Raw genomic sequence first — 133332 nt, 5'->3', positions numbered from 1 at the left:
ACTCCTTAATATCGATTATTGCTCTGAAACTACACCATTTTTTGTCCTTTTCTCTTTTTCCTCTGACATTTTCTTAAAGTCAAAATTTATCGATATCAAAATTATCATCGCCATCGACATTATTATTATCATCATTACCAGGTCATCGTATTTCACAACGCACTGAAACCCGACCAAACTTGGCTTTATGTATAGCTGTGTTGAAACACATAGCGGTGACCTGTGGCTATTCAATCTGTGATGAGTGTCGCCATGAAAACGTTTTGTTCACATCTAAAGTAAGATGAAGCGCAGAGAGATGTCAATGACACGATGGGCGTGTGTGTATTATAATGATCCTAATCGTCGGATCAATTCAAGATTGTGAGATAAACGGTGCATTCCCATGGTTTTATCAGGCCATCTTGAAGAGAACAAAAGACAAAAATCGACCGATGATATTTTCTGATGTATTATACAGTGATTCCTTAACGATCCCCATTGTGATTTATGTCATTTTGTTTTGTTTCTGTCCTTTCCTAGTTAGAAACTTTTTTATTCAGCGTAAGTTAATTTTCTGGTTTCATGACAAAGACCACTCAGTGTCGAAATGAGCGCTAGTTTAATGTTTCCTTGGAGACCGTATACAAGGTATACATGCTATATGATTTTGTGCCTCCACATTTTGAAAGATATCAAAAGGCAAAATAACTTTAATGCAGCATGCAACAAATATAGTCGTGATTGTTTTGACTTTGTTTGAATAGCAATGTTTGTTCAGCACTCTAACCGTGATTTTTTTTTTTTTACGTTTTAATTCGACTTGGGCACACAACTCGGTAGCAAAAAATCTCAGTTCAAGGTGCAAAAAATTCTTAACGATATGTCCTACTATCACGGAAACAATTTAAGAGATTTGTAGAACGCGAACTTGTGTTTGGAATATGATTACAAGTCATACATTAGACCCCGTTATCTCGAACGCGTAACCATGACACTGAGAATTATTAAGGGGCAACACCACGTGCAGTGTATGGCGTCATTGAGCCTAGTTAGCTGAACGGTATTAGGCATAAACGAGTATTGATATCACGTCATGGATATGTTAAAAGATTCAATGATCTGAAAACTGAAACGTGTCAGAAAAAAAAAACGTCAACAGCCATGCAAATACTCGCAAGTTGGTGCATGTATGATACTGAAGATTATACAGATGTATGTCCTCTATTCATTCCCAACTCACAACTTTGATGTTTCATAATCATACGCTTGAAATTCACATTTGTGTGGGGCTTTCTCTGTGCGTGTGTGGGGGTGTGTTTTTGTGTGTGTGCGATTATCCATCACCAATATAACCCGATTCAAAGAATAAGCCCAATTCCTACTTTTGAAAATTAACATTAATTCGTCAGTGCCTTAAACAGTGATCTTGACAAACTAGCAATAATCACTGAAATATTAAACATAGGAAGAGCACACAAGTGACTTTAGGCCTAATGGAAAATGTAACACACATTCACACAGACGAAATAATGATTAAAGTATGCTGCAAACAACAGTAGACGGCCAAACAATTCCAAAAGTATGAAGTCAGTGTACTTACCATTTTTACTTGATGAGATGTGAAAAAAGATGGACAAAATTGATATTCCTTTAGAATAGTTCTCTCTTCAATGGCTTCCGTCAACCGTTCGAGAAATGTGCAATCTTTCCTTCAAGCCACTTTTCTGATTCCTTTCAATGTATTACTTGAAAACGTGCAGTTGAAGCCAAATCAAACTTGTGAAAATAGTAGATGTGTTACAATGTATTCAGTCTGAGTTACAGACGATGGTAGCTTTAACTTAACGAGCTCTCGCGACCAACAACTAAGAGTTGCGGAGAGATCCGATCTGACTGAGCGGCGAGCGGCGCCAGAAGGCGTTTTAAGGGCAGGTATCGTCTGCTGAGCAACACACGTTACTATGATACAGTGGAACTGAACACAGAGACCACCGTAACACGCTCCCCAACCGTGAGGGCTCCCTTTAATGCCTGCCGTTCATTGACTAGTTCAATCAAAGTGTTTGAGTGATTGTTTTTCCCAGCCTTTCCTATTATTCTGCCTCCATTGTTTCTGTCACACATCGCCTTAATTCTTTCTCATTAAGTCGAACTAGGACGATGAGGAGACCAAACTATACTACCAGCAAAACTTCAAACCTGTTGTCTTACACTGCTTGCCCTCGGGTTTAACTCCAAGAGGAAATTTACCTTCTGGTCATCAGGCTGAATAAGAATAGTGTATAAGTAAAACGTTTCCTGGAAGATTTGGGGGCATCGTGGACACTTATCTCAGTTTTTCGATGATATGAACAATACACTTCCGGGCAAAGGATTGAAAAAGGACTTAAAAGTGATTTTCCCCTCGTGTTATCGTGTTTATCGTCAAACATTAAAGATATCCAGTTTACTTCCTACTCACATCGGCTAAACAGGCGTGGTCATTGTACATCATTCTTCCAGTTTTTCCCCCTCCCCTCCTCCTTTCTTCTTTCCTCTGTTATAACGTACCAATCAACATGATCAAGGATGACCCTGTTCTTTCTCTCATAAGGGATCTTGCATCATTACTCGGTGTTTTTTGTTCAAATCTTTCCTTTGACGACTGAATGCGAGTTGCTTCCATATAATCTGTAAACTGATGACGATTGGTTTGCCTGTGCAAAGCTGAGGCTATAAGCAAACATGACATTAGTGAAACGAAAAGCAAGACGGAATTACATAGAAACTAAAACATTTTGCGTGTCAAATAAGTTCAGTTCAGTTCAGTTCAGTTTTTATTTCTGCATTTCAAAATCAATACAAATCAACAAATCAACAAAATACTTACATAGTCATTTACACAGCTAATATTCGTAACGTTTGGATCTTACATACATTTTCTTTTTTTTTTCAAGAACGAATATCATATATGAAAGGAAGCAATAGGAAATGATAAAAATGAAATGCAGGGGACCATCATCATAAGCTAAGCCTGACGAGGAAGATGGCCCCAGTTAAAGAGATACATAAAAGTTTAGTGATGTAAAGACTAAGACTGTAAGATAAGGATCGAGTGGCACGAGAAGAGATTTGACACTGAATATGATAGACATACTATTATCATCCATTATAGCATCAAAGATTACAAGAAATCTGCCAGGAGTGACGGGCAATGAATAAGTGGCAATCTCCAGGATGCTAGAAAGTGACACTTGGATTTTTCTAACCAATCATAGGTCCTCGAATTTCGTTGTCTCCCAGTCCATTCTTTGAAGGTCCGTTACATACAATATATATTCTTAATTCTCTCTGTATCATACATACATGTATGTATATATATATATATATATATAATATATATATATATATATATATATATATATATATATATATAGATAGATATATATGTGATAAAAACCTAAAATGGCATTAGACTAGGTTTTTATTAGACATATATATATATATATATATATATATATATATCGGTTTTTGCTTATCGGTTTTTGCGAACAAATTCTTCATATATCGAATATATATATATATATATATATATATATATATATATACATTTATATATACATTTATATATATATATGTTATATATCTTTCTCTCTTCATCTATATTGCAATCTTTCTTTCTTTCTATATGTATGTCGATCTGTTCATCGAAAGGTTCACCCTCGTGGTGTGCTCAGCGATATATAACATTATGCACCAATGTTCTTATAATCAATATGTTCACTTTAGCAAAAGAGATAAAAATATCTGACACGTCCAGATAGCTATTGTCATAATTATCAAGTATTTGTGCATTAAAATGTGGTATTCTACCTTGCATACAATATTTTGACATGACACTACTTGAAAATTAGGAAAAATAAGCTATTATGGTAACACAATATCAATATTTTTTTTTATCATAAACAATTTTATATAAACTTTGGCTTAAGAGTACCTAGTAAGTATAATAGTATCGAATACAATTTCATTCATAGGCTGATCGTTCAACGTTAAAGGCATCGTGTGGTTGAATGAAATGTCGTTTGCTGGAAGAAAAATCCCCGTTGTTCAATGACGCTATTGCGAGAGATTACATCGTTAGTTTTTGGATGATAAAAGGCTGTATGTCCTGCAATAAACCAAAGTGCAGCCTTCATTACATCAATAATAGATTGCTTTGCTGCGTTTGTATGTTGCGCGTATATATATTCTGTCAGTAGATGGAAAAGGTAATATTAGGTCAAGGTGATTATGGTTCAACCTTCCAAATTATTAAGTCACAATTTCGCACATTAAGAAATGTAATGAGGGGAAGAGAAAAGGAGAAAGAGGGAAAAAATTATGTGGGCGTTCCTAGCGTTCGTCGTGTATCACTTCTCCAATACCTCCTCTGTCAAGCTATCTATCCTCTTTTTCTCTCCCTCTGCCTAACATGTTACGCTGGTGGGTTACTTCAGTTCATAGGAAATTAACGACGATCACTAATTCCTGTTCCGTATCCAGAAGACGGAAGGAAGCTAATTTTTTATGACGACTATACACTATTTTTTTTGTCTTTACAGAAAAACACTAAAAGAATTAGAATATGACGTTTCAAAACAATAATGTCAGCCCAAGTCTGACTTCGTTTCTCCAAAATGTGAATGGATCCATTCCAGCTGATTGATATGCGACCATCATAAAACACCGGAAAGAAGAGAACCTCTTTGCCACGTCAATGTGGACAGACAGAACTATTGTCCAGAACAAGCCACTCACGTGAGATGGTAGCTTCGCTGCCTTATATCCTGAAATATTCTCTCATAGACTGAAAGAGGGATAAAACAACTCTGGAGAACACAATACTGTCAAATAATGATTGCACATTAGTCTTTGTCTCATCATTTCCAATTTCCAGAACCAGCAGAAGTTGACTTGTATGATAAACGCAAAAGTGGTTTGTGCATGACTTGCATTGGTGTGTGTTGGATTACTTGGTGAAGCATTATCAATTCCTGAGACTAAGAGGTAATGTTGCACCATTATCAATAATCATGGCTATTGTCATAACACTCGCGTTTCCGTACCATAATATGATATTTATGACATTATATGGTATCATAAATACATACAATGTTATAAGGAATGAGTTCAGCGGCGCCATGATTCCATTTTTTTTCCTATTACACTGAAGATCGTACGCTCAGTTTAGGTCTACGCATAGTAGACTTACAGCTAGTTAACTGATAAAGATCAACAAATGACCCCATCAGCTGAGACAGGTTTATGCTTCCCAGTCATCGCTGCTATTATATTTTCCTGACAGGCTGGTGTATAGGCATGCTATTCATTACAACGAATCAAGTAGCACCCTTCCTATTATTTCTGTGCCAGGGACTTTAGACACTGTGCACATTGCTATGAGGCTTTCTGCGCCAATTATCATTCAAACTCACGAAGGGTTAAGGGGTGTGTACAGTTCTGGTCGAGATGAGGATTTAGCTTTTAACATTTTGCGAGATATTCAGAAACCACTCTATGAAATGTCAAAGAGCATGCAATTCTAAGGGGTGTCAAAAGTTTATTGATGAAAATCGGTTTTGAAATGGCTGAGATATCCAAACACAAGGTGAAACAAAGAGATCCTAATAAAGTTGTGGCATATCGCCTTTTATTATTATCACTTTTTGGATATCTCACCCATTTGAAAACCAATTTTCATCAAACAAACGTTGAATCCTTCTTTGATTAAATTACATGCTCTTTCATATTTCATAAGAGACTTCTCATTATCTCAATTAAGAATGTTCAAAACATGAATCCCAACCTCAACCAGTACTGTACAGTCCCTTTAACAGGGATTTACAACATCACAAGAAATACGGGAAACTACTATTTCTTTTAGTATGAAAACAGAATTACTTTAATGCAAGATGTATTCCACTTTGAGGCGACATTATAACGCTGGTTTCATCGCGTACAACTCCCATAAAGCGTATACTACCCGCGTGGCTTCTATAACCTATATCTACTTTGCATTTACAAGGTGTTCTCTGAGTATTAAACACGAACTCTGCACGTTTGCCCGGAAAAACTTCACACGTGAAAACAGAGCCATTCATCGGCGCGGCTTTCTTGCTGGTTCGTGTGCATCCCGTTGCCTGGAAACCGCATGACTAGGCGCAGGGGAGGGTTGGTTGGTGATCGCATAATATTCGACGTTTGTCGTTAACGAAATCGAACGCATTTTCTCGAAGAATACGACACAGCTAATTATTTATACATTTGTTGATCTTTTAAAACCACATTCGCCCTCTATTAAAGGACAAAACATTTTCCCAACAATTGTAATATCTGCTTCATGCGTAGATACATACGTATGTCACGTATGTAAAGAATGATCAAAGGAATTTGTGGCACGGCATTTGACGATAATCAATTCTTATCTCTTTGCATCATTATCTACCCAGTCACATACAAACTGAAAAAAATTGATGTAAAGTAACTTTTCGTCGTTTTTAGGTCTTCGTAAAATGGCAGTAACAAATTGTCCCCCTATAAAATTGTATCTTGTATCATCAAGGAATTATTAACAACTATGAATATGGTAAAACAATAATTTTGTCTCCATTCAGTACACATTCTGTTGTAAGCTGGCCATCCATGCTACGGAAAGGAATGCGGTACGGTGAGAATTGAGAATCAAGAAAATAATAGCTTGCACGAGGCAAGTAGGGGTAAATGCAACCGGAGGAATGCAATTCGTCTTTGTGAAAAGAGAAGGAAAGCAGGTTAGAGTTAAAACAATTGAGTGGTGTCACTGATTTCTTGTCAAGTAATTATTCTATTTCAAAATGGGATTTCAGGCTGTATGCCAAAACTTTGCCGTGTGCATGATTTCCATATTGAAACATTTCTTCAATATTGTTTTATTTAACATAGCACCACACACTTGATATTTCTACTCTATACATTCTAATACTATCCACGCGGTTATAAACCGCTATGCTAACGCAGTACCTTCTGCAGCGTGAAGAGTGCCCTGTCGGTTGTGATGACAGTGCTCGTTGATGGCGCTATAATCGGTTACGCCCAGTGACCACTGGACCGACCCATCTTCAATTCAATTCAATTCAATTCAATTCAATAGAAGAGGTTTTGTCTATTAAATTCTTAGGTGTTTATGTTGATAATAAGTTATCATGGAAGTGTCACATAAACAATATTTGTAAAGTAATTGCACGTAACATAGGCATAATGAATAGATTGAAATATCATCTTCCTTCTTCGGCTTTGATTACGCTTTATTCAAGTTTGGTATTGCCGTACTTGAATTACGGAATTCTTGCTTGGGGGAATACATATTCGACATTGTTAGATAAACTTTTTCTTCTGCAAAAGATGGCGCTCAGAATCGTTTTTAACCTTCATATCCGAGCACATACTGACAAGCTTTTCCTTGAGCACAAAATTCTGAAAATAAAAGAGCTGTATTTGTTTCAACTTGGTCAATTTATGTTTAATTACAACTGCAATCATTTGCCCAAAATATTCTATTCTTTATTTCACCGTAACAGCCACGTACATAATTATCCCACTAGACAATCTAAAGAATTTCATCTTCCCTTAGTTAGAACTGTACACACTCAAAATACATTTATTTATACCGGACCCAGATTTTGGAATAGCTTAGATAATGATCTAAAAGAATCTGTGAAGTTAATTACATTTAAGTATAAATTCAAAAAATATTTGTTTTCTAAATATACCAGTTAATTTTGTTCAATGAAAAAACCCGTCATGTTTCACTTTTCCTTGAGATTTTGTAGTGTGTCCACAGACCTTTTCCATCCCTCTCCTTTTCCTTCTCTATTCTTCCCTGCTCCTTTTTCCTCGTTCTTCGTTGTCCAGTATCTGTCTGAGTGCATTTCCTCAAATTCTGTTATTTCTGTGTATTGTGTTATTGTTGTTGTTGTCGTCGTTATGTTCCTTTCCGTTCAATTTTCCTGGTACACCTGGCCCCATAGTGTCTGTGCCACAAATGTGATATGTTATATAGTTTATACGTTTGCATCCTAAAATCCTAGTAAGTATTGTTCATAGTATCAACATCATTATATCAATGAGTAAAATGTACAATAGTATATAGAAGAATTTAAAATGAATATGTTTTATTGGTATAACAAATTGGTGCTGTTGTTGTTTTGTTCCAGTGTTCCACGTTTACAAGCGTGGCTTTTTTAGTGGAACACTGTTTTCCTTCATTGTGATTATTTACTATTTTTGTTGCCATGACAAAGTGCATTGTTTCTTTTTTACGACATCATTCGTGTATAATATACTTTATATTGTATTGAAAAAAATCCTTTATCAGACGAGTGTAAGAGAAATGAAAAAAAAATTGTATCACTTTGGATTATGTCAACTTTTTCTTTTCTTTTCTTTGTGATGATGGAAATAAATAAACTATTGAATTGACCCATCTTCCTGGTAGAGATCTTTTTATTTCGGCTATAAAGCTATCTTGATTTTAAAAAAGAAAAAAGAAAAATGTATTATCATGGATACGCCAAGTGAATATGATAATCATGATTATGTAGAATGTATAGTAGCAAGGGAAAAACAAAATATCATTGTAAACAAAAACACAGAAGAGTAATTCCTCCCCAAGAGTGTAGTAGCATAATTTCAAACCCTCCTTTATCATGTTGACTTGAAAGCAGTACACTGAGAGATTGTTCTTCGACAATGGAGTAAAACAATCAAAACATGTTCTTAAAGGGAAGATAAACCCCAAGAGCAATGTGGATTGAGTGAAAGCAGCAACATTAGTAGAACACATCAATGAAAGTTTGAGGAAAATCGGACAATCGATGCAAAAGTTATAAATTTTTAAAGTTTTGGTGTTGGAACCGCTGGATGAGGAGACTACTAGAGGATATGACGTATGAGTGGACAACGATACAAAGAAAATATAAAGGAAATTCAACAAAATTTCACTTTTCTAGAATTATGAAAGAGCAATGGACCAACCGCTTTCAGAAAGCAGGGGGAATAATTGCTACCCTTAACATATGTCAATATCAAGTTGGTGGAATTTGTAATTTTCATGAAAAATTGATTTTTGTAGTATTTTCTTTATATTTTCTTTGTATTGTTGTCCACTCATACGTCATAACCTCTAGTAGTCTCCTCATCCAGCGGTTCCAACACCAAAACTTTAAAAATTCATAACTTTTGCATCGATTGTCCGATTTTCTTCAAACTTTCAATGATGTGTTCTACTAATGTTGCTGCTTTCACTCAATCCACATTGCTCTTGGGGTTTATCTTCCCTTTAAATTTGTTTTGTATAGATGACCTAGTCCTATTATGTAATGTATTTATTAAAGATATTAGACTCTGTATCATCTCATATTTCCTGTATTGTTCGTGTATAGTTAGAGGAAGGGGAAATAGTATTAACAAAAGACAAAAATATACGGGAGAACCTCGAAGGGCAATACAGTTTTACAAAATAAACTATTGAACAAACTAGAGAGATTTGAAAATTAGATCATATTATTAAGACTACAATAAACTGCAATGAAACTATAACGAAGCTTCTCTCTTATGATTGGTACGAAGGTTCAATGTCCCTGAAGATTTTCACTCTACACTGCAAAAAGTCCGGTGTTAAATAGTGAACACCGAGCTGGTGTTAAATTTTCGGTGCTCATTTATGGTGTTAAATTAACACCTACGGGTGTCATTTCCAAATTTTAAACTGTTTTTTGAAGAGTTTCTTAGTAACTGCACTTCTTGTTGATTTTTAATTTAAACAAGACGATCAAGAATTTTACATTAAAATACTAGATTTTTGAAAAAATGTGAAAATAAATTTACACCAAAGTAACACCAGCTGGTGTGGTCCCTTATTGAAGCTGGACGGGTGTTAAACCATTGATATTAACACCAGCAAATATCAAATCAACACCATGTGGTGTCATTTTTTAATTAACACCAGTACAGTGTCAAAATAACACCAGGTACAGTGTCAAATTAACACCACGAAGTGTCAGGTAAACACTTTTCAACACCATCACAGTGCATTTTTAACACCTGTGGGTGTGGTCCTTTATTGAAGTTTGATCGGTGTTAGATTTAACACCCGTGGTGTTAAATCTTACACCGATGTTTTTACAGTGTGACATCTAGCTCCCCTAGCCTACAGGCTACCTGTGCGTGGATATGATCTGAAACTTCCGAAAACAAAGAATAATAGGAAGATTATCATTATCATTATTATTCATGGTTTATTGAAATCGTGACTCGCAGCAAAGAGATTGCTGAATTGCTCACAATTGTACATAAAAGACAAGATGCATACATATGAATATAACAAAACTGTCTAATACCTGTACTGGAAATATAATCATGATATATAATGTTTTATACATACAGGGTAAAATACATGAATATATATATAAAATTCCGATACCTTACCACGAGTAAAAATGCCTAGGCCTAACTTTGAATATCTGCGTATGATAGGATATTAACCACATCCAGTTTCCCCCCACAGGGCACCGGCCGTTGTGTTACCCTATATATGCAGTTCCGGAACTGTTAATTCGTGTCATGTACCATACTAGCTGTTCATAGATGTTTTGAATTTTTAGTTTTGAATGCTTGAGTGTTTCTATGGCAACTCGATCATTCAGCAAAGTCGTTTGCATAATGATAGAGTTTTATCGCAAAACGAGCTAAATCCATTCTTGTTAAGTTGAGATATTAGTGATTAAAGCTGATAAAACAAAGAAAATAATAAGAAAATGCATGTTATTCTAATCATAACTACTAGAATATTCCTTGTTATGTTGCAAGTGAGGTATTACTCGAAAGGCTTATAATCTTCCTCTATCTATAATGGTGGACTTACTCTGAAATGTTTGAATATGACGCTTAGACCATTTTTTTTTTTTTGGCAATAAAACTCATCACATAATGTGTATACATGGTCTATGATAATGTTCTACCCCAAGAAAGGAACACATTAATAGGCACTCCACTCATGTAAATTTAACCCCATCCTTCAGAATCCACAATTATGTTACACTCCATCTAAATTTGCCCATTCCCTCCCCCACCTATCATATATCCATCTCCTCTTCTATCACCTTCCATCCCACCCATTCTATTTCCATAATATATCTCCCTCGATTTTCTTCACCCATTCCTACCCCCCCCCCCCCCTTACCGCCACCAAGGTTCATGCCGCCACCCACCCCCTCAGGCTCAGATGACCTTAACGCTTTCATTCACTCGAAAGTTCAAGTTTATTCCCCCAACAGAGCACGACGACTCGAGTACAGGCAGTTACGTACACGTTACAAAAGTGTTTATTCAGTGATACATGTGTATTGAGTGCAAAGATGGGTGAATACCCGAATCCGAGACGTCACACTCCCGAGCCAATCAACTACATGTATTGTGAAATTCGGAGGTTTGCGTCGAGGCACCATGGCTTGTGTTGAATTCGACTTTGCTGTGATACTGTACATGTATCTTCGCGATACGGTGCTGTCATAATAATATCATGTACAGTGTGGTTGTATCGATAGGGAACAGCATTATGAATCAATTTTTCTCATTTCCGCTCGTGTCAGCTGGGCCATGACTTCTTTCTCTCTCGCTCCGCATCGGTATCATCGACATGAAGTCCCCTGTGCGGTTTAGCAAATGTTGGAAGGCCATAGCGGTGATCACAGCAGCGGCAACTCTCGGATGGCTTTGCATTTCATTTTACGGAAACCTTACTGGTGAGTGTACTCGATAGTGGGCAAAACTGTGACATGTCGTGTAATGATATTGTACAGTATATTTCTCTGGATGCAAGAATGCTGATGTTACCAAATCTACGCAAGCAAATTGTAGTATTGTTTTTGTCACTCAACAGATATAGTATCAAAGCCCATGTAAAGGGCCTACAGTGGTCTTCAATCCACTTGCACAGACTTTTGTAGAAAGCTATAAATTTGAAGTCTCTCATTTGCCATTCACTTTGTATATAGCATTTGTCTTTTCTTCAGCTAAGGAATTTGTTTGCTCGGTTCGCTAGAATCAGGGATCGAGTTGAGCCACCTAGCCCTGCTAGAAATAAAGCTGCTCATTTGTAAAAGCAATATGATAGCAGTTATATTCAGAGAATTAGAGAAGAAAGTTTTTCAAAGGAAAGTGGAGAAAAGAACCACCCATCCGTGTCTTGCACGTCCTTGTGAGTAACGGCAGGCGGGGGGGGGGGGGGGGGGGGGGCAAAAGACTTAGTTTGCTTTCTCATAGAACAAAATCTATTCAGTCAGCCGCCACGTAGCAAGATAGTTATATAATTATTTCCCCTTCAAATAATTAGTGCTTTCAGTTAGGACGTATACCTTTAACTCGCAAAGAGTCTATAGGAATTGTGTTTATAATTTCCCCTCATCCATACTCTCAACGCTCAAGGTATTGTGAACGGCAGCAAACGACTCGCTTCACAACATTCGTCCTGCCAATGCACTGCCCACGAGGCGAACTCGACACCGAGATACATCAGTCGGATTTCTGCCTGGAACGTCTCTTCCGAAATTGAGGCTATTTTGCAGAGGCCATGCGACTCCCGTTACGGTGTACCAGTTCTACAGGACGTAGGTTAATTCCTTTGCTTGGATTGATGCCATTTTAGGTTAGTCATAGTCTGGAATTGATCACAATTTTGAGCCTAGAAGATATGATCATGGCTTCTGCTTGAAATGGCATATAGAGTTTTGGGAGGAATGAATCTCAATTTTCATTTTAAAAACCTACACCTGTTATTTATGACTGGCAGTAATAAATTAATAGATTAAGAGCAAAACGATACTGGAGCTCAGGGACCCCCTATGCTGACCATAATCATTTCTCACAGGTGTGTTTTAATGACATTTTCTTATTGCGTTATAATGTAAGCTTAATAAATCAAAGCGATATTCATGGATATTATCTTAATATTTATGAATATGTAAAAGTGATGTTAAAGAATTCGTTGATTTCCAATTGAATTGTTAATATGCAAAAGCTCTTTTGTGAGGAAAGGAGACTATACCCCCTCCTTACCCTACCCCTGCTTAGCCGGCCTATACCACGCCGGTCCTGCTCGGTCGTAACGTCCCATGGCTTGTGGCTTGCTGGTTTTAGTTCCCCCTATAGATTGATCCTTATATTCTTGCCACCCCTATGATTCTTTTTTGCCAAAGTTTGTCGACCCATTATACTTTCCGGGTTTTCCGGGTGGGCGCCAGAGTGCTGATTAAACATGTTATACAAACACACAATGTTTCTGCTGAAAGAGGTACAAATAGAAGATTTAGGGGTATTCCCACGTTATTATGGACAATTAGAGCGAAATAGATCCCCAGGATATAAATTTTCAGCCCATCAGTTAAGGGGTAATAAGCTTAGGATAACCGCTTGGATTAGTAGAACACGACTATGATAAGCCAGTTCACGGTTATAGCACTAGTCTGCAATGACCTCTCCAACCACAGACTTTGCAATACATGGAATAGTCTGCGAGAAGAGTAGTTCAAAACAGCCATGCAGTAAGTGGTAATTTACATCTCAGTGCTGTATGAATGGCTTTTGTTTATGTTGCTGAAAAGAATGCACATTCACCTGCAAATATCAATCTGTACCTTGTTCATTTATAACACTGACAGTTGTCATGAAGCCCTATCTAGGTTTTCAATACCTCAGTTGCAAATCCATTTCAAGAGAAGGTCTGCAATGGCCTTTATCTGAACATGCTCAGACTGGAACTGTGAAATGGCCTAGAGTATTGTGTTACATTTTGATCCTTTAAAGTGCACACCATTAATTTTATTTCTGACTCCATGATTCTACTGGATACATGCTTGCTGCTGTTCGACGAAATTAACTCTGTGCGAAGATGAGTAATTAAGTTCATGATAATAAGAGATGCCTCGTGTTCGAACACTGGGAATGATATAAGCAGCTTGCATTAGGAATGAGGAAGTATAATAGTGCATAATGACTTTGAGTCGATATAATGGCATGAAGTCAGATGAAATGTGAAGCCCATAGAAATGACAATGTCTTTTGTTGGGTTCTCGCGCTTATAAAGAAGCGAAACGTGATGAGTCAGAGTTGCTTATATACTGAATGCCAGCAGAATGCTACCGTTTCGTGAACAAGCCCTTTCTGTGTCAATGAATCAAGTGAAGTGCACAAATGTCACACACAAACCTATGGACACGTAATTACTGTGGCAAGCATGAGAGGAGTAAAGAGGAAATCCACCCAAAAAAAATATTCCCTACACAGAACGATACTAAAATGACATAAATCGGATAAGAAATAAGGAAGATATGACATTTTGAAATTTCACAATTTTTTCAGGAAACATTTCTTGACCATTCCTCATGAATATTTAAATCAGCAAGTTAGCGATGTCATGCTCTCACAATTTCTTATTCATATCGTTAAGAGAAATGACACAAATCTCATTACATATGTATTTCAAATGTATAGATATACAACTTGTCGTAAAACCACCCAAAATAAAAAAAAAAAAGATCAAATGTTAAATCTGATATATCTTGGTATTGGAACATGCTTTTACTTGTATTAACTAAAATTATTTTCTTCCGAATTTCATATAACATACATGAAAATGTGTGAGGGTATCTTGCTGACTTTTCGTCTAGCTACCAGTTAGATGATAACCCAGAAAAGGAAGGAGAGAAAGAAAAAAAAAAGGAGGAGGCAAAAATAATGAGGAAGGGGGAATAGGTAGAAAGAATGGAATGGTAAATATGCAGATGTCCTCCAAATAACATAAATTAAAGACGAAATAAATAAAATGACATTCAGTTTCAACAGTCTTTAAACCATGATTTGGCAATCCGAATTTAACGCTCCATGTGTACTTTCATAATTGGTCATGATTTCTTCAGTCATTTTCAAGGCATCTCTTACGTAGATATCTGAACGTTTACGCAAATAATGTTTCATGATTAACGCTTTATGGACTGGTGCGAGAGACTAAGATACAAAGTCGAAACATCTTTACTGATCGAACCTACAATCCTGAATAGAAGACAAGAGCCAGACAGAGGCTCGCCTCTTAAAAAGCCCTGTCTGTGACGTCACCCGCTGTCCTCTGACTCAAGACGAGAATCTCTAGAAGCTTGACCTCACTGACTCACTGAGCCAAATAAAAGATCAGATTTCGTTTGCCGGGATTTCATATTCATTGTCTAAAGGCATAATTTACCATTAGCAGATGAAACAAAAATCCAGAATTATTGCTTTAAAACAGTTCTAAAATGTGAGTTAGGGATAGAAACAACCACTGTAAAAATCTGAATTAGTATAATCAATGTTGAATATTGTTAAATATAAAAAATGTGAACAATTGTTATAATAAAAATGTTTCCAGACTAAAATCTGTACAGTTATGGTTTATGGAGAAAAATACAGATATCTCCGTATATTTTAGGCTTCATTGCGAAAATCTTATAATGTGATATTATGATATAGGATATTTGTGGTACAACAGACATATACATATGCATTAAATGCCATATCTTGATTTTTTTTTAATCACTGTTCCAAAAGGTAAACAAGACCTTTAACGTATATTACTTATGACAAGATTGAATTTCGCAGAGTAATCAAAACAAGTGGTAATAGGCCCCACTTCACAATTCGACACTCCAATTCCACCTATGAATACACAGTATGTACTTCTTTTCCACTCGTTGGTATATTCTGGACGGGATCGTATTGTCTTCCACCCGACGTCCTCCTTGCTACCATTGCTATATCTCGAAATACATCAGCTTACACCCACGTGAAAGAAAGATTGAAGCTGCTGTGATTTATGAAGTTAGGTTATCCAATGGCCCAATAGATGCGAATTGTATTTTTTGCAAATGCTTACCATTTCACTTCAGACAAAAGTATTACTTTCTCAAGAATTTACTGGGCCTTGAGTAATACAGTCACAAAGAAACAATATAACTCATATACGTAAAAAAAAAGAAACTGTGATTTGCTTAGCGTGAGTAATCTAGTATTCATTTGCTATGGATATTGTGTGCTCAGTGCAAATGCAGAGTGCAAATTTAGAGGCAAATTTAGACATCATGTGCAGTCCCATAAAAATCAAACTAATGGCAAATGTTTCATCAAAACCTGACGTGACACAAGCGAAGCCACGAAATTCTTTATTTTCCGTGATGTCATGACGCAGTGATACGAGAAATTAAACAACATTTATATAATGATTGAAATTGGGTTTTTTCATAAATTTTGATCGTGTTTGGTTATCTAATGTTTGTTTATTAATTTGTTTAGGTTTTTATTGTTGTTATTTTTGTTATATTTATATTTCATGTTAGATAAAATTTAGTAAGAAGGGGATATAGATTGTGTTCCAGTGGCAACGTTCAGGTATAAATGATCACGTTTTCTTGTTTCCTTGACAACCAAACAGGATATAACGGTAGTGTACAACAGAGTGCCGAAGTGTGGCAGTCGGGCCTTGCTCCAAGTCGTGAAATGGCTTGCCAAGAAAAATGGAATCCATGGTCCGGTTTCCATGGTACCACCAACAGACAAGGTATCTCATCTATATATAGCAGGTTTCTTTCATTTCTCTTGAAATTTAAAGTGTGTAGCTTTTTGCGATTATTAAAGGTCAAGTTCACCTAGATGTGTTACAGCAATGGCTGCATAACTTTGAAACGGATTGTCTTATTTTCCTCAAATTTTCACTGATGTATTTTACTAAAATTCACTCAATCCACGCATACACTTTGAAAGTAAATGTCTCCTTTAAGAACATCAGGGAAACACCGTGAGCTATTGTGCAGCCATCAGTTTACTGATGTAAGCAGTGGTTTGTTTTGAAGGTAGAATATGTCACCTTATCAGGAAATTACTGTGAGTATGTCAATGAAAGAGTGGAAGTACATTTCTTGTAACCGCAATATACCGCTATTTTGCAATTAATAGGTAATAATAGCCACAAACATACATGCATTGTACAAATATGACTTTAGATATGAATGATAATGAATTAATATAACTTAGACAATATTCTAGACAATGGAGAGAAAGGGGGAGAAAAAGAGAAACAAATATATCAATTTTATTGGCGTAAAAGTTTCTAGTGGTTCATGACAAATTATAAAAATGTTACTCCAATATGGCAAGTCATCGAAAGACGACAACAAATCATTATTAGCTTAAAAATCATAGACTGCTTCGTATACTACAATATAGGCATAATATATCTCTATAACACTATACTTTATACCACAACGCCCACGATATGAATACTCGTTTCGAAGGCAACTTCTGTTTACAGGATATGAAATGCCATGGTAACATCCTGGTGACCAACGGCATTTACCCTGTGACCTTGGCGAAAAAAACAAGAATAGTGAAGAGCAAAAAATAAAATGATATAGATAATGATGTGTCATATCATACTCTTCATTACAAAGAGTTTCTATTACCTCTCCCCTCCAATATGTGTGTAATAAGAGAGTCAGTACCACACAATGCTAACTTGATAAAGTCGCAAATACTGAACGCTAGAAAGTTTCTACAGAGAGGTCGATAGGAAAATAATGACAGGAGAAAGAGAAAGAGAGAGAGAGAGAGAGGGGGGGGGGGGAGGGGGAGTGATGTATCAAAAGTGATGCCTAAATAGCTTCACGGATATAGATAATGGATACATTCTTGGAATCAGATTTGTGAAAAGCGATATAAACAACGAACAAGGCGGAACAGAACAAAGAACTTAAACAGCTCCTATCGTCTGGAGCTTCCCTATGAGTAAACTCAAAATATTATACTGTCATCATAGTATAATGGCTTTTACCTTGACCACAGTCTGAGCTCCCGCTGTTGACCAGAACTGTGGAAGGGGTCAAGTCGAAGACCAAAGCCTTTGTCGAGGGTCATGTCCATTACCACGGGTTTGGCAAGTAAGTCAAACTGCATTTATTTATACTTCAGCAAGATTTCACTCTAAACGACGAAGCAGTCAATATGCCTGTCAAACAAACCTACGCGCAACCTCGTAATAAAATTGGCGAAATCTTTAACCTACAGGAGCACTTAATGGTCTCATGTTACGAAAACATTTCTCTAAAGTTTTCATAGTATGACAAGTTTGTTTCCAATTTGACATAGACTCTTTCAGTCAGATTTGTTTTTGGAAAGTCCGCAAAATCCATTCAGATCCATCATCGTGATAATGCTATAGAAGAATATACCTCCGTGTATCTCCTGACTGTCTCCCAAAATGGAAATCTATTTCTGAGCCTTTGTTTCCAATTCTCTCATCTCTGTTCTCGTAACTATGATACCTTGCCTGAAACCAGGCAGAATTCACTGTCTCCTAAACGTTCATCTTTTATGATTCATCATATAATTCAAGAGGCTCATTTTTAACTCTTGGGAAGGCGTCATTTCGAGTTGTGCACATCATTTCTTGGTGTTCCTTTGCATCTGTTTCTAGGAAACGAGTCTACTTCATCAACATTATCCGTGACCCGTTGGATCGTCTGGTCTCCAGCTTCTATTTCAGTCGCTATGGAGACGGGCTGATGACGGACAAAGCGATGGCTGAGATGAGAAAACGGGTAAAACCGGAAGTCATTGACGAGGTGAGAGGCCAATCCGAGGTCATATCGGGTTGTCGAATCCTGTCGTGTTTGATCTTGCACTCAGCGGGTATAGTAGCCTTTTGTCAAGGCCCTCTGGCTGCATGCAGTCCAACTTAACTGAGCTCACGTCGTTCGCCCCATCATGCCCATTCGCTCACCACCATACAGCAAGAGGGCTTTGGCGAAAGGCTATTTACGGGTAAAGAGGTAGGTAAAGGTCAGGCTGTTGACAGTCTCGTGACCTACATTCTCTGAGAATCCCAGATCGAGAGTTGAGACGAAAATGCAGTGCTCACGTTCTTGGGAAAATTGTTTCTTCTGTTTTCAATTGTAGGTGCCGTCGTGTAAAAAGAAAAGGAGTAGATTCGAAAGAAGAGACTCACGAACTCATTGCACTTGAAAGGAGATTCAGTTATATGGATTATTAATAACATGAACAGGAAGGGTGAATACAGATAAAGACATTCTTTTAATTATTTTCATAAGTTTTCTGGCACGTGATAGGTTGCCCAAGATTTTTGTTTTCCTCATGCCTAATTCATTCCGTCAGTCTTCATGATTAGTCTACCGGAAATTTCATTTTAATGGAAAAATTGGCACGTAGAGCTGAACAAGGGGAAACTGCTGTAATAAGGTTGGTGCACTGTAGTCAATTGCATTTCATGAAGTGCAGTCTGCGAACAGTGACGAATAATCCCTATGTTTGTCAATGGCCAGAAGTGAGTGAAGGACATTACATGATTCCTGGAGACACTGAATATTACTCCATAGCAGGTAGAGAACCACTAATATGTAGGCTGCATCTGCAGAATTGATATTGAATACTAGTTAGTTGTTATATTACTTTGGCCTTATTCATTAAAAACACAAACACACGTACAGTGTAAATGTTAACTATTATACAATGGCGGATTCAGAGGGGAGTGGGGCAACGGGGGCGCGTCCCCTCTTTAATTTTTGGTAAAACAAAAGAAATAAAAAGAAAAAATGGAGGGCCGCGTGCGCCCCCTTTAATTTTGTTAAGGCGCCTCGCCTTTACGGAATTAATGGATCCCCCCCCCCCCCTGTGAAATTACTTAACCCTGTGACTCTCTGAGGGCGATTTAAACAAGTACCATTCTCATCCGTCACTTTGCATCTACACCTCAGTCTATCCTTTCATTGAAATTTGATTAATAAATGGAAGTTTGTAGTAATTCTTAGGTGAGATATAAGTCGCGGAGCGTGCCTCGTGTATATAGGAATCGATTCACGTTTTCATGTAACAGCTCTTTTGTGATTGATGAACTAAAAATGTTGTTATCCTCACGTACGTTGCAGGAGGCGAGCTAGACGGGTATTTTTCTTATACTTTTACAGGTGTTTTATAAGCTATTACCGCTTTACCCTGCAGACAGACGGAAACAATTAAGCAATTATGATGATATTCATAAACTTTCTACTTTATTGTTGATGCACGTTTAATAATCTTTCAGCCTTAGATACATGCGCCACGCTAGAGTCTGGCCATTACCAGGGTGGGCCTAATGGACTTGTCCTCTGCACCGGAAGCCCAATTTGTCAATCTATGATTGCTGATCCTTTGATCAATCCGCTAGCCAATATAAACGATTACGTCATACAGATAGATGGCCGGGGAACATCTTATGATATCACTATATCATGTGTTTGCGTCGCAGCTCTTCTCTACTAGCTGCGAACGCTATGTGACTTCCTATTTAGTCCCTGCCCTTAACTCTCTGCTTTTCGCATTAATGCCTTGTCCATAAGACAGGTATTTGTATGAGATCTGTCTGTGTACATGTGACTCATCGTCACAGCAAGGGTTGATTACAACCGTTGTGGATTGCTGCACCGGTTTGTCTTAATGATGTCTTATAATAATTGTACGTACTCTACCGGATCACTTCACACGTCGCACCTAAGTTTTGTCACAAACTCAGGCAGAACAGGAAACATAATTTTATATTAAATGGGTTAGTCAAATACCGGTTGGTGATTGGCTAAACACATTCACGTGATGGAGGTACATTCGTTATGTTCGCCCATGGGCGAACATTCTTGTAATGTTCTCCCATGAGAAAATATTTTCATGTAACAAATGACAGAGGCCTACGTAGGACCGCGCCGCGCGCGCACAGTGCATTTGGCTCTGCGCGAGCGAGCGATCGAGTGCATTGTGCTGCTGGTGCAGTGGTTGACGTTGACGTATTTGACAAACCCATAATAATATAACAGATGATGACTTTTGTTGTCGGGAACATGTACCAAACGTTCCACCCTCAGGGTTTGAAATACTATTTCGGGAGGCTATAACCTCCCTCAATATCATTTCAAACCCTTTGAGTGGAACATTCGGTATATTCCCTCCCCCGCCTGTCATCATCTATATAAAATGCGTGAAAAGTGGCGGAGCGCGGCTCCCGATATTGCTCGACATACACACTGTAGAAGCAGGTTAAGATTCACGATTATACAGCTGCACAGTATATTCAATAGTACTCAGTATTGTTATTATGTGTAGTTTTGTTTGCCCTTATGCAGATTTTTATAGAATATTGTATGCACAAATTGTGTGTTTTTTAATTGCATTTAATCATAATTCTTGCCCATTAAAATTATTTTGTCCGCCTCCTTTGTTCGTTTTTGGCATGTCTTGCTTCCTTCCTTTTTGGATGTTCTCTTTTCGTCATTGCCAATTCGGTTTCTTTTTTATGTGACTCGCGATTTATGAAACAGTGTATAATGACATACAGTTTTGATATTGTACATATATTTTTGCTCATGGGATCAGCCTCGAGAGGCCAATTGCCTACTGTTGATTTCCTCCACCATGATTGTATATTCATTTTGTCTTTATGTCTTTTTTAACTGAACGTGTGGAAATAAACTATTCAATTCAATATATTCATGCATAACAGAATAATCATATCATAATGTATTCATGGAAAAAAGTGCAAACATATTGAGAGTGGTAATCATAATAGAACCCTGTAAAACAATATTGATAAGAATCAGATTATCGAATATTGATAGTGAGATAAATAGGTACTAGTTCGTCAGTATAAATCAACATGTTAGAATTCGTCATTAGTAGTTTGTCACGCCGGCACTCTCCCTCCTCTCTCCCTCTCTCTCTCTCCCTCTCTCTTTATTTCTTGCGTACAAACACACACACGTAGGTACCTACCACACACATACACACATTCTCTCTCTCTTCTACATATTCTTGTTTTGTTTTTGTTTTGTCTTGTTTTTATTTCGTTTTTCTTGTCATTTTTTTCCCATTTGTAGACATTTGATGAGTGTGTCCGCCAGAATCGCCGCTCGTGCACAGGACCCAAGGCATTGAGTCGCATCATGGGGTTCTTTTGCGGCCATCATCCAAACTGTAGGTGAGAATCAAAGACATGCTTACCCCACTATTCCTTTCCAAACTGACCGTTATAAGGTCAATCACTGTCTCTACCGTACACACAGTGAACTAGTTCGACCTATATAACACGTCTATATGGACGTCAAATTAACCTAAAGAAACTTCTGTGGTCAATTATCTTAATTATATGGATGACAAAAAAAAAAAATGACAGAAAACAGATAATAGTATGTACGAAGGTGAAAGCTTTTTTTTTCATTTATTAAGGTTTTTGGTACTTTGGTGTGTCCAAAGACCAGTGAAAGGATGCTTTTATCACTCACACTATCCATTCACTTAATAAAGGTAAGACTAATTATTCTTCTGTTACTATAGTAGCTAAAATACGTCAAGATTAGTTTGTAATATTCTGTGTGTAGAATATTGTTTTTGTCACGTAAAGCGATTTAACACGTGTATCGTTTGTGCTTTATAATATTGCATTATCATGCTTTATGTTCTAGGAAACCAACGAAGTGGACGTTAGACGAAGCTAAAAGAAATCTCGACCAATACACTCTCGTCGGTCTGGTGGAGGAGTATAATATGACGATGAGGGCGCTAGAGTTCCTCTTTCCGTTCATGTTCTCTGGCATGGTGAAGACATACACGAAGCTGAACACCCAGACTGGTAGGCCAAACAGATGATCACCGCGGATTTAGTCGGCCATAAATTTACAGAGACTCAAACTCTCCAGCGTCGAGACCATTTTGCGTAAACTTCTTCATTTTTTTTTATTTATTCCTTTCAAGGGTGTATCTCCCGCTTTAGTAAAGAGGAAATCCATCCCAAAAATGAAATAAACTTCAAAAGAAAGAGAAAAAACATATCTACAGAATGTTCCAAAAATGACCAAAAAAATCGGATATGAAATTTAAAGGAAGATATGGCATTTTGACATTCGCATTTTTTGGGAAAACATTTAATATTCAAATGAGCGACTTGAATGTGTCATGCCCTCAATACAATTCTTCAAAATGTATTATATGAAATTAGGGGAAAATGTTATTTCTAGCTGATACAGGTAAAAGCATATTCCCATACCAAAATTAAATCAGAGATAACGTTAATTTTCTTCTTTTTATTTTTAGTGGCTTTACGGCCAGGTTTTTTTTTGTTGTTGTTGTTGTTAATTCATACAGCGGAAATATGAAATTTTGTCATTTCTGTACCTAAAATAATTGCATAATATCCCTATAATGGTATTTTGAGACTGTATAGTAGTCAGGAGAGGGAAAGGAATAACGATTTCACTTGATTCATCACCAAGGAATGGACGACTGAAGAGACACTTGTTGTATCTCTTTGTACTAAAGCGTTACGGAAAATGAACACCGTATCTCCTATTAGGAATGAAGTCAGGCTTTTTTTTTAACCTTTGTCAAATCCTTTTGGGAATGAAAGATTAAATCTGGGAGGTGTTACAGAGATGGAGTGGCAACTCTTCGTAATTCATGCAAACACATGTTTGAGTTCAAGGCGTTACAATGTGATGTCTAGCATTCCACTACGCTTTGAAGTCATGCTCGGCACCGCTCTAGTTGCAAGACAAAGTTCGGAGACGAAGAACGCATTTCACCTTTCGTTGAATTACAAGCTTTATTTTACCGCAAAATTTAAAATGAAATACTCGAATTGATTTAGAATACACTGTAGTTTAGGAAAGAATTCAATATTGTAAACATGTATTTTTTTAGTTTCTTCTTAATGCGCATATCGAAATGAAATGAAAATTAGGCCCTCTTAAAAACCTAATATTTTTCTATAATGCGCACATTTCTGCATGTTAGTTTTCTATCTTTAAATCTTGGATATTTTAATCTTTCAAATAAAGCACTCCGCTAAAGCGTGTTCCAGCGTGCTTTTAAACTATTTGCTGTTAAAATTGTCAGTTTTACATTGCATTTTGTTTCGCTTCTCCAATTCAAGGTACGCAAATTCATTCTTGCCATCACATTGAAAGAGAGAGCGAATTGCAGTAGGGGCAAGTATTTCTAAATGTGAGACCGCTAGTCCCGATTACTGATGCTCTCTTTTGTCAAAGCACATGGGTAATGCCTGTAATTGAACGCATAACTACTCGGCGGTGCCGCGCATGACTTCAAAGGAGAGCAGTAGTTGTCTCTCCTTCTCTAGCACCTCCCTGATTAAATTGCCAAATTTCGTTGCAAGCACAAATCCGCACCGACGCAAACCCACTCTCTTTGATAGATTCCTCTGCTATGCGAAGTACTTCGAATAAGCAATAGTAAAGTGCAATGTGAAATCAAGTGGTATCATCAAGATTGATAATGGCACAAGTTGTTTGGTGACAAGGAGTGATATTACTCAAAAGTGGCTTACGAAAGAGATTTGTTTGCATGTTATACTGCCATTCGCGTGGTGGACTGGTTGATTATTCATACTTGACTGTATTCCATTGATTTTACTCTCTCAATTTAAATTCCAGATTTCCGCTCTAAGGCACACTCCTACCACCACATTCCCCCGTCATCCTGGACGGTCACCACCATGCGGGAACGCCTGCAGCTCGAGTACGAATTCTATCATTACGCGCGATCAAGATTTTACGCGCTCCTCAAAGAGCTTCATTTTGTCGAACACAATTATTCGTGACACCGACTGAAGAGGAGGCTAGTCTACCGAATCAAGCATGTTCGGAATATTGCAATAAAACACATCCGTGACGTGTGGACTTAAAGGAAACCAAACCCGGAGAGAACTGTGGATTGAGTGAAAGCAGCAACATTAGTAGAGCACGTACATCAGTGACGGTTTAAGGAAAATCGGACAATCGATGCAAAAGTTATGAGTTTTTGGTGTTGGAACCAGTCGACAAGGAGATTACTTGAGTTAATGACATCGTGTGGACAACAACATAAAGAAATTATAAAGACAATCCAACATGCTTTCACTTTTCTAGCGCAATGATATAGCACTTCACTAACCACTTTCAGAAAGCAGGGGGAATGATTACTATACCTTTGTCATTATGTCAGTATCAAGTTGATGGAATGTGTAATTTTCATGAAAATGAATTTTTGTGGAATTGCGTCTATAACTGCCTAGATGATTTCCTAGGTAACCAATTGGGCTTTCGTCTTTGCTAAATGAGATTCTCTCATGGTAAGACCGTGATAGAACAAAGGTAGACGATTAGTAGGTTGGAAAAAAAAATATGCTAAAGTTTAGAGAAGTTTGACTGTCTTTTGCAATGAAAAGAAAAATGGGAATTTTGATGGTGTCCTGTGGATGTAAATAAGTTGTATTGATATTACATGACCTTGATGTCCTAAGTAGACTAACAACATGAATACAATGAGAAAGCCACGTGCTGAGATATTAAACGTATACTCAATTTGAATGTCCACATTATACAATAGACGTCATCCTAGAAGGCTCTCGACTCAATTAACCTTGATATATTTCTCTCCAAATGATGTCATTACGGCATACGTAGAAAAGCCTCTCAGTGGTTCACGAGTTACTTTTTTTTTCACTCTACGTATTTGACCTTATACATGAACGTTGTGTTTCAAAGTCATTGCGTTCTTTCCTTCCAATATTGCGTCATTTGTTCATGGTGTGTATTCTTTTGTTGTTGTTGTTGCTGTTACGTGAGCGTGCTTTTATATGCTTGTTTGCTTTTTTTCACCATATTATTTCCCTGGCACACACGGCTCTATAAATAGTGCCATTTTGAGTTCGTATGTCCTCTATACTTTAAACAAGTACTATACAATTTCTTGGTATTAACTACTATATATTTCAGTTGTAATACTGGAAGTAGATACATTTTTAGATATGTTTCTCTCTCTCTCTCTCTCTCTATTTATATACATATATATATATATATATATATATATATACGAAATATTGGATATTGGCATTTTTTTCGAATGATCCTCGTTATACAAGGTCGTCTTTACAGTAGATCATTCTTCAATCGCTTACATTTACTTTTGTTACCACTTCAATGTATGCATTGTTTTTTGCAGGGAGGTGGGAAGAGGTTTTTGACATTATATTCATTCGATTACATACTTTGTATTCAACTTTATGAAGGAGAAAGAGGAAAAAATATGTGAGCGTTCCTAGCGTTCGTAGTGTATACTTAATCTTACTCTTCTGTCAAGCTACCCTCTCTCTCTCTCTCTCTCTCTCTCTCTCTCTCCCTACCTCTCTCTCTGTTTAACATATTACTGGTGGGTTACTTCAGAGGAAATTAACGAAGATCATTAATTCCTGTTTCATATCCAAAGGACAGAAGGAAGCTAAATTCTTATAGATATGACGACTATAGATTAATTTTGTCATTTTGTTGAAATCTCGGTTCGAGTTGTACCTACATGAAAGCAAGCTTGTTTGGCTGTAAGCCCCGAGTAAGCAGTGTTTGTGAAAGAGAAACGGAGAACGGATAAAGATTAAGACCAGATGATTTAATTACAAGTATACGAAATAAGGGAAGCGGGGAATCCTTATATGACTAAAAAGAAACTACAGTGGAAACTCGATATAACGAGATGGTCGGGACCGAGTCATTTTCCTCGTTATAGCCGATATCTCGTTATATCAGTAGGCATAAAAGAAGGCATAACATAAAGACATTAATTTGCACATGTGGGACTACCCATCATATTTCAATCAATACTGATAACTTGATATTGTGTGTGGGGGAATACTCACCTTTATGGGTAAAAAGATGTTTTTCGCCAAGGAAATCCAATATCAAGAATGTGTTACTTATTAATTGTAGATGTTTGAATTTGTAAATTTATATAGCTTGCGATTGTATCAAGATTGTTTGTGGATTGGTATGTGGTTATCGTATGGGTGTGTGTTGTGTGGAAAGCTTGAATATGGTCTGCACAATGCTGTGTGTGTATGTGACATATTCTGTATGTACATTATGACTGCGTGTGTGTGAAGATGGGGAATTCCCTACGTAGAAGGCCAATCACAGCATCAGATTGCCTCACACCTGCTAAACGTCATGATGATGTCATGTATACATATGGCCGTCCCACCGCATTTTCTGCATGTATCAGTGTGCGTGCACACACACACTTAGGCCTACACGTACCACATGCAGTGCTAGCTGGAGTGCAGTGAAGAAAATGATTATGTGTGTACAAGACAGTTTTTGGCGCATCAAGCTTTACAATCTCGGAAGATGATAGCACAGGCGAAGTAAAGCTTTACCGAAGGCATTTTGCTTTACCTCGCTATAGCAGGTTTGATTGACTATGTTTTTCTTTGTTTGGAAGTCACAAAATCTGTCTCGTTATAGCAGTTATTTCGTTATAGCCGATCTCGCTATAAGAGTAGCATTTTACATAGACTTGTGTGGAAGGAAATTTGGGACCGGGAAAATTTCCTCCTTATAACCGATATCTCGTTATAGCAGTGTTCGTTATACCAATGTTAACCATAATTGTGACCGAGCAATCGTTTATTTTCAGAGAAAAACATGATTTATATATTAGAGTACAGTGTATTATATATCATTATATCATAAATAATAACATGCACTTTCCTAACCCATTCTGTGTCAGGGACTTTGAACTCTGTGCACATTGCTATGGGTATTTATGTGGCAATTGTCACATAAACCTCATGAAGAGTTACAAGAAATTTACGACATTAATATATGAGACTGATGTGAAAAGTGCATCTATTTCTGTCAGTATGTAAACAGATTTTATGTGATGCAATACAAGTTTCTGCGAAGTATACATGTGGAAGTAATCCGTTTTGCAGCGACATTATAAAACTGGTTTGATCATACTCTCGCAAAGCTTGATACCCGTTTCTCATTCATATCAACTTCGTATTTACAAGGTGTTCATTGGGGTATTAAACACGAACTCTGCACGTTTGCCCGGAAAAACTTCACACGTGAAAACAGAGCTATTCATCGGCGTGGCCTTCTCGCTGGTTCGTGGGCATCCCGTTGCCTGGATACCGCATGACCATCGCAGGGGCGGGTTACTAGTAGTTGGTGATCGCATATTCCACGTTTGTCGTTGACGAAATCGAACGCATTTTCTCAAAGAATACGACATAGCTAATGCATTTGTTGATCTTAAAAAACCTCTTTCGCCCTCTATTAAAGGGGATGGCTAGTAACCGATCAGTGGGAATCAGTGGAAATGCTGAGGGATGATTGTTCCAATTCTTGTGGGATTCATTAAGAGTACATTATATATCTACTGTTGTGTGAAAATTATTTGCTGCAGAACGGTCTCATATTCAAGTAATGTGCAGATTAATGCCCCGTCACTGACCAGGCACGCTAACCTGGAAACATTAAACTGCACATTACTTGAATATGAGACCATTCTGAAGCAAATAATTTTCACACAACAATAGATATATAATGTACTCTTAAAGGACAAGCCCACCTTCGTATACATGTGGATTGAATGAATGCAGCAATATTAGTAGAACACATCAGTGAGAGTTTGAGGAAAATCGGACAATCCGTTAAAAATTGATGAATTTTTGAAGTTTCTGCTCAGTCACGGCTGAAAGAGAAGACTACTATAGCTTGTGATGTCACTAGCGTACAGCGATATAAGGAAAATAAAAAGAGAGTTTCACAAAACTTTATTTTTTAATTAAAGTGCACGTTTCTTCGACTTGTTACTGACGTATGTTAAGGGTAATATTATTCCCCTTGCCTTCTGAAAGAAAGAAGTCGAGTGTTCCTTTGTTATGCGAGAAAAGAGAAAATATGTTGAATTTTCTTTATACTTTCTTTATAACGTTGTACTCATGTGACATCACAAGCTACAGTAGTCTTCTCATCCAGCCATGACTGAGAAGAAACTTCAAAAATTCATAACTTTTGAACGGATTGTCCGATTTTCCTCAAACTTTGACTGATGTGTTCTACATTAATATTGCTGCACTCGACCAACCCACATGTAATTTGAAGGTGAACTTGTCCTTTAAATGAATCCCACAAGGATTGGAACAATCACCCTCCAGCATTCCCACTGATTCCCACTGATTAGTTACTAGCCATGCCCTTTAAAGGATAAGACAGTTTCCCCAACACTTGCCATATCTGCTTCATGCGTATATCCCGTATGTAAAGAGTGATCAAAGAAATTAGTGGCACGACAATAAGCCAGTTAGTAATTAGCTCATAGGCGTTTTCACATCAGCCCGATGTTTCGAAATAGCGCGCTATTTTCTGACTGGGGAAATTAACCCGATCACGAAATAGCGCGCTATTTGATAATGTGAACACAAATTAGCGCGCTATTTGTATCGCTCTGATCGAGAAAATTTTTTGAGTCCAACTCGGAAAATTTCTTAAATAGCGGGACAGTAGCATGCTATTTAGGCGTTTTCACATCAGCCCGATAAAAATCCAAGCTCGAGATATTTTTTGATTTCCCAAGTCAGAAAATAGCGCGCTATTTCGAAACATCGGGCTGATATGAAAACGCCTACTGATAATGTGAAAACGACTCGAGAAATTAGCGAGATGCATCCCATCATGCCTAGCGTGTGTGACCCCATCGATCGAGGCAAACTGCACACGAATCAGGAGAAATTTTTGAAAGTGCACACATTACTGATGCTGTTTGCCCATGCTCAGCTGTCGAATTAGCTCGAAAAAATTTCGGGCTAATTCTCTTCGGGCTGATGTGAATAAGAAATTAAATAGCGCGCTAATTCGCAATCGTGAAAAAATATCTCGAGCTCGGATTTTCATCGGGCTGATGTGAAACCGCCTCTTGGTACAAATGCCCTTTCTTTTCTCTCAGATGGTTAGGCACTTCACTCGTTTTCAAAGCAAGTGCAGCAGCATAATGCATAAGCTTGCCCGAATTCATGTTCAAGCAAAGAATGAACTTGCGTTGAGATCAGGTGATCAGAATACTCTACCAGATGACAATTTAGCAGGCATCATTTCATTGTTTTGTATTGAATGCAATAACAGCCTATTTCCTTTTATATTGCGAAATACCATTCTTGCTGTCAGGTGGATGTGATGGCAAGCACCATTTTGTAGATAAGGAACACATGAATAATAATCGCATCACAAATGCTTATCTCAGTGAATTTACAAACCAAAGTTCCTGTTAGTAAAAATGACCTTTTTTCTGCTCATGCGCAAAGTGGAATTACGAACTGGTCTATTAATGATAATCAATTCTTTTATCTTTCTATCGTTATTATATTCCAATCAGTTACGCGAAAAATGACGATGAAGTGACATCTCATCGTTTAGGTCCACGTGAAATGGACTTTGGTGATGATAAGTTTTCACCTGTAAGTTTGTATCTCTCATCTAGGAATTATCAACAACTATTATTATGGCAAACAATAATTTTGTCTCCAGTTAGCGCACATTTGTATTCTCAGCTGGACAACCATGCTACTGAAAGAAATGCGGTAAGGTGGAAATTGAGAATCAAGAAAATAATAGTCTGCTCGAGGCAAGTAAGGGTAACTGCAACGTGAGGAACGCAATTCGTGCTTGTGAAAAAGAGAAGGAAAGCGGAATAAACAGTTGAATGGTATTACTGATTCCGTGTCAAGTAATTAATTTCATTCTTTTTTAAACTAGGATTTCAGGCGGTAGGAGTTTCCTATACCGAAGCTTTACTGCACGCATGATTTCCACGTTGAAATATCTCATGCTATGAGATATTACATGCTATAATAATCAAACACTTGATATTTTTATTCTTATACATTTTAATACTAATACTAACTATCCACACGGTTTTAAAACGCTACTGCAAAAGCCGCACCCTCTACGTCTGTGAAGAGTGCCCTGTTGGTTGAAATGACAGGGCGCGTTGATGGCGCTATAATCGGTTAGGTCCACTAATCTCTATCCATTACGTTCTTTCGGGTAGATCTGTCGGTGAATATCATCCACCTCAGCATTATATATGCGGGGTTCCACATGATTGTCGGTAGTGCTCGTAGGAAGTAAGAAAGGTTCCAATAGTGGTGTACCTCCTTCCGTGGATGTTGGGATGTGGAAATATCATAGTTTAATACTTTTCTTTCGGTTATAAAGTTATCTTGATTTTCAAAAAAAAAAAAAGTGTTCGATCATGGATAAGCTTATACATTTTCAGTTTTCATCTAGAGATACACAAGAGACGTTCCAATAGTGGTGTACCTCCTTCCGTGGATGTTGGGATGTGGAAATATCATAGTTTAATACTTTTCTTTCGGTTATAAAGTTATCTTGATTTTCAAAAAAAAAAATGTTCGATCATGGATAAGCTTATACATTTTCAGTTTTCATCTAGAGATACAGAAGAGACGTTCCAATAGTGGTGTACCTCCTTCCGTGGATGTTGGGATGTGGAAATATCATAGTTTAATACTTTTCTTTCGGTTATAAAGTTATCTTGATTTTCAAAAAAAAAAATGTTCGATCATGGATAAGCTTATACATTTTCAGTTTTCATCTAGAGATACACAAGAGACGTTCCAATAGTGGTGTACCTCCTTCCGTGGATGTTGGGATGTGGAAATATTATAGTTTAATACTTTTCTTTCGGTTATAAAGTTATCTTGATTTTCAACCAAAAAAAGTGTTCGATCATGGATAAGCTTATACATTTTCAGTTTTCATCTAGAGATACACAAGAGACGTTCCAATAGTGGTGTACCTCCTTCCGTGGATGTTGGGATGTGGAAATATTATAGTTTAATACTTTTCTTTCGGTTATAAAGTTATCTTGATTTTCAAAAAAAAAAAATGTTCGATCATGGATAAGCTTATACATTTTCAGTTTTCATCTAGAGATACACAAGACACGTTCCAATAGTGGTGTACCTCCTTCCGTGGATGTTGGGATGTGGAAATATCATAGTTTAATACTTTTCTTTCGGTTATAAAGTTATTTTGATTTTCAAAAAAAAAATGTTCGATCATGGATAAGCTTATACATTTTCAGTTTTCATCTAGAGATACACAAGAGACGTTCCAATAGTGGTGTACCTCCTTCCGTGGATGTTGGGATGTGGAAATATCATAGTTTAATACTTTTCTTTCGGTTATAAAGTTATCTTGATTTTCAAAAAAAAAATGTTCGATCATGGATAAGCTTATACATTTTCAGTTTTCATCTAGAGATACACAAGAGACGTTCCAATAGTGGTGTACCTCCTTCCGTGGATGTTGGGATGTGGAAATATTATAGTTTAATACTTTTCTTTCGGTTATAAAGTTATCTTGATTTTCAAAAAAAAAAATGTTCGATCATGGATAAGCTTATACATTTTCAGTTTTCATCTAGAGATACACAAGAGACGTTCCAATAGTGGTGTACCTCCTTCCGTGGATGTTGGGATGTGGAAATATTATAGTTTAATACTTTTCTTTCGGTTATAAAGTTATCTTGATTTTCAAAAAAAAAATGTTCGATCATGGATAAGCTTATACATTTTCAGTTTTCATCTAGAGATACACAAGAGACGTTCCAATAGTGGTGTACCTCCTTCCGTGGATGTTGGGATGTGGAAATATTATAGTTTAATACTTTTCTTTCGGTTATAAAGTTATCTTGATTTACAAAAAAAAAAATGTTCGATCATAGATAAGCTTATACATTTTCAGTTTTCATCTAGAGATACACAATTCTCACAAGTATTTTGTCCAAAATGAGTGATTATGATAACCCTATGCTTTGAAAATGTATGTAGTTATATAAGTCTGTATGGACATGGAGAATTAATTTACACCTACTAATTAGCATTAAGTAGGAGTTCCGGTGATAAGTAAAAGTGACTTCCGTTATGAATTAGTCATTTTCCTGTTTATGACCATGTGACTCGAACCCGTTTCGGGAGGTGGAAAGCGTGTTGTTTATGAAATGAAATCATGAATATGCATCTGTACTTTGTTGGTGAATACTGCTGCATTAATTGTGTAGTGCAGTTTTGCTTGATGAGGAATGCAGTATAATGGTCAATGTTAAGTTACACGATGTGTCCAGCCACGATAAATGGTAATGCACAGTGATCAAAAGTGTATCCAGGCACAAGCTTGCAATTCCGATGTATATTCCACACATGAGCAGAATGGAAGTGTACCTCATTCATGATGGTATAAAGAGAGATCACGTTCATATAGCGATAGCCTACAAGTGAATGTTGAGGCGATCAGAGTTTCACTTTACCTCGCTATGCACATTGTATAGGAAGAACAAGCCTGCTTCAAGACAGGAAATCAAGAAAAATAATCAAGTTGCCACGATGAAGAAGTTCTTTGTGAGAGTTTAAAACAAGAGTCCAAGACAGGAAGGTCTTATCAGAGAGAGAGAGAGAGAGAGAGAGAGAGAGAGAGAGAGAGAGATGATGATGATGAAGGTGTGGGTGAAGGGGATCAAATGCTGTGCCTAATTTCAATGACCAGTTGTGGTGGAATTGACGATGATGTCTGGTTGGTCGGAAGTTTCACAAAGAGCTGACCAATTGGAACGAAGAAAAGGTCTACTCCAACTTACCCGTTACAAGATGCCACGATGTTATTGGTCAAAGGAGGTGACAGTGGTCAGCCCTCTGGGGATCTCGGTGAGTTGTGATTCAGTTCTATTCAGTTCAAATGAGTTTATTGGGAATGTTCTGTCCAGATGTACAGATTAAAGAAAAGAATAAGAGAACACGTCAATTGGGAACCGCTCGGGATAAAGTGGATCAAATGATCTGACTGAATTATGGCGCATGCATTGGGAGTGTGAAAGCAGGAGACTGTCGTCAAAAAGCATGTAGCTTGAAGATACGACAGCCTTGAAAGGGAGGGGGGAAAAATATAATGGGCAAAAGAAAACGGGAAAATGTGAGTGAATATATGGCGGGCAATACAAACTTGTGGAGAAGATTGCTATGGTTAGCAAAGGAACCTGATATACAGAGCGTATATACATGTGACAAGAGGAAGATAAAAACATCTTCAGCATTATTTTATACGATCGGTGAAGTGTTGGCTCTGAGAGACGAATTCTACGAAGAGTTGGAACCAGAACTCCTCTGATTGATCTTCACGAGGACAATGTCAAAAAGATTCCCCGAAGAATTACTACAATCACCAGGGTGCAGATACGTTTACATTGTTTATTCTATCTTTTTGTAGGGTCGTTATTTTAGTTTATATTTCACGCGTAAGACTGTCAAAACGAGAGTACAAGATTCCAACACGCAAATGGCGTGTATGCTAGATGTGACTTATCTCTTAGAAGTGAATAAGTCATAGTGCTGATGCTAACACTGGCTGTAACATATTCCATTTCGTAGAAAACCTCAGTTGGGGGAATATCGAGCCTGGTCCGAGTACACGAGTCATGTTGGAGGAGCGCGAGCAACTGGGAGCAGCAGCGACGCTTAGAAGCCTCAAACATCGGGAGATGGAGGGAGTTACGTCATCCACCGCAGTCAGGAAGCGGCAAGCCGAAGAACTACAAAGTTAATTGCCAATTTGCATAAAAGTGAGAAAGGTTAGTCAAAGACATTGTAAGAAGTGTAATGCCACCATGACTGATTATATCTTTTGTTTTTTTTTTTTGTTTGTTGTTGTTTAAATCCAGTCGGGAGAAATGGTCCCATGAGTGCTATGTTGCCTCGTGTGAATGGGCTGTTCGACAATATTGTACATGACGTGGTTGAGGGTGCTGGACAGAGATTTCGTAAGGGTGGTCTTTAATACTTCTGAACTGGATAAGCAAATCAGCATGTCTTTTATTAGGAAGAACCATTTGAGGCGAAATGCAATCAGTACCAAATTTCAGTCAGCACTCAATCTCCACAAGATTAGCTGTCACTCAATACATTGCTCTGCCTGAGGGAAATAACACAAACCAATGGGTTCTGAACCTCAATTAAAAATTGCCGAAAATGCGTAGCATCATCCAAATAAAAAATCGGGGAGTGGATGAGATGTGTTGCGCGAGAGCGATTGTGATGGGATTCGCTCGCATACAAAAAGAAATGACCCAGACTGGTATTCATTATTAAAAAGGCAAAGTTATGGACACCAGGCGGACATCGCGAGAGATTTGCATAGAGAAGTAAATGTCCCCCATGGGAAATGCTGTCCAAAAGAGATCCAGTCTTTTGAAAACACTCCCAAAGCGAGAAACTACAGAGTAATTATCACCCTGAAAGCCAATTTGAGCATGATTGTATTTGATAAAGACCGAGATCATGCCATATACCTTTATTGACATAACAAACACTTCGACTTGGTTACCTCCCTCAGTGCATTTTTTTTTTCCGCAGAACTTACTTCTATTAGAAGTGTCTGCAGGGGTACGATGTAAAGTTTGAGCACAAATATGAAAATGTTTGCAACCTTTGCCACGGTAAACACTGTTCCGCATTATCGCAAGACGCAACATTGCGACATTGCACTAGGAGCAGATGAAAATTAGAGAATAATCTTTGTTTCGCACCCCAAAAGAAATGAGAGTCTGTTAGAAATATTACGAATTTCCACTTTGTTACAGTATTATTCCGTAATTTCAATCTGCTTAGGAAATACAAAACTGTTCACTAGTGTGGTCTGATTTTGTGTCTGGTTTGTAAAAAGTTTGTATATCGGGGGAATAGGTGTTATATGCAATCCTTTGACACTATATACGTGGAAGTAAGATAATATCGAGTCCAAGGAAATACAGTGTATTTGGGGAAAGGAGAAAACCACGCGTACACAGAATGAGGTCGATGATGTTGGAGTTGTGAGCTATGAAACGGACCACTCATATACAGCACAGGAAGGAAAAGAAAAAAAAAGGAAAGCTGCATCGAAAAAGAGAGGTGCTTCCAAGTTTGTATTATTTGACTTTGAATGCACGGAAGAGTGTGGAATGCACATCCTAAATTATTGTGTTGCAGAGAAGGCGTGCTCCAGAGTCCTTACCCATTGGAACGCTGTGCAAAACTTGTTAAACCAAAGAAGAAGAAGACGATGAAGAAGAAGAAATATGGAGATATTCAAATGAGAGAACACACTGGCAACAAATTTTGCCAGTCGGTAGTGGCTGTTCGGCAACGAAGAAAATAGAGGCAGTACAGTCCTTGCAGAGGCAGTGCAACTTCAAGGGTGTGATGAAGTTTGCATACAACGATAATTGTACGACAACTGTATTGATAGGAAGTTTGTCGAACCATGTCCCGTACCTCCAAACCCCTGTGAATTTTACTATTAGGATGTACAAACACAAAATCTATTAGTTCATATTACGAGTGTAAACTAAGGAAGGTGAGAAAATCCGGTACATTGACTTTATATCAATGTATCGTAGCATGGTTGGCAACAGTTGTGTATGACGGATAATGATAAAAACCTGCTGCGTCAGGGATTATCACAGTAATAAGCGAATTGATCTTGAACGTGAGAAAATTGTTAAAACAAAGGGATTGAATGTCCCTTCGAATACTTTCATATTGAAAATGAATTCATTTCTAGAGCACTTTGGAATAGGGATTAATCTCCTCCAGTGTTGAGTTCATAAAGATATAGCCCAAAAGATTTGCATACAATGTTAATAGTGAAAGCTTTGAATTTTCATTAATGATGAGATAGCTGAAGACTGTAATCAATGTCCATCACGTAGGAGGAGTTTGACACCATGGACAAATTTGGTGAACACACACAGCTCGTGTTTCGATGCATTGGATGTTAGATAGCAAAGTTACTTATTCAACGAATCTTTGGTATCTTCATGTCAGCAAACACTGCACTTTGTGCCATTCAACGGTTGAAGTCCATTTTAGCTTACCTAAACATGTATGTAATTGTATTGAATCAGTTTGACGACGAAATTAAATGTTGAAATAAATCATTACCGGATGCAAGATGAAAAAAACAACAACAACAGACACACACACAAACTTTACATCGTACCCCTGCAGACACTTCTAACAGAAGTAATGCACCGAGGGAGGTAACCAATTCCAAGTGTTTGTTATGTCAATAAAGGTATATGGCATGATCTTGGTCTTTAGAATATGATTATTATCATGCTCAAATTTGCTTTCGAAATGACAATTACTCTTTTAATAGTTTCTCGTTTTTGGAGTGTTTTCAAAAGACTGGATCTCTTTTGGACCGCATTTCCCATTCGGGACATTTACTTCTCTATACAAATCTCTCGCGATGTCCGCTTGGTGTCCATATCTTTGCCTTAATGAATGGGTCATTTCTTTTTGTATGCGAGCGAATTCCATCACTATCGCTCCCGCGTAACACATGTCATCCACTCCCCGATTTTTTATTTTGATGATGCTTTGCATTTTCGGCAATTCTTAATTGAGGTTCAGAACCCATTGGCTTGTTTTCTTTCCCTTAGGCAGGGCAAAATGATATTTGTTTGACATTGAACGTCCAAATTTCATTGAGTGACAGCTCATCTTGTGATCTGAGCGTTGACTAAAATTTGGTACTGACTGCATCCCGCCTCAAATGGTTCTTCCTACAGTACGGTCTGATGTGTCGAAATATTGGATCCCGTGAGATTTTCGTGCCAAAATTGATTTTTTAGCTAACTTGGTCAATTTGGGGGGTGCTGAATGCAAAAAAATGTTGGTTCCATTTTTTTCGGCCTCGTCTTCAGCCGCCATTTTGAATGTCAAAATGGCCGCCAGAGCAGACTGTAATTTAAACAAATTCTCATAATGTGAGCATCACAGAAGGTTCAAATTTGATGCAAAAAGCATGATTATGATTTCAAATATTCCGATACACCATTTCCTGATATTGTAGGCTGTTTTGATACAATTTGAGAGTTGCCATCTTGAAATTCAATATGGCCGACATAGCTAAATGTATATTTACCTGTATCTCAGGTTTTAAGCGTTATGGAAAGTAAAGATTTTTGGGGGAAAGCATGCTTATGATGTCAGACATGCTAATACATACAGTTTTGTTTTAAATGATGGATCATTTTGGTTGACGGCCATCTTGAAATTCAAAATGGCCACCATAGCAAATGTAATTGAGCCTATATCTCATATCGTATGCATTGTGTAAGGTACTAACTTGGGGAAAAAAGCGTGTGTATGCTATCAATTTTTCTGAAACATCTTTTTACTGAAATGATGGTCCATTTTGATATTATAGGTGGCCATCTTGAAATTCAAAATAGCCGCCATACCAGAATGTATATTCTGACCCATATTTCATGTTGTAAACAATACAGAAAGTTCACATTTCGGGCATACACCGGGCTCATGCTGTTGAACATTCAGATGCACTTTCATCCCCTCCCTAAAATTGCAAATCATTTTTGAGGCTGCCAGTTTATCATTCAATATTCAATTATTATAGGTATTATTATAGGTATTATTTATAGACCACCAAATAACGAAATAGATTTATTTCTAGACAGCATTGAAATTTTTTCAAATACAATTATTCATGAAAATAAAAGTTTGTTTTTAATGGGGGATTACAATATTGATTTACTAAGTACGACAAACCATAATTCTTCTAGATTTCATAACACATTATCATTAAGTAGTCTTTATCCTCACATTAATAAGCCTACGAGAATCTGTAACACCACGTCAACTGAGACTTTAATCGACAACATTTTCTCTAATATTATTGATAAAAATTATACTAATGGCATACTTTATTCAGATATATCTGATCATCTTCCCATATTTACCATTCACGAGCAGATTGGAAACGTTCAACCAAAACAAAAATGCTATAGAACGCGAAGAAAAGAATCTCACGAAAATATTAATTCATTAATATCTGATTTATCACGCGAACAATGGCAAGATGTGACTTCGGTCAATGACGCGAATCTATCTTACGAAATGTTTTTGCATAAATTTCTTTATTATTATAATAATCGTATTCCCTTAGTTAATAAGAACAATCGCGCAAAAATAAAACAACCATGGATTACCAAAGGGCTAATGCGTTCTATACTCACCCGTAATCGCTTATATAAAATGTCCTTACGTAAACCAACACCACAGAACAAAGCAAAATACAGAACATATCGAAATACATTAACCACATTAATCCGGGCATCTCGAAAGCGATATTATTCAGACATATTAGAATCAAATAAGGACAGTAAAACCAAACTGTGGCGAACTATCAATGACCTTATTAAGAATAAAAAGAAAGAACTCCCGACCGTTATTTCCGAAAATGACCAAGATGTTAACGACCCTGAAATCATTGCAAATTGTTTTAATAAGTTCTTTACCAACATAGGCCCCAATCTCGCCTCAACAATACTTCCAAACGCTGGAAATTTTACAGATTACCTTCCTGAAAGTAATAATAATTCTTTATTTTTTACTCCCACGAATGAAAATGAAATACTGAATATTGTTCGATCTTTTAAGTCGAGTAGATCATGTGGCCACGATGGATTAAGTATGCACTTACTAAAACAAATAATATATTTTTTAGTAACCCCCATAGTACATATCTGTAACTTATCATTATCTACTGGGATCTTCCCAAATTCTTTAAAGATTGCGAAAGTAATCCCTATTCACAAAAAAGATGATGCGTCCCAAATAAAGAATTATCGTCCAATTTCATTATTGCCCGTCATTTCCAAAATCCTTGAAAAGATTGCACATGAACGTTTGTATAAGTTTCTAGTTGATAACCACATTTTAAATCCTAACCAATTTGGTTTTCGAAAAGGTTTTTCTACAGATTTTGCAATCATTCAAACTTGTGACAAAATTATCGATTCTATTGCGAACAAACAGCACGTGATAGGAGTTTTTATGGACCTGAGCAAGGCCTTTGATACAATAGACCATGGAATTTTATTAAAAAAGCTACATAATTATGGCATAAGAGGAATAGTTCTTTCCTGGTTCCGAGATTATTTATCCCAACGTCAGCAATACGTAGCATTTCATTCAAGTACCTCGTTTAAGTCATATATTACTTGCGGTGTACCACAGGGATCCATTTTAGGACCTCTACTTTTTCTTATATATATTAACGATATTATAAATTCCTCAACCCTTCTCACCTATGTATTATTCGCGGACGATACCAGTGTCTTCTACTCTCACAACTGTTTAAACACACTAGTGGATATACTTAATTCTGAGCTTGCAAAAATTTCTACATGGTTTAAATGCAATAAATTATCACTAAATATAGATAAAACGTGTTTCATAAACTTCAATATTTCACATTTGCAACCGATAATGCCTAATAACATTATTATTGATGGTATGCCCATTATTGGAAAAAAATCAACCAAGTTCTTAGGGGTAACCCTTGACTCCAATTTAAATTGGAATAACCACATTGATAATATAACCACATTAATATCTAAAGTCATTGGAATACTTCGGAGATTAAAATATTTTGTAACGGAAAAAGTACTCACTATGTTATACAATGCATTAATCTTACCGTATATTAATTATTGTAATGTTGTCTGGGGAAACTGTAATAAAACCAAAGTAAATGTTATTTTTCTTTTACAGAAAAAGGCAATAAGAATATGTACTAACTCACATTATTTAGAACATACTGATCCATTATTCCTTAGACTAAAAGTTCTTAAAGTTGACGATATACACAAATTTCAAACAGCAATATTTATGTTCAAATACACGCAAAATCTACTCCCACTCTTCCACAACGCATTTTCCCTTAACAGGGATGTCCATGCTTACCCCACGCGCCATCGTAATGATTTCCATTTGAATAACCCTAAACTCCTATTAGCTCAAAAATCAATTCGGCATAACGGGCCTGATATTTGGAATTCACTCCCTCTCCACATAAAACAGTGCACATCTCTCTATTCCTTTAAGGCAAATACAAATAAATATTTCTTGGCACAATATCATACGGTACAGTAATCATTAAACATGTACCTCTTATACTCAACAACAAGGCAATATTTTGGTCCACCCCCTTTTCCCTTTCTTTTACTTTGCTGCTTGACCCTTCGCCCATATTATAACATATTCAATCATTTTCTTAGAAGTGCTGACCATCAACACTTTCGCGCTTCATCACCTGCACACGCACTCACAGGCACCACTCCTGTTTACCAAGTAATTGTATAAAACTGGATTTACACGTATTTTAACATGGCCCATCCGTATTAGTGTTCAAGTACTACAATAAAAAATGGTAATTTAACTCTGGCTGTCCGTCTGTTCAAGCACGGCTTATAACGGCGGCCCTCTGCATTATATGTATATATTATATATTGTACTGTGAATCAAGTCATTATTGGCCATATAAACATTTTGTATGTTATTTAACGTTTCATTTGTCTTTATATACAAAATATGACTTACTATGTAATATGTCAATAATTTTCAGAATTGTATTTGTGTAATTGAACCTGCCTTTGTTATTTTTGTATTCTGAAAGAAAATATGAAATGCAGAAAATAAAATCTTTTCAAACAATATGGCTGCTTTTCAGCTAATATCTGTAGTTAGAAGCAGCATTTAGGCATATCAATATTTACCGTATGATGGTGTACAGTTTACATTCATTGACAAACGCACACACATACATCATTAGATACATTCTGTAATAATGGGTTATTCGAATTGGCTGCCATTCTTGACATCCAAGATGGATTTCGACCCATATTTGGTGCTGTAAGATCTTTACCCTGCAAACTCAAGCATGCTGGAGCACTCTCATATAGGGCCTATTTTCTTAGTCAATCACTTCAATAAATAGTATGATTATTGTGTAGGCGGGGCTGTTTCCTGTAGGTACATTGCCATGTTGAAATGCAAAATGGCTGCCATGGGAAACATTCCTTTTAGAGCATTGCATTTGGGTAAAATTTGTGAATGGGAAATCATGTAATTCTGGTGTCAAAACAAATGACTTTCAAAAGTGCCTCAATAACTGAATCTGAGTGACTAAATGCCCCCATTTAGACGATTTGGTTAAAAAATTTAGATAAACAATATTGACCGTGTACTAAAACTTCATTGGACATTTACTTAGTTGATGTCTTGTAAGCTCATTCCCTGCATGTGCTTTCGAAGTTACAGCACTTGTATAGGGCTGTACACATGGGAATATTGGTTCTAAATTCTTCCAGAAACAATCTATTATTTATTTATTTATTCATGTTTTCTTTTAAAAATAATACAGGGTAGGCACATTCAGTTTGCTGACTGCTTTACAATGGCGCCATGTATATACATAAAATGAAACAATAAATACATTTGTAGTAACATGATTCACATAATTACCGATCAGTGACATAAACAAACAAAAGAAATCAACTTTACTACACATCTGTTACATGTATCCATAAAAAATAAGGCCTTAACAATTTAGAAAAGGGAAGAGTATATAAACACAAACAAAACAAAGAACAAAGTCTAGTGGGTGTGACAATGTAAAAATAAAAAGAAAAAAAGAGGTCTTATTGGATTCATTGGAAGAGAAAAGTAAAAGCATGCGGATAAATCTTAAACAATTTGTTTTGAATATAGTCAGTGACGAAGACAGTTGTACTTCAATGGGGAGTTTGTTGAAAAGAGAGCTACCGGTGTACAAAAAGGAACGTTTCTTATATTCGGTTTTCGGGTAAGGTATTGATAGAGTGCAATTCTTAGAGTATCGTGTTTTGTAATAATTAGCTGAATAAGAAGTGATTAGAGGATTTAAATAAGTAGGTACCAGATTATGACGGATTTTGAAGGTGAGTATGCAATATTGTAACTTGATTCTTTCTTCAACAGAGAGCCAGTTTAAAGTGGTGAGTAGAGAGCACTGAGGAGTATAGCAATCAACATCAAGTACTAAGCGCGCATGTTTATTCTGCATTCTTTGTAATTTCTGCACATTAGTCTTAGAACAACTACCCCATGCCGTACAACAATAATCAATATGTGGCAATATAAAAGCAAAATATGAATTAATCAACATTTTTTGGGGGATAAAAGATTTTTTATATGACGGATGCATCCTATTGCTCGAGATATCTTTCCACGTACATGCAGTATATGATCATTCCACAATAATTGGGAATCTAATATAACTCTCAAATATCGAACAGTATCAATGGTTTCTAATACAATACCATTGTACATTATTACAGGTACTTTATTTCTCAATTTTCTTTTCGGACCAAAAAAAAACCATTACTTTAGTTTTCTCAGAATGCAGTATCAAATCATTACATTCCAACCATCGTGTAATTAAGTCAAAATCATTTTGAAGAGTTTTTTGAATTTGTAAAAAATTGAGTCCATTAGTAAACACTGCAGTATCGTCCGTATATAAGGACAATTTAGTAGAAGCATTAAATTTCAAAATGGCAAATATCATTGACATACAAACAAAAAATCAGAGGACCAAGGATGGACCCCTGGGGTACCCCCGATTTCATAACTACATAATCACTTGTATATTCATTCACAGATACACACTGCAATCTTTCATGAAAATAACATTCGAACCAATTATACTTGAAATACCATAATAGGTCATTTTTTCAAGAATCTTACCATGGGGAATCACATCAAACGCTTTTTTCACATCCAAAAATATTGCCCCTGTAAGATGTCCGCTGTTCATATTTTCTAACAAAAAAATCAACTATATCAGTTACGCACGTTGCGGTCGAATGTGATAGCCTAAATCCAGACTGTTGTGAAGATAATAATTTATTTTCATTTAGATAAGTATACGACTGTTCATGTACTGCTTTTTCTAAGATTTTTGATAAAATGGGAAGTATCAATATTGGTCGAAAATTATTAATATCTTATGTTCCATCTTTATGTACCGGTGTAATTCGAGCTTTTTTAATTCTGCCGGAATTTGAGATGTTTGTAATGAGCGATTGAATATAAAAGTTATCTGTTCACCTATAACCAGCTGACAATTTTAACAGTTTTGGGTGTAGGCCATCAATACCCATAGCTTTTTTTTGCAATTAATGTTACGCAGTTCATTTTTTACAAATTCAACAGATATTTCTTTGAATTTGGAACTCTGTGCTTACTTGAGCCAAAGTTTCCATAGTGTTGACGCTTATATCTGAGGACTTGGTGTTATTTTTAAACCTTTCACACACATTATTCAAAGCTTCATTAAGAATATTCACTACCGTACTGCCATCATTAATACTTCATCATTTACGAGGAGCTTGAGCTCTGTTTCACTTCTTTTATTGGCAAGAGATTCCGTAAAATCTTCCAATTTCTATGAACATCATTGCCACACGATGAAAATGCTTCTTTATAATAACCTTGTTTTAAACGTTTATTCAAATTATTAGCTCTATTTCGATAAAACTTCAATTTTTGCCAGTCAGATTCGGAATCAGTTTTTCTGAACTTTTTTTCTGTAGAAATCACATTCACGGGCCAGCTTCATATATTCTTCTGTTATCCAAGGGACTCCTCTTTGTTTTCTTCTAACTGAAATAATCGGAGCGTGTTTATTGCTCAATGAGCTAAACATAGATTTGAACATATCCCATAATTCTTGAACGGATTTTTCTCCTGAGTAAAATGAACTCCAGTCCAGGCCATTTAAGTCTTTTTTGAACATATCTTCATCAAAGAAACGAAACGATCTAATTTTGCTGATCTTTGGTGAAAAAGGGCGGCTTTTACCTTGAATAACTGAAAAAATCAAAGAGTGATCACTGAAGCCAATACACTGTACGCCTGACTTAACGATTTTCATTGAGTGCGAAGTAAGTATTAAGTCTATCAGAGACTTACTACGAGGTGTTACTCTGGTTGGTTCTTCGATGATTTGTCTCATTTGTGTAGTGGCACAAAACTCTAAAATATTCTTTGATAAATTATTTTTCGTACTCATATCACAATTGAAATCTCCCAATATCATGACGTTATTTGACAAGGATAATACCTTGTCAACTGACTCTTCGAGAGCGGCAAAAAATGACTTGTGTGCATCGGGCTTTCTATAAAGAATGCTGATATATAATGAATTGCTATTTTCACGCTTTATTTCCAACCATAATATCTCACTCTCGCTTCGTTCTAAGTCATTTCTTCGTACATATGAAAATTTGCTGTTGACAAAACACCCAACTCCTCCACCATGACCATTTCTATCCAGTCTCTCAAAATTGAATCCATCTATTGAGACCATGTCGTTAGTGATATCATCATGTAACCAAGTCTCGGAGATACCAAATATATCATAAGGGTTTTCTATCAAAAATTGCTTCAGATCCAACATCTTATTTTTCAAACTCCTTATATTAAAATGAGCAATTTTAATACCCTTTATATTCGGGAAATCAGAAATACAATATAATTCTCTGTCCGAGTTTTTTTGAGTATCCGTTGAAAGGTAAGTAGACGAATCAAACTGATCGAGACTGTCAAATTCTTCACCCCCAAAGGGTAAGTACTGTAAAGTACATTTTGGGCATTGCCAGTTTTCAAATAATACTTTAACATCATCATATTTTTTACGAGTAACATGTCCGCAAGAGATATGAATCCATTGGTTACAATTAGTACAACATAATGCTTTCTGGTTTTTGCTCACATTTTTGGAGCAGCAAGAACAAGTGTAAGAAGCCATTTTAGAAGGAAGTGTTAATGTACAATCATAGTAATCATTGCATAACGTGGGGGAAAGTGCACAGGCACTAACGTAGTGTCCGCAAGTCATTGTGATCACGGATCCCTCGTGTGATCGTCTTCCCTCCGGAGGCACCAACGAGCGCAACAACGCGGCCATCAGAGGTCCATGCTGTGAGAACTTTATCGTGGGCCTTAGTATCGGTGAGTAGTTGCTTATATCTCTTTGTTAGGTCTTCGTAGATAGCGATTCCAGGTTTTTTTTCAGTTTCCGTCTCTCGGTGAGTACTGTTTTCTTTGTCTGGTAGGATACGAACTTCACTATTATGGGTCTATGTTTTTTGTTGCTGTGACTTTCCGTTCTTGCATTTTTACTCTGTTTTGTCTCCGTTCCCTCTGCTTTGTTTCGTTCATCCTTCGTTCCGACTCGATGACTTCGATCTATCTCAGATTTCTGTAGGTCTATCCCAAGTTTCTCTTCCGCGATGTGACAAATGATCTCTGTAGTGTTCTCTCCCCTTGACTCCGGTATGCCGAAGAAGCGCACGCAGTTTCTTCGTGAATATTGTTCGAGGTCATTACATGTCTGTTGTAGATGGATGATCTCCTCATTCTTTCTCTCAAGCTTCGACGACAGGGCAGCAACCTCTTTGAACTTTCCGCTGACTTTTCAAGATCCATGATGCAGCTTTCCTGTCGTTCGATTGTCTCGTGTAATGAGGCAAGTTCACTCCTAATAGCTTCTTTCACTACGTCCTGAATGGACGTAAGGAATGCTTTGTTCGTGCTCAGCTTTGTAGCCACCAAGTCGACCGAAGCCTCGTTAATGGTTAATGGCGCCTTCTCCCTTGTAGTCGGCGCCATTTTGGTAGAAATGAAGTACTCACGAACAAATTTAAATGTCATGAAAGTTAAGATGGAACTAATAGCGTTCAAAGATCATATCAGGCGTTGCGCAGGGCCACTCGAGACACATACTTCCGGTCATCTCAGAGCATACTCTGATGTTGTTGCAATGGTGACCCTAGACTTGGAAAAAGATAGAAAAGATAAAATACCTGGGATTTGATGATTTGGCAACCGAGTGGTTTACAGAATATTTCGGAATGCGGAAGCAAGTGACAACAGTAAATGGTAATAGTTCGCCAATGACTGCAGTGGAAAGTGGTGTTCCGCAAGGGAGTATTCTGGGGCCATTACTGTTTATCTTAACACTCAATGATCTCCCACAGGCTATCAAACAATGTAAAGTTTCTTTGTATGCAGACGACACCTGTTTATATTTTTCTGCCAAATAAAAAAAAAAAAAATTAGAGTGAGCGTTCAGCCCATGAACAGCTCCTCACATCTGCTCCCATATTTTGTTCTAATTTCTTGCTGTATCATCTTGGCCATAGCTTCAAAACTACACCAATGTTCTTGGTAAGGCATCTGGATCACGCTAGACTCTTGATGCAATTTCTAAGGATGTACCTGTCATGTCTGTGGACTTCATATTTTTTGCCATACCATGAGTCTACTTGGGTCAAGCACAGCCATGTTACAGCTTCTTCATGGGCATACCCATTGCTGATTACTCAAGCCTGAATGAACTAGCTTGGAATCCTATTGTGACCATCCACTGAAGCAGTTACAAAGTACTGAGACAATGGAGTCAATCAAGTATTCAACCCTTGTTCTGCTCCTTGGCATGCACCTGCTGAATGGGTGTACTTCAGAATGCTGGTCTCAACTGAGACAATCCCAGTACACTCTTACACCAGTGAAGTGGACACATTCTCAGGCAGTGAAACTTACAAGTAGACTCTGTGGCGGTCAGATTCACTACTACCCCAAGTCTGATGCTTGTTTTCGAATCTCCATTCTTCGTGATGGCGACATCAATCCTAACCCTGGGCCTGTTGAGGATTTGTGCAGAGGTCAAGGCACGCAAACTAAAGACATCAGAGAGCATGTTACGCATACTTATCCCAGGCAGAAGCTGTATGATATCGGCCTCAAAGAGACATGTCATCAATGGCTTCCCCCTACATTATGGAGAACTCTCACTTCTCTTGGAATCTCGTACAAAAAGAAAACGAGACGGGGGAAAAAGCGGAAAGCAGCAACACCCATTACTCAATCTTCTGTCATACATGTAGCGTCTGAAGAGAGCAGCATTTCAACTGTACAATCTATGCCTCTACCATATTTGCCATGCTGCCACAAGGTAAGACCACCCCAAGCATCCATGATGCCCTCAACTTGCACGTCAGCCCAAAAGCCCTGTCACTTTGGCTTGTGGAATGCACGGTCGCTGAACAACAAAGTGGACATGTTATGTGATGTGGTGATGGAGAGAAAACTTGATATTATTGTCATCACAGAAACATGGATGTCAGGGGATCATCGAGATGACCACACCATTGCAGGAATACTAAATGCACTACCCGATTATAGGCTGCACCATGTGCCAAGACAAACCAGGAAAGGAGGTGGCCTTGGTATTTGCCTCCGTAAGTCCTTCAAAGTTGTTTTCAACAAATCCAAAGTATTCGAGTCTTTTGAAATTATGGATTTGACATTTACCTGTTCGTTAAAGTGTTCATCTGTGCGTCTGGTAGTGATTTATAGGCCGCAAATGACAGCAAACAGATGCTCCACAATTACTAACTTTTTTCATGAGTTTTCAACACTCCTTGAAGAGCTGGCTACTTACCCTGGTCACGTTATGGTGTGTGGGGATTTTAACATTCATGTTGATGACGTCACAAGTCGCAGCACTATACTTCTTGATGATCTTGCTACGTCATTCAACCTCAACCAACTTGTTGGATCTCCAACCCATGATGCAGGCCATACATTGGATCTGATCCTGATACGTGCTTTGGATGATTTTGTTGTGGATGACAGTGTCACCGTCTCTAATCCCTTGCCTTCAGATCATGCTTTGGTTGAATGTAAGCTGAACATATCCAGGCCTCCGGCAGGGGAGATTGTCATAAAGACGCGTAAGCTTCGTGACATAGATCTGGAGGCATTTCGCTGCGACATTACAAAATCTGCACTGTTTCTTGCTCCATCCTCTGATCTAGCCGAATTAGTAAAACAGTATGATGATGTCCTTAGTGATATGCTGAACAAGCATTCACCTGAGACAATACAAACAATCACTGCTCGTCCACATGCTCCTTGGTATGATGATTCTCTCCGTGCAGCAAAGAAGGAACTTCGGAGCTGGGAACGGCTAAGAAATTCTCAGAATCTCGAAGTGTACAAACAAGTTTTTCGAGATCAGCGAGCTAGATACAAGGCTTTGTTGAACAAGAGAAGACGTGAATATCACAAGAAATCCTTCGAGGATTGCAACACTCGGCAAATGTTTCAAAAGTTCAGCAAACTTTCCTCGTCATCGTCCGACAAGGTTCTTCCATCCAAGTATGGTGGTGATTTACTTCACTTGGCTAACTAGTTTGTGCAATTCTTCTCTGAGAAAATTCAAAACATAAAGAATGAATTGGCAAAAGTGTCAAACAACCAGTCATCACTTTCATTTCCTTGTACATCACCACGTCCAAATAGCATCCATGCGACAGCATACGGACCAACCTTTGCAGAATTTCAACCCGTCACCGAGACAGCGGTACTAAAGGAAACTGGTGTTGGCTTCACCATCTTCATCTTGCAACCAGGATCCAATACCCACATGGCTGTTGAAGAAATGTGTTAATGAGCTGACTCCAGTACTCACACGCATTATCAACCTTTCTCTGATGAGCGGCTGTTTTCCAGATTCCTTCAAGCATGCACAAGTTGATCCTCTTATTAAGAAACCAGGTTTAGATTCAGAAGTATTGGGAAATTACAGACCAATAGCAAAGCTTAAATTTGTTGCAAAGTTGGTAGAGCGAGCATGTGCCAATCAGATACATGCATATCTGGAATCAAATGAAATGTATGGAAGAGCACAATCAGCATACAGGAGAAATCACAGTGTTGAGACAGCTATGATACGTGTTTTTAATGACCTACTTCTTGCAGCAGACAGGGGCCAGGAGACACTGTTGGTGATGCTAGACTACTCGTCTGCATTTGACACTATTGACCATAACATCATGCTCCGCCGTCTGTCATCGACTTATGGAATTGTTGGTACTGCATTTGATTGGTTTCAGTCTTATTTTAGCAACCGAACGCAGAGTGTCTCAATCAATGGTACTGCATCTGCCCCTTATGTTCTCAAACAAGGGGTTCCTCAGGGTTCTGTCTTAGGACCACTGTGTTTCATAATGTGCACAGCTCCCTTAGAGGATGTAATTGACAAGTGTGGCATAAGTAAAATTACATATGCTGATGATACTCAGATTTATCTTTCATTGCCAAAAAGCACCAATTCTGATGTACAGTATTGTAGCAGTTGGTCAGATTGAATCATGCTTAGGTAAAATTCAAGATTGGTCTTTGCAAAATGGTTTGAAATTGAATCTTGAGAAAACTGAAGTTGTGACTCTGCACCTCAAAACAAACAAAAAGTCGCCAAACATGAATTTTTAGTTAAGACCACATTCTGAAAGAGCAGACTTTCAGCTTTAAAATGATGTATAACTCAAATCAAATAGACTCTCCTAACCTATCTAAATATTGGAAAGAAAGCACAAACTCAGGAAAAGTGTGAACTGAGAAAAGAGGCTCTGAAGTACAGTGTCTATTAAAGCGCTTAATCTTTACCAAACCGTGCTGGCTGTGTGATGAATGGGACAAAAAACAGGAAGTAGACCACCAGAGTAACAACAATAAAGGGATTATCAGATTAAACTGAAATTGAGCATGCCTCATTAACTCATTCTGTTCATGATTAATGCCAACTTTCAAAGCAGTAGCCCTATCCTTTCAAAAGTTATTAGAGTTGAAAGTGAAGAGTGTGGACAAGGTTTTTCAGAAATGAAAAAAAAATGATTCTAAAGACACACCTAGTCACACTATTCTAACAAAAATGTTCGAGATAAACTGCTAAAAAACACACTTTCCTGCCCATTTTATGATACCAAATTTTAGCATGATGTAAAAGAAGACCCGCTCTTTCAGAAAATATGAAAAAATCAAGTTCGGCTAGGTTGACCCATTTCACTTATTTTCAGTCCTCACGCAAAATCAGTGTGTGCGACTTTTTGTTCGTTTTGAGGTGCACGGTCACAGTTGTGCATGTAAGATCTCGTAACAAGTCCTCAACAACTTTGTCCGTTAATGTTTGCGATACTCCTGTGCTGCCAATTTCTAAGGCACGTGACCTTGGTGTCATTATCCAAGATGATCTTAGTATGAAAACTCACATCAATAACATATGCAAATCTGCAGCCATAGGTCTACACAGGATTGGAAAATTGAGACACGTTCTCGATAAAGCAACTACAGAAAAACTGGTTCATGCGTTTATTTTTAGTCATTTGGATAATAATAATGGTTTGCTCATTGGAGTTCCAGACTCTCACCTGAAAGGACTCCAACGGATACAAAATTCAGCCGCAAGGCTTGTAACACGCAAAAGGAAATTTGATCATATAACTCCCATTCTTCGTAGTCTTCATTGGTTGCCCATAAGAGCTCGTATCAGGTTTAAGATTTTGACCCTTGTATTCAAATGTTTTCATGGAAATGCCCCTGCATATCTCAGTGAACTCATCAAGCCATATCATCCTGGTCGTAATCTGCGCTCAAAATCAAAAAATCTCCTCTCTGAAATAAGTGTCAAATCTAAGACATATGGTGATAGGTCCTTTGGAAAAATGGCACCCTCATTATGGAATAATCTCCCTCTCAGTGTTAGATGCATTACAGATTTTGATAAATTCAAATCTGTGTTAAAAACTCACCTTTTTGATAATTGTTGATTACATGTTTGAATAGAGAAATATGTGATACATTTTGTTTCATTATTTTGTACACGCATAGAGACTATCTTATGGTATTATGCGTTTCTAAGAACTGACTATTATTATTATTATTAAGGATCCAACAGTCTTAGAAGAAACAATAAATACCGAACTTTCTTTGCTTAGTGAATGGTTTTTTCATAACCATCTACTTCTCAATGTGAATAAGTGCAATTTTATGTTAATTGGAACAAAGGCTAAGTTACGTCATTTTGAATGTGTTGACATAAACGTGAATGGCACCAAACTACGAAGAGTAACAGAATGCAAATACCTTGGGGTGACACTTGATGAAAACCTTTCTTGGAAGGCTCACATTAATCACGTCAAACATAAGAGTATAAGGGGTCTTCAACTGTTGAAACGATCTAGACGTTTTGTAGACGAAAAGTCAGCTCTTTTATTGTACAAAACGGTCATTCAACCACACTTTGATTACTGTTCCCTCACGTGGATGAATGGAAATGTGTGCGACCTGCAAAGGCTCCAGATTTTACAGAATAGAGCTTTGCGCATTGTGCTAGGAGTAGATGCTCGGTTTAGCAGGGAGACACTATATAACACCCTGAAAATTGATTGTTTAAATGAGCGCTGGAAAAAGCACGCAGTAACTCAAATATATAAAGCCGTTCATAATTTATTACCGCAGAGTTTATGTTCACGTATTACATTAAGAGAATATTTTTACGCAATAATAATAGAATTGTATTTTTACCCATACCAAGAACGAATTGTTTAAAGCGAAGTCCATTTATTATGCATCTAAATTATTTAACAGTTTACCTCAAAATATTCGAAATATTGATAGTTTAAGCTTTTTTACACAAGCAATTCAGAAAGTAAATTTCCAGATATTATGTTTTTTTTTTTTTGCCATTCAATTGTTACAAATCTTTGTGATATTTTTATTTTTATTTTTTTTTAATGACGCATATCATTTTCGTCACAGTTTGATTTTGTTGTCATCGAAATGCCTTCTCCATGTGTAAGCCATTTTATATTTGTATCTATATTTGTTCCAATTCTAGTTTTATTCACTGTATGCTATCTATGTTGTGTGTTTTGTCATTTTTTCTTTCAAATTATTATTGTGCCTGTTCCTTTGTTTTTGATTCAGTTTTGTAAATCCTTATGCACGGCCTTGCTGAAAAGCAGCTTCGAAGCTGATAGCAGGCTTTTTACCGTGTTGAAATAAATAAATCAAATCAAATCAAATACTATGATTCTTTAATGTTCACATACACGGAACCAAATACGCCTTCTAGCAATAAGTGTAGTTAGTATATTGTTTTACTGGGATAGTGGAAGATTGCTAGATTTCGATATTTGTGTTGAGGGCAACGAGTTTTCCAAACAAGAGCAAGACCACACAACAGTTTGTTTTCCTGTTTTCCTCAAAAGTTGGAGTTGCAATGGTGTCACCGGACCAGCTACCCTCCCTCACCGCCTGGAATTTTCTTCTTGTCCTTTACGTGTGCATGCGTGTTTGTACAAAAATTAATACAGTACAATTCCCCACTTCAATTCCAAAACTGTAAGGGATTTTCGTTTGTGTGTTAAGGGGAATCCCTTTATTTTCATCGTTGTACAGTAGGTGGATTTTCATTGTATCCCAACACTGGCGAAAAACACTGCAATAAACATGACCTGGTAAAAATGGATTGCATGTATTATAAAGGCAAGGTCGTACTGATGAACAGAAAAAAAAAAGAAATGCGAAGGAAAAATGCTGTCATGAGCATTCTCGAGATAAATATAATAACAATCGTATATGCTCGATGCCTGTTAAGATTAATTGGCAAAACATGTATTCATGCCGTATGTGAGACCTGTATTTTGTTACATGCAATTATTTTTCACACCTGAGAAGGGAGAAATGAAGAAAATTGATACAATAAACGGAACGCCATTAACGATGCCGCGACTTCCGTGGATGAGAGCTGTGACTAAAACTGCCTGAAATTACCCTTCATTCTATGACAAATTGTTGATGCTGATCACGTGATTATGATGACAGTTTTCATCACATTGAATCCTTGCATTGTTTAATTCCTTCCAGGAAACTATGCTCAAACATCCTATTTTTCTCTATTACTCGAATGGCTCTTATTGCCAGATGTAGAGCGCCATGTGCTTCCTGCTCGTTGCGATGCATCATGTTTAATGTGTGCTTTACGTGAATATTGTTGTTTACCCATCGAGATTGACAGGTGGCCTTTACAAAAAGTTAAGTTACTTAAAGAGTGGGCGACTTTCAGATCATAGGTTTCAAAATATATATGTGACTTTACTATCCTCACGGCCGGCGCCACGTTTGCAAAAGTGGGGGGTGCCTTTTCCGGGTTTCATGAGGTGACAAGAAAAAAAGCGCAAAAATAAGACCTTACAGCGCTCTAAGGACTCATTCTGTTTTTTTCTTTTGGTGTCACTTCCAGGGTAATAAAACAAAAAACAAAACGGAAACAAAACGCCAAAGTGGTGACACTCTATGTATTTCTGTGTACGGGTAAAAAAAAGTGGGGAGGCTCCCCCCCCCCCCCCCTCAGTTTTGCCGGCCCTGACCCTATAATCCATCGGTACTATAATTTACCTTTTATATTATGTACTACCATACGATCTCATTGAATTCTATTTTGGCATGTAAATCAATTGCTCTCATAATCAAAATATAGCTGACATTAAGGGGTTCTCTAACTGATCGGCTGATGCTTGCAAAGTTGCATATTCTACCAGAGTGTAGGTTTTCGTCAGGGTTCGGAAACAATTGCAATCAGAGCATTTATTTCTTATCGCGAAGAAATTTTGAACATGTTCAAAACTTCTGACAAAACGTACAATTTGCTACGTTCGCAAACATTCGCCGCTCACAGTTAGACATCGATACAGATTAGATAGGACTACAGATTTGTGTTCAAGCATGTTTAATTCGAGAAGTATATTATGTCTGTCGGAGGTGAATTGAGTGGGGGAAGATAGTGGGAAGGGTGATATTTCCCTACGTTTACCACACAAGGGAGGTTTTGCATTTTCAGATGTAAAAATTAACAAAGGTGGTGCACACTTTTTTTGTGGAATATTTGTCCAAGTCGACATCTTCAAAATATTGACGCTTGTATACTGTTATCAGCTGGTGCTTAGAGGAATCATCTGGTTCCATTTTTTTTTTTTTTTTAATGTTTGGGTTGAATTGATGATCTAATGCCTTCTGTGAAGTTTGGTCGTAACCTTATTCTTCATCATATATGTAGATCTAATATTCCTTCCGGATTTCAATGATATGACTGAGGTTTTTAGCCTCCTTAACAACAGAAGGGGAAAGAAATATTATTGAAGATGTCATCTGTTCTGAGACATTGTGCCATTAATTGTATTGTCTATAGGAGGTAGCCTCTGGCAATGCACAGAAGAGCAGTTTTAAGAAATAATATGTACTTATAATCTGAGAATTGCAAGACCATCATGTTGTTTTTACTTTCCCATCACAGTTACTCTGTCTGTAACAGTGCACACACACACGCACACACACATGACCAACTGTGAAACATGGAGTAGGAAAACACGTTACTATAAATGATGTAAATTATTACTGAGTATACCCTGAAGAATTCTTGCAACTCTAATCTTACTCTTTTTGACCGTAGAGGGTGTGTGTTTTGCACATTACCGCATTGTACTGATACGAGGCGAAGCCTTTCAGCATATTGATATTGTACCAACCCTGTTCTCTATGGAAAAATATCAATACGGAGTGTATTTCCATCGATATCAGTGATAACAAAGAGTAAAGAGGCGCACGCAGAACACATAAGACGGGCGTGGTACACCATGGAGCTCAACGGGAGTCATTTTAGGGAGCAAACAACGCGATTATCGAGGGTAACTAGCTTCGAGAATCAGTACTGTGAAACGCTGGTTTTGATTGGACAGTTGCACTGCCAAACAGTGAGATATACGTATCGAGGACAGAGAGATACGTATCACAAAGGAAAGTGTATACGTATCTCGTATAATTCAATACGTATGGTGAATATAAGATACGTATCATCAAGAAGAGAGTATACGTATCCCAAATAGTGTGATACGTATCGAGAATAATTTTATGCCCCAGTCACACAGTGCTTTACGATGGATTACGTCCGCCGTGGATAGATACGGATGAGTGGACGCAGGGGGACGCAGCATGGACGCAGGCATCCGCAGGGACGTATGTAGACGTAACTGTCCGTAGCTCAATGAAACGCAAAATGACGGCGCCAAGCCTGCGAAATTTTGAAATTTTCCAAATTTCGCAGAGGGTCTCCACTGATGCAAACTTACGCAAGTAACCGTAACCAAACGTAACTATCCGTAACTGAACGTAACTACCCCTAGCTTGGACGCAGACCATCCGCAAACATTTTTACCTCCCGTCCGTTTGCGTTCGTTTACGTCCACCGTAAGTATCCGAAATTAACCGCAAGTTAACGTATCACAACACTTTCTCCGCTTACGGGTATTTGCAGACAGTTACGGATGCTGCGGACGATTGCGGCCTTCGACGTTTTCCGTTTTCCACTCGCATGGGAACACAGAGACTCGTTGGAAGTCACACAACTCGTGTTGCCAAGCTGCAGCGCATTTACCTGAAGGAATGCTACAACACAGTTGGAGCGGTGGAGATGCAGAACTGTGCATGGTCAAATTATGAAATTTCTCCCACAAATAGTCATTTTAGGTGGCACCCATATACTGATGACATCGGTTGACCCTTGGTGCTGAACTTTTTTTCTTGCACTCTTTGAATGTATATTTTTTCGAAAAAAAAAGAAGCAATATATTGGGTAGGGGATGGGGTGACAGCATTTTATTCACTTTTCTGGCAGGGGAAGGTGTGGGACAGCGATAAACTATAGAATTAGAACGAATTTAGTATTTCTCTATAGTCTTACCCACTTTACGCTCTACGGGATGTGTATTACATTTTTTTTATATTGTACGTGGGTGTGGGAGGGCTGCTTGAAAGTCCTAATGTCTTTTTTTCTGTAAATTTTTATTTTAATAAGCATTGCTTTATTACAAAAATATCCTTAACATAACCCAAAGTCATGACTATCGCTGCACAACGACAGCGTTACCACAGTTTGTCTATTCCATGACTGTAAGTAATATTTTCTTACTCTATTGTTTAACTCATCGATCTGTAATGTATTCCATTTGTGGTATAATTATATTATGTATTCTTTACATTTATGACGGTTATTCATATTTGAGTTGCAGAAATAAAATTCAAACTTCAAGTTCAAAATTTCATATATCTTCTATTACTGTAAGGCTAGGTTTTCACAACTTGTACGTAATTCAATTTCAGTTTTCCCCAGTGTACAATGTAAGACAGTCCAATATGTGATAACCTTGCTGTCATAATACACTGACTTAGCAGGGATCGTCACAGAAAACCATAATGTCCATAATTATTTATAACAATCTGTAAGTATCCGCAACTATCCGAAAATATCCGCAACTCTCCGCAAGTGTTCAGAACTATTATGTGCCAATTCGTAAGAATATCCGAAAGTGGACGCAGGCATTCGCATCTGGTCGTATTTGTCCGTACCGCCCGCATTTTTTTCCCCCGTATGTTTTGTACAAAATTTCTGGTGACGGCAAAGGATCCGCGGGAGTCCGCAGAAAAAATGACTTTTTTGGACGTAACGCCGGACGCAGAGCATTATGTGACTGGGGCCTAGATAGGTGTGGAGAATATGAGATACGTATTACGAGCATAGAACAATACTTATCTCATTATTCTCGATACGTATCAGATGATAAAGGGATACATAAATTATGTTCTGTGAGGCATCTGATTGGTCAGATTGGGATGCGTATCTCTTGCATTTGGGATACGCATCTGTCATTCCGCGAAGTTCATTCAACTCTCCACCACACTCAGAGGGAATTAACCAATCAGGTACGCGTATTCGCGGCAAACTGAAATCTCGTCAAAAATTTACTGTACAACGCAATGATTTATCCGACAACCTGACCCGTTCATTGAATCAGTCCACGTGAAATTATTATATTTTCATGGAATGATATTTCCTCTTTCATTTCATACCTCTTCCATTTTGGTCCACGTTTATTTCATTGGTCTAGTGTACCCCTCCAAAAAAAAGTGAAAAATATGCAAATTCTATGTTTTATAATTCCCTTGTTCAGTATATTTTATATGTCATAACCTTTCAAGTGGTCAAATTTCATCAAAGTACAGCTCTTCAGCTTTTTATCGATGTATAAATCATGTAGATTGCTAATGTCGTTTAGATTTACAGACACTCTAAAAATGTGGTCTCCCAGCTCATTACGTATTCATGTACGCGAGGTCCATGCCGCAGCCCCTAAATGCGAAGGCATTTCAGGGAGTTGCGGTCTAACTGTATCGTTTGGGGATAAGTATCGATTGTGCTACTTTTGAACACGATGGTCCGCCATTCAACTACTGTGAAATGTGAAGGTTTGCACCTAGTCACAATGGCTTGTGTTGATTTCGACTTTGCTATGTGATACTGTACATGTATCTTCGCGATTTGACTTCTTTCTCTTTCACTTCGCATCGGTATATCAGCGACATGAAGTCCTCTCTGCGGTCTAACAATTGTTGGAGGGGCATGGCAACGGCAGTGATCGCAACAGCGGCAACTCTTGGATGGTTTTGCATTTCGTTTTACGGAAACTCTGGTGAGTGTAGTCGATAGTGGGCAAAACTGTGCCATGTTGTGTATTAACAGTTGTGCCGTATGCAAGAGAAGAATGATGATGGTACCCAGCCTACGAAAGCATAGTACAGTAAACCTCGCATGAGTCGAAGCTCTCGGGACTGACAAAAATGCGTCGACTTAAGTGAAATTCGACTCTCGCGAGAGTCGATTTTTTTTCGACTCACAGTTATGTACATGTATTATATTACATTTGCATGCATGTGTGTGTGTGTGCGTGCGTGCGGGTGTGTGTTTGCATTCAAATTTGTCTGTTCTTGAAGATAATGTTCTTATTTTGTTCTAAATTGAACATGGAATTTGTATCAATACTAGTAGTTAAACGTAGTTCTGAGAATGTCTGCGCTAATGTGGCAATGTGCATGTGCTATGTCTATGGTGTAACATAGGTAGCCATCTCTGTCAACCTACCCTGAGACAAACACTCTCCCAGGCCCATCCCACTTCCATTGAACAAAACTATACAGCCAGCCGGGCACGCACAAACAAGCTCCGCCCACTTGGCCTGTCACTAAAATATTAAAGCAACGATTGGTTGACCAAGGAGTTCTGGCTTGACATGGATAAAGTATGGATGTGCTGTGTGTATGGATAAAGTATATGGATCGATGTGCTGTGTGTATACATGTATACATGTATTCGACATGCGTGCAGAGCGGTACGTTGAGTGTGCATGCTTACCTGCAGCAGGCCAGGGACGGGGTTCTGCGACATGCCGATTTTTTGTTCTCCTCTAAATGTAATGAGAATGTCAGACAAATCTTCTTCGGCTCAAGTGATGTAAACTACGTGTATTTTGTACAAAAGGGACTGAATGTTTTACTTCGACACAGCCGAAATTCGACTCTCGTACTTCGGCTTATCCAAATATTTCTTGGAGAAAATACATAGGGAAAAATCGGGACTTTTTATTTTGCTTCGAGTTAAGTGATTTTCGACTCACTCGACGTCGACTTATCCGAGGTTTACTGTATTGCTTTTATCACTCCGCAGATATTATCAAAGCCCATGTAAAAGGGCCTACCGTGCTCTTCAATTCACTTCGGACTTTTGTAGAAGTGAAATGTGTACTAGTTGAACTAGACCTATTGGTAGCAATAATAATCGTGATTATTGTTGAACTAGTGATAACAATGCCGAAAATGTGGAAAAATAATAAAAATTACTATAAATTACATCATACTTGATATTCTTTTGTTTATTCACTATTATCGTTGTTATTATCATTATCATCGTCATCATTATCATCATTATGTATGATTGTGAGTATAGTAAAGTAGCAAAGTAATAGTAGTAGTAATAGTACTCAGGAGTATAGTAGTATGGTTGTAGTAGTAGTAGTAGTAGCAGAAGTAGTAGAAGTAGTAGAAGTAGTAGTAGTAATAGTAGTAGTAATCGCAGACGATTGTGTAGTTTACCGTCCCATTAAGACACATAAAGATTGTGTCATACTTCAACAAGATCTACGTACCTTAGAGGCTTGGGGAAAAAGATGGCAAATGAAATACAAGCTGGACAAATGCAACGTTATGCGCTTCACAAGGAAGTCTCGACCCATTCATCACACGTACACCTTAGCCGGTCACCAGATAGAAACAGTGTCCAGTCACAAATACCTAGGAGTTGTCTTATCAGACAATTTAAAATGGAATAGACATATTGATATAACTACAGCCAGAGCAAGCAGCATGATTGGCTTTCTCCGTCGTAATCTACATAATGCACCGAGAAATGTTAAATTACAAGCATACAAGAGCCTAGTGCGTCCCCACTTGGAGTATTGCTGTACAGTATGGGACCCCTTCACTCAACGTAACATCTCCAAGATTCAAGCAGTACAAAATAGAGCAGCCAGATTCATCTGTAATGATTACAAGTGGCAATCTTCCGTCTCCGGAATGATAAAGGATCTCAAACTTCATCCACTCCCAGAACGACGCAAGCTTTTAAGGCTATCAACATTTCATAAAATAAAGCACGGTAATATTGATCTAAATCTCGAGGATTATATCAGTCCTCAGGCCCGTAGCCAGGATTTTTCAAGGGGGGGTGCGGTCACTAAAAAAACGGACCTTCGGTACCAATACCAATGATGACACACACACACACACACACACACACACACAATTATATATATATATATATATATATATATATATATATATATATATATACATATATATATTCTTTGGACGACCGAACTACAAAAGTTGTATAAGAATTTGCGCGCGAAGCGCGCCGCAAATTGTGAATTTTGACTGTTTTAATGACGTTTTAAAGTCTCGAGGAAATTTGTATTTTTGTCTGTTGCATGCAATCGCGTTGCGGTATTTCATCTAGGAAATAGTAAAAACTCATTTTGCCAGGAAGTTGCAAAGTTTAATTGTGTTCGAGACTCTGCGCGCGTAGCGCGCCGCAAAATTGAGAATAGTGATTTTCCTGGTGTTGTTTTAACTTTTATTTTTCTATTGTATACCCGCGTTAGCAGGCCTGAAGCCAGGATTTTTAAAGGAAGGGGGGATTGCGTTAATTAACAAAACGGTCCTTTGATACTGTCCCGGGAGGGGTAGCGACAATTAAAAGGTGGACACCATGCTCATACATGGACTTTCAAAATGGCCCCTGTAAACGAGTAATGATCATATGATTTTTTTGGGCCTTAAAAACAAGTATTCCTTAAATGTTTCCTGCACCCTAAAGAAGTACTTCATCATGATTGAACAATATACCATTTTCCCAAATTTCGGCCTTTTTGATACCCTTTGATTATATACGCTCGTACATCACACTTTTCATCTAATCCGTGAGAAAAAACGACCCCTATTACGCGTTTTCTTTAGCGAGTATGGTCACGGTGTCCACCTTTCAGTTGGAGTTTTCCATCCCATTGGATGCTGTTTGGAAGATGAAACATTCACTTTACTATACAGTATATCAGCCGTTGGTATGCGAGTTTGTCAAAAACGAAAATAAATAAGAAAATTTTTAAAACAAAATGAATTGTAAATGTGAACCATTTATATTTTGCCTCCTTGTGGTAGGATATTTCCAGCATTTCCGAACTTTCAAATTATCATTTTAGATTTAATAATATTAAAGGTAGTAGATCCGATTCGCAAACATCTCCAATATCAGTCAAATGTCATATTAACCATCATGCTAAGAAGGTTTTCTTTGTGAAATTTGGAGGTCAGTGAAATTCAAAAATTAAACATCCGTTAGCCATTGGAAGAAGTTGAGTGCAAAGTCAGACCTCAGGCTTAGTGCTCAGATGTTTTCCTATTTGATTTGATCTGTCTTACTGTGCACACTAAGATACATACTGGAATGGTTATTTCTTATTTATTAAATTATAGTAGCATATTTGGTTACTAGCTGTCTCTAGGCATTTTCGAATTTGGGTTGCAAAGAGATCCACTATACCTTTAAGTTAGAAGAGAGATAAGTAAATAATGATAAAATAAACAAACAAAAAAGAATGAGTTTCTTCTGTAATACTATCTGACAAACTTTTTACTTTACCATTTTACTTCATAGCTCAGCACTTTCCATTCTCTCTCATACCCTCTTACCCATTACATTTAAATGAAATACAACTAAAATGAGTTTGCGTGCCTGCATAATACTCTTTGGAAATTATAAGTGAAAATGTTCTTAGGTTTTGGCTCACTTTAAAATGAGAACCAATAGAACTGTCACAACATGAGAAAATGTATAAGTAATAATCAACACTACATTTCCGAATTTGGCCTGCAAAGAAATCCGCTACCTGTAAGTTAGAAAATAGATTAGTAAATAATGATAAAATAAACAACAAAAAAGAATGAGTTTCTACCGCCGTATCCAGAACAGAGCCTGAAACGGTGCAGGCTCAAGAAATCGTTTGTACTATAATACGTCTTGAAGTACTGTGTGATACTGTTGACTCAGACTTCTACAAAGCTGTAGGTGAGAATTGTAATCCAATCCGACTCATTACCTGAGATATTTATGAAAATATATCAATAAAGAATGTAAATCAAATAACGATGCGTCACAATGCAGTCTAACGCTCTCACAATGCTATCATACATAGGGTTTTTCACTGACTGTTTTTACTCCGGAGCTCTTGCAATATTCAGGCTTTTCCTACTATATCTTTGTGAGACGTAGATATAAAATGTCTCAGGTTTTCGATTATAGTAATTTCGAGGAAATTTCTTTAATTTTTATCATATATGTAAACTTGAGGCTATTAGATTTTCATCAACTTACCTCTGTTCCTGTGAAAAAATGCAAGTGTCAACCTCAATGTCATCCACGAATCGCACGTGCTCGGGCGGCCAGTGGAAAAAAAACACCGGTCACACGCGCCAAGGGCCATGGCATGCAGTGCCAATATAATAATAGCTCGCACAAATTGATACATTTGTGTTTGTGTGCATGGGGACGATCCGATGGTTCATACAACAAAAGGGTTTCGTACAATTATTTTTAACATTGTTAAACGTACTCTTCCACATTTACGTAGCGTATAATGTGTCTTTATATTTATTTGGATTGTTATCTTGAGAATTGCTAAAAACCGTTATTATGAAAAAGTGGACCTTTCAGAATTTGGGGGGGGGGGGGGGTTGCGTACGCACCCGACGCACCCCCCCCCCCCCCCCCCCCCCCCCCTGGCTACGGGCCTGGTCCTGCTCAAGCACCGAGAGGTATGACAACCCGAAGTTATCATCCGGATAATTACTCTACTTTATACGGTTCCTCAACTGCTCTCGCCAACTCCTTCTTCCATAGAACAGCGAAGGATTGGAATAATCTGCCGAGTAACATAAAGCAGATTCATAAATTTGACACATTCAAAAAAAGCGCTCCAGCGTCACCTCCGTTGTGATTAGCTGCACATCACACCACAGTGCTGAGTGATACTCTATCCAGAGTTTTTCAGCGTATTCATCCAGATCCAGATCCAGTAGTAGAAGTAGAAGTAGTAGTAGTAATAGTAGAAGCAGTAGTAGAAGTAGTAGTAGTAATAGTAGTAGTAGTAGTAGTAGCAGCAGTAGTAGTAGTAGTTGTTGTTGTGACCTGGTGGTGGTATAGTAGTAGTAGTGAAAGGGTCGTGTAGTCATTATGGAATGTTGAGACTAGTGGGACTGTTTGCAAAGCTTTAGCGTATGAGGTCAGTGAAGTCCAGTTTTGGAGGCAAGAAGAGTGAAAAGGTAGCTATGCTATACACTTATAACATGCGTCTTTTATTCAGTTAAGGAATCTGTTTGCTTGGTTCGCTAGAATCAGGGATCGGGTTGAGCCATCTATCAGCCCTGTTAAAAATAAAGCTGCTTAGAGAATGTAAAAGCAATATGATAGTGCTGTACTCAGGGAGCTAGAGAAGAAAGTTGTTTAAAAGAAAGTGGAGAAAAGAACCACCCATCCGTATCTTCTGTATCCTTGTCTGTGACGGGATCGATGCGGGGTGGCAAAGGACTTCATTTGGTTTCTCATAGGACAATATCTTTTCAGCTAGCTATAGCCGCCACATATAATAAGATACTTACGTAATACTCGGAGTACTTACCCTCATATTAGGCTGCGTTAACATAGACTTGGTATACGGTATTCGCTATTCGATATTCGCTATGCACAGTCAAGTCGACCCAGTACAACATCACCCGCACCATCAACTCCCTACCCCATGCAGTGAAGATTTCTTCCTCCTACACAATCATCCCAGCAATCTTATTAACAATTTCTAAACTGCATCAGAATGTCAGTCTACATGCTTATTTTTGCTAAAGGGCAAATCCAGACCAAAATTTGCACCATTTCATAAACGAAAGATGGTATACGCTGCTCGAAAATCGAACAAGCGCGATTCTCACTATGCTATATTATTCTATGCTATTCGGCATTTTCGAATAGTGCCCTCTTATGTGATCCGGTGTTAGGAAATCCTATCGTTCGATTCAAGCTATTTGCGTGCCCTCAAAGACGCGCACCGTATACCCGAATAGTATACTTCTGTGTGAACGCAGCCTAATAGTGTATCCAATCAGGACTTACATACCTTAAACGCACAAAGAATCTACAGGGATAATTAGTATACTTTTTCCCCATTCAAAGACTCTCAAGGTATTGTGAACAGCAGCAAACGACTCGCCCCACAACATTCGTCCTGCCAATGCACGGCCCACGAGGTAAACTCGACACCGAGGTACATCAGTCAGAATTCTGCATGGAACGATTCTTCCGGCACTGAGGCTATTTTGCAGAGGCCATGCGACTCCCGTTACGGTGTACCAGTTCTACAGGACGTAGGTTAATTCCTTTGCTTGGATTGATGTCATTTTAGATTAGTCATAAACTGGAATTGATCACAATTTTGAGCCTATAAAGAAGATTATGATCATTGCTTCTGCTTGAAATGGCCTATAGAGTTTGGGGAGGAATGAATCTCAAATATTTTGAAAATCTACACCTGTTAATGTTATGACTGGCAGTAATAAATTAACAAATTGAAAGCAAAACAATAAATTATGAAACTGAGAGACTCACTATGCTGACCATAATTATTTCCCCACAGGTGTGTCGTAATGACATTTTATATTGCGGTATGATTATTCAAAGCTTAATAAACCAAAGCGATATTCATATTAGATACTATTTATGAATGCAAAAACTCTTTCGTGGAAAAGTTGGAATACCCTTTCCCTATCCTACCCCTCCTCGGCCGGCCTCCCCATCGTTCCTGCTTGGTCGCTATATTATACGGTACGCTCTATCGCTTGCGCATTTCCTCCTAAAGACTGACCTGCAAAATTTGCCATTTGCAGATGAAACAAAAACCCAACAGTAATGTTTTAGAATAGTTCTAAAATGTGAGTTAGAGATAGAAACAACCACTGTAAGAATTTGAATAAGTAAAATCGTTGTTAAGTAAATGAACTGTTAAATATACAAAATGTGAAAAGTAGTTATAATAGAAATGTTCCAAGACTAAACCATCTACAGTTACGGTTTATTGAGAAAAATACAGATATCTCCTTATAATTATAGGCTTTATCGGGAAAATTTTATGTTATAGGATATTTTGTGGTACAACAGACCTACACATAATTATATTATGAAAATTTTTGAAGTCACTGTTCCCGAAGGTAAATCGGATCTTTGATATTCTTGCCACCCCTATGTTCTTTCTTGACAAAGTTTGTCAACCCATATACTTTCCGGGTTTTCCCAGTGGCGCAAGAGCGCTAATTAAACATGCTATACAAACACACAATGTTTCTGCTGTGAGAGGTCTAAATAGAGGATGTAGGGGTATTCCCACGTTAACACGGACAGAGTGAAATAGATCCCCTGGATATAAAATTCCCGGTTACAGCTCGTTATTCCGAAGGTTCGTTATTCCGAAGGCTCTTTATTCCTAAGATTCGTTATTCCGAAGGTTCATTTTTCCGAATTTCATTTTTGGATTAACCAATCTTCGGAATAACGAACCTTCGGAATAACGCCACAGTTTTTCGGATTAACGAACCCCTTTTTCATGTTCGGATTAACGAACCTGTAGGTATAGGGAATTTGCGTGTTTCGGATTAACGACCCTTCGGAATAACGAACCTTCGGAATAGCGAACCTTCGGAATAATGATCAGCACCCAAATTCCCAGCCCAGCGAGGGGTAAGCTTAGGATAACTACTTATATTAGTAACAAGCGCAAACAAACGAAACTGACCAAAAATGAATATAATTCATTACTGGAAGAATGAGCAAAGAAAAAGGGATTCCATTGGGCTCGTTTTCTTTGCTCAATTTCCACTAATACTAATATTAGTCGTACATGACTCCTAATTGTGTTTAACTGAGATTCTATAAAGCACACATCGTCTATTCTGTTTTGACTCCGTGTTTCTATTAAATAAAATTATGCTTGTTCCCTGCTCGGCGAGCTCACTCTCTGTGAAGATACTTAGTAAGGGATTAGGTTCGGAATATGTGAGGTAACTAGGTTTTGAACATTGGCAATGAAAATATTAGCGATCCTCATTAGGATTGAGGAAATATAGTGCATGACTTCGAGTCGATGATGGTATGAAGTCAGATGAAATGTGAAGCCCATAAAAGTTTGAATTTAATGTTTTTTGTCTGGTCCTCGCGCTTATTAAGAAGCGAAACATGATCTGAATCAAAGCTGCTTTACTGATTGTCAACAGAATGCCACTATACCGTTCTGAGAATTAACCCTTCCTGCGCCAATGAGTAAATTTCACACACAAACCTATGGACGATAAATCAAAGTGGCAAGCATGAGAGGGTGAATGGATTAGCCTATCTGTGTCTGGTTCGGGAGTGAGACCTTTGTCCATTGTCTCGCACTATGAACATGAAAAGAGGTCAGAAATGTACGGCTATAGACAGGGTATACGGACGTCATTGAGCATGCCGTTGCATATGGATATCGTAATACATAATCTTGTTTGTTGTTTGTTTTTATTTCCGTCTTCATATAAAAATACACACGTTACAAGTTGCATATACATTGCATATACGTACAGAAGAAACGGGGGATTGCCTGTTCAGTCATATTTTCAAAATATGTCTGTTCTTCCACAGGGTCCCGAATTTACAATGCAATACAAGAATAATACACTGTATATATATACAAAACACAAAAAAATAATGAAACTCATATATCGAATTGGTATCGTGAAAGCCAACAATAATCAGAGAAAGGTAGAGAAAAGCAGAGCAAGGAAAAGAAAAGAAGAGGAGGAGAACAAACTTACAAAAGAAAAGGCAAGTGTGTACATCCCTCCCCCCCCCCCCCCCCAGAAATGGCTGTTACATTTACAGTGTCAAACGCTTTCCTCTTCAGCGTGCGCAGGAGTTTTTTTACGTCATTGACGATAGCGAGAATTTCTGTTGTTTCCACCTATTACTCTTTGAGGTTTGCGTTTTGTATTACTATTTGAATCATTATGCATTTCTCATCATAGAAAGGTAATTATTGCTTCATCAAGCATTTTGGGCACTTCCAGTCGAAAAACTGTTCTGATAAATCGCTGTAGACATTTAAAGAGATGCTTGCACATGAATGCACCCATCATTCACAATGTGTACATAGAAAAGACCATTTTGATTATTTTGCCACATTTAGAGCACAAAGTACATGGATATTTCTTGCCCATTAGCTACAGATAAAAAGAAAAGGTAGAAAAGAAAAACACACTCAGCAAGTATGTTGTACAATACTGAACAGGGGTTACCAAAAAGTCATAAACAGTGAAATACGACTGAAAATACAGCAATGTTTAGCTGCATCGAATTTAAGACCGTGGTATTATGATGCACTCATTTAGCTAAGAAACTGGTGCATTTCATACTATTTAATTGATAAAATCCATCCTTAAATATTATTTATCTGATTATATTTGCTTATATAATTGGAAAAAAAGGTTTCCTATAAATATCAAAATTTGTATCACGCATGATAATTGAATGACAGTTAAAATTTCCCATGAATGTTAGCAAATCTTCGTAGGGGCTACGTACCTAAGACTGCACGTCCAGAATTAGGCGGCCTGTACCAATTCAAAAAAAGAGAATGGGTTGAGAATGTCTAAATTCGATAGATATTAAGATAGCTTCCAACTCAAGTAAAGACCGGTGTTCCAGGACTTTGTAACAAATACTATTCCGAATATAAATGGCTACACCTCCACCATTTTGGTTTCGATCTTTTCTTATAATCAAGTAACCAGGGATTTGTATTTCACTGTTTTGAATCCCTTCATCCAACCTGGTTTCATTGAGAGCGCAAACATAAACATCATTTTGCAGGATGATAGATTTCAACTCATCAAAATTTTTCATTATACTAACAACATTCAGTTGTATACATTTCAAACCTTTCCCACACAATGACTTGAATTGTTCGCTTCCTGTTGTCTCACGCGAGTCGCAGTTCCCATACGATTCAATGGAGTTCTTTGTCTGCTTTTCCGTTGTTAGCTCTTTTTTCTTGGCTATAATTCAGCTTAAAAGAGTTGAAAGTGTCTAAGCTTTACTGATTTGCAGTCACTAGAGTCATGGTTCACTACTGCAAGGCTTCAATGTGCTGGTCACATGATGGAAAGCGAAGAAATCTTCAACAAAAAAATACCTCTTTATAAAGACTGAGTGTGATGTAAGTGCATGTGCAGCCAAAACTGGGGCAAGTTTGTCCGATGAGCTATCCCATAATACATCTTAAACGCTGCTCTGCGCACGGCACCTACGCGATTGGCGATACCCTCAATTGTTGGAATGGAGAATGGGGGGAAAAAAGAAACATTTTCACAATTTTAAACAAAATGTTGACCCGAGATCTCTCATGAGCTTGCGGGTGTAGTCTGAGAGGCATTGCGGGTAAAAATCCCGGATTATGATTTTCAGAAATTTGAATAACATAATATTTGCTGCTCCATTTTGCGCAAAATTTTTTTTTTACCCGAGCCACCAGATAACAAGTCAGCAAAGGAAGGAGAGATAAAAGGGGAAGGGAGGCAAAAATAATGAGATAAGGGAATAGATAGAAAGGTTTAGGGGAATGGAACTGTAAAAATTTAGATGTATCTCACCTGTAAAGTCCTATAAATAGCAAAGATATAGACGAAATAAATCAAATAACATTCAGTTTAAATCATGATTTGGCAATCCGAGCCTAGTCGTGAACGCTTCGTGTGTAGGCCCTACTTGCAGTATTGGTCATGATTAAACTTCAATCCTTTTCTAGACAGTTATATACTTACCTAGATATCTGAACGTATAATACGCAAAATATTTCATGATTAACACTTATTGGACTAAGCAAAGATACAAAGTCTGTACACCTTGACTGATGGAACCTACAATCCCCAATAGAAGACAAGAGCCAAATAGAGGCTCGCCTCAGGCCTTGTTCGTGACGTCATCTCCTATCCTTTCTGACTCAAGACGAGAAGCTCTAGAAGCTTGACCGCGCAGGCAAGACGTGACCTAGTCCGCCGGCATTTAATATTCATTGTCTATGAGTATTATAGTCCTATAGTCCTAACGTATAATTATTACTTATGGCATGATTGAGTTCTGCACTGTAATAGGCCCTTATCATTTGCAATTCAACGCTCAAATTCCACCATACCTAATTATGCCGACTTCTTCTTCCTACCACTCGTTGGTGCATTGTGGACGCGATCGTATTGTGTTCCACCCGATCTCTTCTCTCATCAGCTCCATCCTGCTATGCGACTCATATCTCGAAAAAACAGCTTACACACGCCTCGTAGAAGGTGAACGAAAGATTGAACCTGCTTACCATTTCATTTCAGACAGCTCAGTTTATCAAGAATTTGCTCCTACGAAAAACACACACACACTTTAACCCATGTGAGTAAAAAACAAAGGTAAAAGTAAAGAGTTATGTGCCTATCATAAGCAATTTTAGTATTCATTGCCACGAATGTTATGTGACCAAATAATTGCAGGGTGCAAATTTATAGGCAAATTTAGGTTCATCATCTGCAATCCGATAAAAATCAAACAAATGCTGAATGTTTCAGCAAAACTTGACGTGACACAAGCGAAGCAACATTTTTTTTTTATTTCCCGTTGTTATAACTCAGTGACACGAGAAAATTGTAGAACAGTATATAATTATGATTAAGATCGGGGTATTTCCTGAATTTTTATCGTGTTTGGTGATAATGATACATGATTCACTTGTTTAGATTTTTGTTTTGTTTTGTTTTACTTTGCTTTTTGCTGTTTTTATTTTTGCTGATATAGCATTATTATGTTCCAGAAAACTTAGAATCAATCCTTTTTTTTTTTCTAGTGGAAACATTCGGATATTAACGATCACGTTGATACGTCTATCACGTCTATTCCTTCTTACACCAAACAGAGTATTACGGTTGTGTACAACAGAGTGCCGAAGTGTGGCAGTCGGACCTTACTCGAAGTCGTGAAATTGCTTGCAGAGAAAAATGGAATTCATGGCCCGGTTTCCATGGAACCACCAGGAAACAAGGTATCTCCTCTTTATATAGCAGGTTACCTTCGTTTCATTTTTTTTTTTTAGAATGTGAAGCTTTTACGATTATTGAAGGACAAGTTCATACGAAATCATAGATATATGTGTTGCAGCGATGGTTGGAAATTTTAATAATTCTTAACTTTTAAACGGATTGTCTGATTTTCCTCATAACTTTCTCTGATGTGTTGTATTAAAATCGCTGCTTACTCAATTCACACATGCATTTAAGTGAACTACTCCTTTAAGAATTGAAATGAATGTAGTGTGAATATTAATGAAGTAATATTAAGACAATTATCATTTAGACAATGGAGAGCAAGCGAGAGAGGGGTAGAAAAAAAGAGAAATGAATAATGAATGATATCAATTTTTTGCTAAAAGTTTCTGGCGGTTCAGTGACGAGTTATAAAAATGTTACTCCAATATGATATATCATCTTAAGACGACGACCAATCATTTTTATCTTAGAAATCAAAGACTGCTTCATAGTATTTTAAACACAGTGTGTTTCTCTATCAGTCTGTAAAACTTCTTTATACCACTGAGGCACAATGCCCACGATATGAATACTCATTTCGAAGACCACGTCTGTTTAAAGGATGTGAAATGTTGTGGTAACATCCTAGTGACCGACGAGGTTACCCTGGCAAAAAAAAAAAAAAAATAGTTACAGAATAAAAACTAAAAAAATGACACTTCTCAAGTGTTGAAGAACACTTGAGAAAGGGCGGCGAGACGCTCCAAAATTTGTGTGAAGAAATAAACCGTTGGTGAATACAGCATGAACTTTGTTCCCGTTTTGTTTCTTATCTTATCAACCTAATCAATATAGATATATATATATATATAATATATATGTTTGTAACATGATTAATATCATTATTGTAGAATTATCAAATTTAATACAACACGTGATATCACAAAAAGGAATGAAAGTACACATTTACTCAGAAAGCTGCAGATTGGAAGATGGGGAAATAATGGCAGAAGAAAGAGAGTGAGAGAGATGGGGGTATTAAAGGTAATGATTAAATAGCTTCAGAGATATAGATTATGAATAGATTATTGGAATCAAATTTTGTGAAAAGCGATATAAACAACAAACGAGGAGGAGCACAACAATGAATAATATTAAAACAGCGCCTAGCCTCTATCGAGCTTCCCTCTGAGTAAACGCAAAATATTATAGTAACTGGGTTAGTCAAATACCGGTTAGTGATTGGCTAAACACAAGTCACGTGATGGAGGTACATTCGTTATGTTCGCCCATGGGCGAACATTCTTCGTAATGTTCTCCCATGGGAAAACGTTTTCACACAACAAAGAAGGCCTAGGACCGCGCGCACAGTGCATTTGGCTCTGCGCGATCGAGTGCGTTGTGTTGCTGGTGGTGGTTGATTGTGGTTGATGTTGCTGACATATGATTTGACGTATTTGACTAACCCATGTAATATAACAGATGATGACTTTTGTTGTCGGGAACATGATACCTAACATTCCACCCTCAGGGTTTGAAATGCTATTGAGGGAGGTTATAAGTTCCTCAACTTCGTCTCGGGACTTATAACCTCCCTCAATATCATTTCAAACCCTTCGGTATGTTCCCTCCCCCGCCAGTCATCATCTATAATCCTAATACTGTTATCATAGTATAATGGCTTTTACCTTGACCACAGCCTCGGCTCCTGCTGTTGACCCAAACTGTGGAAAGGGTCAAGTCGAAGACCAAAGCTTTTATAGAGGGCCATGTCCATTACCACGGGTTTGACAAGTAAGTCACATTACATTGATTTATACTGCATCAAGATCTCACTTCCATCGACGAAACAGTACATATCAAGCAGTCGATCATCCAGACGAACCCATGCGAAACCCCGTAATAAATTTGCGAAATTTTTACCCAAAGGAGCACTTAAAGGACAAGTTCACCTTCATAAACATAAAGATTGAGAGAATGCAACAATATTAGTAGAACACATCAGTGAAAGTTTGAGGAAAATTGGACAATCGATGCAAAAGTTATAAATTTTAAAATTTTTGTGTTGGAACCGCTGGATGAGGAGACTACTACAGCTTGTGAGTCATATGCGTACAACAGTATAAAGAAAATGTAAAGAAAATTCAACATATTTTCACTTTTTTCGCATAATAAAAGAGCACTTGACTTGACTCTTTCTAAAGGCAGGGGGAATAATATTACCCATAACATTTGTCGGTAACGAGTCGGGGGAATGTGTTTTTTTTTTTTCAAAAGATGAAATTTTGTGAAATTCTCTTTATATTTTCCTTATATTGTTGTACGCATGTGACATCTAAGTTATTCACACACTGCAGTAGTCTTCTCATCCAGCGGTTACTGCACAAAAACTTCAAAAATTCATAACTTTTGAACGGATTGTCCAATTTTCCTCAAACTTTCAATGATGTGTTCTACTAATATTGCTACATTCTCTCAATCCTTATGTTTATAAAGGTGAACTTGTCCTTTAATTGTCTAATGTTATAAAGATATTTCTCTAAAGTTTTCACAATAACATCAGTATTTTGACAAGTTTACTTCAAATTGGACATAGACTCTGTAAATCAGATTTGTTTTTGGAATATCAGTAGAATCCATTGAGATCCGTCATCGTGTTTAACGCTAGAAGAATACCTCCGTGCAAAATCTTCTGACTTCCTCCCAAAATAGAAATCTTTTCCTGAGCCTTTATTTCCAATTGTCCCATCTTTGGTCTCATAATACCTGTGCCTTAAACAAAGCCCAAATCACTATCTCGAAAACATTAATCTTTTTCCGCGGTTTGGTTATTCCTGTTGATAATAAGACACCAGAGATAAAAGAGAGGCATGTTATTAGTATCATATCCTACTTTGAACTTAATAATATGAATTTGGAATTATGGATTAAGTATTGATTATAATTTAAGAGGCTCATTTTTTAACTCTTGGGAAGGCGTCATTTCGAGTTGTGCACATCATTTCTTGGTGTTCCTCTGCATCTGTTTCTAGGAAACGAGTCTACTTCATCAACATTATCCGTGACCCGTTGGATCTTCTGGTCTCCAGCTTCTATTTCACTCGCCTTGGAGACGGGATGTTGTCGGACAAAGCGATGGCTAATATGATAAAACGGGTAAAACCGGAAGTCATGAACGAGGTGAGAGGCCAATCCCAGGTCATATAGGGTCGTCGAATCCTGTCGAGTTTGATCTTGCTCTCAGCGGGTATAGTATAGCCCTTTGTCAAGGCCCTCTCGCTGTATGCAGTCCAACTTACCTGAGCTCACGTCGTTTGCCCCATTCGCTCACCACATACAACGAAAGGGCTTTGGCGAAAGGCTACGGGTAAAGAGGTAGGCTAAAAGATCAGGCTGTTGACGATCTCGTGACCTACATTCTCTGAGAATCGCAGACCGAGAGTTAAGACGAAATACAGTGCTCACGTAATTGTTCCTTTTGTTTTCATAGGCGCCTTCATGTAAAAAGAAAAAGAGTAGATTCGAAAGAAGAGACTCACGAACTCATTGCACTTAAAAGGAGATTCAGTTATATGGATTATTAATAACATGAACAGGAAGGGTGAATACAGATAAAGACATTCTTTTAATTATTTTCATAAGTTTTCTGGCACGTGATAGGTTGCCCAAGATTTTTGTTTTCCTCATACCTAATTCATTCCGTCAGTCTTCATGATTAATCTATCAGAAATTTCATTTTAATACAAAGTTTGGCACGTAGAGCTGAACAAGGGAAGCTGCTGTAATAAGGCTGGCGCACTGGAGTCAATTGCATTTGATAAAGTGCAGTCTTCAAATGATCCCTTTATGTTTTGTCAATGGCCAAAACTAAGTGAAGTACATTACCGTTTCCTGCAGACGGTATTGCGTTGTTCCAAAGCAGGTATTATTGTTGCGCGTTGATATGTAGGTTACGTCTGCCGAATTGATATTAACTAAAAATCAGTTGTTATGTTTCTTCAGTTGCCTTCTTCATTATAATAGGACACCGTAACAAACACACACAACACACTGAATGTTAAATATCATACTACAGCACTTAAACCATGACTCTCTCAGCTTCGGGTGATTTTAACAATAAGCACATCCTTTTTGTATCTCATGTAGCTATCAAATCAGTTGATCCTTTTTCATTTAAATCTGATTGATGGATGGAAGTTTGCGGTAATTCTTAATTGGGTGAGATACAAGTCGCGAAGCTTGCCTCCATTTTGGATCCATTCGCGCTTTTTTGGACAAGCTCGACGTCATTATGAATAAAAATTTAGGGAATGCAGCAAGTTTGAAAGTTTGAGGAAAATCAGATAATCCGTACAAAAAGTTATGAACTTCTGTATAGTTTCAGTGCAGCCGTCATTTGATGAGAACACTATAACTTGTGATGTCACGTGCGTAGAACGATATAAGGAAATTATAAAGAAAATTCAACATATTTTCACTTTTCTCGCATGTTAATAGAGCACTAATTGTCATGACTTGTCTCTTTCAGAAGACGGGGAATGATATTACATTTAACATAATTATGTCAGTAGCGAGTCCAGGGAACGTGTACTTTTTTTTTCAAAAAATGAAATTTTGTGGAATTCTCTTTATATTTTCCTTATATCGTTGTTTCCACGCATGTTACGTCATACTCTGTAGTAGTCTTCTCCTCCCGCAGTGACTGTGCAGAAACGTTAAAATAAGATTATAACATAAATAACATAAAAAACTTAAAAATTCATAACTTTTAAACGGAATGTCTTATTTTCCCCAAACTGTCACTGATATGTTCAACCGATATTGCTGCATTTACTCAATCCACATTGGTTTATGAAGGTGAACTTGTTCTTTAAGTAGGAACTCTCTCACTGATGAACCCGCTGATGAATGTCCGTATCCTCATGTTGCATTCAGAAGGCAAACTAGACGGGCAATTTCGCTTTCCCCTGCAGACAGACAGAAACAAACATGATAATAATTATTATCATTATTCATGAACTGCTACTTGATGATGCACATCTAATAACTACTAGCCATGATTCATGAACCACGCTAGTTTGGGTATGCGTGTATTACCAGGGTAATGGACCTGTTCTCTGCAGCACCGGAAGGCCATTTTATCGATTAATTGCTGATCCTTTGATCAATCCGCTAGTCAATCAATAATGATTATGTCATACAGATAGCTCCCAGAGGATCATCCTATATATGTTATCACTATATATGCATGTTTACGTCGTATAAGTCTTTTCTGCTGCGAACGCTTATGATATCCTGTGTAGTCCCTGCCCTTAATACTGCTTTTCACACTGATATCTTGTCCATTCAACTCATAGGAGTTATAATTTCACGTGAGATCTGTGTACATGTGACTCACTGTCACAGAAAGAATCATTAATAATAAAAATATTTCTGGATGGCTGCACGGGTTTGTCCTAACGATTTATTAGGGAGCTTTAGATTTTAGACGCGCGGACGTTCAGAGGGAAAAAAAAAAAAAAAAACATGTTCTGAGCGTGAGCAGAACACAGAACTCTAGAGTTCTGTGGAGCAGAAGCGTGCGTCAACTTGACCCGCGCTTCTGCGCACGCTCAGAACATGTTTTGTTTTTTTTTTCTTCTGAACGTCCGCGCGTCTAAAATCTAAAGCTCCCTATTGTACGTACCAGTCTACCTCACTTCGCATCCAAATTTTGTAACAAAATTAGGCAGAACAGTAAAGATGATCGTAATATGTGAATGGATTCATGCATAACAGAATGTGTCATGATGTATGAATGGATAGCATGCAAACATCATGAGTGATAGAGACCTGTAAGGCAATTTTATCAAGTAGTGGTTTATCGAATATTGATGGTGAGATAATACGATAGCGTCCAGTACATCAATATAAATCAACATGTTAGAATTCGTGATTCACTTGTCTGTGACGACAACACTCCCCCCCCCCCCCTCTCTCTCTCCCTTTCTCTGTCTCCCTTTCTCTCACACAAACACGCACATACATACGCTCGCACATTCTCTCTCTCTCTGTCTCTACATATTCGTTTTTTTTATGTTTTTATTTCGTCTTTCTTGGTTTTTTTTTAAAATCTATTCGAAGACATTTGATGAGTGTGTCCGCCAGAATCGCCTCTCGTGCACGGGACCCAGGGCACTGAGTCGCATCATGGGGTTCTTTTGCGGCCATCATCCAGACTGTTGGTGAGAATCCTTACCCCACCATTCCTTTTCAAACTGACCATAAAAGGTCGATATCATTGTCCTTACCGCGTGTACACACAGTGAACTAGTTCAACCTGTAACACTTCTATAAGGACGTTGAATTAACCTATTAAGAAATATTATTTCTTTGGTCAATTATCTCGATTATATATTATGGATGACAAAAGATGACAGAAAAGGATTATAACAGATATGATGCCTTGGTGTGCTGGAAGATCAGTGAAAGGATATTTTAACATTCACACTTTCCATTCAGATAATAAAGGTAATACTATTATTCTTTTGTTACCACAGTAGTAGCTAAAAAATTATTAAAGATTAGTTTGTAATATTCTGTGTGTAGAATATTGGTTTTGTCATGTGAAACAAATTAACATAAGTATCTTTTGTGCTTAATGACTACATAATTACTTCATATCCTAGGAAACCAACGAAGTGGACGTTAGACGAAGCTAAAAGAAATCTCGACCAATACACTCTCGTCGGTCTGGTGGAGGAGTATAATCTGACTATGAGGGCGTTAGAGTTTCTCTTTCCGTCCATGTTCTCTGGCATGGTGGAGACGTACACGAAGCTGAACAACCAGACTGGTAGGTCAAACAGATCATTAGGGATTTAGTCGGTCATAAATTTACAAAGACTCAAACTCTCCTGCTTCGAGACTATTTGTGACCGTGCACCTCAAAACGAACATAAAGTCGCACACACTGATTTTGCGTGAGGACTGAAAATAAGTGAAATGGGTCAACCTATCCGAACTTGACTTTTTCATATTTTCTGAAAGAGCAGGTCTTCTTTTACATTATGCTAAAATTTGATATCATAAAACGGGCAGGAAAGTGTGTTCTTTTAGAAGTTTATCTCGAACATTTTTGGTAGAATAGTGTGATTAGGTGTGTCTTTAGAATCCCTTTTTCATTTCTGAAAAACGTTATCCACACTCTTCTCTTTCAACTCTAATAACTTTTGAAAGGATAGTGCTACTGCTTTGAAAGTTAGCATTAATCATGGACAGAATGTGTTAATGAGGCATGCCTAATTTCAGTTTAATTTGATAATCCCTTCATTGTTGTTACTCTGGTGGTTTACTTCCTGTTTTTTGTCCCATTCATCGCACAGCTAGCACGGTTTGGTAAAGATTAAGCGCTTGAATAGACACTGTACTTCAGAGCCTCTTTTCTCAGTTCCCACTTTTCCTGAGTTTGTGCTTTCTTTCCAATATTTAGAGAGGTTAGGAGAGTCCATTTGATTTGAGTTATACATCATTTTAAAGCTTAAAGTCTGCTCTTTCAGAATAAGGTCTCAACTAAAAATTCATGTCTGGCGGCTTTTTGTTTGTTTTGAGGTGCAGGGTCACATTTTACGTAAACTTATACCCTTTGAATTTACCCCTTCCGACTTGAGTGTCTGCCGCTCAACCTAATTATTATGCTTAAAAAGGAAATTCATCCGAAAAATAAAACGAACTCCCAAAAGAAAGAGAAAAAAGTCTACAGAACGTTCCAAAGCATAACAGAAATAACAAAAATCTGATAAGAAATAAGAAAGACACGACATTTTGAAATATTGTTTTTTTTTTTAAGCATTTCGTGGCCATGCAGTCCTTGCGAATATTCAAAATAAACGAGTTGATTGTAGGCCCTTACAATAAACTATTTATAATTTTATTATGAAATTCGGAGGAAAATGATATTTTCAGCTACTACAGGTAAAAGCGTGAATTATTCCCCGTATAACAAAATATATCAGAATCTGATATATTTTGTTATGGGAATAATTTATGAGATGTAATGTTTCTTCTCTTTTATTTTGGGTGGTTTTAGGGCCATTTTTATATTCATTCAACTGAAATATGAGATTTTGTCATTTCTTTATATAAAATGATTGCATAAAGTCCTTAATGGCCTTTTGAGACTGCAGTCTAGAAAGCATGAGGAATAAAGATTTCCCATGAATCATCATCAAGGAAAAATGGATGACTGAGGAAATGTACTTGTTCGGTGTTCACAATTGTTACATCAGCAATGAAGGTAAATCTTTTTTTTAACCTTTGTCAAATCCTTTCAGGAATGAGAGATTTGATTGGCAAATTTCGTTGCAAGCACACACACCCACTCTCTTTCATGTATTCCTCTTTTATGCGAAGTAAGCAATAGTTTAATACAATATAAAATCAAGTGGTATCTTCAAGATTGATAGTGACACAGGTTTTAGTTTGCAAAGAGTGTTATTACTCAACAGTCGCTTGTGATTGAGTTTTATTTACATGTTGAGCTTCCATCCTTAAAATGTGCTGGGTAGGTCGATTAGTCATATTCCATTCATTTAACGCTCTCTATAAAACTTTCAGATTTCCGCTCAAAGGTGCAAACCAACCATCATGTTCCCCCGTCACCCTGGACGGTCACCACCATGCGAGAACGCATGCAGCTCGAGTACGAATTCTACCACTACGCGCGAGCAAGATTCTACGCGCTCCTCAAAGAGCTTCATATTGTCGAACACAAAGTATTCGTGACACCGGCTGAAGAGGAGGCTAGTCTACTAAATCAAACAGGTTCGGAATAGTGCAATAAAACATGTCAGTGGACTTAATAAAGAAGGAATGAAGAGAGCTGCGTCTATAACTGCCTGGATGATTTCTTATATGACCAAACGGGTGTCAGCTGTCTTTGATGATGGAGATCTTTTCCCATTAAAACTTATGTTGTGTCGTAAAACTATGACAGAGCAAAGGTAGATGATTAGCAGGTTGAGAAAAAAATAATGCTAAGGTTTCGAAGTTCGACTATCTTTCACAATTAAAAGAAAATGGTCATTTTGATGGTGTCGGACTGTGGATGTGAAGTTAGCTATGACCTTGATGTTCCAAGTAAACTGACAAAATGTATACAATGAGAAAGTTGAGCTGAGAAAGTTAAACTTGCACTCGATATGAAAGTTCACATGGATGCACGTCACGAGACCGACATGCACGAGTCATTCAGTCCACGAGTCATGCAGCCCATGAGTCATACAGCCCAGGAGCTATACAGCTTACGAGTCATACAGCCTTTTAGTTCGATAAATTAAGCTAGCAAGGCCCACGAGACCGACACATTAAGCCCCGTGTTGTATTTGTCGAACTTATGGGCTGTTTTACCTAGTGTCGAACTCATGGGCTTTATTAGCCTTTTGTGTCGAACTATGGGCTGTATGACTCGACGTGAGCTGTATGACTCATGGACCTGTTTTCAATGTTGAACTCGTGGGCTGTATGACTCGTGGGTGTCGGTGTAGTGGGATGACCCTGTTCACATTATACAATAGGCATCTTCCTAGAAGGCTTCCGACTCGACTGACCACGATAAACTTCTCTCCAAAGTATGCCATTATGGCATACATATTTGTACATTGAGAAAAGTCTGTCAGTGGTTCACGAGTTACTTATTTCCTCTTCCTCTTTGATCTTATACAATCCTTGTGTTTTAATATCATTGTTTTTCTTCTTTCTTCTTTCTTCCAATATTTATGATATTAATATATAGAATATAAATATAAAAATAATACAATCCTTTGGTCATGTGTGTATTCTTTTGTTGTTGTTGTTGTTGTTACGTGAGTATGCTTGTAAATAGTTTGCTTTTTTGTTACCATATTTTCCTGATACTCTACATTTTGGCGATAATTATATAATCATTATGATACTGACATTTTTAGTTTTCAAATCATCCACGTTTTACAAGCTCTGCTTTACAGTAAATCACTTTCTTCCGCCACTACATTTACTTTTGTCACCATGGCAATGACATTAACTCATTCGTTTACATAGGCCTACTTTGCATTCAACTTTATGGGTTCTTTTTCTTACAGATTGTTAACAACTCGGTTTATCAAATATATACTTCTTTCTTGGTATTACCTTAAGCTGGATGGATCTAAAGCACAAACGAATCGTATAGAATTGAATGTTATATCCACTCTTGACGCATTTCAAGATGAATATGAAATATACAGTATTTTTTTTTCAAATATTCCAAGGTATTGACAGTGTAAGTCCTCCAAAGAAGTTAGAGAAATCATAATGAAGTGATGATTTTGTCATTGCTGTTCTCCAACAAAACAAACAAACAAACAAACTACCACATCCTCTCCAGTCAGAAAATTAACTGATGCAAAATAGTCTTTGGAACTCTGTAGAATCTATAGCGTTTACCATAATTCATAATATCTATTTTAGGCTATAATTCATAATATCTATGTTGGCTTCAGGTTAATGGGCATACACTAAACTTGCTTGGAATAGTATTACAGTTAAACCTGTCTATAGTGACCACCCAAGGGAGAAGAAATAAGTGGCTGTTTTAGACAGGTGGCCGCTATATAGACAGGTTCTTTAACATGCCTGTTCTCTCGGAGGGAATTGTCGTAGAGGTCGTGTACAGCATGTGGTCGCTATAGACAGGTGGTCGCTAGGACAGGTTTGACTAAAGTTCTAGAAGTGGTGTTAATAATCGCCATGATTACACAATAGTTGTATCGTTATCGTCTAGCAGGGCTCCTTACGATTCCTTTGCTCTGATGGTCCTTTCCGGCCACCAAAATCTTGATATTTTAATTTGGTTGCCCCAAAAGAAAGAAAATATACATTGCACTAATCGTAGTTTTATCTTAGTCCTCGGACCTTGAGTTTTCCGTCAAGTCTCATAATATTGAGCACATTATAATAATTTATTGCCATATTGCAGCGCGACGTTTCTCAGAGTCTGAACTGTGACTATCTATTACAAGATAATCATTTTTATGTACGCTGTTTGTCTGAAATTAAAATCATGTAATCATGATCCTGTTTCGTACAAGACGTCTGTAGCTTCGCTTTGATGTATGTGTGTGTGTGTGTGCGTGTATGTGTGTTCAGGGGCGGATCCAGGAATACCGTAAAGGGAGCCCAAAATAAGAAGGAAATATATAAATAATATATATACATAATTATATATATATATATATATATATATATATATATATATATATAATTATATATATTAATATATATATATATATATCGTCGTCGTCTGCCTGGCAGAAGGGATCAGGAATTTTTAGAGCATGTATAGCCTTACGGCCCTTCTGCCGGGCTGGCAACGATATATATATATATATATATATGTGTGTGTGTGTGTGTGTGTGTGTGTGTGTGTGTGTGTGTGTCTGTGTGTGACGGAAGAATGACTCGCAGACGTTGCAGTGATGTTCACTATGGCCTTTATTTCCCAAGCTTTCGACTGTGTAACCAGCCTTTTTCAAGGGCTTTTATGGCGTTGGGATTTGCTTGCTGTGTGTGGTATATATTCGTAATAGGATATATAAATGAAGAAATGAAGAAATAATGAAGAAATAAACTGATGATGCATTTTTGGCTTATAAAGAATGAGTTTATTCGAGTCGAATAAACTCATTCTTTATTGGCCAAAATGCATTACCAGTTTATTTCTTCATTTCTTTGTGGAGACAATACGTGAATTATCAACATGTTCATATGTGTGTGTGTGTGTGTGTGTGTGTATATGAAATATATATATATATATATATATATATATATATGTATATTGCCTCTATTGGGTTTAATCGGCTTTAAAAAAAAAATGCAATATTGAGTGCAATTTTTTTCGTTTCTCGGGCCACTTCCGAGTTTCATCAGCTCACAAGCAAACACAAAAACAAAACACAAATGCTGAAAGGTGTTCTGTAATGTCGATGCATGAGTGAAAGTCCGGTTTTTATCATCTCCCCTACGTGCTCGTAACCGCTGCATTAGTCTTTGCCGTTTATTCATTTTTAAGAGGCTGCATGGTAACGTTTCAGGTAACTTAATATCGTACAGTTTTGCCATGAAACAAAAAAACGCATTCAACACCTCTTCCCGCACGCACACAGGGCATGGGGAGCTATTTATATTAGCAATGATCATTTCTATGACTTGTAAAGGATTGATGCTACATTGTGGAAGTAAAGTAAATGTAGAGGAAACTCATTTATACACCTGGGTCGAGAGGGACATGGTGGGTAAAAACATCTTGTCCAAGGACGCAAGCACTGGGCGGGATTCGAACGCGGTCCCCCGATCGAGTCTTATCCACAGTAATGCCACAGCGCCCCCTTCTGCCCCATTACTATTTTATACAGTATTTTGACCCAGGCGTTGTACCTGCATGTTCTTTCTCTGATACCAATATATCGATCACATCAACTACATATCTGTATCTATCTCTCTATCTGTAAAACCATGGACCCTACCGCAGGGTCCATGCTATAACTATGCATCATGATACATGTATACAAGGTTGTATTATCGCCATATCGGCGACTTTGCTTCACATGGTCTTCTCTATATCTACTTGATCCAGGGAGGTTGGAAGAGGATTCCCATTTCGAGTCCCATGCTTGATCTTTCTACTCATCTAGCAATTAACTTATTAAAGGACAAGTTCACCTTCATAGACATGTGGGTTGAGTGAATGCAGCAATATTAATAGAACACATCAGCAGGAATTTGAGGAAAATCAGACAATCCGTTTAAAAGTTATGAATTTTTGAAGTTTCTGCTCAGTCACTGCTGGATGAGAAGACTACTACAGCTTGTGATGTCACATGAGTACAGCGATATAAAGAGAATATAAGGACAACTCAAGATATTTTCACTGTTCTCGCATAATAAAAGAACACCTGACTTCCCTTCTTCAGAAGGCAAGGGGAATAATATTACCCTTAACATACGTCAATGAGTTGAGGAAATGTGCACTTTTTTCAAAAAGTAAAATTTTGTGAAATTCTCTATATATTTTCCTTATATCGTTGTACGCATGTGACATCATACACTCTAGTAGTCTTCTCATCCAGCAGTGACTGTGCAGATACTTCAAAAATTCATAACTTTTGAATGGATTGTCCGATTTTCCCCAAACTTTCACTGATGTCTTCCAATAACATTGCTGCATTCACTCAATCCACATGTGTATGAAGGTGGACTTGTCCTTTAATATCCATACAAATGTATCATGATATTATCTCCGTATCAGCAACTTTGCTTATAGTATGTATCTCTCTATCTACTTGATCTATCTACCTACCTAGCAATAACCCCATCACTCTACCTTTCCCTCTAATTCAAACCAAACTTTTGACACAAACAAGCGTAAACGAAACAGGAAGATGCAGACACACGACACTAGATGCCTACACTGTAAGCTTGGTTTGCCATTCTTGCCATCAAGTAGATTTATTTACAACTGATGAGAATATCATCGTACCATTCAACAAATCAAACAATTCTAATTCTGAAGATATTCACAACTTGTCAGTACAGAGAAGGCTCTCACGCCCTTCTGTCAAATCCCGCAGGTTACGTACAGTATCCTGGTGTCTGCGAAATCTCGTAATGATATTTAATGAACGAGACTTTGACGAGGCTTGGGATGGTACGTTTGACATACAAGTAGTGCATCGTGTGAAGAATTCGTGACAGAATCAAGTGCAACGGAGTGTAACACACGTAGTCCCTATATCTCAATACATTGTATCTATCTGTACAGAATGTGTAAAGATTCTACACACATTCTTCATTGTGGAAACTACATCTCACGTAGTAAGTTTGCCAAATAGCTGTAGCTCCTACACCTAAAGCTACACTAAATATAGTTGCCTGACTCTTTTTTTCATGTCATAATGTAAAATATGAAATATGAATTCAATATCATCATATATCATTATTGAATGTGACAGTTTTCTGTAATTTCTTTATTTAGCATGTTAACATTGGGATGGCATCCTTAATGTCATGAAAAAATGTCACATTACAAATGATTTCCCATATTACATGAAAACTTGTTTTGATGATCCAAGTGAATGCAAGGCAACTAAAATAAGTTTGTTGCTTTTTCCTCAGCCGGCAATTTTGAGTAGGCTCAGTGCAAAATACACTGAAAATAGAGTTCCTGTAAAAAGGTTTTCCACATGATACCATTGGTGAGAAACTACTTTTGGGATCAACATGCCATTGTCCTGCCCTTTTCACTAATGGATTGTCACAACATTAAGCTGAAAGAAAAGAAAGTTTGAAGTTTTGCAAAAATACAAGAAATAAAGGAGGATGCATCTGTAATCAAACATATCTGTAAATGGCATACCCATACCAAAATAATAAGACATGGTGAAGAGTTAGATAGTGGCAGTAATGATATATAGCTCTGACTACATCCAGTATGAAAAAAAAACATGCAATCTGATAAAGTTTTCTTTATAATCATACATTTCATAAAAATGAAATGATAAAATGCATTCTTTCCGAATATAATTTTTCCAAGAAAATTAAATATAGATATGTGATTTCTCAATGAAGGCAAAATATTTGTCGAAGGGCACTTTTGCTCCTTACAGTCAAGGCAGAACAAAACATTGTTTTCTAGCAGGCATTTCTTGCTAGAGAAATTGTTTTATCTCCAAGATATTCACATCCAAAAATAAACATTCAAAAATATAATTGTTATGCATGTGATACAAAACAGATGCAGATAGGTGGTAACCATAAAAAAAAAAAAAGTTCTGCATAACAAAGGCACAGCTCCTCTAACTGATCTTCTTGAAATGAGAACAACGCATCACAAGTTCATGAAAATATGTGTCATGGTATGCAACAACACACATTAAAAAGTCACTTTGCAAGACCAATGTCTTGGTACAGGAATTACTGTGCTATGATGTTACTACAGTACATCAATTCACATCATACTAACTTTATTACTAGTAACCAGCATACTTTGTTCTACCGTGTGTTTTTTTTTTTTAATGAATATGTAGCTTCAACATTTCCATTAACACTGAAATAATATTTTCTTCATTTTTTTTTACAGTACACTTAAATTTGTGTTGAAACAATGCACACTTGTAGTTTCTTTGGTCTTTAAAGTTCAAAACTTTCTTGCATGTCATTGTTTTTGCCATTTTCATAATATACATGAATCAAAATCTGATAAAAAAAAAAGAAATCCCTTTGTCCCAGTGAATATAACAAAATGTATTACTAATACGAGTTCAGTGTATTCTGTGGACATCTCTCCTTCATGAATATTCTCTTTGTATGCCTGGTTATGATTATTCAGATTTTAAAACAATACAATCAAAAAGAACGAAAAATCGACCATGTACAATAAATTTACGACAGCATTTCTTATCACAACAACCATGTCCATGTAAATTGAATTCAAGATAGCTTTTCTCGACAAAAGCAAGACTCCTAAGGCTGGTGAGAAACATGTACACTGCTTATCAAATTAATAGTCTTGTGCAAGGTAAAGTGCTGACCAATTTGGTAGAAGAAAAAAAAAATCAAACAACTGACAGGCAACAAGTCTGTTCTGTACAACATTATTCACACAGTACTTTTTGTTCTAACATATTTCAAGGTTTGACTGCAATATTTTTTTTTCTTATTTTCTGGAAGCTCATTTGATCATGAAAGGTGTATCTCTCATACTAGTCAGAAATATACTTAGCAAAATTCAATCACAAATTGGACAAAAGGCAGCTAAGATTGGCTATTTCTGATCAAAGGATGTCTTTCGATCTGTCACAATTATCCTCATTGTAAAAATCTTTGAAAATGATAACCTTGATAAGTATTTCTTTACAAATGGTGAGAATTAGATGTTGACAGAAAATTAAACCAATAACCTCGTTTGCTACTGGCAAAATGAGTGCATATCTACAGAAAGTTTCTTCAAAATATATTGATATAAAATATGTGTATATGTAAAGAAATAACAGAGGCATGCAAAGTAATAAAAGGGGGGAAGTATAGGCAATCAAAACAAAATGAAATCTAGGGAGCAAAAATGATGTAACAAGATTTAAGACTGGCACAAATCATAGCTATCAGTCATATGTCCTGTATTTGACTGTAAATTATGAAATACACTTTGTATGATTCGAAAAGATTGATAATCATACGAGATATTATGCTTTGAAATAATCATTCCTATGAAAAATTCACTCCGAATTCCAGGAATGCTTACATAATGCAACTAGACTAGTACAGTTACTTCTTCTTTATGTACATCACTCTCAATGTGTTTACGGTAATACATCAATGCAAATCCTGAAACATTATTTATCATCCAGCTAGACAGAAATAACAGATACACTGTATTGACCTCAATGATAATCCCCTTCGGAATGCACACACCTTGCATCAATACGGAGCTTTAGATTTTAGACGCACGGACGTTCAGAGGGAAAAAAACATGCTCTGAGCGTGCGCAGAAACGCGCGTCAAGTCGATCTATGTCGATCTGAGTCGATCTATGTCGATCTGAGTTTTTCACTACGCGTACTGGGCTGTTTTTACGTCCGCACAGTTTGCAACATAGAGAGCTACTTCATGCACCGATTATATGGGGGTATGATTGTATTTTTTTGTACGTTGCGTCCCAGCGTAACCTAAAGCTACTTTTCAATGCGACGCAGGGGAGAGGAGAACATCCAGCGCACTCATCGTCTCAAACGTCCGCGTGTCAAAATCTAAAGCTCCCAAGTGCCATTATTCAGGAATTCAAGGACATTTGTGTTTGTGGGCGTGCTGAAGTCGTTGACCTCACAAGTTCCCACAAATATCTGCATCATACCATACAGCATGAAACAAATCAATGAATAGGAAAGAGCTTGGATTCCTTGTTCAATCCCTCCTTGCAGTGTGAGGACTCATCTACAAGGTACATGTATCTTGGCCAGAAATATTGGTATTATCACATTCCCCTTCAAACTTCACATTGATGTACCCATGACTAACCTGCTACAGTTAACCCGTTCCAAGCCAAATTCTGAAATCCCCCATAGATTTAACACACAGACCATGTAGGGAATGGGTTAAGCAATACCAGAGCTCACAAAAAGGTCATTCTGATGTATACAGAAGGGAGCAAGAAGATTACATAATCCTTTTTTCAGTAGGACAACACATGAACTGTCAAAGGACAGTCTTCAGATGCAAAGATTGGCAGCAAAGTGCAGTATACAGTAGGTCAAATGTATTCTCACACTGGCTCACTGTCACTTCAGAGCTTGGTTGTCCTACGAAAACTAAACAAGGTTTTGAATGAAGTCAGTCACTCAAACAAATGATTCCCTTTTCAGCATATGCGTGGGTCCCTGCCACAGACACTTGCTACAGCATCAAGATTTGTCATAAGGTTGGTCTGTTCCATGAACAGCTGAACTCACATCACCACGAGATATCACATACTAATTCATACTTCCTATACCACACATAGATATTTCTGTACAACATTGCAAGAAATAAATACAGAGATCTAATCCAAAACACCCACATGGTTACCATTATCTTGCACATTCCCAGTTTTAAACATACATTTGTATATATAGAAAGAGAAATAGAAAGAGAAAGAGACAGGACCTGGAGAAAGAGAAAGAAGAGAGAGAGAGAGAGATGGAGAGCAAGAGAGAAGGCAAAAGTGGTGAGAGAAACGTATTGTCATATATCTCAAATTCTCTTCTGAATTCCACAGTTCTGTATAGCTCTCTCATGAAAAATTCCCTCATATTCTATGACTTTCTACAATGTACATGAACACTAACAATTAACACCATGTGCCTGACTTTCTATCACATTTCCTACAGACACAACTCTGCCCAATTTCATCACTTCATTATAACAACTAAAACGTGCTTGTCTTTAATTTTCTCCTCATAACCCATGGCTATTACTCATGAGTCCTATCCTGTTACTTTGCAATTATAAAAATGACTCATTCACACATTCTGTACAACATTTGAGCAAACTCCCAATTTGACATGGGGGTGGGGTGGTGGACACAAGAACCAGAAAATATGGCACCTTTGGTGGCCTTCTTCAAGGGAGGCACACATACACACACAACTGTTCTTTGGTCTTGACTATCCATTATTTCACTTTCATGGATGTCCACAGATTTCCATTACAATGTTAACAGAAGAGCTCTAACCCTGGGTAATTTGGAGTATGTTATGGGGGGGGGGGGGTGTAGAAGGTAAGGGAAGGAGATAAAGGTGGGGTGTCATAATATGCAGATATGAAATGTATCAACCAGACAACTACAATGTTCTCAAGGCTACTCATTAACCTTTAGCCATCAAGCCCTCAGAGAAGACATGCCGTCGATCATGACTGACCCGTAGCAGCATATGTCCAGCTTTCACCATCCCTCAGTTATCTATGACATACAACTCTCACAGCACTTCTTCACGCCGTCCCTGGCGTATGGAATGTAGGATATGGAGTACCTACATGGTGCAGAAGAAAAGGAAAAATAAAAAATGAGCGCCCTCTCCCTCTTTCAATCCTCTCATCATCACTGAGAACATACAGCAGTCCATTGTGTCATTCGGTAGAGATGATATCTTTCAAATAGACAAACAAAGCTGCTTTCCCACACACATGACAGCTGCATCTTAAACTTTTAGTATAAATAATTTTCTTCACCACAAGGTACTTTGATATGTTTACGAACTAAAAAAACACAGAGAGAGAGAGAGATTATGAACATCATACAAAACAGATATCAAAACATCCATTAACTATGGTAGTATTCTAAATAGTGCCTAAGTATAATAAAAGTTGACTCCTTTGGAGTGCCCCAGAGATATTAATTATCAGTAAAATACCATTGGTCCATATACAATTGTAACTGATATTGTTACACCATTGCAATCAAGTAAACAATGCCATCTCAGAAATCTTCAAACAATGAACCCAAAGCCTTAAAAATGGCCCTCTGGTAGAGCAGCATTGCCACTGTTCTACCAGAGGGCCCTGCTACTATTATTACCCTAGCATTGCCAGATACCCATTTATAAACCTGGGTCGAGAGGGACATGGTGGGTAAGACATCTTGTTCAAGGACGTAAGCACTGGGCGGGATTCAAACTCGGGTCCTCCGATAGGGAGTCAGGAGTCACAACGCCCCCACATATCAAACAATATGCATCTACAAATTGTAAGTAAGACTTGATACACATAGTTCACTGCAAGTAAATTGTCATCACAATATAATTGCCAAAATTGGTAGGTACAGCTTCATACTGGATCTATGACAGAGCATTGTACTCACCATAGTGATGCCAAGAATTGTAAGACACAGAATAGGAGAGCCAGAATTGTGATTTGCCACTGAAAAACAAACAAACAAACAAACAAACAAGAAATATAAAATAGAAGTAGATTTAAATGGCTAATATCGCAAAATTTATCCTACGGTTTCTATATGTAGTATTCCAACACTGACCCATACAATTATCTAGCTTCTCAAAAGACATTAATAGACACAGAAATATATGCACAAAAGCAAAGTAATTATTACGCGCAGAAAACACTGGTGCTAAATTGACTTTAGGCACAGAAGAATTTCTATTAAATATAACAAATACATTATTAATGATAAATATGATGTGTTGACATAAGTATTTTGTACTTCAAAACAAGCATGTACAGACATTTCACATGTCATTCCATACAAGGTTATTACATCAAATAAACTTCATGATATAAGATTATTGTAATGCCTACCACAAGTGTTTATAGGAATTATGAATAAAATAATGATCTGGTGTACTACCAGTAATCAAATACATACTCATGCAGAGAGTGTAGAGTGTATATTTGTATACACTACTTAGTTTTATTTTTGTTATGTGAGTACACATGAGGTAAAATGATAACAGGGTCACTTGAACTGTGGTTTTTTGCTCCATTGAGTTAATATCAAAAATAATTTCAAACAATAAATTACTGTACAAGTATATGTTGAACATATAGATGAGTAGATACATTCGTGTAAAGTATAAATAAATCAAGACATTGACAGTAATCCTAATACTAATGGTGATGATGAAGATAGTGATTATCATTACTGACATTATCATCAGCTACTGTATACCCATCATTTCGAACAAGTTGATGCGGTAACAACGGTGACGGGATGCAGCCTGCCCCCCTGCCCTCCCCTGCCCTCCCCTGCCCTCCCCCTCCCCTCCCAAGATCTCACCCAGAGAGCAGCCATGAGAGTCAGTGCTATCATGACAATCATGATGATGGTGGCGATGATCCTCTTCTCCTTGAACATGTTCTTCAGCTGGTTGACTGGGCCCACCAGGAACAGGGTGCTGGGAACAGAGAGGAAGGGATAGTCAAATCACACTGGTCAATTCATGTTACTTTTTTTTTTCAATTCAATTCAATTCAATTCAATTCAATTCAATTCAATTCAATTCAATTCAATTCAATTCAATTCAATTCAATTCAACTAATTCAATTCAATTCAATTCAATTCAATTCAATTAAATTCAATTCAATTCAATCTTTATTTCCGATTCATACACAAATATACAAAAATACATGTGAATATGAGCAACTTGTACAAAAAGTGAGTTTAAAAACATTGAAAACGTCAACAAAACAAGGCGAGATTATGATGACGACAAAAGAATTAAAAAAAAGAAATAGGGAAAACAGATATATCACAGGTACACAAAAAACAGAAACTCATTAATACTGTGTATTTGGTTGATCGGAAAATGGTATGTGCGTAGAAAGCCAGAATAGGCTTGTTATGTTGCACATACCCCGCGATATAATCATTTTGAAATCACTTTTTTTTTTTTAAATACTTCAAAGTATCCTTCATGGCGTGAAACAGTCTTCAAATTCTGGATGTGCTGGAGAAGGTGAACATTAGTTTGCTGACCAAACCAAAATCAGCATTTGAATGCATTGACTGGATGGGCATGGCATTGAGGTGTTCACTGGTCAGCATACAGTAAGTTCAATAATGACAGTGATTTTGTGAAAGGTGAAAAAAAAAATCACTTCTACCTGTCATGTGACATTTCATGATTACACAGTCCGAGAAAGAAAAGTGTTTTTTCTAAATTAAGAAAATAAAGGGAAAAACAATTTTAAGTGTTTGCAGGCCCACCAGACCAGATTATTCGTTTTTAATATTCATGTGTATTTCTTAATATAGATGTACTCTTAAATAGCTAGGATGAGGGCAATAGATACAGGGGCACCTCATAACAAGGACCTAACAACGCTGATAAACGTATCTTGTTACATGAGGTTTCCCGTACAGGGTACAAAAGCAAAGAAATGTAAAGAGTTGAGACTTGTTATGCACAATCATCTTGTCAAATTACTTTATCACCTCTTTAACAACGAGGTTCCACTGTTGTGCCATACTAAATGACACAAAAAAATGGCATGGTGGCATACGACTTATCCTTCACTCACCCACAGAGTGCTGTGACGGTACCCAGTGAGTAGAGCAATGCGAAGAGTTTTAAGCCTGACGATGTGGGGATGAACAGAAGCAGTGATCCCTGTAGTAAGGACAGGGTCAAAGGTCATAATGTTAGGCAAGATCAACAAACACTGCTAGCATAATGAAGCTAATCCCTGCCACTGACCACCACACCAAAGGTCCTCACATTTTCAACATTCTGAATTTCACTGGACTCTTAGACAAGTATCAATGTCACTACTTCAAACAGCAAGAGCATTCTCTTGGTTTATCCTCCTTTGATCCTTATTGTGCTCATCAGTAAAGAACTTCAGAATTAGCTGTTCATGAAAAGGAGATTATACAGTGTATTTTCCTAATCATTTTTACTATCACAGAAATACCCCATAGTACACTTAAGTGATAACTTTCTTTAAAATGTGTACATGTACATTGTACATCATCACTATGTATTAACCCCTTGAGGACGAGTCCCGAGTATACTCGGGCAGGTGTCTATGGGAAATGCGTGTTGTAGCAAAATCAGTCCATCCTCAACGGGTTAAGAATTATGTTTTCATTTATCTGACTCTTTTCACTCTTTCTTTTTTCCCTGCAAAAAAAAAGGGAAAAACAACAACAACTGAATAACACATAAACAGAATGGATAGATACATATTCGCACAGGTGGAAATGGGAAGTGTGCAAGTCAATCACACATTTTAAATAATTTTGTTTTTCAATCCTACAAAGTACACATGTACATGTAGTTCATATCATAGAGTGGAACTTCTTTGACATTTGTAAAGTTTTTGTATAATGTGACATGAAGGGTCACAGATTAAAGGATTTGGGTTGTTTGGTGACCTGTTGACTTTTATCATACTTTTCTTTATAATTCCAAAACATTAAAAAAAAAGCAAAACAGTGTGAATTCAGAAAGGGGCAAACATCATACCAGAATGGATAAAGAACATCCAATAACAAAGCAGGCGATGAAGCCCTTGATACGTGTTGACCAGCTTAGTGTGGAGGCATTGTAAACCTGCATGCAGAGACAGAGAGAGAGAGAGAGAGAGAGAGAGAGAGAGAAAGAAAAATAAAATGTTGATAATAATAGAACGTACCCCAGGTACTTTGAAATATTATTCTAGACTTGGCACACTGTACAGAGTATATCTCAAACACTGTATCTAGCAGGTTGCACTGAAATGAATTCAAACTCATTTTAAGAGAACTAAGATCTGCAAAAAGAATATTCATCAAACATTAGAAATAGAATTTAAAAAGCAAGCATAATCTTAAAGTCTTTGAAGATATTTTTTTATGAAAACAATATTTAATTCAGAGAATTTATTGATAAAAAAAGTCATGAAGCTCAAATTTGTACAACAGTGTTCAGACATGGCAAAGAAAAAAGTCACTGCACAAAGATCTATAAGTGAGCAAAGTTTGGTGACTCTGCTGACCTTTGGTTTAGTTACTGTATTTTCTTTGGGGTTGTGCCCCCAGAAAAAGTCACTACAAATTATGTGCTGTATACATGGCACCTGTCACCTCAGAATCCATAATCTGAACTGGAACCTGTCAGTGCTTGAGAATATCTGATTATGGCATTCCACATATCTTTACTTTGTAAAAAGATATGTTGCATAATATAAGATGGTTAATTTCGATCAGTTTCTTATGGCAAATACAACATAGATTTCTATACAATTCCAAATGAAGAGAGTTTTTTTGAGCAATGACATGAAAAGGCGATGTCGATATCAACGTTTCCTAACAACTGATTTGGTTCAAAGTTATGTGAATGACAGGGAAGTTATCATATAACTCATGATTTTGGTGCAAATTTGTCATGAAGGTTAGTCTAACGACAGCAAATAAATGAATCTGTGTTCTGTTAATTCAAAATAAAATAAAAAATTCAGTAACTAGGAAATAGGGTCCTACTCCTACATCCAAATTTTAAAGGACAAGTCCGCCTTCATATACATAAGGATTGAGAGAATGCAGCAATATTAGTAGAACACATCAGTGAAAGTTTGAGGAAAATTGGACCATCCGTTCAAAAGTTACGAATATTTTAAGTATCTGCGCAGTCACTGCTGGAAGAGAAGACTACTACAGTGTATGATGTCACATGCATACAACTAAATAAGGAAAATAAAAAGAGAGTGTCACAAAACTTCACTTTTTGAATAAAGTGCACAGTTCTTCAAGGTCAACTTCCTGCTGACATATGTTAAGGGTAGTATTATTCCCCCTGCCTTCTGAAAGAGAGAAGTCGAGTGTTCTTTTGTTATGCGAAAAAAATGGAAATATGTTGAATTTTCTTTATTTTCTTTATATATTGTTGTACTTTATGTGACATCACAAGCTATAGTAGTCTTTTCATCCAGCCATGACTGAGCAGAAATTTCCAAAATTCATAACTTTTGAACGGATTGACCGATTTTGCTCAAACTCTCACTGATGTGTTCTACTAATGCACTTGTCAATGTAATGACTCACCCCACTACCCCCGGACATGGGTGCGTCATTTCCTCGTTTGGTCCGTCAAATTTGTGACCCAGGTGTGCGTCATTTTACCAGCTATGTCCGTCAAATTTTTGACCGAGAGGTGCGTCAAAATCCCATCATTGTCGTCAAATTTTTGACCGAGGGGTGCGTCATGGTACGTCACTTGGCTATGGAAAATAACACGCATTATTCTGAACCGAGGGGTGCGTCATGGTATGCACTTGGCTATGGAAAACTGCACGCATTTTTGCACGCTACCAGTACCGGATACACGTACGTACCGCGAGTGAATTTACAGTGAGCGCTTTCCCGCGGCAAGTGAAAATCAAAGTCGGGAAGCGTTTTGGAGTAGGCCTAGGAGGGAAAAATGCTTGCCCGAATCTGGCAAGCAAATGATTTAAAAGCCACCCTTTCTCCTCACATTTTCTTTCCAACAAACTCATGAAATCACGCATACTCAATCTCAAGCCAGACGGACTGTTTAGCGATATAACGATTTCAACCTCACAGTACTAAATAGTAAAATCAAAGATCGTATACGGAATTCCGTATACGATCTTTGGTATACCGTTGCGTGGTGCGTACTGCGCGTACCTGCAGTATAGTAGCAGGCAAGTCGAGTGTTAGTGGTGCGCGACTCGCTCGCTAACGCTGTGCAATTCGCGAGTGAGCAGCGTGCTCGTTATTCCTCATCGAGCGTACATCGTCCATGTGTTGCATTCAACCGGACTAGAAATGGCCGCGCACATACAGCGCATCTGCAGACAAGTCATGGCCAGGTGACTATGGATTGCATGCACATACATTCGGAATATCGTAGCAGCAGAGTGATGTACAGTGAATGACGGTACGGTGCTTACAGGGCCAGGGTAAGGGAAACTTGCCGAAACTGTGACAAATTGTGTATACGAACCGAAAGAAAATGAAATTGCGTGAATAAAGCGTATGCAAAAATCCTTTCAGTATTTACGGGGTGCGTCAAATGTACCGAGGATGTCCGTCAAGAAAGTGACCTAGGTGTTCGTCAAAAACCCCGTGTTGTCCGTCAAAAAAGTGACTGTGGTGTTCGTCAAAAACCCCGTGTGGTCCGTCCGTCAAAAAGTGACTGTGGGGGTGCGTCAAAAACCCTGTGTGGTCAGTCAAAAAATGACCATGACGCACCCATGTCCGGGGGTAGTGGGGTGCGTCATTACATTGACAAGTGCATAATTAGTAATTGCTGGCAATGCTGCATTCACTCAACCCACATGTCTATGAAGGTGAACTTGTCTTGCAAAAATAAGAACAAATTAAATGTGTAACTCTACTAGTCACGAAGAAAGAGCAAATTGAGTATTCGGCTAGACTATAGCCTCTACCATGGACCTTAGTACAACGTAGTCCATGGACAGACACACACACCCACGACAGTACTCTGTACATTGTACTTCATAGCTGCCACACACCAAACCCATCTGAGAACTACGCAATCCATCAAACCCAGACGCCAATATATATGTGTGGGACAATGACATAAATTAATCGGTAGGGCACAAATTCGAACTCTCTCATTCGAACGTTCCCTGGCACATACAAACTTACCTCTGTTATTATACTTTGTTCATCGTGTTCTTCTTCTTCACCTCTCAAGACTTTTTTGAGCTTATCCATTATCTCTGTTTTTGCAATATGACGGAGGTTTTTCTAACGATTAACGGCGGAAAGTCGGTAGTCACAAGACTGTGTGGCGTAAATACCCAATATATTAGCCGTCGGTAGCATTTGTAGCCAAATTCAACAAGTAATAAGCCCAATTATGTGTCTGACACAGTACAGCTCTGACAGCGAGAACATTTCTCCTGACTGCTTTTGTGTCACGCCCATTCTCAAAAAGAATGACATTTAACTTCCATCTACTATCGTTTAGTTGAGATAGTACTGGTAATTCATCTCAATGATTTTATTCTTTGAAGGAAAAAAAAGGCAATATTGTGCAATTGCCAAAAAGATATGCCACAGTGGTCAGCGGGGAAAATTGTATGGGAATCCACGAGCTTCCTCGTTCAAGGACGAATTGCCGCTAATTGGGCTTAAAAACGCACGGAATGGCTTTCTATATCACTTGCATACGAACTACATGTACACATTAGTACGTGGCCCACAATGACTAATTTCTTGTCAATACAGTACACGTGTAAATTGAACGTAGGGTTCTTTTTCAAAGGCTGCGTCGTGATTTACCGTCTGCCGCCCCAGTGTTATGATTACAAGTACACTTGTACGAGTACATTGTACCTTATTTCGAGGATGCTGAATCCGAATCTGGATGATGCAGCTCTTTCATCGTTAAATGTTTTCTTTTGAGATATTCAGTATTGAGCTCTAACGTGCAAAAAAGAAAAAAAAATAAATCGGTTAGTGCATGACTTTTGTTTCTATTATAGGCACCTCTGAATTCAAATATGTCTTCCATCCCGCTTTTTGAATCATTAAAATAGATCTTTTTATCCACCAATAAGCTGTAAATCTACCAAACTGGTATTTTATACAGTAAAATGTCACGCAATTTTGCTCCAAAGCGACATGAGTTTGAACATTATTATTTTTTGTGTGTGTGAAAATGTGCTCGATACTTTAGTAGCAAATGATGGAAGATTACCTGAAAACCGTCAAGAGTAGGCCCTACTCTGGAGTAAAATATACTGTGGATAGGGCGTGCTAGCCCTTACGAAAAAGTCTCGTGGTACTCCTGTGGTAATTACCACAGGACGGTACCACAGGACAGTACCACAGGAAAGTACCACAGGACAGTACCACAGGAATTGTCCTGTGGTATTTTGGGACATACCACAGGACAGTACCACAGGAATTCCTGTGGTATTTTGGAACGTACCACAGGGCAGTACCACAGGAAAGTACCACAGGACCGGTACCACAGAGCAGTACCACAGGACAGTACCACAGGAATTCCTGTGGTATTTTGGGATATACCACAGGGCTGTACCACAGGACTAGTACCACAGAACAGTACCACAGGAACTGTCCTGTGGTATTTTGGGACAGTACCACAGGACAGTACCACAGGTCGATCATTACCACACAGCATTACCACAGGGCAGTACCACACAGCATTTCCATGGTACCACAGGAGAGTAGGCCTACCACACAGGATAGATCGAAAAAAAAATATGGGAGAATTTTAGCCACATATCAAGGAATATTCCTGATAGGTGAGTGATGGATTTCAGGACAAACATGGCCGTACTTAATAACCTGTCCTACTCCTAACATATAACCTCAATCGAGAGTCTAATGGCCAAGTGCCATTCTAGTCCTATAATAGATCTATATAGACCCTAGTCATATTCTATTCCTAGGTAGCCATCGACTGTATCAGTACATATATATATGGCCGTCTATCCGTAAAGCATTAAGGCATGGTTACTAACTCGATTATACTTCATTATCAAGATATGAAATTACACTTTCATAACAATATCTATGATATTGGGAATAACATAACATAATTAGACAATCTTTCATAAAGTTCAAAGTAAGTCCCATCATTAATACTTTGATTTTTAAAGTCATATATGTATCTTCTAAAATCTAGAGTGCTTTTTATGAATATTCATGAGCTATGTAAAAATTTGTACCACAGGAGTACCACAGGAGTACCACAGGAGTACCACAGAAGTCCTTATGAAATTTCTCATGCTTTACATCAGCACTTTCACTAAATTGTTAATACTGTAGGAGTATAGGACAGGATAAGTAATGGCAAATCAGTTCCTATAATTCACAACATAACTCATCTATCAATTAATCGAGGAATATTAATATGTGCTCTTTTGTTTATATTTTTAAAAATAAATTTCAGTTGATTCTGCCTTACAATTTTCCTGTGTGGTACTCCTGTGTGGTACTGCAGTTTGATATTCTCCTGATGTGATAGTCCTCTGGTATAAAATGTTAAAAAAAAAGAATATCCTGTAGCATTTTTCTGTGGTATTTACGCATTTAATTTGCTGTGTGGTACTTCTTGGTGGAATAGCACCATATTATGATCTTCCTGTGGGATTTTGGACAGTTCCTGTGGTACTCCTGTGGTATACATCGAAAATTACCACAGGAATTCCTGTCGTACTGTCCTGTGGTACGTCCCAAAATACCACAGGACAAGTCGTGTGGTACTGTCCTGTGGTACTATCCTGTGGTACTTTCCTGTGGTACTGTCCTGTGGTACTGCCCTGTGGTATTGTCCTGTGGTACGTCCCAAAATACCACAGGACAAGTCGTGTGGTACTGTCCTGTGGTACTATCCTGTGGTACTGTCCTGTGGTACTGCCCTGTGGTACTGTCCTGTGATACGTCCCAAAATACCACAGGACAATTCCTGTGGTACTGTCCTGTGGTATGTCCCAAAATACCACAGGACAAGTCGTGTGGTACGTCCCAAAAATACCACAGGACAAGTCGTGTGGTACTGTCCTGTGGTATTAACCTGTGGTACTGTCCTGTGGTATGTCCCAAAATACCACAGGACAAGTCGTGAGGTACTGTCCTGTGGTACTATCCTGTGGTACTGTCCTGTGGTACTGTCCTGTGGTACGTCCCAAAATACCACAGGACAATTCCTGTGGTACTGTCCTGTGGTACTGTCGTGTGGTATGTCCCAAAATACCACAGGACAAGTCGTGTGGTACTGTCCTGTGGTACAATCCTGTGGTACTGCCCTGTGGCACTGTCCTGTGGTATGTCTCAAAATACCACAGGACAAGTCGTGTGGTACTGTCCTGTGGTACTATCCTGTGGTACTTTTCTGTGGTACTACCCTGTGGTGCGTCCCAAAATACCACAGGACAAGTCGTGTGGTACTGTCCTGTGGTACTATCCTGTGGTATACTTTCCTGTGGTACTGCTCTGTGGTACTGTCCTGTGGTACTGTCCTGTGGTACTGCCCTATGGTACTGTCCTGTGGTACGTCCCAAAATACCACAGGACAAGTCGTGAGGTACTGTCCTGTGGTACTATCCTGTGGTACTGTCCTGTGGTACGTCCCAAAATACCACAGGACAATTCGTGTGGTACTGTCCTGTGGTACTATCCTGTGGTACTTTCCTGAGGTACTGTCCTGTGGTACGTCCCAAAATACCGCAGAACAAGTCGTGTGGTACTGTCCTGTGGTACTATCCTGTGGTACTTTCCTGTTGTACTCTCCTATGGTACGTCCCAAAATACCACAGGACAATTTGTGTGTATACTGTCTTGTGGTAATGTCCTGTGGTACTTTCCTGTGGTAATGTCCTGTGGTACTGCCCTGTGGTATATCCCAGAGTACCACACGAGCCTGTGACACAGTACCACACAGTTCCTATGTTAACATATATTTGTGTGGTACATTGTATGGTACCAACCAGTACCACAGGGAGTACCACATGAGCCTGTAAAACAGTACCACACAGTTCCTGTGGTAACATTTATTTATGTGGTACATTGTGTGGTACTGACAAGTACTACAGGGAGTACCCTACAAGCCTGTGGTACAGTACCACACAGTTCCTGTGGTAACATTACAAGTGTGTGGTACATTGTGTGGTACCGACAAGTACCACAGGGAGTACCACAGGACTTTTTTGTTAGGGAGTATAAGAAACTACAAAAGGAACATTTAACAAGTGGTATTTGGTGGCCTTCTAACCCTGATGTTGGTGCACGAATGAAGAGGACGGTAATGTAATGGGAATGCTACCTATACCCTAGATCAGCTTATAAATAGTCTCTCGGATATGTCATGACATACTAGTAGTTGAGGTCCCGTGTTTGAGAGAGTCACAACTCATGCGCGTAATTTAATCCTACATAAGTTTAACTCATTCATTCATCGTAAAAAGCAGGGCGCCCGCGTAACCCGGCGAAGTGTTCCCGCCTCACATCCAACCGTATACGTACTGAATCCCACGATATGGAAGAAAAGCTAGTGCGGCTGAATATGGGCTATCAGCTATCTTCTCAGATGTAAAATGAAACAAACAAACAGGAACTAAAAAAGTAACGTCGACAAGATGTGTCTAGTCCCGAGTGCTCCGATGATGATCAGTGGCAGATCCACAAGGGGGGGGGGGGGGGGTTAGGGGGTTTAAACCCCCCTCTTGGGCTGCCAATTAAAAAAAAAAGAAAGAACTCACAAACAACAAATGATTAATCAATTATTCTAAGACCAAAATGATCAATAACGGCACTTTTCTTGAATAAAAGTTGTCAATTTCAAAACTGAAAACGCAAAATTTTCGCCTGTAATACACTAAGAATAATATACATTATCATTATCATATCTATGCACTACAGAAATGTTTACTCACGAGTAAATTTAGTGTATAGATGGTAGTCTCGCGCCCTCGTGTGTGCCCCGTGGAACATACCTTTAGTAAACCCTACATTTTTCCTTTTCTTCTATGCTTTCTTGTAACACAAGAATAATTTTCATTGCTCGAACAATGTGATTTCGTTTTAGCTTTTAATGAATACAAGGCGAATGGCAAAGTGAGAGTGGCTCTCTCGCTCTGTCCATACCGTATAGTAAAATGATTATAGTTTGCATAAGTTATGATCATAGTCCTTCGCAGGGATTTTTTTTTTACTATGTTTAATTCTTAAGGAATTTGATTTGAATGCTTTATATACGCGACTTTTATACTCTGTTTTTACTACAAAAAGAAAAGTCCCTATGCGTGGGAAGGGGTATCCCCCTCCCACACCCTCGCCGAGGATCTCACACCGTCAAATAAGAATAATAATGTTATACCCCGTATAATCAGAGTCCTTCGCAATGATTCTATACACTTTTTGATTTCCTAGAAATCTGCTCTTAAATGCTCTATAAACGCGACTTTTGTAGGCCAACTATACGTTTTTACAAAAAGTCCCTACCGTGGGTGGGGGGGGGGGGGGGGGGAATACTCCTCCTCCCACTAGGGGTCACATTGTGCCCCGTCGTATTTTCATGTGAAAACCTACACACTATTAGGGTTAATATACACACTCAATTTCAACAGAATTTGTTACTTTTCCTAAAATCTTATTTTAAACATTAATTGGGCAATTTAGGTACGTTTGATATTCTGGTTGTCATGGCAACCATAAAGTTACAATCGTGTCTGTTGGATTTTCGTGTTTTTCTGCAGTTCCAAATTCAAATAACAGTAATAGTTTATGAAATGACGCTTTCTTGGCTTTAATTTGCAGATTAAAAAAAAATAGTCATATTTGTTAATGGCCCTGAAATAGTCTTCTTGTAAGGCTCTATTCCCTTGTTTTCCATGATGGGGACACTCCATCAGACATCAAAACAACAGATAATGTATAATAGAAATGATTGGAAAAAAATCTGTTTTGCATGATTTTGAATCTCTCACACTAGTATCGCCTTTAACACAATTTGTTTATTATTTTGATCATCAATCTGCAAAATCAAAATTGCAATATAATCATATTATTTTGGAAGTTATTGGGCAAATTCTGAAGACTATTTATTATAAAGGTATACAGTAAAAAAGTGCATTTCTTTTAAATGAAAAGCGCCACACATGGGGACCTTCACAAAATTCAACATAACAATTAATATAATAGTCAAGTTTTAATTGCTCTTTATTTGTGACAAATACTGTATGAAAGCGATACGTCTAATGATAAAGATAATATTGGGAAAACGTGCATCATTTTACACGTACTTTTTTGGTATTGTTTTGAATAGTGCGCCATGAGTGGCCTTGAGAAAATTGTCATTGGTAGGATCATGTAGAATTGTGACTTGCGACTATCAATGTGCCAAATATGACGGCGGTAAATCATAATAATTTTGATAACTAGATGATAGGCCTAAGTGCCCCACCCCTTGGACCTATGGGAAAGATCAACGACAAAACAGCTTGGGCTTTATAGATCAACCGGCGACGGCTTCATCGAAATTGTATAGACCCTACTATTCATAACCTTTGTATTGATTTATTTTGCAGTTTTCTCAAACTTTCACTGATGTTTTTGACTTCTCGATCTATAAATACGTGTTTGTTGCTTTCACTTCACCCGACATGCCCGAGATCAGAGCAAATCATGCTTCATCTGCTTCATTTTTAATAGTACAAGCGCCCTCTCTCACCCGGTCTTAACCCTAATCCCACCGGGTTTTTTTTTGAGGGACTTGAAACCACCGGGGGAGGGGCTTTTTGCCCCCCCCCCCCCCCCCAGATCTCGGTCGTGGATAGCGCGATCCTCACGAAAATTTGCACTAAGGTAGAGGCCAATGTAATCTACAAGACTGTATAGCTAGATTTTTCAAATTTTAATTTATGTATTTTATATTAATTAATTTATGCTAATTTATGCAAAAATGATTTTTTTTTTTGCCTATAAATAAAAAAATAAAGCTCCAAGACTTCTAATTTTTGGTGAACATACTCTTTTTCAATATCCTCAACAATAATATTGAAGCAAAAATTCGGCTTCATAATTATTTCTTATGTATTTGATTGTTTATTGAATTTCTTATGTATTTCCTTGTTTCTTTTAATTTTCGTTTTTCTTGTTTTTTCATCAAAATTTGTCGCAGAAACTTTTTAAAGCATAATCAGGCTAAAATAAATCATTATCAGCCATTGAAAGTAAAAATATTTATTTTTATATGAATTAATTGCAAAAACACAATTTACTTTGGATTTGTACACAAAATCATGTTTTTGAGCAATTTTTGGGTCGACGATTTTTTTTTTTCACAGGGGCGTGGCTTCAGAACGGTATGCCCGCGGGGAGCGACAAATTTGGTCTCAAAAGTTGCGCGATACTTGAAAGAAAAAAGTCATAAAATGTTGCGGTGAGAGCATCACGCGTTGCGGAATAATCATGCGAAACGTCGAGGGGGGGGGGAGCAAAATGCCCCCCCCCCCCCGTGGGAATAGGGTTAAACTGCATAGCGGCAAGGATCTGAAGGCTACAATACCACCAAAGAGTACGAGTGTGGCTACCACATTACACATACACTAGGATAGTTGTCAAGCAAAGATCGTACACTCTCCTTGCTTGTAGCTCCCGAGACAATAGGGTTGCGGTTGGGGTTGTGACCGTGACAGGTTTTAGGGTTTAACCCTATACATTAAGCCCAAGCTATTTTGACCCCTCGCATGATATAACTTTTTTATTATTTGATGTATCATCGTCATATTTGGCACATGGGTAGAGTAACTCATACTCTACATAACCGTACATTTGAATTTTCTCAAGGTCACCCATGGAGGGCGCTATTTTCCAAAATATAAAGAAATACATAGGAAATATGCCAAAAACATGATTTTTCTGTATAATTTCTTTATCCCCATTATATATGTCTTATTAAAGACCAATCATTTTCGTATTTGTCACAAATGATAAGCAAGTGGAATGTTATTATTTGTTACGGTTGATATTTCTCAAGGTCACCACATGGGGGCGCTATTCATGTCAACATAAGAATACATTATGAGACCTGAGATGAAATGTTTCGGATTGGTACATGTATAATTATGACACTTCATTGCATAATAGTGGAATTTCAAGATTGCAAATTGATGCTATGATAAACTAATGATATTAGAGGCATAACTTGGGTGAGGGAATCAAAATAACACAAAATAGAGGGGCAATCTTTAGAAAATATTATTTTTTTCAATTATCTCTATTATATCTATTGTTTTATGCCTTTGTCTCATAAAAACAAAGGAAAAAATAAGAAAAACTTTCCAGGACCATAATTACTTCAAATTTTGCTCCTTCAACAAATTTCAGCCAAGAAACACCCATTTCATCCACTGTAATGCTGTTAAATAAAATGGGAACAGAAAAAAGATGCAAAATCTGACTGACATGGTTGTCAGTTTACGGTTACCATGGCAACCAGCAACATCAAATATAGTTAAATTATATATCAAAATGTTCGCAATAAGATTTTAGGAAAAGTCACCAAATTTAGTTGAAATCGGATAAAGGGCGAAGGAGTGGCAAATGGAAATCTGGTAGGGGGGGCACAATGTGCCCCCCCCCCCCTTGGGCTTTATAGGGTTAATAGTTAGATGGGAGGATTATACGTTTGTGTACATAATGCTTGGTTTAGCCTGAAGATATTTCGTGGGAGCAATTGTCGCAGAAGCAGATGTAATGGAACAATGCATAAATCAAGACAGATCGATATCCGGCAAGCACATGGTGCAAGTAGATTGAGTGCGCTGCACTGAACGGTGTGTGTAAACACAGCTTTCGAGTACAGTGTCCTTTAGCTACGTGCACGAATGTACACGTGGTAATCAAACGGCGGACATACAATTAGCCTACATTGTATGATGACGTACAACCAAGGAGGTACTACCTAGTACCTCCTTGGTACAACGAATAGGACCTGCTCTTTGTCACTGACGGGCATGGCTTATCACATGCAAAGCGGAAACACAATAGTCAGGATACATTGTAAAACTGAGCGGCTACTAGGTACGCCATTATTCAGCCTGCTTAGCCTTGCTCCAGCTTGCTGTCATGTCAGCGATGAAAGGTTCAACTTCTTGGAGCGTTGTGTCTCTCGTTACCTACGGCTTTCTGGAGTCCACGTTCACCCTGGGGACAGTGAAACTGATAGGGGTCATTCTCCCAGCGCTACAGCACAGTCTAGGCACGTCTGCTACTGAGATTGGCGTTGCCTTGGGGTTGCTGAGTGCCTTCAAATTATGCTCAGGTTAGTCATGTTTATGTGTTATTTACAATCTAGAAGCAGAGCTTCACAACACTTTGCACATCAACGGCCGCTGAAACCACTAAATGCTATAGTCAACAGAACATTAAGTGGAACGTGATCACTCCTCAACAGAACAGAAATACAGCGTTGTATAACAACCGGCACTAGTTATAATGCAAGCCTCACGTAAATTGGAACAAAACTGGGTAGAAGTTGTTCGATGGGGACCATCAAATTGCTATTTGGTTTGTTTTGTTCTCCATCCAGGATGACGTGCTCCACTTTCCATAGAAAATAATATGTTTTGAGCAAAGCTTTTTGGCATGACTCCTCCTACACATATTGAGTCACTTCTTCGTAAAGATTGAAATAACTCCTTCAATCAGGCGCATAACTGAGCACACAATGAAGACAAAAGTGGTCACGTTTCAAAAGTCGCAGGCATCATTTTAGGAGCCGTAAAAAGAGTTACACGCTATTAGTACTAAAATCGACGAATCGTTGGTCAATAAAGCATAACATCTTTTTTTAAATGTGCGTTTATATGCCAAATAGGACATACTTTTTACTATCTTCACAATGTGTACATTCAACCTTGACACAACGACTACCTCTTTTGTTCATATTCATTGTGCTGTTGCATGTTGGTAATTAATTGTGAAGTCTTTCATTAATTAATCAAGTCAATAACATTTTGTTGCATTTTTATGGGAGGCTTGACCATATCCAGTTTCCCGTCAAACAGTTCAACATCACCCAACCACAGAAAAGGTGAATAGGTTTAGACAGGTATGAGGGGATGGAACAAAGGAGTATAGAACAACAGCACTACGATACACCTTGCAGAAACAAAATCTAATTTTCTTTCATAGCTATTTAAGATAGTTTTGAAATCATAAACGCTTTAGTCTCTTTCAATGATAGTGATTTTGGGTGTTTTCTTCCGACCTTTTTATCATCCCCCCCCCCTCCCTCTGTTATTTCTCTTTTTTTTTTCTATAGCTCCGTTCCTCGCATGCCTCTATCGGCGTGCTGATGTCCGCTTTCAGCGCGGACTGCTGGTCTTAGGGTCAGTCTTGCCCACACTGGGGGTTATAACCGCCAGTTTAGCAGGCACCAGTGCGCAACTGGCGATATGCTTGGCTGTTTCAGGTAAGAAGGAAAATAGACGCATCATGTGATGGAGGCAAACTTTTGTATCCTACGTTGGCATGAAGCAACTCCCTATCGATAGATATCTAATGTCTTAGAAATTCCTTTTTGAATGCAGTGTATCTCCATTGCCATTATACATGTATCTAATGAAGACGGCACTATTGCGCGTTTATCAGATAAACGCGCAAGAGATTCTCTTCTTGGAGTTCTTAACATTTTTGTGATATAGGTGATATGAAAACAGCCAACAACAACAACAAACAAAATAGCAAAACAAAAAACGTTATGTGTGCTATCACAACCGAGAGCATGACCAGATTCACTCAAAACCGACATCGTTATGTCTCTTTCTGGCATATGGCAAAAACTCCTGTATTTTTTATGTATAAAAATACAAACCCATAATAAATAGATCGTCACGAAGTCACTGGTTCCCACAAGTGACCTATGATGGATATTGTCACCAGCATTTTTCGAAAAGAACAGTGATTATACCTAAAATAATTTTGTCCTCATTGGAGGGATATACTAATGAAATGTTTTTATTTTTATTTTCCATTTCTGTAATTCATCACTTGATAGTCAAATACCCATTGACGAAGGCATTGTACTCGATCCTGCCACAATTGCTAATAGCGCAAAGAAATAGAACTATACAGAATCATAACGTTACACTTGTTCAAGTTTACCAAGGAATCCCAATTGCAGTGGTTTGTTAAGTATAGCGTCATGGCGTGTTTATTTACCATTGTTATAATGCTTCTTTCTTTATCTAGGACTTGGATATGGAATGATGAATATTTTCGGCGTCGTTAGTCTAAACGACCTTGCTGGCGAGCGTTTTGGAGTCCTTTTGTGTGTCGCCAAGTCTGGTACTACGGCGGGAATGGTTCTCATTCCCTTGTTAGGAGACTTCCTCAGTATTGTGTATGGCTGGACAGGTGCCTTGCTGATAACGGGTGGCATCATAAGCCACACGATTCCCGTAGCCATGTGTATTCACCCGAAGACGGTTGACGAATCCCACCAGCGAGACGACGCGGATGGTGATCGTGAAGACGATGACGACACGCAGGTTAGGGGTCCGTTGCTGACAGGAGAGGAAGAAAAGGTAGAGAGTAGTAATGACAATATGGACGTCTGTCATGGCGACGTCCAGCGAGAATCTATGAACATACAGAGTAAAGAAATTGATATTTCATGTGATGAAAGAAAAGGTGGAGTCAGATGGAAGAACTGTCCTGGGGATGATGATGTTAGAGATCAATCACACTTAAATGAGAAAGAAATATCAAGGTGTCAAAAAGACCATTTAGAGATCGCCTCGACTTGTTCGAGTAGCTTGACCCCGTCAGATTCGTCATTGAAAGGAAACGACGCAAATGAACTTGAGGAGGAGAGTGATGAAAGTGATTGTCACAACAGGTCGTGCTGGTTTGAGGAGTGTGGCTTATTTAGAGATCCTTACCTCGCCCTCATCTTCCTCGCATTTTTACCATTTGGCATGGTGTACGGTAGCTGGCACGCCTTCCTTATCCCTCGCGCGGTGGAGAGCGGCATGTCGACGCTGAACGCCATCGCCCTCAGCGCTGCCGCGGCGGCGTCGAACTTGGCCAGTCGCATCGTGGCTGGAATCTACATGCGGTCGTTTGACCGCTACATGGACCTTTTCCTCCTCCTCGCAGCAATCAACGTGCTTTCTCTCACTTGTGATGTCATCGCCTACATCTTTCCCGTCATGTTGGTGACGTCATGTCTGTCGTCATTTTCCTTGGCAAGTCGCGCCTTGCTCACCATTCTCATACTGCGGCAGCGGGCTCCCAGCGAGTACTTCCACATGGCCATAGCCTTGGATGAATTTGTGGGAGGAGTGGCAGCTATGCTAGGTTCATACCTCTCAGGTACGAGGAAAATTTTGTTAAATTCCAACATCAAGAATGTTCAGAATGCATGTGCGAGACTTGTGTCCAGTTCGTCAAATTTTTCACATATTACACCTGTTTTGATGAAGTTACATTAGTTGCCAGTAAGGCAGAGAATTGTATCTAAAATTTTGTTACTTGTTTATAAAGTACTGCATGGTCAAGCACCTGGTTATTTATCAGGATAAGTTGCTTCTCAAGCAACCTCACTTATAAACGAAAGTAACTTTGGGGGATTGTGCCTTCAGCTGTGCTGCTGCTCCAAAACTTTGGAATAAATTACCTGAGAAAATGAGGAAGGCCTCATCACTTGCTATCTTCAAATCTTTATTGAAGACTTACCTTTTTTTCAGAAGCCTTTGAGTAATTTGTTATCTATTTTTCGTGTCTAATCAGTAACAATTTCAGGAGCTCTGTTACATCACAGCGCAGTAGAGTATATTTACACAGTAGCTGCGCTATACAAATTTGTCTAATTATTATTATTATTATTATTATCAAGTCATGCCCAACATTAACTGTTCTGCCAAAACCAAATCCATTCGTGTGTACTGATCAGTGCCTCTCGCGTGTCACTTTTGTTTTTTCACCCAAGGTAATCCTGTATTTAATTTGAGTCTTTGAATATGCCTTATATCTATATATATATATATATATATATATATGCAAATTTGAAAAATGCATTGTTTCACCGTGAGTGATCGTGTTTCTCACTTTTTTATGACGTTTGTTTATATTAATTTGTTCTTTCCTCTCATTTTTTCCGTTTCAGGATTAATCGCTGACAGATTTCGAAGTTTCAACTATTCGTTCATTATGCTTGCGATCTTGGATAGCCTCTCGTTCCTATTGCTCGTGCCAGTCCGGTGTGCCCACAAACATTGACGATGGTAACAAAAAAAAAGTAAAGGCGGGACTCTAAGCGGTTTCTTGGAAATGGAGAAAAAAAGAATACAAGCGTGAACCGTGCGGAGGAATCATTACACCACTGTACTTGGATCAAGATTATAAAAGCTTCCAGTGCCCATTATCTGTCCTTTGCCACCAGTCATTATAAGCCATGAACATGGTACATTGTACTAATAAAGTCATCATTCATGATCTCGTAAGATGTAGAGGGCATTCAGCAAGAGTGTGTTTGTTTTTAGTTTCAATTTTCCATTGGATATCCCATATTCATGCTACACCTGTCGTGTGTAACGTGTGTACATGAAGCGGATTTGCACTATACTGACGCACCTGCATGTTTATCGGCATGTAGGCCCTGTATGTTATCACTACAGGTGTATCACGACATCCAACCTTTGAGCAGAATGGTGTTGAAACGCCATACTCTTTGACAGTCATACTTCTGTTGTGTGTGTGTTGTTGTTGTTTTTTTACTTCCAGTGCATTATTTATGAATGTAGCAATTTCCTGTATGCAGTACAGTTTAGTCCTTGTGCAAGTCTCTAAAGACGATGGTTATTGGTATTGTTCTCTTGCAGTCTGTAAGTCACTTGGCAAAGGGCAATGTGCCTGAAAATCCGTAAGTTGAAAATACAGCTTGTAAACTGTTAGTGTACAGCATGATCAAGTCTCCGAAGGAATGTCTATATATTTATTCTTCTCTTGATTATATTTTGCCAACATGTTGACTGCGAAATGCAAAGTATAATAAAAGTATATCATTACAGGCATTAAAGTGAACGACTGCAACGTCCACTGGCTCTCTATTCCTGTCATGACTATGTGTATTTATATATCTTAGAGTTATATACATTGTATAAGTATATCTTTGATTATAATTTTATATTATGTGACCGTGCATCACAAAACCAACAAAAAGTGGCGCCCCTTTATTTTACGTGAAGACTCCAAAAGGGTAAAACAGGTCAACCAAGTCAATCTTGAGGTTTTCATATTTTCCGAAAGAGCTATTCTTCTTCTATGAGTAAGTTTGGGATCATAAAACGAATGGGAAAGTGTGTTTTTAGCAGTTTTTTACAACCCTTTAACTGTAGGTTGGTGTGATCAGGTATGTCTTAGAGGACCCTTTTCGTTTCTTGAAAATCCTTTGCACTATCTTCACTTTCGACTCTAATAACTTTTGAAAGGATAATGCTACTGCTTTGAAAACTGGTAGTAATCATTGACAGAATGCATCAATGGAGCGCGCTCAATTTAAGCTTAATCTGATAATTCCTTTATTGTTGTTGCTACTGTGGTTACATCCTCTCTTTTGTCCAATTCATTGCCCAGCTAGCAAGGCATGGTAAAGGTTAAAGTCACCTGCTGGATTAGACCCTGTACTTCAGAGCCTCATCTTTTTCTCAATTCACTCTTTTCCATGGAGTGTGTGCTTTCTTTCCCAATATTTAGATAGGTTTAGGAGAGTCCATTTGAATCTAGTTATATACATTATTTTAAAGCTTAGAGTCCGCTCTTTTAGAATCTGCCCTTGAATAAAATCCATGTCTGGCGACTTTTTGTTAGTTTTGTGATGCAGGGTCATTGATGCTATCAATATAATATCCAAAAATTCAGGAGAACATGGTGAATGAAGTCTAAGAGAAGTTTGGCTAAGCTGACATTTCCAATCCTGTCTCAAGGCAGTATGTGTGTTTATGAGTACATGTATATGTATGTATGTTTGAAGCGGTATGGATGTATATTCCCTATCCCCCGTGATGTGCTCATGTAGAGAATTCATCTATATTACACTGAACAAGCTATCAGCAGCTAACAGACAGTAACTGTTTTGGGTCACTCTATATGGTGTCCACAATGATAATGATTAATCTCAAATTTCCCTGTAAAGGTCAACGAAATGATAGCTTTTCTTGGCACGCTCATACCGAAGTGAATCAGACAGATATACCTGTACAAAAAACAAACAAACAAACAAACAATTAAGAAGTATGTGTATGAAATGTCGCCCATTTCCTGAGGTACTAAAGCTGTAAGAATGCATCTGAATTAGGAAGTGACCTTTATTTCATAAGGTTCATCAATCCGAAAATGAAACAAGGTTCATTATTCCGAAACGCAAATTAATTTCCTATACGTATACATGTTCGATATTCCGAAAATGAAATGGGGTTCATTAATTGTGCGAAATTTTGCGACGTTATTTCGATGGTTCGTGGAAGGTTTTTTATTCTGAAAATACATACTGTAGATAATTATTCTGAAAGTGAAAGAGAAGGTGCTCACTAAGAACCATCAGATTTACGAACTTCATTTCGTTTTCGGATTAACGAACCTTTGAAACAAAGAACTTTTTTCCATTTTGAGATAAACATACCTGCAGAATAACGAACCTTGTTATGTCATGTATAATACGTCATTTTTGGACTGCAACCAACCTTCAGAATAACAAACTGTAACCTCTGAATCCACCATTGATAAATACATTGTACAACGGATTCTGCCCAATCGGTGTACATCGTCTCTTCAGCTTTTAGCAGCACTAAGAGTTAAACTTTCAATTCTTCCCTGGTTAAAACTCACCTAGATTTTTTTCTTTTGTCCATCCTCATGGGATTGTGTTTTGAACTTTGACCCTCGCCCTCCACTACTGGTGAAGACTCCATGATAATTGAAGACCTGAATATAAGAACGACCCAAGTCCAATTTTTGGCCAAATTCAGTTTGACATGGGAAATTGTAGCTTATGCATGGACTCATCTTGTGTATAAAGGATAAATCCTAATTAACCCCGGAAGTGCCTGAAATGAATGAGTTAAATCTTATATTAATGTAAGAATGAAGGACTTGGGTCATTCTTACATTCATATAATAGCGCCCTCTCTCATCCTTCATTCATCTCTATAGCAGAATATCATGTATATGAATCAAAGAACGACCCAAGTCCACCACACAAAATGGCCTCTCCACAATTAATGTAAAATTTAATTGTCATAATAATATATGTTCTAATTTGTATATACAATGTTGCCTTCCCATTACAGTTAAATAGAATATTATTGGACAAATAAAAAAGATATGAAGTTTTTTTTTTTTTTTAATTTACTCGAAATGGTCTTCCATGGACTTGGGTCGTTCTTATATTCATATACTCAATTTTTACAACCGCTCTTATCCACTGTGGATCGCGGCCACTCATCAGATAACGGATTCCTTGCAAGTGAGTCGCGAACACGTACAGTAATGTCATCACCGTACCCCTGACTCCCTGTGTTTCCATAGCAACGACAGATGGACATCACTTTTCACCACTCACTACAGTCAACCTCGCGTAAGTCGACATAATCGGGACTGAGAAAAACACGTCGACTTAGGCGAAAGTCGACTTACGCGTAAGTCGACATTTTGTCGACTTATAAATGAAAACTAATTTCCCCTATACAGAGTAAGATCACGATCGCCATCCAGATCTTACTCCTTTTGCCGCCAAAGTATACCTACTGACATTAGCAACAATTATGTTTCAGTTCATGCATAAATCTCGCGCGGATTAGTAACGACAACGCATAATTTCCAAATTTCTTGAGAGATTTGGAGAGAGCGGGATCGGAAACCTGGGCCCGTTTCTAGACACTGTACGTTTTAAATTTGATTTGAAAAATCAAACGCATATTCCTGAAATTGCATGCAACTTTCGATTTAAATTGAAATGCGGTGCTGCGAAGATATGCGTGTAAATCAATATGATTCTCTCGAGATTCTCTCGAGATAATTTTTCAGTGCCGACTGAGTTGAAATAGGATGTGTGATTTTCCCTCCCTAAGTCACCATATATGTTTTGCTTAAATTTCTATTGCCATACTCTGAAAATAAATTGTTCTCGCTCTCCGATTCGCAACATTACAGCTCTGTACGGCGCGGGCCAGTCTGAAATAAAAAGAAGAAGAAAAGTTTGTTAATCCAGAAACGACATGTTTACTAACCTTCGTAAAAACAAATCTCTTTCTATCGTCGGACTAATTTAACTTTGGACTGAGATTTAAACCTTCGGCATCGCGAACTGTAACAGTAATTTGCTACTATTTTTTCATTGACATTTCTTGAAGTATAGCATGCGTTTCGGTAGTTTGAAACGTTTAAATGCTGCGATGTCCTTCCCCTGCTAGTGCAGACTAAGTTCGGTCACGGCGAAAGTTCCGCTACGAAATAAAAAATAATGCAAGTCTTTTCAACAATAACAAACTTCCGTATAGATTTTTATGCGTTTAATCGTAGTTTCTAGTTTCGTACAAAAACCGCAAGTCTTTTCTGAAACGCTCTTGAAATACAGCGTTGCTTGTGATTTGATGGACTTGCATTTGATTTTTAGAATTCCGCAATTGAGTTTAAGTTTCTTACAATTTTCTAGTTTCGGATGATTATCAAACGCAAGACTTTTCAGCGTTCCGTGTGATTTGATGGACTTGCATTTGAGTTTCGGGGTTGCGTTAAATTTTTAATTTTACGTACGAAATAAGAAATAATGCAAGTCTCTTAAAAAAATAACGCACTTCCGTAGATGTTTAGAGATGCATTTAAACGCAGTTTCTAGTTTCTTATGAAAACCGCGAGTCTTCTCTGCAACGCTCTTGCGGTTGAATACAGCGTTGCGCGTTATTTGATGGACTTCATTAAATTTTAGCGTTGCGTTTAAACGCAGTTGACTTAAAAAAAAGGTTCCCTACAATTTTCTAGTTTCGTATGATTATCAAACGCAAGTCTTTTCAGCGTTCCATGTGATATGATGGACTTGCAATTGCATGTGATTTTCAGAGTTGCGTTTAATTTTCAATTTTGCATACGAAATAAAAAATAATGCAAGACTTTTCAACAATAACGCACCTCCGTAGATGTTAAGAGATGCTTTTAAACGCAGTTTCTAGTTTCTTACGAAAACCGCAAGTCTTCTCTGCAACGTTCTTGCGTTTGAATACAGCGTTGCGCGTGTTTTGATGGACTTCATTTGATTTTTAAAGTTGCGTTTAAACGCAATTGAGTTTCAGGTTCGTGCAACTATTTTCTAGTTTCATATGATTATCAAACGCAAGCCTTTTCAGGAACGCACTTGCGTTCATGTGCAAAGTTGCTCGTGATTTGATACACCTGCATTTGATTTTTAGTTGCTTTTAATTACATGTAGTTGCATTTTAATCAATTTTCTAAAACTGGGCCCAGGTTCTAATAACGCTTCGGAATAATCAACGTTTGAATATTCGGATAAACGGAAGAACCTATTTCATGTTCTGATAATGATTCTCTACTAGGACCTATAGGTGTACAAAATTTGTGCATTTTGAGAATAACGAGAAGAAAAGGGGGAAAGTGAACTGCTTTGGGTACTACTTGTAGAATTCTCCAATGTAAATGAGTGTATGCCCTTTCTATTCCGGCGTACAAGACAATGGACGCATGGCGCGAACGCTACCGCGCCGTACACTAGCGAATTACCGAGTAGAAATGCTGCAAATCGGAGCGGGAAAACAATTCTTTTTCAGAGAATGGCGATAAGATTTTGAGCGAAAAAAAATTATGTCGACTTAGACGAGGGAATTCACACGTATTTCAGCTCAGTTGGTACTCAAAAATCAGGTCGACTTACGCGAGTTGTCGACTTATAAATGTCGACTAAGACGAAGAAATTTTCAAGGAATAACAAAGGCAAAAATCGGGACTTTTTTATCGTGTCGACTTAAGCGAGTTGTCGACTTATGCGATGTCGACTTAAGCGAGGTTTACTGTATAATCTTTCTTTCTGGAGGAAGTTTTTACATACCGTTCACAATTTATCCGTGAATATTCACTCAGAAATTCAATCACTTCACTCTCTTGCAAAATCAACTTCTTAATTATAAATTCAGCCTCGCGACTTGAAAGCTCTGAATATGTAAAGTCGCCAACTCGCTCATCATTTTGCTCTCTTAACATCGGATACACACAAACTCTATATTCCCTTTCTATGTGTCTCTCTCCCGATCTAATTTTCACCTTTTGTTCCGCCTTGTCATGGAAAGCTGCAGCAACCTATCGGATTTTATATTGCCATTTGTACAAATTCACCAGAATCATCATGTCGGCCTACATGCTGTACCATCGAAACACGAGGAAGTGCAAAATAACTTTGAGGTTGACTTCCTGAATTCTAGTTTCTGCGACGCGCCCCCGAAGTTCGAACTGATAACTTTGTGTGACATAATAATTACAACGAATTGTGAGAATGGTAATTTTCTCTTTGCATTCCTTGCCAAGCCAAACCCGACTAGGTACCTCTTCAAGCTAATGTAGGCAGTTGGTAGGCCCCACTAGTATCATCGCTATTAACAACTGGTCATTTTCAGAAGCGCAGCCGTGCTCCTTCCATATACCGGTCGGTATACCAGTAACGATTGTTGCGTATTTTGTGTTATAGGGTACACTATCACAGTTACAGCCTAGAATTCATGTCCTGCGACCGGATTCCCTCCCCCCCCCCCCCATCTTATCAATCATGATTATTATGAAAAATACACCCTACGGTATTTTTTGACATCTGAGGAAACATACAACATCCTTTTTTACTCCATCAGCTCGCCACTATTAGATATTGAGCAGTTTTCAGCAGCCTTTTTTGCTACACTCGAAATATAAATACTTGACATCATAAAAACGGTAGATAACGGATCCACATTTTTTTTTTTGAACAAATACGACAAATTGACTTATAATTACATGTACCTTTAAAAATGCATCATCAGCTCAGGTATGACAGAATGGAGTTCCACCTCCTTGGTAACACGTCTACTAAGACTCACGCTTACGGCTTGAGTCTTCCTAGCAACCCATCCCAAGCTCAGTATCTGCCAAGAAATATTTTTTTCACGCCTCCCTTAAGAAGAAGAAGGAGAAAAACGCGTGAGGTACATCAATGATAAACAATGGGATGAGCAGTCCCGCTGCGCTGAACTCAGTAAGATACCCCCCGTAAGTCCCCCATCTTTATCATTATTATTATAATATTTTTTTAGGGGTTCAGAATATAGATGCCGTCATAGTGTAGGCCTATCTTAACAACAACTTTCCTTTCTAAATAGATATTCCAAAGAGGATCTGTTTTGTTTTTGCCATCTATTGTCAGTCGTTCGTTCACGCGAGACCAAAATATGAACAAAACAAGTTCAAAATGATGTAAACGTCTTGCATGCATCTGTGACGAACAGATTGAAATTATACAAGTAAAATTTGTGATAAAATGTGCGCAACCAAAATACACATACCGGTACCTATTACTCATCCAAAATGAAAAACAAAATACGGCTGGTGGGGATCCTCTCCATCTCTGCAATCGGATGCTTCGATAAATGGCAGTAATTATAACTCCCAGCCCGTTGAGAAAGTTGGCACCTCTCTGTGGAATACGGTGGGAATAGGGCATCTGTTCGGGCACGCCCTTCAAAACTGATATTGTTCACAACATGCACATTAACAAGTGCTGTTTTGTTTGTTTGTTTGTTTGTTTTTCAAATTGGCACTAGGTTTTTACCACCTATATTGTAAGTCTATAATTATGAATCAACTCGGGGGGGGGGGGGGGGGGGGGGGAGAGATTTAACCCGCACGTAGATGGCGTCAATATTCGGCACACGAATCCTTATAATGTATAAAATCTCAACAACAACAACAACTACACAACCGTAGGGAGTAAGCACACGTTTTGCCTACTGTGCTTGTCAAACGTCAAGTTTCATGCTGGATCGCTTTATCAGTTGTACAAATGACTGACTTCAAAGAGGAGCAAGCTAATGAAATTGAAGCTCTTGAATCTATATATCCTGATGAAATAACAGGTAACGAATTTTACATCGGAATTGTACTCACAAGCCAGGAGATGGAATGCGTGGTCCCATATACTGCCATTAATGTATTGTTCTAATAAACGTGCGTGCGCGTGCCTGCTGCTGCAGTGCTGGCCACTGGCACTGCAGTGAGTAGGCCTAAGTTTACTTATAATTAGGGTCTACTGCTACTACTTGAGTAAATGATGAAGATTCTAGATAATGTCTAGTCTAGCTCTATTAGAAACTAGACCAATTTTTGTGTTTTGGGGGGCAAGCTACGAGTACGACTAGGTCTATGCCATGCTAACTATTATTACCCCGTTTATACTAAGCTAAGGTAAGGAAAAAGGGGGTTCTGAAACCTTCGAGCAGGCTTTCAGCTCAGTATAAACAGACAGAATTCAGAAAAGGCGATCCGATCAGGTCGGGTCAGGTCGGGTTCTGAAACCTCCGATGGGGGGGGGGGGGGGAGATTTCAGAACCCGCTATAGCAGGCTCGAGGAGGTTCGACTGCAGTATAAACGCAAGGGGGGTTTGAGAAGCCGCATTTTGGCCGACCCGGAGGTAATTGCTGAAGGTCATCACCTGCTTACAAAAACAACCCAGCCATCTCGACCAATCCCTGCTGCAGAAAGCCTTTCAACTTGCACACTGTCACTCAAAAGCCAGCGCCATAAATCAGAGGGGAGGAGAAGGTTGGGCCTGCTAGGGTCTGCTTTTGGCGAGCAGTATAAACAGACAAGAGGCTGCTTTTTCAGAGTGGGCTTTCAAACCGCCTCAAGGAGGCTCTGAAACCCGCTAGCAGTATAAACGGGGTATATGATGAGTATGATACTTGATAGACCTAACCGCATGCAGCGCAGCGCGACCCCAATACATACGTAAAGTACACTACAGTGCCCCGCGCCGCGCCACGGTTATGATAGACCATAAGATGGCATGTAACTGCCACCAGCAGCCCAATACGCATACGCTATGGTTCTAACTCTCTGTTAGATCCCCAACTACGAACTAGCCTGACCAGACCGCTAGTGTTTACATTGTATACGACCGTCGTGTAGTTGATCCCCTACGCAAGATTACCAGCGCAGCCTAACTGCACCACCAGCGACCCCAACCCGTACCGAGTTACAGCACGCCGCGCCGCCGGGGTTATTGCCAGCCCAATGTATGTAAATGACATAAATGCAGGCATTTAGACCTCTAGACCTAGTCTTATTAAATGAATGTCCGAGTAAAAATAATATCAAAATTAATATAGTGGACTTGCCAATTTGCTTGCGAATGTCTAAATTTAGTGATTACATCTGACATCAATTTGTGGCAATGCAGTGAATATTGATTGTGACAGTGATGATGCTACTGAACATGATATCAAATCTCAGACCATGGCATGTTTTACTTGATTAGAGAGCACAAATACCCAATCGGTGTCCCACCCATCTGGCATTGCCATTCAGTCCTGTAGCCATTCACCACATTGGGTTTTCTTTCTTCATCTATCAAAAGGGAAAAGAGATAGACCCACTACCTGTCTTGTATTTGTATTGTGATGTAGACCATATGTAATATAGTCTTATCCCTACCTGTAATTGTAACACGCATAAAGCCATAGAACCGTTCAGTGTTACTGCATTTATTGAAGGGATGGTAAATTTACAGTACTGGTAGAGGTGAGAATTGGGCTTTGAACTTTTTGCAATATACAAAAAAAAAAAAAAAAAAATGTTTGTAAAATAGTACAGAGCGTACCTTTCTAAGAGGAATTCAAAGTTTATTTGATGAAAATCGGTTTTGGAATGGCTGAGACATCCAAAAGTAAAGTAAAACAAAGCAATCGTAATAAAAGCCGGGTCCCTCATTTTATTAGAATTGTTCTGTGTTGGGTATCTCAGCCATATCAAAACCAGTTTTCATCAAATAAATGTTGAATTCCTTTTGGAATTACATGCTCTGTCATATTTCATAAGAGGTTTCTCATAATCTCACCCCAAAATGTTAGAAACCCGAGGTTAGGTCTCAACCAAAACTATACGATCCCTACAGATTGTACTGTATGTACATGTAAACTTTAACCATTCTTTGTACTTATTGTAATGAATAAAAACCAAATGTGACTAGAGATGTAGAGTTTTGGTTCTATTGGCAAACGTTCCTTTTTGGGTCTGAATACCTCACCTCCTGCCAAATGTGTGTGCAAGCATGCATCCATGCATAAGCCAACAAGAGTAGGATTGACTAGTGTAGAGTGACCAGTAAAATTGTGATGACAGTCCCAAAGGAACTTTTTCCGAGTTTTGTGAGTTGTATCAATTTTGGAGTGCCTCGGGGATTATATCAACTTAAGATTTTGTTATTCACCAGTTTCCATTGGTCATGGAAACTTAATGTTGCACAATAAGATTCTTGTTGGTGGGTCAATCCACGTCAAATCATCCAATTTTCAGAAAAGTTGTCACCCGACCCCCTCCGATTTTCTTTAAAATCGCACCAAATGTTCCCCAAAGTGTCTGACGGAAAATCCCAAAATATTTTGCCCCAAGGTCAATTGGTTGCTAAGATACAGCCTCACATAGCAACCAATGCGCATTCCAAAATACTAGTTAAAAGAAAATTATGCATTTTTGATTGATTGTGGTAGCATAGATATTTATGCAAAAGTGTTCATTATCTGGAAATTGAGAGAACTTTATAGTCTTTGCAAGAAAAAGTGACTGTGACGCGAAATTGACTTTTCGTTAACGTGCACGAGATCACCGAAAATGGTGTTAAATGTTAATTTTGCAAATTTCAGTGCATATTTAGAGGCTAATATCTTCCACATTTCATCACCTCAGGTTCTAAGATATTATGCTGTTGAAGGCTTTGACTTGCTCAGTAATTTTGAAAAAAATCAGCGGATTCGTGCTCATCGTTTTTACGGAGAGCGCCCTCAAAGTTGACAAAAATGAAAAATGTGTCAAATTCAAGGTCACGGATCACCCTTCGTCCCACCTAGGAATAGCATCAATTTTTGTGTATTGATAGACATTTACCTATATTATCTTGGGTTACCAAAGAAATTTTGCTACCGAAATGTTAAATGGTAAATTTACCCCACTGAAAATGGTCGTAAACGGCCAAATTTCCATGTAATATCACGTATTGGGTTTAGAGGACATTTCAAATGTCCATGCTTTCAAGATGAAAAGCCGTAGCCCTGTGATATTTGCTGTAGGGGTAGTCTGTCATACATATTTTAGTAATATATACCACAAAACACTTTTATTACATAATAATGACCTTGAAATTTAATCCAAAATTTGATAAAAACAATAAGTCGCTCTATTTTCCTCATTGCACTGCATGAAATATGTGTTTTGAATGACTTTTCACAGAGCAATATTTCAAGAATTATGAAAGCTCACAGCCTACCATATTAAGGTTCTAAACTATTTGTGCTCTTCTTTCAGATTTAGTGTCAATTTGATCATGAATGTTATACCCTTGACCTTGAAGTGCTTCTAAAAATAGCTGTAAATTTTGTTAACTACAAATTACACACACAACAGGTGTTTTATGGCATAACATACTAGTGATTCTTTCACAAACACAAAAGTTTTTATGGTGTAAATGTTATATACTGGAATAAATCTATAGGTTCTTGCAAGATATGTTTGATTAATTACTTTGTTCTGACAATGACCTTGAATTTATGACCTTCAAAATCAGGAGAAATGTCTATTCCTGCCCATAAAGACCTGTATTTACACTGTAAGTACATAATAATAGTTGATATTATGGACATTGTGCCCAACACATAAGATTCTTATTCTAGCCTGTGAAAAGCAAATTAAAAGCACTAAGAGTCTTCTTTTTGGGGGGATTTGTTCTGTAACTTATGACAATTCAAACATCATTTCCATTCCTATATATTTTCTTGTTTTTGGTAAATTTGTTATGTATTTCTTTATTTTTTAAATTTTCTACAGCATTTTTTTTTAATTGGAAATTGTCACAGCCCACTTTTTCTACCATAATTTGAATAGAATTAATCAATCAAAGCGATAGATGGTAAAAATGGTCAAGTTTTTATGACTTTTACCACAAGGCACTGTTTTCCATAGGAAATGCACACGAAATCACTAAATATTACTGTCCCCTTTTGTGATTGAAATTGAGGGTCATTGTCAGAACAAAGTAATTAATTGTAACATATCTTGCAAGCACGTATAGATTAATTCCAGTATATAACATTTACACTATAAAAAGCTTTTGTGTTTGTGAAAGAATCACTAGTATGTTATGCCATAAAACACCTGTTGTGCGTGTACTTTGTAGTTAACAAATTTACAGCTACGAGATGTATTTTTAGAAGCACTTCAAGGTCAAGGGTATAACATTCATGATCAAATTGACACTAAATCTGAAAGAAGAGCACAAACAGTTTAGAATCTTAATATGGTAGGCTGTCAGCTTTCATAATTCTTGAAATATTGCTCTGTGAAAAGTCATTCAAAACACATATTACATGCAGTACAATGAGGAAAATAGAGCAACTTATTGTTTTCATCAAATTTTGGATTAAATTTCAAGGTCATTATTATGTAATAAAAGTGTTTTGTGGTATATATTACTAAAATATGTATTACAGACTACCCCTACAGCAAATATCACAGGGCTACAGCTTTTCATCTTGAAAGCATGGACATTTGAAATGTCCTCTAAACCCAATATGTGATATTACATGGAAATTTGGCCGTTTACGACCATTTTCAGTGGGGTAAATTTACCATTTAACATTTCGGTAGCAAAATTTCTTTGGTAACCCAAGATAATATAGGTAAACGTCTATCAATACACAAAAATTGATGCCATTCCTAGGTGGGACGAAGGGTGATCCATGACCTTGAATTTGACTCATTTTTCATTTTTGTCAACTTTGAGGGCGCTCTCCGTAAATACGATGAGCACAAATCCGCTGATTTTTTTCAAAATTACTGAGCAAGTCAAAGCCTTCAACAGCATAATATCTTAGAACCTGAAGTGATGAAATGTGGAAGATATTAGCCTCTAAATATGCATTGAAATTTGCAAAATTAACATTTAACACCATTTTCGGTGACCTCGTGCACGTTAACGAAAAGTCAATTTCGCGTCACAGTCACTTTTTCTTGCAAAGACTATAAAGTTCTCTCAATTTCCAGATAATGAACACTTTTGCATAAATATCTATGCTACCACAATCAATCAAAAATGCATAATTTTCTTTTAACTAGTATTTTGGAATGCGCATTGGTTGCTATGTGAGGCTGTATCTTAGCAACCAATTGACCTTGGGGCAAAATATTTTGGGATTTTCCGTCAGACACTTTGGGGAACATTTGGTGCGATTTTAAAGAAAATCGGAGGGGGTCGGGTGACAAGCACTGGATGATTTGACATGGATTGACCCTGGTTCAAAAGCACACAAGATTAAATGTGATGACTAGATGAGGAAGTGTAGCTTTGACAGAACACTGCGTATTAAAGTCATGAGTGAGTGTCTAGCTCATTTTCATGATTTGTTTAATGAGTTAAAAAATGTAAGTGCTTGCATGTTCTTGTTTCCTCTCGATGTTTAAAAGTTATATTTGTCTGTGTTTATTTAGTTTACTTTCTTTTGCCTTTTTTTTTTATTATTCAGTGCTTGCCACAGATCCATTCCATGTCTTCCAGATCACCGTCTCAGCTGAGGAGGATGAGACGGGGGTGGAAAATGAGGAGGAAAAAGGTGAAGATGCTGAGTTTCTCAAATTCAAAAGAACACCAATGACATAGAAAAATGACCTGATACTGCAATGGTGTCTATTGCTCTCTGAAAAGACTGTATGTTTGTGCATTTGTGATGAACTTCAATTTATTGATCATTGATGTAACAGCAATTTTGTTAATTGTTGTGAGCAAGTTACTGTACATTGACATTCAGTCTATGTCATTTCTCTTGTTTTATAATGCTGTCTTCTCAGAAATAATCAGTTTTCTGAATGTATGATCTAGCTATATGAGTGACCCTGTGCCACAAAACCAACAAAAAGTCGCCAGATATGGGTTCTGAAATATACTTACGCAGACTTTAGGCTTTAAAATTATGTACATGCACATGTGTATAACTCAATTCAAATGGACTCTCCTAACCTATCTAAATTTTGGAAAGAAGATACACACTCTGGAAAAGTGTGAACTGAGGAAAAAGGGCTCTGGAGTATAGGATCTATTCAACACTTGATCTGAAATACCAAGCTGTGCTCTGTGGAATGAATGGGACGAAAAAGGATGTAAAACTCCACAGCAGCCGTACAACAATGAAGGGAATATTAGACTATTAAAGCTGAAATTGAGCAGGTTGTAAACCAACTTTCAAAGCAATAGTAATATTCTTTCAAAAGTTACTGGAGTTGAAAGTACAAAAATGAAAAAGGGGTCTTTTTAAAGACATACCTTATTACACTATTCCACATTAAAAGTGTTCTAGAAAAACTGTGCACTATAAACACAATTTTCCAGTTGTTTTATGATCCCAAACTTCAAAATAATGTAAAAGAAGAATTGCTCTTTCAATATGAAAAAACTTGAGATCGACTAGGTTGACCTCTTCACCTATTTTGAGTCCTTGCATATAATCAGGGTACATGTTTGTCACTTTTGGTGTGTGTTTTTTTCATGCAGGGTCACGTATAGTCTAGATATATCCAGGATATTTAAGGTGACTAGGTTTTTTCCTGTTTACAGGAAAAGTCTTTCTATTGTTCTGGATATCTACTTGTGTGAGAGTTCCTGTGTCAGATACAGATTAAATCATCAAACTTGTTGGTAGAGTTTGGTAATTGTCGAGTCAGGCACCTCTGGAGCAAGCAGCTAGAAGCTCATAAATTGCAAATTTACTGGTTCTAAAGGGAACTCTCCCCCAGTTTCATGAAAAAGTTTGTTTTTCAGTACACCAGCCGATGCTTACCGTTAGCTGAGCATTCAACATTCTATGATGTATTGGATCTCCATGCTGTCTGCTGGATTTGGAGACACAAGGCAGAGACAGAATACAAAGCAAAATTTATGTCATAACAAGACAGATAGTAGCATAGTAACATACCAACATTTGCCCTTGATAATTTACTATTTTCTCCACTGGAGAACTCTTGATTCATTGAATTTAGTTTCTGATTTGAAGAATTTAATGTGAAAACTCAACACTAGGAATGTTGAATGTTTGTCCTTCCAGGCCAACTGTCCGTCACGCTGTGCTTCACATACACACCAACATACCCCGAGGAGGCACCCGTCTTTGAGGTGACCTTCAACGATGATGTTGCGCAGGAGTATGAAGACAAAATCAGGGAGCTGGTTGAAGCCCAGGTGATGACAACAATGAAGTTTTCATCAGTTTTCAGCTTTCTGGAATTGTTGTTAAGGCATAGAGCTCTTTAAGATTTTTGGGGTGGGGCGGGGTTAGAATAGAAGGGAACAAAATCTGCCCAAACCCTATGCTTTCTGCTGGAAGTCACTCTGTATTTGTTCCAGATGAATTTCACAAATTTCATATTTGATTTCAGTGTACAGTGAAAACTCGATATAATGAGATGGTCGGGACCGAGTCATTTTCCTCGTTATAGCCGATATCTCGTTATATCAGTAGGCATAAAAGAAGGCATAAAATAATGACATTAATTTGCACATGTGGGACTACCCATCATATTTCAATCAATACTGAAAACTTGATATTGTGTGTGAGGGAATTACTCACCTTTATGGGTAAGAAGATGTTTTTGCCAAAGAAATCCAATATCAAGAATGTGTTTCTTATTAATTGTAGATGTTTGAATTTGTAAATCTATATAGCTTGCGATTGTATCAAGATCATCTGTGGATTGGTATGTGGTTATCGAATGGGTGTGTGTTGTGTGGAAAGCTTGAATATGGTCTGCACAATGCTGTGTGTGTATGTGACACATCTATGTACATTATGACTGCGTGTGTGTGAAGACGGGGAATTCCCTACACAAGTAGAAGGCCAATCACAGCATCAGATTGCCTCACACCTGCTAAACGTCATGCTGATGTCATGCATACATATGGCCGTCCCACCACATTTTCTGCATGTATCAGTGTGCGTGCACACACACACTTCACACGTACAACATGCAGTGCTAGCTGGAGTGCATTGAAGAAAATGATTATGTGTGTGCAAGACAGTTTTTGGCGCATCAAGCTTTACAATCTCGGAAGATGATAGCACAGGCGAAGTAAAGCTTTACCGAAGGCATTTTGCTTTACCTCGCTATTGACCGATTCGGGTTCGTTGAGGGCAGCAGACATTTTACGGCACAGGGCGCAGCCATGGTGTGTATCAGCCGACCCCCCCCCCCCCCCTGCTCTCCCCCACCCCGGGGCAACATGTTTATCACGCACTTGTAACAAAGGTTCGCGCACTAAGCAAGCATTCGCGCACTCAGTACGAGACGCCCATTGGCTGAAGCAGTTTTTCATTCTGCGCGCGTGCTAATGTAGGGAGAGGGGTGGGGGAGTGTGGAGGGGGGGGTCGGATGTTACACCCAGTATGGCTGCGCGCATGCCAAAAATACACATAGCGCGTCACAGAATCGGTCAATAGCAGGTTTGATTTACTATGTTTTCTTTGTTTGGAAGTCACAAAATTTATCTCGTTATAGCAGTTATTTCGTTATAGCCGATCTCGCTATAAGAGTAGCATTTTACATAGACTTGTGTGGAAGGAAATTTGGGACCGAGAAAATTTCCTCGTTATAACCGATATCTCGTTATAGCAGTGTTTGTTATACCGAGTTTCCCTTGTATCATCTGTCTCCAGTTTAAGTTGCATTTCCACTGTATATAACAGTCTTCATGGGAGCTGTGTTTCATGTGCATGGTACATGTATACTCTTTTGACAGGAGAAGTATATTTTAGGAAGATAGGGTTTTCTTCATCAGTAATACAGCATAATGATTATAATCCCCCTCTGTCAGTGCATTTAATGAATTTAGGATATTTGATGAATGAACAATATTTTATGTTGTGTACTATTATAGACAGGATGGCAATGTGTATGGATTCAGAAAATTGTGATTATGTGGAATATGAATAATGTTTTGGCATGTGTCACTAAAATAAGATTGATCAAAGAAAATATAGATAGCATGTAATGATGATAAGCTACATGTGCTAATGAATCATAATCAAGACATTGCTAATTGCACATAGATATAATTATGAAAACATATATTCCACATAGATGTAATCAAAACATATATTCCACATAGATGTAATTAAAGCATATATAATACACAAAAATATAACCAAAACATACACACTGTATTGTATTCTCTGTGTCACTGACTTGGGGCAGATCGAGGAGAATCTGGGCATGGCCATGATCTTTGCCATCGTGTCAGCAGCCCAAGAGTTCCTGAACGAAAGGATAGATGACCTCAAGGCTGCCCGGGAGGACCGGAGGAAGAGACTGGAAGAGGAGAAGAGGAAAGAGGAGGAAGAAGCAGTGAGTAGATTCACAGTCTGAAAGTACACATTAATCCTTTCACGTCCTGTGTTTTCAAGTGGTACAGTGCACTCCCATTATAACAAACACGGTTATAACTAAATTCCGGTTACAACGAAGTAAAAATTCAGGCCGCAACATTATTCACTCTTTGTATCTTTACTGTTTATTCGTTCGGTCATAACGAAATTTCGATACAGCGAAAGAAAACTGTTGGTCCAGAAGACTTCTTTATATCGGGAGTCCATTGTATTGACATTTGATGCACTAAAGTTGTCAATGGTGATGACTGATTTAAATGCAAAGAGTCACACCGCCCTCAGTGCTCACCTATCTGCAGCAGCAGCCACTTGCATCCATTCACCAGTCAAAAACCACACTCGGATTTTCCCCATGCACATAAACTCCACTGTACTTCTGATTCTTCGAATTGCTTTTACTTGTAGTTTGCAGGTAGCGGAATCTGTTGCTGAAACAAACAAGTTTGCCCTAGAGAAAAAGAAATGGACAAAAAAATAAAATTGTGTTAGCAAGATTCTTTATCCTGACAGAGTTTCTGTGTTCATGCAATACAACATGGTGCAAGTCCTAAAAATGCCCTCAAAATCATTCTTTCACAAAGCACTTTTGTGTTTCTGTTGCTTCATTACTAGTGAATGATTATTTCTTTAAACCTAGAAGAGACAAAGAGGTTATTCATGAAGCCTGCTGTAGTGAAGTTTGCTCTTAAAATACTTGAACATTTTGCACGCATGAAATGAATACGGTACACTTGTATTATGAGTTGACTTTGTTGATTTTGTGGGTAGAATGTGTACATTGATTCCTTGCCCCGTGTATAATGTACAACATTCACAGTGACATGTGCTTACGTACACATGTGTATGCGTGCACATGCACACGGAATTGTGAGAGGGGATCGTATTATGTAACAGTTGTATATGTTTTAATATGTTTTTGATTTATATTCCATTTTGATTTATATTCCATAATGTGTTACGTGATATTATTATTTTTAAGACCATATTACATCATGTAACTTTTGTACCTAATGCAGGGCTCCCTTGTAAAGCAGGCCTTTGTGGCTCTTAATAGGACAACCCTGCTTTTAAAGAAGAAGACATAAATATATAAATAAATAAAGAAATATTGAACTCCTGCCGTGAATATCTCTTGCAGGAGAAGATACTGAAAGGGACTCTGGTTACGATTGAAAGCTTCCTGGCGTGGAAGGAAAAGTTCGACCAGGAACAGATGGAAAAGAAAGCAAAACATCAGTCCAGTGCAGAAAGCCAAGGAGGCAAACTCACAGGTGGGTTGAGTGTGATGATCCAGACAAATATTTCTCTTTTTCCTAGATATTTATTGATTTCATTCAGATCATGCATAAATTAACCCATTCTTGGTATGAAATCAAAATAGACTATAAAAATGCAATTCAAAAACAAAACATAAATCAATTTTTAATATAAACTGCAATGATCTCTGTCTTCAACATAGATAACAGTAAATTGATTATAAGTCAATCCCACTGGTCAATGTAATTATTAGTGAGAAAATATTTACAAATGCAAATCAATCCTAGTCTCCTTATGTTGGATCAATCATGTAAATCATAGTCCACTTATTGGAAAGTATGATTAAAAGATACATCGTACATGTACTAGTCAAGAATGAAATCGTTCATACAAGGTGCAAACTTCCCTGAGGTTACAAAGAAATTTAGAGTCCTGAGGATGTTGTTGTAGTGAGAGTCGCCTATACATAAATGTTTTTCTCATGAATAGCATATAATTCTCTATCATGGTCATCATTCTGTGTCGATTTACCACATTCATCACTTCATCACATCTTTATTTGTTTGTCTTTTACTATGTTTCTCATTTGCAGGAAGAGAACTATTCTTCCAGAATGCAAACCTAGATACATCAGATATGGACCTTCTAGATGAGAGTAAGTTGACAGAACATCTCATTCAAGATTAAATACTGGATGCCAAAAGGAAACAGTTCTTTGAGCAGTCTTGTATTGGTTTGTGTAATTTCAATCTTGAAAACATGTTCAAAATGCTGATTTGACTGTATTCGAGAATTAGAAATGAGAATGTAACAGTGTGATTGTGTAAGAGTAATTTTTGCCAATTTCAGCATTCATCATATTACTACTTTTGCTGCAAGTATTGCTGTTCTTTCATGTTTCATGGTACAGTGCACTCCCGTTACAACGAACACGGTTATAACGAAATTTCGTTATAACGAAGTAAAACTTCTGATCCCAAAATTATCGCCATTAAAATTCGCTTATAACAAACACGGTTACAACGAAATTTTCGTTACAACGAAGCATTTTCCGAGCGCCACTGACAAAGAAAAACAAAAGAAATGTGCTCCGTTATAACGAACTGAGGATAGCTTCAGAAAATACGTAGCGGAACGAGCATTTATAGCGTCTCTACATGGGCGAACGCGTCACGTCACTGTGTGTTTGCTTGGTGTGTCACGCACAGTTTCCAAGGTGAACTTGCTTTAATGTAATACAATAATCTGAAATTGAATAACTATTTGATTTATTGTTCGCATAGCTTTCCAGTGTATGACGAGTATTCAACAAACAGAATATGATATATGCGTGGCTTCCGTGTTTTCGTTATATATTGTATTTGTTCGGTTATAACGAAATTTCGTTATAACGAAAGAAAACCGCTGGTCCCGAGCATTTCGTTATAACGGGAGTGCACTGTACTATATTTCTATGCAAAGACCTTTTTATAGACGTCCACTCAAATGCCATTTCTGTTTTGACCACTAGGTGACCGGGTGGAGGTGGACGAGTCACTTTTCCAGGATATGGATGACCTGGAATTAGAAGACGATGAAGACTGACCGTGTTTGAAGGGACAGTATCATTATCATTATGACCTTTGAACTCTAGAGAGAAGAAGAGAGTGGTGTGCAAGCATGCATATCTTATTGAATGCAATACCAGTATGATTAGCCGATGTGCCGTCAGAAGTTCGCAAGAGGAGACGATTGTTTCATCCGTGAAAGCACTTTACTGTATCCTGACTTGCTGGAATCAAGGAAACACATCAGATTTTTTGCTTTTGTTTCATTTTAGCTTTGATCGGTTATCATGCAGTCACGTGTAATGCGTTCTCCTACTACACAACATTTTCTCATTGCCAATGGCGGAACTTTTGAGAAATTTGCTAGAGGTTTGCCCTAAATGATGCATGTAATTTTTAGTGCAGAAATGCCATTTTGAACACATCTGGTTTGTTCATTATAATCCCATGCAAGGAGGGATAAGAAATTGAATTCATGAAACAAACTTAAGTCTTAAGAGCAAAACCTTTTTGTTCAAGAAAACAATCTGCCCCAAAGTCATATAGGTATGATGTCGCTTTATTAGGAGAAACTTTCATTTTTGAAAAAAGAAGAAGAAAAGAATATCTTTTCAATATATCATCCCTCATATCTAACACTTTAAAAGTTCTTTTGCATCTTCAAAATTGCCCTGGCAGAATTCATAAAGGAACATACATTGTAACAATGTATGTTCCTTTATGAATTCTGCAAGGGCAATAAGTAGTTCTTGAAGTACATAAACAGCCTGGACAAGCCAATGAATGAAAGCTTTGATCTTTATATCCATATTATCATAAATCTCAGTTTCTTATCATCATCATGAAGGCAAGCCAGGTATGTTTTGTTTTGTTTTATTTTTTTGTATTTTGTATGTGAAGCTCTGGCAATGACTTTATAATATTACAAGTGCCAAGCTAAGCATGGAAAGGAGTTTCTCTTGCTTTTCTATGAAAGCACAGCTGTTCTATGTGAATATATCTTGACATGAAAACTATATGATCTCCGAAGTCATTTCACAGTCAAAATGAAGGAAGATATTGAAAAGCCTACAATAATAGATTCTTTATAGATTTAACAACAGAACAGCTTTTAGCCAGTAGGCACCCAGAATTCATGACCTGTGAACCATCCTCTGGAATGTAAGGATGTATGTTTGACAGACTGCACCTCAGCTGCCGTGTGGGTAACAATAATGTCATACATTATAAGTTCGCTGAAAATTTGCCTCAACTCTGTGATATTTTTATGCCTCCGCCACGAAGTGGTGCCGGAGGCATTATGTTTTCGGGTTGTCCGTCCGTCCGTCCGTCCGTCCGTCCGTCCGTCCGTCCTTCCGTCCGTCCGTCCTTCCGTCCGTCCGTCTTTCCGTCCGTCCGTAATGAATTTTGTGGACAAGGTAACTATCAAAACCTGTTGAGGTATCCTAATGAAACTTGGCATGTATGTGTATTAGGGGGTGAAGTTGTGCCTATCAACTTTTGGGTGCATGTGCTCAAGGTCAAAGGTCAAAAGGTCAAGGTCAAATACATAAAGTTTCACTATTTCCACCATATCTATGCAATGCCTCAAGATATTTTCTTGAAACTTAGTGTATACATGTATTACCCAATTTAGATTCTCTGGTGAAAGTATGGGTTATGAGGTCAAAGGTCAAAGGTCAAAAGGTCAAGTAAAAGTATTAAAACTTCTTTTTTTTTCTCTGTAAATTGGAAAATTGCTCAAGGTATCTTCATGGAACATAGTATATACATGTACTGACTGGCAGTGATTATCTAGAGAATGTAGGGTTCATGGGGTCAAAGGTCAGGGGTCAAAGGCTAAGTGCAACACTTCAAAATTTTACTATTTCCCTCATGTTCATGCAATGCCAGCAGGATTATTATTTTTTGTGTACACTTGGTGTATGCATGTGTAACCTAATAGAAATTCTCTGGAGAGTTTTTTTTTTTCTTTTTCTTTTTTTTTTTGCCTCAAAGGTCAAAAGGTCAAAGATCAAGTGAAAGTGCTAAACTAACTTTTTCCTCCTTATCTCGGAAGTGGCTCAATTTATCGTGAAACTTACTGCATATTTATGCATGTTCTACCTGAAAGTGATTATCTTATGAATTTTAGGGTCAAAGGCCAGATGAACATGGTAGCAATTTACTATTCAGTACAGAAATTGCACTTTTTCTCCATACCGGTACCATGAAAATTACTCAATGCATAAATGTATGAATGGGTCAAAGTCAAGTTAAAGTCCTTAAATCCCCAAATACATGCTCTCCTATTCATCCAATTAAACCAAGGTCAAGGAAGGTGAACATTCAACACATTTGTGACAAACTTGTCATTTCAATATTTTGCCAGTTTTGTGAAAATGTAATCACACATTGTCCACATGTACTATCTAGACCTATTAGGAGAATCATGCATTATGGCGGAGGCATACCAGTCGCCATAGCGACATTTCTAGTTGCTTTCTGAAAATCTATTCTTTGCAGAGTGTGCTTACGCTCTAATATGTTGACAATGAGACAAAAATGTGAATGTTGCAGAGTGTTCATTTATTATTTATTTTTGGTTCATTTGTTCATGTGAAATGATTTCTCCTGGTGCTGAATCAGTACAAGTGAGGCCTAGATCTGATATATATTAAAAGTACGTTATTACACCACGTAGGTACATATGACCAGACATCACATTTTCACCTGATGAAGTTTCAGACATCAAAGCCAAAAAGACTGGAAAAGCTGAAACCCTAGAAACTGAATACTCCTTCAGATATCAGAAGTTTGTTATCTTTACCAATGTTCTGTCAGATATTGTGAGTTGATGAATATCCTGTGTTAATTTCAGATTCATTTAATGTTTTAGTGTGTTGAAATGTAAAACCTTATGAATCATGTCACAACTATGTTTTAAAATTTACCTATTATGCTCTATCAGAACACAGAGTCGGAAGAATGTAAAAGTTGATGTAAAACGTTGATCAGCAACTGAATATTTCATGACTTTGCCTGGCTTTTGTGTAGATGGGTCACAAACGAGAATTCGCAATGCCAACTTGGATTACTGTATAAAGGAGCAAGAAAGGTTTTTTTTTTGGGGGGGGGGGGGGTTGGGGTCTCACTACCATCCTAAAAATATTCTGTCTCACATGTCCGTATGAAACAAAACATATAAAAAATACTGTAACAAAGTTTCAAAGACAAGGTACAATAAAATGATGTAGAGTGTCACAAGTTTACTTGCTGCATTAATGCATACTGTTACTAGATATGGCTTTGTAAAGACTGGAATTCAGCATTGAAGTGAATGAATGTTATGCATCTCAAAAATCATGTGAAGTACTCTTTTAACTTGAGGTTTTCTCCGCATGTAATGTGACCATGATAGCCATGCTGGCCAGATTAAGTCCTGACTCCAGTCCAGCTATCACTGAGGTCTCTTCTCCTTACGTGTATTATCAGTGTGAAGCAAGAAGAATGTAATTGCAATGAAAGGTTTCAATGCCATTATGCTTCTCAAACATCAGTGTGGAGAGAGAGAGAAAACTGTACAACAAATACTGTAAAAGTGGATATTTTCGCGCGACTAATTTTTCGCGCTCGGCGAGGTAAGAAGAGTTTCGCGTGTTTTTAATTCTGCGGTATCAAGACATCAACTACAGGAACATATGGCACGCAAAAATCTTCGTGTGCTTTCATTTTCGCGCTAGGTTCTGATTGCGCGAAATGCGCGAAAATTTTAACACCGCGAAAATTTCCACTTTTACAGTATATGACAAGGAGGTTGCTAGTCTGAGCATTTTTTGAACTGTCAATGTCTTGTTCGCCAATTAAATGTGCTGCTTTACAGAAGTTTGCAAGGGTTACTAGATTCCCCCCACCCCCTTTTTATTCTTGCAAATGACCCAGAAATGGTATTTCCCTCAGATTTGTCACTCTTCCAGAGTGTGTTCCTGTCATTGGTCATTAAAATACAGCTACCATGATGT

At 37.9% G+C, this 133332-nt stretch overlaps 6 protein-coding genes across 6 annotated transcripts in view; 4 read left to right on the top strand and 2 right to left on the bottom strand.

The window, feature by feature from the left end:
- LOC139719754 (tubulin alpha-1C chain-like) overlaps positions 1-2476 on the bottom strand; it is a 13765-nt gene extending 11289 nt beyond the window's left edge. Inside the window, exon 1 of the mRNA XM_071631144.1 lies at positions 2444-2476. Within this exon, the coding sequence (XP_071487245.1) occupies positions 2444-2476 (33 nt within the window). The remainder of the gene's footprint in view (positions 1-2443) is intronic.
- Positions 2477-11677: 9201 nt separating this feature from the next.
- LOC139719753 (uronyl 2-sulfotransferase-like) lies at positions 11678-24933 on the top strand. Its single transcript, XM_071631142.1, has 8 exons — positions 11678-11783; positions 12466-12647; positions 16499-16624; positions 17905-17999; positions 18536-18683; positions 21978-22078; positions 22563-22729; positions 24549-24933. The coding sequence occupies exons 1-8, from the start codon at positions 11678-11680 to the stop codon at positions 24713-24715; spliced, it is 1092 nt and encodes a 363-aa protein (XP_071487243.1). The 3' UTR covers positions 24716-24933.
- An 8676-nt stretch (positions 24934-33609) lies between these two features.
- Positions 33610-79131, top strand: LOC139719752 (uronyl 2-sulfotransferase-like). Its single transcript, XM_071631141.1, has 10 exons — positions 33610-33658; positions 34379-34546; positions 45779-45850; positions 64419-64600; positions 70210-70335; positions 72018-72112; positions 73351-73498; positions 76442-76542; positions 76987-77153; positions 78914-79131. Exons 1-10 carry the CDS (start codon positions 33610-33612, stop codon positions 79129-79131), a joined length of 1326 nt encoding a protein of 441 aa, XP_071487242.1.
- A 9484-nt stretch (positions 79132-88615) lies between these two features.
- Positions 88616-96106, bottom strand: LOC139719772 (vesicle transport protein SFT2A-like). The gene is made up of 6 exons (XM_071631157.1): positions 95970-96106; positions 92824-92910; positions 91877-91965; positions 90633-90750; positions 89700-89758; positions 88616-88872 (listed from the first exon to the last, which is right to left on the bottom strand). Exons 1-6 carry the CDS (start codon positions 96036-96038, stop codon positions 88803-88805), a joined length of 492 nt encoding a protein of 163 aa, XP_071487258.1. The 5' UTR covers positions 96039-96106; the 3' UTR covers positions 88616-88802.
- An 8827-nt stretch (positions 96107-104933) lies between these two features.
- LOC139719751 (monocarboxylate transporter 5-like) lies at positions 104934-109082 on the top strand. Its single transcript, XM_071631140.1, has 4 exons — positions 104934-105120; positions 106123-106272; positions 107052-108176; positions 108970-109082. The coding sequence occupies exons 1-4, from the start codon at positions 104934-104936 to the stop codon at positions 109080-109082; spliced, it is 1575 nt and encodes a 524-aa protein (XP_071487241.1).
- A 7810-nt stretch (positions 109083-116892) lies between these two features.
- On the top strand, positions 116893-129493 carry LOC139719771 (RWD domain-containing protein 1-like). The gene is made up of 7 exons (XM_071631156.1): positions 116893-116965; positions 122622-122708; positions 124194-124327; positions 126337-126486; positions 127666-127798; positions 128377-128439; positions 129295-129493. The coding sequence occupies exons 1-7, from the start codon at positions 116893-116895 to the stop codon at positions 129366-129368; spliced, it is 714 nt and encodes a 237-aa protein (XP_071487257.1). The 3' UTR covers positions 129369-129493.
- The last annotated feature ends 3839 nt before the right edge of the window (positions 129494-133332 follow it).

This window comes from Diadema antillarum, unplaced genomic scaffold (genome assembly GCF_040938485.1).
Source record: "Diadema antillarum isolate AM-2024a unplaced genomic scaffold, OU_Dant_1.0 scf00000114, whole genome shotgun sequence".
Classification (NCBI taxonomy): domain Eukaryota; kingdom Metazoa; phylum Echinodermata; class Echinoidea; order Diadematoida; family Diadematidae; genus Diadema; species Diadema antillarum.
This window is presented reverse-complemented; position numbering and strand designations above follow the sequence as displayed.

Bases quoted from the DNA above. Each gene is read 5' to 3' on its own strand.
- LOC139719771 (XM_071631156.1), top strand. From the start codon at position 116,893: ATGACTGACTTCAAAGAGGAGCAAGCTAATGAAATTGAAGCTCTTGAA. The intron at 122,709-124,193 runs GTGAAGATGCTG...TTGTCCTTCCAG, and splicing joins GGAAAATGAGGAGGAAAAAG to GCCAACTGTCCGTCACGCTG. The intron at 126,487-127,665 runs GTGAGTAGATTC...TATCTCTTGCAG, and splicing joins GGAAAGAGGAGGAAGAAGCA to GAGAAGATACTGAAAGGGAC.
- LOC139719772 (XM_071631157.1), bottom strand. From the start codon at position 96,038: ATGGATAAGCTCAAAAAAGTCTTGAGAGGTGAAGAAGAAGAACACGAT. The intron at 90,751-91,876 runs GTGAGTGAAGGA...CTCTGTTCCCAG, and splicing joins ACCGTCACAGCACTCTGTGG to CACCCTGTTCCTGGTGGGCC. The intron at 88,873-89,699 runs GTGAGTACAATG...TGCACCATGTAG, and splicing joins CAATTCTTGGCATCACTATG to GTACTCCATATCCTACATTC.
- LOC139719751 (XM_071631140.1), top strand. From the start codon at position 104,934: ATGAAAGGTTCAACTTCTTGGAGCGTTGTGTCTCTCGTTACCTACGGC. The intron at 106,273-107,051 runs GTAAGAAGGAAA...TTCTTTATCTAG, and splicing joins GATATGCTTGGCTGTTTCAG to GACTTGGATATGGAATGATG. The intron at 108,177-108,969 runs GTACGAGGAAAA...TTTCCGTTTCAG, and splicing joins GCTAGGTTCATACCTCTCAG to GATTAATCGCTGACAGATTT.
- LOC139719752 (XM_071631141.1), top strand. From the start codon at position 33,610: ATGTTATTGGTCAAAGGAGGTGACAGTGGTCAGCCCTCTGGGGATCTC. The intron at 70,336-72,017 runs GTATCTCCTCTT...CCTTGACCACAG, and splicing joins TGGAACCACCAGGAAACAAG to CCTCGGCTCCTGCTGTTGAC. The intron at 73,499-76,441 runs GTGAGAGGCCAA...ATCTATTCGAAG, and splicing joins AACCGGAAGTCATGAACGAG to ACATTTGATGAGTGTGTCCG.
- LOC139719753 (XM_071631142.1), top strand. From the start codon at position 11,678: ATGAAGTCCCCTGTGCGGTTTAGCAAATGTTGGAAGGCCATAGCGGTG. The intron at 18,000-18,535 runs GTAAGTCAAACT...ATCTGTTTCTAG, and splicing joins CATTACCACGGGTTTGGCAA to GAAACGAGTCTACTTCATCA. The intron at 22,730-24,548 runs GTAGGCCAAACA...TTTAAATTCCAG, and splicing joins GAAGCTGAACACCCAGACTG to ATTTCCGCTCTAAGGCACAC.